Source organism: Corapipo altera, unplaced genomic scaffold (genome assembly GCF_003945725.1).
Source record: "Corapipo altera isolate COAL_440 unplaced genomic scaffold, ASM394572v1 75, whole genome shotgun sequence".
Taxonomy (NCBI): Eukaryota; Metazoa; Chordata; class Aves; order Passeriformes; family Pipridae; genus Corapipo; species Corapipo altera.
Genome location: NW_020884887.1, coordinates 6,277,867 through 6,399,762, shown reverse-complemented (window position 1 = coordinate 6,399,762; position 121,896 = coordinate 6,277,867). Strand labels below are relative to the sequence as shown.

Below are 121,896 nucleotides of genomic sequence, written 5' to 3'. Positions count from 1 at the left end.
ATTCCCCCGCTCAGCTCCTGGTCCTGTGCCTGTGTCACCTGTCACCTCATCCTTTCCTCCATAAACCACCTTACCTGCACATACCACTTGCCCTTCAGGCAGATGTCGCCCTAGTACATATTTTGAGGACACAGATTAATTTATCCTCAAAGAAAATTGGTAGAAATGAACAAATCAATTGGAGGAGATGCAGCACAGACACTTGGCTGGGTTTGGACTTATTAACAGAGACTGCAAAAGTTCTGGACTGTTGAGTTGCAGCAGGCTGAGGTTTGGACAAACACCTTCCCCAGTGCCTTTACTCATCATTTACAGAATAAGGAACCTTCAGCACAATCTCACCATTTCTGGAAGTCTGTGTTCCAATCACTGGAAGCAGGCAGGATCTCTTCCTTCACAAAGATGTTGTACAGCTGACACCAACATCAGTCAGCAACACCAGAACATAAAGGGAATTGGTTCCTTAAGATGGTGCAGATATCTTGAGCCCAAATTCACTGTGTTGTAACCCTTTACTATTTAATCTTTAATAATTGCCTCAGACACTTATTTCTAAATACTTATGAAGCAAGGCTAAATGGACATAAAAGGAGGGGGGGAATAAAAATCTGGTTATTTCATATACCAAGGGGCACAGTGACTAAAGCCAAACCCAGCAAGTCCCAAGCACAGTCCACTCACCTTTCATTAGAAAAGGGAGGTTAGGACACTTGGTACTGTACAAAACCAAGCACTGAATGTCCAGACATGACTCAAGGCCTATTACAAAAGAGCCTTGTGATAACTTTCACCACAATGACCTGGCTTACAGTGATTTCACCGTGTGATAACACTCAGTTCACTGAAATCATAATTAAAAACAAAAGAAAAAAGCCTCTTTAGATTGATTTTGCAATAGTAGTGCAACAAGAAGCCAATCAAATCATGTAAGAGTTTTATTTTAATCACAGAACTAAAAAGGCTAATATTTTATTAACATAAGGTTGCAAATTAAAAAACAAATTCCAGAACTCCTCAACAGTCTCCACTGTAGAAATGTAAAAGACTTGTGCTTTGAACATCAGCGTAACACACTGCAGGGCTGAGTCCTCCGCCCCTGCCCCCTCCTCTTACCTTCCAAGGGGAAAACACCTCACTGACATCCTCAATCTGCAACTTCAAAGGACTATTCTAAAGCAGAGACTCAACACAGTCATTGTCAGACCCAACACTCTGTGTGTCACACAAACAGAGAACAACTTTAAATGAGAAATATTCAGGAATTGATAACTGGCCACCAAAACTGCAGATTTCATGTTTTACAGCACCGTAGTTGAACACAAGTATTTGAGAAACCAGATCGAATGTTCACAAGTGCATCTCTTCCAAATTTTTGTACCCTGTTTATTTTCTTTAAAAATCATCTCTAGCAGTCCAATACTGCCTAGAACACATCTAAGCACACTTTCCATAGATCTAAAAGTCTTAACTCCACCTTGGAAACGATCCTATGCCTCAAGCTCTCACCATGGGATGGAGTCTAGAGTTAGAGGAAATTTAAATGAAATTAAATTAATTTAAACTGGAAGTTCCAAATATTTTACTTCCCACAGGGATGTCTTTCTTGGAAATCCAAATATTTCTATCAAAACACTGACCTGAAAGAGCAAAGTCAGGAACAGGGATGAGCACCTATGATCAGTGGTTCCCTTCGACTATGACCTGAAATTGGTTTTGTTTGCAATGATGTTTAAAAGCATAACTAAGCTCATTTTGTCTCTAGAAAGTTGAAAATAAAAATGAAATCTACTGAGACATGGAGGCAGAGGCTGTAACTGCCTCACTTTCACATTTGGAGAGATGAAGAGCAGATTCTTCTGTAAACACATGATTCAGTACCATTGTGTGACCCACGTCTGAAGGACAAGCTCATCACAACTTCCAACAGCCCCAGAAAGTGGCCTTGGCTTGGCAGCACTCAAAGGCTTAGACCTGGTTTAGAGAACCAAGGTACAGACTGTTTCTTCAGCCAAGTTCTGCCAGAACTTGAATACAATTTGGTTTTCACATCTAGCAAAAAAAAAAAGTGATTTATGAGGTTATTGCAGGGGATATTTTGGCAGAGAAAGCAGGCACATGTCTGTTGTTTAAAAACAAAAAAAAAGCCAAATAACTTCACTGGTTTGGTTTAGAGAATTGGCCTGGACTGCACAGAAGGCAGTTTAACACAGACAGGGAGTGGGGGGAAGGACAGAAATAACACACCAGGGGACACAAGGAATCTGCAACCACCTTCACTTGTTTCTGTCTAAGAAATTGTACCGGGAGAGAAACTTCAGAAAATGATTGGTACAATCCACTGCACTGCAAAGATCTCCCCTGGCCCAGCTCAGGAGAAGGATGCATGACTTGGATATTATAAATCCCATCTTTGTAATCCACTGGGTTCACAAGCTGTGAGCAAAGACTCACCAAATCCAAAAGGAAAAACCAGGACATTTTTGCTGTAAGCTTCAACTGGTCACAGTGGATTAGAGGGAATCCTTCAGGCAGCTGCCATGGAAAATCCTGGCCACCTGGTGGGTACCAGTCGCAGGCACACGGACAAACCCCCCAAATGAAGACAAGCATCTCGTTTTCAAGTTGATTTTTGTAAATGGAAAAAAAATGTATAAAATCTATCCATACATGAACAGATACAGGAAGTTACACAATCCAATTTACAACTATAGTCATAGCAATCAGTCCAGAATAAGAACAAGGAAAAATTCCAATGCTGTCGTTTGTCCCAAGTCACTACAGGGCAGATGATTGGCTGCTTCTTCTTGGTGCATGGATAAAACTGGCTACACCTTCCCTACTTCCACAGCAATGAGACAATTTCAACAGACACGTATTAAAATTGTTTTGAAATGCATCTGACTCTAACAATAACACTGAATATTCAAGGATTCATATCATTACAGCATAATGTTTGCCTCCAGGAAAAGGGGGCAGTAGATATTATCAAAGAGAAACCCTGCAACCATCTTAGAATTTACAGCATTGAGTTAAGGATTTTTATTTTATGATTTATATCCATCCTGGAACACTTAAAATTTGCGTGTCCTCAGCTCAGACATTTACAACGCATGCGGAGACTGTTACTACTCAAGGAACATGGATGGGGTCATGGAAAAAGCACTGGTGGGCATTTGGTCTAATTTTAGTGAACTCATGTCCACCATGACATGCAAGTCACATCTGGCAGCAGTTTTCCCCTCACGCCTCCATTTATTGGAGACCCCAGAAGACAAGGCTTGAAGGAATGGACAGGGGAGCTCAGGTACCATTTTAAGCAATAGAACAAAACTCCAAGCAGGGGCCAGCCTGTGGGAATGCTGCCCTGCTACTGCTGTACCTGTGGGAGAACAGTGTCAGCCCAGGGCTCAGAAAAGATTCCTGACTGAGTTTTTAAGGAAAAGGGAGGCACCTTAAATCCTGGAAAGTCAGATTTCCTGTGTTTGACAGGTGTACTGAATATACACACATAATGCAAGAAGGAAGCTGTGCTCATCCACCCAGAAGGCTGCACCATTTTTCTGAGCACAGAGAATATACTACCTCTTTCAACAAAACAACAGCAATAATAATAAAGCAGAAGTGGAGAATCCAGACTGTTGGGTGGTCTGTGTTTAAAAACATAAGAAAAAAAAAAAAGCTTATGCTGTAAAGACAACAATTCCCTTTCAAAGCAAAGGCCACATAAAACTGTGTTGCTCAGTTTGGTTTTTACTTCATGCCACCTGTAAACACAAGACTGGATATTCAGTTTCTGGGAAGAAATGAAACCACTTTTAAATCCAGAGTAAAAGAAATGCCCTCCACTGCTGGGATCACAGGTTACCCACGAAAAGGTAGCTGGGAGAAGGCTTCCTCTTCTCGTTTGTTCACTTCATTGAAAGGTTCTATCTGAACAACTGAGCTTTCAATAAAAGCACAAAACATTTCCTGATGTTATTTATGCCCTCTGTCTCTTAAGTTTGCCATGGGGACTAACACTTTCCATTCCTCACCAACAGATACATCACCTTTTTGGCACCATGGGTGGAATTTCTTCCTAATGTATAATTTTTGCCCTATACAAAAGTCGATTGTCTAATCATGCAAATCCAACAGAACTCCAAAAAGTGCCACAAGACAGTTCAACTCTTTGCAAAGTACTACCTAGTTTGTACACTGCCATAGGAACCTCCCAGAGAACACACTGCCGTCCTTATTTAGAGCTGATGGCGTATTTCATATTTGGCATTTCAACCTCTCTTTCTGGGGGAGGGAATCGAAATCCATACCCTGATTCCACTGATTTTTCCCTCTCAGAGCTCTGAAATGCATGAAATTTTTTTGATTTGTTGAAGACATCTTCACTGAACAGCCTGATTAGAGAAAAACATACTGATTCAATCAAATAGAAAATAAAGACAAAAACAGGTAGTGGTAGATTTCTCTATCTTTTCTCCTGTCCTTTGAGACGAGGGTAGAGTTTCACTGCTACTGCATTTTCCCCAGCTGGATCTTCTTCCAGGCCTCTGATGCTGTGAAAATGCAGGAGTCAAGGATCCCAGCTACAGTAAATGTTCCTCCAATGATGGCACATATCTGAAATTACAGAGTAAACACGTTTGTCAGTGATGAGGGAAATTTTTACTCTACTGCTGGGGTATTTTCTAGAAGCACAGTAAGAACTAGGTAACAGTACTGGGGATGGAATTACATGGAAAATCATTCAGAAAAACCATTCCCTACAGTGGAATAAATGAGTGCTATCCTGAACTCACCACAGCCTGAGCCATTCCTAAATCCCAGCTCCTATAGCCGAATTCTGTTCCTTTCCGGGCTAAACTCCACCCAACTCAGCTTTCTAGAAGCTCTGTGTTGTTCATATCTTCCTATTACTGTTTTCTACTATAAATACCACAGCCTGATAGTCTTTTCCCTATTTTACAAGATTCAGCATTTGCAAACAGGCAAAAGACACTTAAATAGCACGTGAAGGGCAGTGACTAACAGAGAAACCCAGCTCCCAGGGACACCCACAGCTCAGCTGTCTAACACTTTCCGTGACAAAGGCTGCTCACAGAAGCCAATTTAACTCTTTGTGGGCCAAAGTTTTCCACACAAGGTGTCTTGGGTTGAATTATTTAAACACCAGTAAAAACGAAAAAATCATTTTTCAAGAATAGAGTTAGGGAAAAAATTAATCTCTTGATTAGCATAGCAGCCCACTTCACTTCTTAAGTGCTAGAAATATTCTGACATATCAAATCAAAGGTACCATGTCTTCAAGCATCAAAAATCAGGGGGCAGCAGTGATAGACTTTGCAAAACATTGCTTCAATTCCCTTATCTATGAAATGGGGACAATGCCAAATCTGCCTCCCAGGGAAACTGAAGGAAAACACATCTGAAGGGTTCAATAGTGGTCTCAGTCTCTGTGGAAAAAGAATCCCAGAATCATTTAGGTTGGAAAAGACCAACAACACAAAATACTTCCCTAACACCCTGCTACACTGGCTCACTGGTTTGGGATTCCTCTCTCTCTCTTGGCTTCTAGCTCATGGCAAAATCCCCATTTTTTCCTAGGCAGGTCCCTGTCAGGAGATAAGCTCCATATCTTGTGTCCTTCCCTCAACCCCATGTTGTTATTCTCAGAACCACCTAATCCTACACGATGTACAGGACCAAATTAAAAGAGCATCACAGTTACGAAGTAAAATATGTGGGAGTTAAGAAATGCCAAGTCCTGTGTAATCAGAACTTGGCTGTTAACATTATTAGGTTATCTTATTGTGTATCATACTCTCCATGTGAACATTGCCTAGTGCAGTGCCTGGGGTGGGGTGGCACCCTGGGAGTTTTTTCCCATCCTGTGGTATTTGACTGCTGCCTCCTCAGGAGCGGGTGGTTTGTACTAACTCAGTATTCAGTGTAAATCATATGCTTGTGTGTCAAAAATAAGGTGGCCAGCAGGACCAGGGCAGTGATTGTCCCTCTGTGCTGGGCACTGCTGAGGCACCTCGAGTGCTGGGTCCAGTTCTGGGCCCCTCATGACAAAAAAGACATTGAGGGGCTGGAGAGTGTCCAGGGAAGGGCAGTGGAGCTGCGGAAGGGTCTGGAGAGTCAGTTCTGTGAGGAGCAGCTGAGGGAGCTGGGGGTGCTCAGCCTGGAGAGAAGGAGGCTCAGGAGGACCTTCTGGCTCTCTACAACTCCCTGACAGGAGAGTGAAGCCAGGTGGGGGTCAGGCTCTGCTCCCAGGGAACAAGGGACAGGACAAGGGGAAATGGCCACAAGCTGTGCCAGGGGAAGTTCAGGTTGGAGATCAGGAAGAATTTCTTCACTGAAAGTGCTGTCAGGCATTGGAAGGGGCTGCCCAGGGAGGTGGTGGAGTCCCCATCCCTGGGGGTGTCCAAGGAACAACTGGTTGGTTGACAAGGTGGGGATCGGGCACAGGTTGGACTTGATGATCTTGGAGGTCTTTTCCAGCCTGATTCTGGGATTCTGTGATATATGTATTACAAAAATGCAACACAACTGGCACAGAAGGCAACCAATGCCACACGACACGTTCCTTGCCACGTCTCTTCTCCCACACAGCACTATCTCCCATGGGCAAAATAACAGACCAAAAAAGAAAGTAAGAGCAGCAGCAGCTCAGCAGGGATTCACAGTGGCAAAGGAACAAACAATTCATTAACAGTGAGTGAAGGCAGCAAGAACTAAAGCTCATTTCCATGAGTATTTATAACCGAGATATGAGCATTTAGTGAGGTCAGTGAGACGAGGAGGATATATGGTTTTAGCAGGACACCTGGCATTCCAGCAGAACAAGGCTTCTAAAACCAGAGTACCAGCCTGAGGCAAAGTTAGTAATTTTAGGGGACAAGTCCAGCTCCTACCCCTGTGCACCCCTCCTCGCTGTCCCTCAGAGCATGACACAGGGTGACTTTTCAAGGAAAACGACCACCACAGAGTTGGGTTATTTCAGTCCAGAACAGCTCAGCTGACAGGAGATGTCACACCACAAACACAAAACCCGTCCAACATGAAGATTTTGCATCATATGGTAGGAAAATGTGATTTCAGTGCAGCAGTGTAAGGGGGTGGGGAATAGAAAAAAAATAAAATTCATCTGCACAGCTCAGCTGTAGCGCTGAGTGTGAGTCACACACACCTGGCATCGCCTGGGGCCTGACCCCAACACAAACAGCCTTGAGTACTTGTGAATAAAGAAAGGCAGCACCAGCACTGGGCTCTAGGTCAGCACAGAAGCTGCACCACAGTGTTCCTTTACCATCACAGTTCTAACACATATGGAAGGCAGGCATCAGGTATTTATTTATAGCTAATGTGGTTTTATGCCAGGAATGATCTGTGTTTGGCTCCATGAGGTTACAGTTTGAGTCAGGCCCAACCTGACTCAAACTCAACTTCATCCCATTAAGGGATGAAGGAAAAGAAACACAGAAGTGGAATAATTCCAGCTGTTAGAGGTCATGAAACATGGGGAATGCACAGGGGTCTGGAACAGAAGGTTATTGCAGGAGAGCAGCCGGGATGCAGGCTGAGGCCTAAAGGAAAACATGAGTGGATATGTAGGAGGCAAGGTTGCAAGCAAAGTGACAGAAAGACAAGTGTCAGACACATGACTGTGGCACCTCTGAGACGTCCTGAAGTGTGAAAATGACTTTTAAGGACAGAGGGGACCAGTAGGACCCTTAGGTAATTCCTAGTATGGCAAGCTGCAGAATCCCACACAAAGATTTCTGGCTGACCTGCAGCACATCTTGCAGAATAACGCTGTCTTGTTTTTAAAAACACCACTGGGCCGAACCTGATACCTGCCAGTAACAGCTCCCATGGCTGAAATTATTCTGCCTGCAACCATTCCATTCCAGCTCCTCCATCCCATTATTTTCAGTTTAATTTTCTCACACCTCGAGACCAGATGAGTCCTCTCATACCAGGAAAAAAAAATTTCTTTGGATTTTGAATGCTTCAGCAGAACTTTGGCTGCTTTTCTGCCTGCTCTCCCCTCTCAGCCCCTAGACTGACCTCATGATAAAACCTTCTTTCAGTTTGGCCACTTACAGGAACTCATAAATTTTCAGCAGTGAAACTTTCCCCCTTGCTCCATAACCTCAGCCATGAGGTCTTGAATGGCTTCTCTTTATGAGGAGGTGCCTTGATTTTAAGCAGCACAGTTTAACAGGCAAAACCAACTGCGTTTAACATTGCCACGTTTCTGTGGTTAAACCCAGGATCCCTGGAAAACTCACAGAACAGTGACAGAGGCAGCACTGACCCACAAGTAACATAAAATCTTACTTAGTACTGAACTTTTTGGAGTACAACATATAAAGTAAAATTTATGCTAAACCAAAGCCTTTTGTCCTGCACAGGAAGCACCTCTCACATCGTACAGAAAATGAGGATAATTTTTCATACCACAAAAAAATCTGAGGAGCAGGCATGAGTTAGAGTGGGAACAGAGATGATCTGGGAGTGCTGCTACAGTGCTATAATGCTGCTCTTAGCAGTATTAAAGTTTTAGAGGGCAAACTCATTAGTATCAAAGATCATCATATCAAAGATAACCTTCTCAACAGCAGGAGGAGATGCCTTTGGCTCTCTGCTGAACAGCCAACACCCCTGTCTCATCTGATCTCTCACATGGGGATCATCTCTCAACACTGTGTCCTTCCCTCTGACACCGTTTCCTCCCTAAAGTCTCTTTCAAGCTCACAGGATCATCCCCCATCCCTGGGACAAATTTAAATGTACTGAAAGCCCAAGTCGTTGCCCAAGTAAACAATCAAAGAGCCCCTATCCCAGAGCCTCCCTTGTGGTTTTTAAATTGAACAGCTGCTGCTCAGAACAAGCTGATGATTTCCATGGCCAGCCGGATTTGGGAATGACTCTGCATGCCCCAGCCCAGGCTCTGTCTGGCCCTCAGCCCAGTGCTGATCATCACTGACTGGTCTCCAGGGAAACTGTGATGCAAAAGGCCACACTGGGATACAGGAAGGGGCTAAAGCACAACGGAACAGATCATGTCATCAAAACAGGGCAAGGAAACCGAGGACAAAGGTGTTTTGATCCTCTGCTCCCCCTTCCTGCCTTTTCAATGCCACCCTGGACGCTGTACAGCCGTAAGTGTGGCACATCCACAGCCAGGGCTGCCCTCCTGTACAACATTCCTGGCCTAAATGAGAGCGAGAGCAGGTCACCTGTACCAGGGCCAGACAGACCAGACAGAGCCAGGCTACAGCACCTGGAACAAGGATCTGCCTCTGCATCAGCCCTGTCTGACGAGGTCACTGCAGCAGCCACTGCAGCACCAGCGTCATCCACAGCCTCCATGGGAAGGACGTTCAACTGGAAAGGCCCCAACTGAGCTGCTTGACACTATGGCCATTTATAAGACCAAAAAAAGTAGCCAAAAATCAACTGTAAAATTCTTCCTAAGCAGTCCAGCAGCCAGAAAGTGCCTGGCTAACCTTAAAGATAGGATAGGGCAAAATTCAGGCTTAGACCAGAGAGGAATATGGCATGTGGAGAGGACTGTTATTTTGGGGAGGAAGAGAGGAGTAACTGAAATTCATATTTTATCATAATTCCTTATTTGATGAAAACTAATCAACCTTAAAATCTTTTTGGAAATAGAAGTGAATCTATTGTTCTATTTTTAGATTCTCAATAGGAAATAAGCATTTCAGTTTTTGAGGTTATGAGATACAAATCCAAATGAGATACAAATCCAAAAGGTCATTGTGGCAACCAGGGAGGAAACCCTCTCCTGTGGACCCCTTATGTAAACTTGGAAGCATGGTATCAAATTCAACAAAGATGCTATTTATATGCACACAATGGAATATCAGCAGTGAATCAATGCTGCAATGGACATGACAAGAATCCCACCTATTAATCATTTCCAAACCCTGTTTCCCACTAAAAACACCTCCCCACCCTCACCCCCAACAAGATGTATAGGAAAGCTCTGAGAGCATATTGTCAGGGAAGGATGTAGAAGCAGTAGGAGACACCAAGTCATGAAATGCTGATATTTGTCCCTTTTTAGGATTATGTTTTGAAATCAGAGAAAGTCTTAAACCACGACGTTTAGATTCTGCTTCAAGTTCCTTTCACTTGTTATTTGTGTATCCTAGAGATCACAAGCATGTCTGAAGTTAAGTGAAAGGAACTTGCTGTTTATCAGAAGTTGTAAAATCAAAATCCTGAAGTGCAACGCAGCTACACTGTTTATGCTACTTCTAATTAAAATAGTTAAACAGTTTAAAAATCAAAATTTGAGGTCTTCATTCCAGCCAATTTATCAACTCCTTCACACTCCACCATGCCTCACTGGCACAGCACTCTGCAGCTTCAATTTTAAGCCAACTCCCCGAGGACTAATTTTTTAAAGGATCTTTAAATAGCTCTTTTCCTAACCAGCAGTTTGGACAGCACAGCTTTGTCAGAGATGCTGAGATCAGTACTGCAGGATGCTATCTGGACAGATCAAAATGTAACTCATCAGGAAAACACCTCTGGAATTTGATAATGCAGCTCTTTTCCACTTCTACCCAGAAGTAAATGCCTGGAACTGGAATTCCCATATTAAGCCAAGCAGCAGCACTGAGTAAAAAAACGGCCTTCCATTCAGTGTCTTGTAGGAGAGGAGAGATGTGGCTGGTGGTAAAATCTCTGTTGCCAGTTTTGTCTCTATTTACTGTAAAAGTCATCAAATAACCAGCAGATAGCAAGGACAGACAGCTCTGTGTCATCAAACAGTTCCCTTTCCCTCACATGAACTTTTTACTTCTTACCTCTCTAGGTAAGAAGAGGATGACTTTGGCTGGCACAGGTTGCCCAGAGAAGCTGTGGCTGCCCCATCCCTGGAAGTGTTCAAGGCCAGGTTGGACAGAGCTTGGAGCAGCCTGGTCTAGTGAAAGGTGTCTCTGCTCATGGCAGGGGGTGTAACAAGACGACCTTTAAGGTCCCTTTCAACCCCACTATTCTATGATTCTCTGCACGTTTGATCTCATCATTAGCAAACAGTTTATTGCAGCTTTACAGCACACCATGTTAGCTTTACTTCCAAGTTTCTGACATGCTGCAATAGAGCCCATTCTGCTTAGACAGAGCCTGGCACCTCTGGAACAGCATAATTTTCCCTCTTTTTGTGCCTAGCTATTCAATCAAGTTGTCAGAGCACTGGACTTACCAGTCACCTCACTTACACTTCAGTACAACTGCAGTGATGTGCTGCTTTATCTCAGTCATGTCACAATGCTCTGAAGCAGAAACTCAATTCTTCTGGGCAGGAAAGGCTCAGAAGATAAATGAAAGTCAGGCAGGAGAAAGGAGAATTAGAGGTTTAGAGTAACTCACCGATGTGATAAACCTGTACAAAGGCTGTCGCCTCTCTGTGTATTTCACTGTGATGGGGCTCAAGTCGTAACGAAACCAGATGGCTGGGATAATGCGGCCAGTGTGGCTGTAGGCTACGTACTCCTGGAAAAGAAAGAGGGGGGAAAATGGCAGAAAATGTGAGTAATCTCATCCCAGAGAGTGCCTGCAATAAAACTGCTTCTGTGGATTTGGCTCTTACTCCACGGTTTTGTACCAATCATCAGACAGAAAAATGCAAACAGTGAATTCATGTATTACTGCCCACCCCCCATCCTTAGCAAACAGGAAAACAAGCTCTTTATAGTCTGATAATGATATAGCTGGGAACAGAGTGATGGTGATTTCTCTCACCTTCATTCAAAGTTACAGAACTAAACAGAAATGCTGACTGATTCTCTAGTTTAGAGATGCTCTGTTTAAATACAAACAGCCTCTAAGTGGTTGCAGGTGAAGTTTTTGCACTGTAAATCATATGTATGTAATATATTTTGTATATATATCATATACTGGGATATTTATCAAACAAATGGAATTTAGTTTGCAAGAACCTGAAAATCCCTGCACACCTCTGTAAGGCCCCCTTCCCACTGGGACCAACAATGGGAGTGCTTTGCCCACTCAGTATGAATCATGTGGAGCCATGTTTAAACCACGTTTAAAAATCAAGCTAAAATGAAACTGTATACAGAAAATATTGGCAAAGGTTCAAAAAATATTCCACGCTGGTTCGGGAGAAACGTCTTCAGATTGCCAGTGACAATGTCCTTTAATCCATTTCTTTCCTAACAGGCATAAGGCCATCAGCCACAGGCCAGCCCCTCAGCAAGACACACTGCACAGTGCCCATACAGAACAGATATTAACACCATATTAGTATCAAAAGTCATATCTTTTTGAGATAATAATTTGGTTATGCTCTCAGTGGAAACAGATATCAGTTTTCAATGATCAGGGCATTCACGGCTCGAAGAAAAATCCAAGAAAAGCAGGCTGGGGACTCAGCAATCCAAGGAGAGCCATCAGCACCAGCATGGCATACGATGCCTCTCTATCTTCCCTTTTCTAGCCCTGTGACATGCTGCCAACTCAGATCACCTCTTCTCTTTCAATTGTCCTCTACACAGAGGCAAGTACTTCAAAAAGATGAAGAAAAGACAAGCAATAGGACACACATGAGCATGATACAAAAAATACAATTTTGCTCTCTGTGAGCTCTGAGGGAGCTAATGAAACAGCATTTATCTTCATTAATCTTATATAAATCCCAAATTTCCCACTATTGAGTTTTTTTCCCATGGATGACAAGAGAAGAAGCCCCTAGTTGTAATATTTTCAGGGCTCTTATTGGAGTTCTGCAGCACATCTTGGGACTGTGGTTATCTGGGGAAGTGAGGAAACAGAGGGTGTAGGAGGTAAGAGAGGAGACACAGCCTACACTTAAGACCCTCTTCATCTCTTTATACTTATCACTCTGTGCCAGACTATTGCAATGGCTTCCCATTTCTCTTTCCCACTGATCAGTCTGGGAGTAAAGGACTAAAGCACCAAAAGAAGAAAATGCAGATGCAGCACTGTTTCTCTGCACTTCAGTTTTGACAGAACTGACCTCATTTTTTCCTTCCTCTCCCCTTTTCCCCACAGCAATCCTGCCCTAATGAGTCAGTCTTGGCTGAACGCCCCCATTTGCAGCCAAGCTCACAGAAGTGTCAAAAGCTCCTCCTGTCTATTTTCCAGAGTGCTTTCAGAACTTCTATCGCAAGAGTCTTATCAGAACAGCAGTTGTGACATTAAGCAGAACAAATACATTGTAATCTGAACACAGGGAGATGTCCAAACCCCTGGGACACACCATACAGGCAAGCCCAAAAGTCACTAGACGGGAACATAAATCTGAGAACTAGTCCAGGAGAGTGTGTGCTTGATTATCAGCTGGGGCAAACTAGCAGTAGGTAGATATTATTAACAGATTCTGGATTTTCATTTAGCATGCAACTGGCAAATAATTTTAAACTGAAAGATGTTTTTCACCTTAAAAAGTAGGGTCTTTTTTTTTTTTCCCTTTAAAAAAAAAATGTCAATACATTGTATTACTAAAATGCTGGGCATGGCACTCAGTGCTCTGGTCTGGCTGACAAGGTGGGTCACAGGTTGGACTCAACAATCTTGAAGCTCTTTTCCAACCTATATGATTCTGTGATAATCCACCATAACAAAGCAGGTACTGTGAAAGAGTCAACCAGTATATATTTGTTGCTACAGGTTCAGTGGCTTAATGTCTGAAATCAACATTTCTAAAAAGCTAAAAACGTGGCTAATTTATGTTGTCTGATACACCCATCAAAAATGAGATTGTTTTATAACTGAAACCAGGTGTAAGTGATGTTTTTTATCTTCAGCTGGGTTACAGTTTCCATTCAGATGCATCTTCACACAAACAACAAAAGCTCCTGCAGCAAGTGAAAACCTCCCATAAATCTAGATCAGTTAAACTGACAGATGAGAACGTCAGGAGGAAGAATACCTTTCTCAGGAATGAAAACAATATCATCATCTGCTTTGACAAGCCCTCTCAACCCCAATCCTGGTAAATGCCAGCACCAGGAGCACCAGGAAGCCCCACTCCGAAGAGCTTCAGTTCCTCCTTCTCCCAGCAGAGGCTACTGCTCCCCTACAAACACGTGTACATGGCACAGCACAGAGCAGGGGGGGAAGAATGGTGACTGAACATCCTCCACACATCCACTGGGCTGCAACGAGGAGCCTCCTTGAGAACTACCTGCCTCTTTACCTTGTTTGCCACTGTGTATTGGTAGGAGTATCGCTGCTTCCCGCTCATGTCTTCGTACACCGTCGGGACTATCTTCAGTATATAATCGTGAGATGCAAGGGCTGTGGTCAAGAAAGGAAAGTACACATTAGCATTCAGAGAAAGGAATCACAGCCTACACAACATTTCAAAGCAAAGGAAGTCACAAAAAAGGTACCTCCCTCCTCCTTATCGCAAGTTCTGTGCCAAAGCGACAATTTCACGTCCTACATTTATGTCCTTTGTACAGAACTTTGCCAGGTAGTTGGATGACACCAGAACTCACCCACCACTTCTGTAGGATCACAACCCATGGGGGTTTGGGTTACCTGAACCTTCCTAACTGCTTGCAACTATAAATGGTAACACTTATCACCACCACAAAAGCCTGGTTAAATCAGGAACCAGCTCAGGTTAGAGCTGCAGCTCACTGAGCTCCTTTTGACAGAAGCAGCTGAGGCATCACAACCTGTGATTTCTTGTGCACCCATCTTTCTTTCTCTTCTTCCTTCTCCTACAGCTGCTTACCTTTTTTTTAAAAATTATTTAAATGGCTTGTGTCATTTTTTGTGTCTGCTAAAACAGTTCTAAAACAGAATTCTACCTTACTTCTCTGCAGGATCCTTTAGCCAAGCGTAACATGACATTTGGCTCCTGGAGTAAAAAAAAACCCAAACCACAATTGTATATCTTCAGGAACAGCCACAGAAGTTTTGTTCCAAGAAATGGACAGGACTGATGTCCTGCAGGAGCCTGAACACTTGAGAGAAAAATCTATGCTGAATTGTAGCCTGCACTGGAAATTTCCCTTTGCGTGCTGCTCATAAAGCAGGGGAATGAAAATCCCTCTCCTTCCAGTCACAGTGTAGAACTTTAGGTAGGAGCTAACCTGTGACACAAGAATAAGAGTAAGTTCTGGTGGTGGGGGAACGATAGGAATAGAACATGGATAAAAAACTGCCTAGTTCTGAGTCAGTTTTAACAGAGCTGGAAACAACGTCCAGTTTGCAAAAGGGCTGCAAAGGACATTTTGGGCTAAGCCTTCTCTGTAGCACTGGAGAAAATGGAAATGTCAGCCAGCAACATCTGGATCATTTTGGCTAAAGAGGCAAATGAAAGACTTCTGGATACACCAGTGTTGTGTGAATGGCCCTGTTTTCCCTCCTGCAGAGAGTGGCTAAGACCTGTAATCACCAGGAATACATACGATTTGAGCTGAGCTTGTCTGCTCCCTCCAAGGCATTGAATGCTCCGTGAACGTTATGGACCTGGAAAGCAAAAAGGCACATGAAGAAACCTGACTTGATACTCCTGATCTTTGCTTCCCTATCCTGTAACTAGATCAGCCTGATTCAACCTCTGCGAAAACAAAGCCTCAACCCAGTAAAAGATGACCTGAAATATCTTTCAGTGACCATCATCACAGAGGTTGGCTCCAAGTAAAAAAGTTGATTTCACAACACCTTACAAGATGAAACTCCAAAACCACTCCAAAGCTAAAGGAATTGCAGTTGGAAGAGGCCAGTTGTGAAATTTCATTGTGAGATTATTTCCTAAGAGCAGAGTTAACTGTGACATTAATTTATCAGGCTGAAAGAGAACTAAATGGGAGTCACATAGGCTAAAACTCAGGAGTTCTGCTGCAAAGGTAGCTCATGTCAGAGCAGTTGGGTTTGTACAGCTTGCACTCATCAGGCCAGTTGTCACACTGTGCCCTTGGAGATGGGAAGGACACATGCCATCACTGCCATCCCTTCAACTTTTCCTGCAGCTGATCGCAGGCATGCAAGTATCTGTTTGCCCAGAATAACAGGATTTCCATCCCATGCCTTGCACATACTGTGATCTGCAGTCTGATGTCCACCAACAGAATAATCAATCTGTGAACACTCCAGACAGGGAAATCCCCCAGCAAGAGCTGTAGGTTCAGACATTGTGTCACTCACACAATGTACATTAAGCTACACAGAAAGGACAAATAACTCCACAGCCTAGAAATTCCTGACCAAAAGTCAGACAACAGGGAAGAAGAGTTTGGAGTAAGTATTTGGTCATGGGTATGACAGGGTTTCACCTCACCAACAGGGCAGTGCAATCTCCTCCCCAGACCCTCTCAAACTGGCAGCACGTGGATGTATTTGTCTCATCCCAAAGGCCATTTCCCTAAACACTATGGAGTGGATTATGATTTGGAGGAAGCAGCAACTGAACCAGTTTTGCTCAGTAGAAAGGAAGTTCTAGAGAGACAAAATCATCACCAAGTTCACGTGGAAAGTGCTGGTAACAGGAGCAGAGCAAGAGCAACAGCCAAACCTGCTGCAGTGCCTTTCACCACATTTCAGATATTTTACACAGCAGCAACCATTTCCAAACTACATGTGCAGGCTGTACTTATTCTTTACTCATTGTAATAGGCATATGAAAAAAGAGAAGCCCCTTCTTCAGTGTTATGTTCTGTTCTTGATACAGGTAGGAAGTCTCTCACAGCATATCTGAGCCAGAGACTTTAAGGTCCACTTCAAACTTCCTCATGTAGATTTTTCCCTCATGCAGATGAGACCAAAATTCAAACCAATGAATTCTTGTATGACAGGTAACCCAGTAAAGCCAGATGTGGAAAGTAAGAAATTGTGCCTTTTAAATCATAATTTCTCTTGAGTACTAGATCATGGTGTTGAATAATCCTGGTTTTAACCTTGTGAGGGGTCTTGTGTTCCCTTGATAGGTCAAGGTTGGAAGTTATTTTAGCCTGTTCTTCGTCTCTGCCTGAGTTATATGTCTTTGCATGTGCTTGTAGATGTTAAAGCATAGGGTATCCAAGGTCCTGGCAAGCATCTTTTTGAGACCCATGTTATAGAAGAATTAAGTGTTGACATACAACATATGTGGACATATAATTTGGGCGGAGACCAACAGCAGGCTAAAATAACTTCCAACCTTGCAACTATTATGGGAAGACACCTCACAAGGTTAAAACCACGATTATTCAACACCATGATCCAGCAATTCAGAGAAATCTACAATTAAAAATGCATAATCTCCTACTTCCCACATCTCTTTCTTTAGTGGGTTACCTGACATGCAAGAACTTCATCCTTGAAATTCATCCTTGAATTTCAGTCTCATCTCAATGAGGGAAAAAAAATCTACAAAAAGTCTGCCACTGTTGTGCATGAAGTACTGATGAAGACTTGAAGCTTCATCAGTAGATGATGAGATTCAAATCTGTGTTTCAAACAGACTGGTTTTTCTGGAGAACACAACCTGTACCTTAGTGGATCATTTTGGCAGGGTCAGTAACAACTTACAAAGAACTAACTCCCAGCACATGACACAAGTGAATGAGAAGCTTCTCACCCTCTTTAAGAAATATAAGCATGTATTACATCAAAGCGGGTGGAGACAACCCAAAATTTTCAAAGGTGCATCCAGACAGGTTTAAAGCTCTCCATACTTGCTGGCTCCAAGTGCTTGCTGAGTCTTGGTAGCCCCTGTTTAGAGAACATATCCTCCTTTAATTTGTGCTGTTGAACTCCTGTTTGCCTACAGGATCAGCAGCACCTACGTGCTCCCTTCTTGTGTATGGAGACGATGAGTAGTTATTTTGAACTCTGAAAATACTACTCTGAACTTGTCCAAATCAGGAGCCAACTACCTGTTTGCTAGACAGGTTTCTCACCATCAGAACTGAAGACACTTGCTCCTTTGCCCCCAAGTGTCCAGGCTCCTCCTTCATGCTGATTCACACTTCAGCTCCCTTACTCCAAGACTCCATGATAAAACAATGGGAATGCTACCTCAGAGCACTGACTTCCCACGCAAAATGCAGAACTCCCTATTAGCACTTACCTAATATTTTTCATAATCTCAGTGTGCTTTACAGACATTAAGCCAAGCTTATTTATATGCTAATATTTCACCGTTCCCACACAAGATATTTCCTAAAAGAAGCCGGGAGCAGAATCAGAAGACTACAAAGCAACGCTTAGACTTGTTAGCATGAAAAAGGGTTTTGGAAGTGGGTGTACAAGAAGCAGACTAATGAGACGTCTGTGCTGAGGAAGGAAGATTACAGAGAGACTATGGGTAAGCAATGTTTAGGGTGAGTCGCAAACTGGGTGTGCACATGCATAACTCCCACCTGTGATGCCAGCTCCTTGGAAGTAGGCTAGAGAAGTGCTGTAATCTGCCTTTATTGAGAAATCAGGTATTATTACATAACTTGCAACACCTGGTGAAATTCTATCCACTGGGCAAGTGCACACAATCAGCTTCTTCCCAGCAGGGAATTGGCAGTTCCAAGTTTAACTTGTGTTTCATAGAACAAATTTGACTAATAGGTGTCTGCTATACAAGTACAGTGAAGTGAATTAAAAAGAACTTGTCTGGTGCTTTGGTAAAGACAGTAGCAAGCACACATCTTCCCTGAGTACACTCACTGCTCCTCCACAAAGGAAGAAAGGTTTGTTTGCTGTGTTAATACTGAAAACGGGATTTTGCTGAGCCATGAATCCTCATTCCTACTCCCTGCAGGAAGACAGCCACACAGTTTTCCAAAAGCACTTTCAGTTTCAGAAGAAAAGAGCAAAGTTACTCTATGACTGGACACTGCTCCTCCCTGAAGTGGTGGCAGGGAACCAGCTGTGAACCCTTCCAGATGTTGCATGGACACAAGTGATGGGCTTGCTGACCCAGGCAGTCCTTTCTTAGGGCCTCCCCACACTGTACATGGCCCTTCCATAAAATCCAAAGTGTCTAATGTTAAACCCTTCTCATAGCATTCCCCTGCAGCCAGGGAATTTTCAGGGACGAGAACTCACCTGTAACTTGTCCCCAAAGGAGAGCTTGTGGATGACGTGAGTCATGTCGGGGTTCTGGGGCTGTGCAGTGGCGCTGTGCGTCGACACGTGAAAGTTACCGGGGACCTGGAATTAGTCAGGACAGGGAAGACAGGATTTCACATTTTACCCCTCAAGGCATTGCTCGGCTCTGTGATATGACATGGAAGCGCCTGGATCCATCCAGGCTGTACCTACTGAGCAGTGGACAACCTCTGGCACGTCAGAGAAAGGCTCTGGGATACCCCCCTGCACTTGATCAACACTTGGATCAGATACATCCCACAGCCCAAGAGTTTGGCACCCTCACGGTGCTAGCACTGCTGATTAGGAGCTGATGAGTGGATCACTCCCAACTTCAGGGATTCCCAACACTTAAGGCTATGTCTTTCATCCTATTAAAATAAAATTCCTGTCTCTGACAGACAACAAACAGTTGCTTAATGTTTTACTCCCACATCTTGCATTTGTTAATGCGCCCCAATGCTGCAGAACAGCCCAGAAAGCTGTGGATATATTCTTCTTTCAGTACTGGTCATGAGCAACTCTACATTTGAGATTGTGCCTAAGAATGAGTTTTAGATAAAAAGAGGGAAAACCCACCAAACTCAAGGGGCCTTCCCATACAAGCTAATCTAGATCTTCTGTTTCTAGCCCTGGCAGGAGACAGCAGGAGTCTTAATTTTTTAATCTTAAGTTTTTAAAGGGAGGTAAATACAAAGTTCTGCAAAATACAAATTTCATTTAAGGACTCAGTTCCAAGACAGAAAGTGAGCACTGGTGTCATTCTGATGGGACCACTCCAGCATACACACAGTTTTCAGGTCACCAGCCCTGTTCTGTGAAGTCTTTCAGCAGATACAGCTCAGTCACTGTTATGGAGGGTGCAAGAATATTTTTCTATTGAGAAAAGGTTGTGAAATGAAGCAACACTGAGAAGCAATGTGGCATGGCCTAAGACAAGAGTGGGAGGATGGTTATACAACTGGTGCCCACGGTGCTCTCTGCAGAGAGCACCAGCAGGGCCACGGGAGGCCACATGCTGGTTCCATGTGCTTTCAGGAAAGCTAATTTAATGACTTGAGGAACAGCAGTGCACTCCTGGGAACACTTTCAGGTGTGGACACCAGCTGTGTCATAAATAAGCTCAGTAAACAGGGCGGCAGACTCTGCGGTAAGAGGCACACAATCATCTCACTGTCACCTTGTCCTCCTGCCTCAGGTTCGAGAATAACACCCAAGTGCAACCCTCGGTCAAGTTTCAAAGCCTGGCCAGGTCCCACTCCAGGTCCCAGCTCACACAGAAGCCTGTACAATTCCTGCCAAGGTAATGCAGACCTCCAAGTCATACACAAGAGGTTCAGGTTGCCTGAGCCAGAAGTCCTGGATCAGGTCCCCTCCTCTGACAGCTGTCTCAGCCACTATATGAGACACAAATTAAGCACTGAAGGAAGCTCCTCACTGCCATATAGATCACCCCCCTTCTGAGCTGCTTTGGTGAGCAGGACACACGACATCTAGCAGACAAATCCCCCAGCTCCATGCTTCGGGAATTATCTGAACAAGAACTACCTTGCAAGAAGCTCTTTCCCAGTTTTGTGGACTATCAGCTGCCAGCAATCTTGGTGGCTTAGAGGTGAGGAACCAAACGTCCTCTTTTTAAGTCCCTAATCCTTTCCATGCCACAGAATCAGTAAGAGGTTCTGCCTGTTATTTTTAGATATGATTGAACATGACCTGGGAGGAAAAGAAGGAAGTTGGATTTTGTAGCCTGTGGTACATGGAGAGGAGTGAATAAAGGGTGTGCCCTTCTTAGGACATCAGTGGGTCCCAGCACTGCCTCCCCCACCCCAGCTAGTCATCTCCAGCATTACATAGCAAGATTATTCAATCCTGAACACACCCATCCCAGAGAGGAGCCTCCTCCAGGCCTGGATTTTCATTCTTTGAGACAGAAGCGGAGCATCCCGGCAAAGCATGCGCAGAGGCCTCGTGCTGTATTCCAAACATCCCAGCACGGAGCCGCTTCTGTTCCGCTGGCACCCTCTAGTAGGGAACATTCCTGTCATTCTGCGGCTCTCAGAACAAAAGAGGGCTTGGATAGACATTGCCAAAGACCTCTCCACAGTGAGTCACATTCTGGAGGTGCAGAAGTTATGACAAGTAAACATAGAAGCCACTTGGCGTTTGTAGGGAGCGCACACACAGCCTAAACATTAGGCTGCTGCACTGAAGGGCAGCACTGGCTGCAACACAGAGCTGCTCTCTGCTGTTCAGCAATTCTATCTCGATTATCTGTCTTGGAGAGTAGAGAAAACCCCTGATCTAACACATTCCCTGTGAGTCTGGCCATGCAGCCTCCTCTCCCCACACCATCTGCAGCACCAAGACTTAACCTTCCCCCTGATCAGGAATATGAACATACACACTGCAGGAGAGGCACTGACACACAGATTTTCAAGAGCATTTTACAAATGGATCTTGCCAGCATTTCCCCCATCCCCACACACTCACCCACTGTCATTCCTACTCACCTTGTTGATGCTGAAATGGCCCTCAAACCTGCAGCCATCCCCGTTATTGAGAGGGATCTTCATTGAGTTGTCAATATGACCCACTTCGTGCCTTCCCATTTCATCTTGGATGTCTAGTCCAACCACTGCACGAGTGGGAAGGGAGAAGACAAAAAAATCAAAACAAAAGACCAGGAAAGTTGCATAGGAAAAGCATACGTTGCTTTTACTGGGAAAAAATCCACATCTCTTTTGTTGACATCTCAAATATTGTTATACCTGAAAGAACCTTGTCACTAAACTTTTCACACTGCCTATCTGACACAAACATACCTCCCATGTCCTGCCAGCTGACTGCAATCTCAATTACACAAACAGAAAAACTCTAGGTAGACAAGCGGGTGATTTGGGAAAAACCAACAATCAGCTGGTGCATTCAGTTATGAATGAAACTTGGGAGTTTTCTTGCTCCCAGACACAAAAAGGTTGCTATAAAAAAAAAGGAAATGAGATTTAGAAAGAAGCCAGTGAGGGAGAGCAGCCACTAACACAGGCTGCAGAGTGAGCACAAGGTCCAAGAAAACAAGTGTCCTGGCCTGGAACAGAAAGCAATGGGATATTGGCAAAGGCTGCAGCTACTTGATCTCCATCCACCCTGTTACAGAAGAAGGGCCACTGTACCAGTCTGGGCTCATTTGAAGTATTACTTAAAACACAAAGGAAAACTGCTAAGTGAGAAGGGGTACTCACATTCACAATGCAGGTTTGGCAAACTGATGTTCAAATTCACTTCTATTTTACCTCCACTGTCTTTGTCTGGGTCATCCACATAGAGCTCATTAACTCTGGAGGGCAGAAAACACAGGTGGGTTTAGGCACACATTTCCACAGGGAAAGAACCAACAATTTGCATGGGGAGGGAAAAAAGGAGACTTGGAAGCCAGGGGTTGACTGTGATGTCTACAACCAAGTTACAGAGAGCATGGAGAGCTCTCCACAATGGAATGGGGGCAAATCACTTAACTTTACCTTTTGCTTGGCAAGTGCAGGGGGCTTTAAACAAGTCTCTTGTCCCAGGAGAAAACAAAATTCCTGTGCCCTTCCCTAATCTGAACTTCCAGAAGTGATAAAAAACAAGAACCTAATGCTGAAGAGGTGGCAAGCTCATGAGCTGCCCTTCACTCTTCTGGGCTGTTACTCCTTTTAGGAAGGAGGGAAACATGTGCTTTTCCATTTGTTTCATAAATAGTTTTAGAAGAAGGCTGCCCTCTCAACCATCCCCCAGGAAAGCTTATTTGTGTCACTTTGTTATTGCCACCCAGCTGACAGAGCAGCGGCAAGAGAAGGCAGCAGGGCATAACTTGGATCTTCCTCCTTAATATCACATTTCAATCTATGAATGGTAACCAAAAGCAACAACCAAAATTGAAGAGAAGAGGATTTGAGCCAGGAACAGATGGGAAGACACATCCTGGACAGCAGGATCTAATACACTATACAACAGTCTCCCAAAGAGTAATGCTGTTTCATAGCACCCACAGTGCTGGCACGTATTTCACAAGAGACAAACTACAGACAGAGAGTAAAAGGAACACAAGAGTATAAATATTTATTGTTGGCACATACAATCCATCCGACATAAAAAATAAACCAAAAAGACCCGACGCTGAATTAGCTGAATGGTCCTAGAGAATCCACTCTGGGGAAACTCAACAAACTAAACCAAGATGCTGCTGAGATTGCCTAGCAGCTCTTTTCCCTCTAAGTCCAACACTGTTCAACGAATAAGAAGATTTGGCAATTTATCTTCCAGTCAGACAGATTATAAAGTTATTATGGGGACTTATGTTCAAGCAAGCTACATAAAATAAGCCACCTTCACTAGCAAGTGCTCTGTATTATTTTATTTCATGCCCAAAGTGTATGAAATCCTTTGACAAGCCCTTGCTGAAGAGTCTATATGCTAACAGTCAAACCAGACTAAGGCTAAGCTACAAGACAGATTCAAAGTGATTTTGCTCTGGTGATACCTCTCTGGACCACAATGAACTGTTTGCCCCGTGGATTCAGAAGAAACAAACCTTCACACTGAGAAACACACACGCTGTCAGTTTTTTCGGAGGCAATTACTCACAGGTCAGTGGGGTTTACAGACACTCATTTAAAACCAGCACAGCATTTGTCTTCAGCTTCACAGCCCTACCTTTCTCTGTTTTTAATTGGCTTGACAAGTTGCTTGCAATCATTACTCAACCTATTTTTCAAGTGATTAATAAAAATGACACAAAGGGAGGGGAAAGATTGCTCATCAGTGACCTAGTTAGAAGCTTCTTGGCTGAGCCCTCTTCTCCTGGGTGGAATGCACTCTGTCTTCTACGTGTTCATTACTGACAGATTGGGTAGGATCAGGATTAAGTCATATGTCCAAATACGGCTGGGAGGAGCAGCTCCAGCCAGGACAGGCATTAATCCCCCAAAGCAATGCACCTCTCAGTGCTCCCCAAGTCCTCCCATCAATACCCCAGTTGCCAGCCAACCTATTTCATAATGCCTGGCTGCTTCCCAGCTCTCTGCAGTCCAAGATATGGGCCATGCCCAGCCAGTGCCACAGGCAACTTGATGTTAGTGGAGAAAACAAGCATTCAGGGCTGGCAGAGAAGAGCAGCAGGTTCAGTAGCTCAGCTGAACATCCCAGCTCTTTGGAGAAAAGCTCTAGCAAGGTCAGTGTTCACATTTGCTGATTTCTAACTCTGAACCTGTCAGAAATCTCGTCTCTGAGGCGCGCTCTGACGACGACGGTGTGTGAGCCTTTCAGTGATAAGCAAGAGGCGGTTGTTGGTAGAAATCAAAGGATAAACTGTGCACAGGGAGCCTATTGAAGCCCTCACATAGGAAGGCCAGTGATGAGGTCACTTGGTTGCAGACTGGATCACTGAGGCAAAGAGAAGTAGGCCAGTCTGTCCACGTCACACAGCCCATTAGCTGCAGATAAAGGAAACTGGTTTCCTGTCCCGCAGTCCGGTCACTGGACCAGTGGTTCCCAGCCTGTCCCTTTGACAAGGCTCATGGCCACTTCCTCCTCCTCCTCTTTACCTAGTAGCCCCCTGCCCCTCTCCCACTCACGTTCCAAATTTCATAACCCCATCTAACACTCTTTAGACATCTGACAGCTCATGACAGTTGGTCCTTCCTTCCCCTCCCTTCAACTTGCAGCGCTGCCTTTCATGGAGCACCTGGCTGGCTGGATCCTGCTTCTCCCTCCCAGCTCCAGCCACTGCCTCCTCATGGCAGCATCAGCCCTTGCTGAGGGCCCAAGCTGACAAATCTGGCAAGGTTTCCTATCAGGGGCTCCAGATTGAATTCTTTGTGTGTTACTGAGGTTCCCTCTCACTATGGGGAACCAAGGGCACAATGACAACACACCACAGGTTTCTCACTTGCTGTGAGAAACATCAGGAGAACCATTGCTTTCAACAAACTGGACATTTCACTCCCAAAATACATTCTGGAAACCTCACAGGTAAAACAAACTTTCAGGGTCAAGGCTACTTCTTCCAGGACCTCCCTGTGAACCACTGCCACCCAAGTCTGGATGAAGCTGGCAGAGGGTTGGTACTCACACCTTCCTTCCTATCCTCCTCCCCAGGGCCAAGAAGCCAAATTGCACACAGTCTTTCTCTTATTTAATCAGACTATCCTGGGATGTTGGGAAATGCACTATTTACCACCTCTAGCCACCCTCCTATTCCCTGAAGGAATAATGTCTCTTGTGGAAGAAATGAAGCTGGCTTTAATTTATAGCTGACCCTCCCAGAACATAAAGTGTTCCAGGAGTAACAGTGAACGTGGGATGGTCACAATGGAAATAAAACCTGAGGTCAGGTAGAAGGACACTGTAAATGCAGCTGCTCCTATGGCTGTTTAGAGAGACAGTGTACAGGGTCATATTGTGACTCCAAAGACGGTGTGTACCTCCCCAAATACCCCAAGTATGTAGGAGTTGGTATTTTTTACTGGTTGCTGCTAAGGAATATTTGAATAAAAGCAGCACAATAAAGCAGGGGTGAGGTGCAGAGCTCTGGAAGTACAGTGAGGGCAGCAGGAGAGGTGAGAAGTGGACCTCTCCCCTGTGGAGCCTCCCACCACCGATCCAAAGAAAGGGAAGAAAGTTTTTTAGCGCAGCAGGAGCCGTGATCCACACAGAAGGAATCTGCTTCACTTCTGGAAAGAGCCACTTGGAAATACTTCACATTCCTGAGTGGGGCTTCTCAGTTGCTTATCCCATTTGCTTACAAACTTGTAGCATTACATGGAAAAAGTTGGAGGGACCCTTTGGCCAAGCGTGCAGATCATGCAAATGGCACGAAGGGAAGGGGACAACCGCAGCGAGAGGGCAGGGCATCGCTTTCAGATTTTATCCAAAGAAAGTCAGACCCATTCCCCACACTTTAGGTCTCAGATTTATGACACAACAGCTTTGTTTCCCCAGAAACAAAACTTCCCCAGTAACCTATTTCCACCTAGCAGCCCTGGCCGCTAACATTAGACACTTCAGCACTTCAACAGCCAAAGAACCTGTGGTCCTTTGAATACAAGGGTGGGCACTGCATCAACCTTTCTGAGCTTCACACACTGCCGGGGTGCTCTCTAAACAAATCCTCCTTGTCCTCTGTCCCCCTTGACCTAAGTCTCTGCTTCAAGTTTTAGCCTTTTTTCTCCCTCTTTCTCAGCAAACAAACAGGCAGCCTCCTCCCATGTCATGAGCCATAGAGAAAATACAACCACTTACTCCAACAAGCTGCATTTTAACTTGTCCCCCAACTCCCAGGAGGCACTCTCTGGTCTCCAGGACCCCAAGCTTAAGAGGGAAAATAATTATTCTCTCTTGAGAGAGCCCAAAGCTTCTCAAAAGACTTTTTCAGACAAGCTCTCTCGGCTCCACTTGCCATTTCAGCTCTAATCAACCACCTTCCAGAAATACAACCATCCAAAGCTGATATTCCTGCACTACCGTCTTTTCGGCTGTACCAGACCAGAGAAGATCCCACACAAGACAAATAACCCATCTTCTCCTGAGTTTGTATGAAGAAACAACAATCAGGTCAGCAAGTTCTCTACTGTGTAATAAACTGTGCATGCATCTATTGCTCTGCCATTTGTGATCTTCCTGTGTCCTGAATCTCAATCAGTTCTTCATTGTGAAGGTCTTTGTCCCAGATTAGGTCTCGGCTCAGCTGTGAGGCACAGAAAACACGCTGTCCTACAAAGGAAGGAATTACAATTCTCCAGGAGGCAGGAAGAAGGAGAAGGGTTCGAAAGACGCCAATGTAGATTTGAGTCAGAAATTGCAAATGACATCATGACACGACCTTCCGCTTCCTGTAACCCACACACGTCCACGGGGACAAACGGCACAACAACCCCTCACAAATGTATAACACCTTTTATTAGGTAATCTCCAGGTTACTACGCAAACATTAATTAAGCCTCTTACCTGCCTACCTCTCAGGGCTGCTAAGTATTACATCCTTCTACAGAAAACTGTCTGTGCCAAGGTCAGTCCGTGGCAAGAGCAGGATTACAACTCCCACCCCCTTTTGTCCACAAGGCTCTACTGCCCATGCTGGTCTAGTCTGCTTCAGCATTTCATCTGCCTCAACTGGATGAGCTGGTAGAATTGGGGTTGCATCTCCAGCTTAATGTCAGAACACATGAATTGTGGCATTTCTTGGCTTATGCTCCAAGATTACGGTCTACAGCACAAGAAACCCTTGTTGCACCAGGACGACACTCTGCTGCACGTGCAGGTTGCTAAAATTTTCATGGGCCAAGAGCCACAAGACACATCCCACACACTTTGGAGAGCTCTGGGACAAAAAGTCTCTGAAGAAACATCTGATAACAACTCTGCTTCACTGCAGGATCAGTCTTGGGCATGCAAATGAATCCAGTGTGGACAAGTAACGTTTGTCTCTGAAACTCCTGGTGTTTTGCTTCCTCCCACACTCCTGACAGCCTGAACATGAACAGTCAGGGCGTGCTGCATGGGATGTGACCCCAGCTGAGGGGCTGAGCTGTGGGATATTCCTTCATTGGCCAAGGTATTTTCTGTAAGATTAAAGCAAGGAGGGTCCCCAGTTACCTTAATGATCCAGTCACTTTAAGTGAAGAAATTATTTGGACATTGCCTCTCAGAGCTCAAGAAGTGTTTGGACAGTACTCTCAGGCACACGGTGGGATTGTTGGGGTGTCCTGCACAGGGCCAGGAGTTGGGTTTTGATGGTGCTTGTGGGTCCCTTCCAGCTCAGGATATTCTATGATTCTATGATTCACGATTTATGGTTTTTTGCAAAGAAAGTAATTTTATTACAGATATTCTGTTGAAGTAATTAATTGGCTTGCAGGGGGCCACAGCCTTCCAATTAGCAAACTTGTCACTTCAGATAGTTTTTTGTCTGTTACTACATTAAAAAAAAAAGAAAGGAAAAAAAAAACACTGTCAGGAACAGTCTGCTGCTTTCTACAGTGCACTGTGGCAGATGAATTAGTGTTGAGCAGCAACATTCATACCACAAGCACCACACTCATACCCTCCTACCCCTTCCCCTGGCTGCCAATGCAAGGCAGATGAGAGTAGGTAATTACATCTTTACTCCTTAATGATGGAATACTTGGAAAACTATTATTGATCTTACAGGACATAATTCATGACCTAATTACCGTGATAAAACTGCAAGATTATCATCTTGCCAGCTATTAATGTCTAGCGCAGATCTGAGTTAATTAGAAGAGAGATAGGTGATTTCTATGCTTTTGATTTGCAACACAGCAGCAGGATGAATGAGGACGGCTGCTGAAGGCAGGACGAGCCATTTCTAGCCCTCAGACTACTCTCAACCTCTTACCCAGGAAATACCAGACACATTTAACACTTTAGCTTTGTTTCTTCAGCCACTTGAGTCATTGGCTCAGTGGGACAACAGTGATGCTGTTCATTTTGCAGAGGTTCACATGTGGAACAGAGACCTCATTTTCTTTAGCTGTCTTTTACAGAATTGAGGGGATTCATCATCTAGGTTCTTGGTTTGGAATCATAGAATGATAAAGGTTGGAAAAGACCTCCAAGATCATTGAGTCCAACCTTTGACTGTTCACCACCTTTTCAGGTAGACCAGAGCACTGAGTGCCACATCCAGTTGCCCCTTGAACACCTCCTGGGTGACTCCACCACCTCCCTGGGCAGCCCCTTCCAATGCCTGAAGTTTGGACTAAGTCTTCGGTCACTCTCAGTTTGGACAGAAAAAAAACCCCAAAAATCAAGAAGATCCTTGATTTCCAGAGTTAAACTCCCCCTCCCCTTAATGCAACAATGCGTTGCGTCTGAGCAAAGAAAAACCTCTCTTCCCTTACCAGCCCTTCACTGTGTTTTTCCTGAGAAGGATGTAGCCCCATCTAAGGACCAAGCTTTGATTTCCTTCATGGCTGCTCAGAGGCCTGTTAGGGTCACACGATAAACCTACGAGTAGAGTTTTCTATCCTACTCAGGGCTTGTCTCCACAGGAAACCAGTCAGCAGCAAAATAGGATGTGTCTCTGCAGTGTGTTACCTGTTCCATGAGCTTCCTTGTGTCCCCTGGAACACACCACAGTGTCTTAGTTCAACTTCCTAACTGGAGTCAACTCCTGTGCACAGACACAACCTTAGTGCTCATTAGAAATGCTCACACAAGTTATGACACAGCTGCTGTGATGCACACTGTCCTCCCCTTGTAGGTAATATTTGGGTTTAGTGTTATGACTGTGATCCTCGAGATGAGGGTGTAATTTTTTGGCTTTCTGCCACCCAGACAAGTCTTTAGCAGCTGAGACTATAAATGCTACGACAATGGGCTGGTCAAGGAAACACAGCTTTGAAGTTGGGCAAGAGTGACCAAACTGAGATTTCTAGTAATACCAGGAATTTAAGTTGCTACAGTCATATGAATGTAGAAGAAAGTCCAACGATGGGTAGAAGCCAGCAAGTATTAGGGGTTAGTGTGGTGCAGAGCAGACCTTCTTTTCTCACGCTGCAGCACGAGTTCAACAAACTACAGTAACCTCTTGCTTTAAATGCAGACACCAAAGAAACCTCTCATTGGTGAGAGTCAGGCAGTGAATCCTGTGGGCACCACTGCTGAGGTTGGTGCTGACCTGCCCTGCAGCAGGCTGGCCATGCACACACACCACGCACAATCACTGGCTGTAACTGTGCTGTGAGGTAACCACGAGTCCACAGCAGAGAACTTGCTGTGTCTGACAGGAGGCACCAGGCCAAGTGCTCCCAATTTCACTTTGCCATCAAAAATGTGCAGCTATCCCCATTCAACCTGGCTTTGGCAAGCCATATTTCCCTTTAAGAGAAATATGACACAACAGGAGAAAGAGTGATGCAGCCTCATAGTACAGCTGGCACTGGCAAAGCAGGGAAGTTCATCCCATGTAACTGCACACTCTTATTAATCATTCAGATCCTGGCTGATATTAGGAAACTTCACTCTGGGGGAGATATCTGTTGTGAGAGACTCAATACAAAGGAAACTTGAAGCTTGTAATAAAAGTTGAAGAGAATTGAACAGTTTGCACATAAGGAATCTTCCATATCTTCTTAAGTATTTGAATCATGGGCAAACAAGGCTCAAAAATCTTCGTGAGATAATATCTCCCCTGTTATTTGCTACCACTCAGTTTAAATGGAGGCACAGAGTTCTCACACAGTTCCAGATCACGCAGAGCTCCCCTCTCATTATTCCCAATGCTGTCACAACGCACTGCCAGTAATACCTGATTGAAAAGGAAGCACAAGAGGCTCACAACAACTTGTACTGGGTTTCTCAGAAGAGAAAGCAATGAGTAAGAGATGGAAAAAGAAAAGTTTACTCCTGCTTCACGAAGTCACTGAACTGGGAAGGACTTTAAGTGACTTTCTGAAGTATTTCCGCTGTCCTGGGGGAGCCTTTTCACAACTGCTGTGGGTGAATGTTCCCAGCAAGAGTCTGATGACTTGTAACTCATCTCAAGGAGGTTTTCATACTCTCCAAGCTGTTGTGTTGGACGGTCCATGACGAATCAGGTTCCTGCAGTCATTTGTCCCAGACTCTTCCATGACACCCCCTCTAAAATTTTACTGCTTTATTGCTTGCAAACACCTTCTCCCCACACAGCTCCTGCTGGGAAAGGCAGTTACCATCTCTCTGAGGTTTTAAGGAGGAACTTGTCAGCTGAGCATGCAGGAACTTAACAGCACCTACAATATCTTTGTGGAAAATGCATCATCTAGTTAAGAAAAAAGCATGAAGAGCCCTCAGAGAATCATACAATTCTGTTGTTCAAAAAGAAATTTCTAGTCAGGGAAATACCACATAAAGGCATGTGCATTCCTGGATCAAAATTAGGTAGATATTACTAATTCCTCCTGTAAGGCATCAACTAAAAGAAAAAAGAAGAGCAGATGAGAGAAGGAGATCTAAGAGGAATGTAAGAAAAAGTGCTATTTTACTTGAAGCAATTTGTCCAGCTTTTCTCTGTTTTTTAAAACAAGAAATCCAAGTAAATTCAGCTCTGTAAAGTGATTGATAAGGTGACCCCAGTATTTCACAAGCAAACACACGGAACTGAATCCAAAGAAACAGGGAATGAGTAAGAAATCTAAGATACCATCTCAGAAGGAATGGCGCAATAGGCACAAAAAATCAGCTAGAGCTTGATTACACTTCTGTCTTTAGGTTAAACATTAGTCAAGGTTAAAATTATTCCTGAAATTATATTTTTGACCCAAGACAGAGCTGCACAAAAACAATGAAAGAGCCTCATGGTTATCAGAATGGTCAATCTAAACACAGCACAGGAGCCCAACGCATTTCAGAGCCTTTTTGCTCAGCAGTGACATCTGTTGCTACCTGGACCATCATGTGAGTCTGACAGAAGTTCCACCCTTCCTAACTATCCAGGAACTGTGCATCACAGTCTAATGAGCTCACTGCTACATCAGCAGGATGACGGAGAATGTTTCCTAGAGCCCAAAACAAAGGTACCTGTGTTAAAAGATACTAAAACTTTACTTCATGGCAGGAGGAACACGAGAACAGGGAAAAAAATAAAATCTGATTAACTAAAGTACTTGTTCTATGAGTAATTTTTAAGAGCAGGAATTATTTCCATTTTGCTCAAAGCTGTCTCTACCTGGGACAACTTCTCTTCAGGCACAAAACCTGTCAACTAGGTTTCCAAGTCAGGCTCAACCGAAAGAAAAAAAATCTCATACATGACTAAAGCCATCTGCATGTATCAGAGTCAGCTCTGACATTAAAAAAAGGAATCACTTATATTAAACTAATAATAATTGATATTTTATGCAATTTATTTTTCAAAAAAGCATCTGCATAAGTATCCAGGGAAGACTGGCAGCATGTGATACCCATTTATCCATAGGGAAGGGAGGGGAAAGAAAACACCTTGTCAGAGATCCCACTGTATCTGCAATGGGACCCCAGACTCAGAGCCATGTGAATCCAACCAGGAGGCAACCACACACTTAAACATATGGTATCACTGACGAAAAATACACGACTTTTTGAGAACCACTTTGAATCAAACAAGTACAAAGGAAAGTGCCTATTCAGGAGGAGAGGGGAAACAAGTCTCAGATGAGGACAAGAAATCAACAGTTTAAGGAGGAAGAGGGAAACTGCACCCGATGGCACTGATCACCTTGGCACTCCTGTTACCTTACACTGGGTCACCACAGCACTGATGTGATCTGTGGTCACGTGAAAAATACTCACTGTACTCAGAGAACAGTCCAGTATGCAGCTAATAAAGGATCAAGCAGGTCTGGAACAGTTTTCTCTATCAGAAATATTTTAGAACCAAGTTTGCTTAGTGTATTTTAGTAAATTAAAAAAACTGAATGAATGTTTGAAAATTTGGACTCAACCAAAAGGAATCCAAACCCCATCAGGCAACTAAGTGACTTAGTGAAATTACAGGAATATTTCTCTCAGGTAACAGTAAAGCTGTAAAGATCCATATATGCACATATATACAAACAAGGGAAAATACGACTTTTACTTACATTTCAGTGGCTATGAATCCGGTGAGCTCAGACAGGAAGAGAAACAGTATGAAGAGACAGCAGCAGACAGAGACTGGAACAGAGACAAGGAGAGGGAAAGGTTAGTTTTGTTTCTCTAACAAAGACAAAAACTGTTTTCACACAGGCATATGATTCCCCCCATGGATTTGCCAACCAGACACACTTGAGAACTATGACTCTGTAGAGTCTATGACCCAGAGGAGCCACCAGAGCTGTGACTTTACCGAAATGCCAATATCCAAAATCCTGCGGGGTGTCATCATTTTTGGGCCACTTTTTCCACCATGATTTCCATCTCCCCACGGCTCTTGCATTCTCCATCTCCAGCACACAATGTTGGTCTGCCAGCTCTCCCTCTTCTTTAGAGCTGCTTGACATGACTTCTTTGGAGCCTCTGCTCCACGTTTTAATTAATTAAAACCTCCAGAAAGGAAGAAGAATCAGCACCTCCTTGCTTCAAAAGCATACAGTCAGATAACACAGTGTTTTGTGGATTAGGAGACATTCTGGTTTCTTCTCAAGTTCCAAAGTTCTGTGCAAGTCATCTCACAGCCTGGTCTTGGCAGAGCTGGTACAGCAGAGACATGGCAATAATGGTAATGGACTAGTGTAGCCAATGCCTGATACTTCTCTAATTTCTCCATTTGCTGATAGATTGACTCTTCAGAGAGGGAAAATTCCCAGTGAAGGAATTGTGAAGTACCTGGACAAGTCCCATGTCTTTTCTAAGAATGTGAACCCGGAGTTCCACGGAGGGAACCCAAAGTAACTGACATGTTACTGGTTACTCTTCATCAGGAAACTATTCAAACAATTGGGCAGTGACATTCACGCAGCAGTGACAGGGTCACTGACCCACACAGAGGGGTTGGAAGGAAGTACAGCCATAAATCTTATGGAGGAGGGATGATTGGAGTAGACAAGGCTGTGCCAAGTGAAGGAGACAGGGCTGCAATGTGTATCTGTATTAAATAAAATACCCAAGTCCACCATGAATCACTTGCAAAAGAGTAAAGCAGGAACTGGCAGGAGCTTCCAGGGCTGTGACAACCAGAGCACATCCCTCCATCCCAGCACAGCTGCAGTGACCAAGCACTCTATGAAATGGCCAGTTACCAGAGCCGCTAATTAGGACTGAGAAACACGTAAGAAAAACCTTGTTCCTCAACTTTATACCACATGACCTGTACATCCCAAATACCCATTCTTTCAGGAAGCTCAAGCAACAACAGGCTAGGGAATAATTTTATCACAACTACATCAGTCTAAACTCCCTCAGTAGAGAATGTGAGAGGCACAGGAAGGAAACAAGAGGTACTGAGGGCCAAGTACTGAGACAGACCTTTGAGTGACCTAAAGCCTTGTGGCTCATTCGTCAGATTAGTCAGCTGATAGCTCTGAGGAAAGAGAAATGCGTTGTTTCCCCTTCCTCATCAGAAGAATTTCAAGGGTGGATTCATTTACTGACCCTCTGTGAAGTGCAAGGCATTAAAAGAGATCCCAAAGAATCCATTAGCTAGGATGAAGGAAGAGAGAAAAAAAATACAAAGACCAGTAGGAAAATTGGAAGCAAGAGGGGTTATTAATTTCCAAAGAGAAACCTCAGAGGGTCACACACTTGCTTCCAAGTCTTGGCTTTCAGGGCATGGAAGATCACCATGGCTGTGACCCAGCTGAGCCCCTGGCACGGGGCACCACACAGGAGGAGAAACTTGCTGCTTGTTTGCTTAAAGCACAGTAGCAAATTCTTATGAGAACTTACACACCTACGTAAGAGCTCAAAAAAAGTAACCGAGGCACAAGAGTCGTCGATCCAGCGTTTTGTACTGTTGGTTACAGAGCAGCAGAGCTGTGATGAGATCTCTGAGCTGTGGCAGAATTCAGGGGAGAGCGTTTCACACAGACAACCCTTTCTTCTCTAATTGCTTCCATATTCCTCACTGCTTGTTATCATCCCATAAAGGCTTTCCACAGCGTCAGCTAGACCTCTCTGCTCTCAAACACTTCCAGGCAAGCCTGGTACTACTAACTCTAAATTCCCTCCCAGAGCTTCCTCTCTCTTCCAATTTTTTAACTTTCTTCTCTGCCACTTGTATCATCAAATTATCTTCTTTTCCAGCACAGAAAGTATGTGCTGCCTGAAGTCCATCTTTCAATTCAGCTCTTGTAGGGAAGGCTTATGACAATACTTAGCAAATACAGCACAGTAAAATTCCACTAACCTACATCTAAAAAATCCTGCAGGAATGCCCTGAAGCACCTGGCAGGGACTGACTTTCAAAGCTCCTCAATGCTTTTGCCAGACTTCAAACTGCACAGTCAGTTTTCAGTCCATAAAAGAGATTGCTGAGGGTGGACATGAGAGGGGAATACAAAATCACGAGGGATCTGAAGGAGATGAATGGGCAACAACCACTCACTGTCTCTTCCAGTACAGGAATGAAAGGTGAGGTTAAAAACAGGAGAAGGTTTTCTTTTACAGAACACTTAACTAAATTCTGAAGATTCTTCACTATGGGTGTTGAGGATGCTTAAAAAATAAAATCTGTAAGATTTCAAAAAGGAATCATACACGCCCTGAAGAAGAAATCCACTAAGGGCTACTAAACACAGAGGAACAACTTATAGCTCAGGAATTTCAGAAACCAAACGAGCAAAGCCTGGTAAAGTGTTTAACCTGTCCCTGTGCTCTTTCTCTGGCATCTGCTGCTGACCACTCCTGGCAAGGGGACACTGGGTTGCACGACACTTGCATCAACAGTGGCTGCTCCTATGTTAAACTCTTTTTGCACACACACATTCTCAGGACAGGGGGTGTCTTTGGCATGAGAAAGCCTCATGTGTTAAACTGTCTCCAGAGCCAGTATTTTCCCAGATGCAGAACACGAGCTCCTCTCCTTAGTGTGGAGCTGCGGGCACAGGCGATGTTCCCAGCACAAGAATTTATGCACTTCAGCTGCTTATTTCGTAGTGAAGGCTTTCACTTGCTTCCATGCAAATGTGCAGTTCCACCACCCACATTTGACAACTGCATGATATTTGGAAAAGTAGATTAAAGGCTAGGATCAGACAGAATCAAACAATTCATGCATAAAGCTTCACGTAACTGCAAGAGCACTGCGACGTTCCCACAGAGCTCGAAGGACCATCTAAGACAGGTTTCTTAAATACCTAATATGATAACACAATCAATATATCAAAGGTAGAGACACACTGCTGTTGGCTAATCTTTAATCCCAAAAGGATGGGAAATTCTGCCAAGTTTTTCATTCCTACACTAACCTTTTTGTACATATCGCTTCTGATACATATCCTATCTACATACATTCCTGGCTTTTTCTCCCCACCCCACAAGAAATGAAAGAAAGGAAAAGTGTTTAACACATCACACAGACTGAGAATGTGGATCCATGTCTATATTAAGGCATAAAATTAATAGCATTTATTATTCAATGGAGCAAACTGTTATGAAGTCCAAGGAACGGGTCTTGTTACAGACGCCATGTGAATCATAACTTTGATATTTCCTGATGTGTATTTAAAACTCCAGCCCCCAAACAGCACTGGGTATTTCTGGATAACATTTCCCTGTGTGCATACAACATGTGCATGCAAACTATGCATCCACATGGATTGTTAAATAGCAGGATCACTCCAGCAGCTGTGTCCGACTGCTCCTGTCCAGCCAGATGCCAACTGTCAGCCAGCCAGGGCGTGTGCTGCTGCTGCTGCTTCCATACCCAAACATGGCCAAGCTGTCACCATGTTAGTCAGGTCTGTTGGAGTGGCCCTGTGTGGCACCACGGACACGCTACATGGCGCTGGGAAAGCTGGCAAAGAACTGGTGGAAGAGGTACAACGAGGGCATGACTGGCTGAGGGCACAGGAATGCTGCCTAAAAAACCAGAATTTTATTAAGAAAAAGGAATGAGTAACATATACACTTTTTCAGAGAAGTCCACAGCAGGGGATATGTTGTTCTACAAAAACCTCTCTCCAAGTAAACTGCAGTGGACTGTTCCAGGTTACTTCATTCCTAAAAAAAAATGTTTGTAGCTGGAAGGGTTGCTACACAGAGCTCAAATATCTTGTATGCAGCATTCACTGCAACTTTGGAAATCACAAAACCATACCCAATAAAGCCTCAATAACCCTCCAGCTGGCTTCTGAACTTGCTTGTGTTTGAGATCACCTGTTCTCCTCCACCAAAATTCCCCAAAATTACTCTCCCTTATCTGCTTCCTCCCTTAGGAGCCCTGGCCTCTTCAGCCCTGGTGTCAGAAGCAGAGCTGCTCTTTTCCATCTCTTTACTTCTGTAATCTGATCTCTGACTTCTTCCCTAATAAACCTCAAACCTTTTTTTTTAAAAAGGCCTTTTTACCATTCAAGAACCACTGCAGAAATCCTGCAGTAAATCCATTCCTATTCCAGAAAGCCTTCAGCACCAGAAGTGATACTGAACTAAAGCTTCAGCAGAAATCATGTGGGAAGGGCCTAAAGTAATAGTCAGCTACTATGGACTATTTTATACCTCCTGTGTAAAACTTGGAGGACTTAAAGAGAGCCACAATACAGTTGCAGTCATAGTCATTTCACATATTTACTAAACTCTGAAAGATTTTTTGAGAGGCAGAACCTTCCCCTACGCTCAAGCTCCCAATGTTGTTATGAGTTGACTTCCCTAAAGCATTTATCACAAAATCATGCAACCTTCCCAGGCTTCAAACTGGCCTGGCATTGGGCTCTCTCATTCATGGCCTCCTACAACATGTAAGATTAATGGCTTTCAAATTACAAGCCACAGGCTTGGTCAGACAGAAAGCCCATTAGGAAAGCTGCTCACCAGATCCTCGCAGGCAAAGCCACCAGTCTGTTGGCTGCCTGTGTGGTTCAAAAGCTTCTATCTAAAGCCTGTCTAAAACCACTCTGAGGAAAAGAAGGAGAACCAGTTAGAGAAGAAAATCAAAGCCTGAGAAGCTGCAAATAACAATAGGGAGAAATAAGTCAGTTAATAATTTTAAGTAAGAGTCACAACCTTCAAGCCTTCCCACAACAGACTTATCACTTGAGTTGTTTACTGCAGATCAGAAAGCCTAACACTGGACGGCCTTTGATGGGCTTTTTTGTTTCTAAAATACTCTTTTGCAGGTGATTCATAACAAGACAAATTCTCAAAGGGAGCCCAGGTACAGTGTGGGAACTCTTAGTTTCCAAAACAGAAGGGAAGGCAGGATCAGTCACAAGTTCAAAGTGTTCTTTCAAAACACTAAATCTCATAGCCCCTGAATTCGCAAACAGTTTTAGTCAAGCCCTTTGTTCACAACTTCAGTAAACCTAAAAGGGAGTCAGGATACAATTAATTCAGCAGTCAGGAGAACACAGAAGACAAGGACTCTGACAGTAAATATTTAGGGTAACATGTTATCTTCACAGGAGCACAGGATAGTTGAGGCTGGCAGGGACCTCTCTGGAGATCATCCCGTCCAACTCCCCTGCTCCGAGCAGGTTGCTCAGGGCCAGGTCTGGTTGTTTTGAGCATCTCCAAGGGCAGAGGCTCCACACCACCCTGGGCAACCTGTTCCAGTCTTCAACCATCCTCACAGCAAGGAGTTTCTTAAGGCCACAAAGGGCTTTCCTTTGTGTCCACTGATTCACTGGCCCTGACTCAGTTCTATCTGCTGTCACCAAGGGATATGACATCACTCACGTCAGTGGTGACATACAAGACTCCTGACCCATCTACAAGAATGGATGAATGGAGCACAGCTCTGTGATCAAAGGAAGTGCCTGTTCAATGGAACAGGAAAGCTGCATTAGGAGTGTAATTACAGGCTTGGCAGGATCAACCTGATCGATGTTTGCCCCGCACAGCAGCTCACTGCACATAATTGTGTGAAATTGCATTACTCAGCCTCCAGCCTCCCTCAGGAGCAGGAAGGAAGGAAAAGGGGCCCAAGGCAAGAGATTTGTATCAGCCAAAGTCTATGTATTGATACACAGGAGTGAGAGTGGATCGCTATCGGTTGCCCAAGCAATTTTAATTCTCTAAAAGCACGACAAATAACAACAAAATAACATCTGTGCTCATTAGTCCCACCTATATAATCAGATTAATTCCCTGAATACACTGTGAGCAAAATACATGTTTCCCGCATCATCTTCACCACTGGCCACTGCACATTGCCCCCCACACTGCCTCTTGTGGATCCAGAACCTGGATTCCCTGTTAGCAGTGGTTTAGTTCCTCAAGTCTCTTCCACAAGCACAAGCCTGGGAACATCAACAGTGAATGCAACTATTAACAGTAATTTTTCACAGTGACTGAGGGGGTGCCTGTCAGAGGTAAATAAACCTGCAGTCATCCCCATCCCAGTGTTTGGAGCAGACCAGCTTCTGTTCCTGGGAAGAGACCAACAAAAAGCTCTCTAGCTACTTCAGGAGACAGCAGAGTGGGAATTTCAACACCAGTTTTTAGGAGCTCCCTTTCATGACAATATTTCATTGCTCTGGTGAGACCCCCCAGAATACTGTGTACAGTACTGATGCCCTCAACATAATAAGGAAATGGAACTATGGGAATAAATCCAGAGGAGGCCACAAAGTTGAGAAGGGGATTGGAGCACCTCCCCTATGGAGACAGGATGAGAAAGTTGGGGCTGTTCAGCTGGAGAAGAGAAGGTTGTGTTGAGATCTCACAGCCCTTTCCAGTATCTGAAGGGGCTACAAGGAAGCTGGAGAGGGACTGTTCATCAGGAATTGGAGTGACAGGAAAAGGGAGAATGGGTTCAAGCTGAAAGAGTAGAAATTTAGGTTGGATATGAGGAAGAAATTCTTCCCTGTGAGGGTGGTGAGGCCCTGGAACAGGTTGCCCAGAGAAGCTGTGGCTGCCCCATCCTTGAAAGCGTTCAAGGCCAGGTTGGATGGGGCTTGGAGCAACCTGGTCTGGTGGAAGGTGTCCCTGCCCATGGCAGGGGGTTGAAATGAGATGGTCTTTAAGGTCCCTTGCAACCCAGGCCATTCTGTGATTCTACGATTCTGAATGCATACAAACTACTCCACTATTTGATGGAGTAAAACAACCTGTTTCAGCAACAAAGGACACCCTTTCCAGTGTTTAATATCCCTTTAAAAAAATTTCCCAGAGACAGAGAGGCCAAACAAGTTTTAATTTTAGACCAGGAGTATGCAAGGAGATCAAAAAGAAGTTACTTACTAATGGCCCCTGTGTAGGTTGGCTGTGTAAGGTCTTTTGGCACCTTCCTGTAGATGTCAAACCTGAAAGAGGAAAAGCAACAGCCATAAAACAGGTGGAACATTTCAGTATATTTCATGTCCCCACAGGGATGAATGATGCTGAAGTTTTTCCATCCCGCTTTCCAACAACATTTTTTTCAGTACGCAGGAGGATATGAGAAGGAAAAACAAAACAAAAAGCCCTTTACTTTTGTACAGTTATGTAACTGCATTCTGCCTTGGCTCCAATTTCCAAAGCACTTCCCTCCGCCTCGCTGTCATGGATCTGTGCAATCTGAACTGCGAGAGAAGCCAGGGAAGAAGTCATGCTGGACAAGTTTATAGACCACTGTAAGGAAAAGGATACTCTGCAGACTCCTGAATAAAGATGTCTGGCAAAAAAAACAGTGAGACACAACCTATATTGGAGTTTATAGTTTGTATCCTGCAACAGACCAAAACAGACAACACCAAAGTCAGAAATCCAGGTGTTGAGACAAGAAACCATCCCTTGGACACTGGATACCCAAGAGAAATGAACCCAACAAGTTTGCTACTCCCCCAGCAAAATCCAGTTTAATATTAGATCGTTGTTTTGATTCAGTCATAGCTTTTAATATCCATATAGCTCAGCTTCGCTATTTTAAACTCCCCATGGTTAAACTTTCCCTGCCCTTATGTGTTGGCTCTATTATTTCCTACCACCTTGTGTTTCTGCACGCCCAACCGCAATGCAGCTCTGACATCAGTTTTTCCACCACCCAATAAAAATTAATTAATGCATTAAAAACACCTACCCACCCTAAAGAAGGAACTGACTGGTTCTCCCCCCAAAATAGACTTTTTTGGATATACTACAAGTGGGTGAGATCTGATGCTTTTTCCAGCCCTGGAGAGGCATGAGAAACACCGGCTCCCAAATTCCTATTCTACAGTGCACCAAGATGAAACACCCCCATGTTTAATCAGTAGCTCCTACTACACCGAATACTATACTGGGACTTTAAAACTAGATCATCTTTGTTTTCTTCATTCTTTAACTGCTGAGATAACTTGAAGGCACTCTGGATGAACAAAACAGCATTTGCCTTGCATGAGATCAGAAAGATGTGGTTGCGTTTCATTCAGGAGCTGAAGCTGGAGGAAGGAAGGGAAGAGAGGGAAAGGAGAGCAGGTATATAGTTCATCTGCCCAGCTCAAGTCCTGAATGATCTATGAACTCTCTTAACACCCTAACAACCCACTTGACAGCAACATTGCTCAGGAGCTGTGTGTTTTTATGACTCTACTCACTGCCGTGTCCTAAACAGATCAGCAATATTCCTGAACCAAACAATCCATTTACGGTTTTCCAGCTGCCCTGAGAACATCTGGAAAGTGCTGTTCGAATTCTTTCCACGCACACCAAAGCAACAACAGCAGCGGATGGCAAAGGAACCCAAAGTAGCTGCTGACATCATGGTCTCACAGGCAGAGGAAGCTGCTGCTCGCTCCTGCTCTCAGCCCATTAAACGCCGAGCGCTGGCGTCGTCTGGCCAAAGTCACAATAATAGATCAACAGGGTTAAAAAAGCTGAGAAAGAGACAGAGCACGTGAACACACGAGAGCTGCTGAGTGTGAGCGAACACTCAGAAATAGGAAACAGCTCTACGCTGGATTCAGTAAAAACAGCGGCGGATACTATAAAAGGAAGTTTGCTCCCACAATGAGAAATATTTACCAGTATTAAAATGATGACCCATCACAGGACTAAAAGCAAAAAGTCCAGCTTTTTAAACAGCTCTCTGGAAAGCTGATGTCATGGCAGGGTTCTCTCCTCTCTGGCTGCCATTTTAATCACATAAGGAACACCCAACACCACAAATTAACTATATGTGGTGTACGTAAGTTTGGATTAGGCAAAGACACTGCAGAAAGTGATTGGTGGCTCCCAGCAACATTTATCACCTGGCTTTAAGTGTTTAAAAGGCAGTGCACTCCCTGTGCTATTCTGCTTCCCATCTCTCCTACCACATTATGTTCCCTCTCTTCTACTACCATGACACACAAAGAACATCAGACAAAGCATGTCCCAGCCTGAATTTACAGTCTAGAGGCACACACAAGAAGAGTACAAAACAACACAGGAGAACTGAATAAAGGTTTGATGGCTTTGTTTTGTAGATTTCACATGTTTTTAGATAAGGATAGACACTACGGAATAGCACAGAATGGACAATGTATGGAAAAGAGGCAACGAGATCAGACTGGATGCAGGGAGGAAGGAGGATGACTCAGTTGAGGTCTTATGGAGAAAGGCAGAAGCTTGAAGGATGACATCCAGAACCTGATTCAAGCAAAAGGGTAGGTAAGCATGGAAGGTGTATTTAAGCTTGCACAAGGATGCTGAAATGACCACAACAATCAACAACAAGGGAATGGAAAAAGACACATTTGGAATAAGAGACAAACACTGCTGGCTAGATTTTGCTCACATCCAAATGACCACCTGCCCAAAGGAGAAAGGACTGTGTAAGTATCCTGACAGAACAGTCATTTGCTTGGAAAACACATGTTCTGAGTTAGGAGGATTTATACTTTTTATACTCTTCAGGGTACCAGGCATCCTCTCAATAAGGCATCTGATATTGTCTACAATTTATACAATTTATTCAGTCTGCTCCTGGTTGGTGAAAACAGCAGTTGTGTTTACACATTCAGAGAAGGGAAAGGTGGAAGCTCAAAAGACTTTGAGAAGAATGATGGAGATGGCACGGCCAGGAAACAGGGCTACCTTGTTAACTCAGATTTAAACACCAACTTAGAAGAAAATGTGAAATGCATAGGATTTAATGACAGCTTGAAAAGTATGTTTGTGAGACACAAGAAAGGTTAAATCATAGCAATGAGTAGAGAATGGAACCCCAAAGAAGGCGTCATTAATGACATATAATTATAAAAATAAGTAAATCAAGCAAACTTCTCAAACAAATCTGTGAAGCCGACAAGAGTTATTGTAACAGGAGACCCTAAACCCAAAGAAATCAGAGATTTGTGAAAGCTCCAATCAGGCCTAAGGGTTAAAAATCTGATGAACTTCTAGTCTCCACTTGACAAACCTTTCTCTTTTTGCTGCTGGCTTCTTGCCTACCTTATAGAGCTGAAAGCAATTTCAGGAGATCACTTACACTGTCCTGGGAAGAGGAAAGAATGAGGATTAGACAGCAGAGATGATTTGTAATGTATGAGGGAGGAGGCCATGGAGTTGTATGAGTGGTAAAGGGGAACAGGTTTTACTTGCCCTCAGGTCAGATGTTCCTGCAAGCACCTGCAGTAAAAATTCCAACAAGCCTCCAGGTTCCTAAGGCATTGGTCACCTGGAAGAGCATCCGTACCCTGGGAACAGAGACGAACTTTGTGCTCTGTCTGCTGCAAAAGCTACCTTACAGATTCCTTCTTCATTCAAAGCAGTGGAAGGTATTACTAACACTGGAGGAAGACTGGATGTTCAGAGGGTTGTACCAGCCAGCTCATAGCACTGTACCACACTGTGAACACACTGTACCAATGTCAAAAACCACCTGGAGAGTCTTGGAGTCAGATCCTAAATGACCATGAGAAACCAGGGGTGTAGATTTACAGCATGTCCTGCAGTCACTGCTGAGTGAACTCTCTTAACCTGCAGCCCCGCGCAGCAGCTCATGCTGGTCTCAGCAGGGAGACATCAGTTCATGCTCACAGAGCAGGCACATGTGCATTTTCCACTGCACAATATTTATATTTAGCTTTTGGCAACTTTCTTCCTCCCTTCAGAAAGGCAAGACTCGTAAGGTGAAGCAGTATCTGCGAGTTAATCAGTTAACACCATTTCAGAGTGGAAACAACAAACCTACTGCTAGGAAAGTTTTTCCTCCAGGTCATACATGTTCGCAGAAAGGGAAGGCTGGACCTTGCAATTCCAGAATACGAGGCTAAAGATAGAACTAGGCTGTCATCAGTATAACAAAGCAATTTCCTGACACATCTAAAAGTGTCTTTTCTTTCAATGGAGAGCAGGGTTGCAAACAAAGAAATGAAAAAAGGCTGTTTGGCAATGTCAGAGGTTCGCAGGAACCAACATTCATAACTAACATGAGGGAGTGGTATGATACCTTTTCCTCAATCCAATAGCTGAAAGGACACAACAAAAAACTTTCTCACCTTCCTGACAAAAATGACAACAAACTTGTAAAAATAGTCTCTCTACATCTTTCTTGCAGGTTCCCTTCAGGTACAAGGAGACCACAATTAGGACACCCCAAAGCCTTCTCTTCTCCAGGCTGAACAATCCCAGTTCTGTCAGCCTTTCCTCACAGTAGAGGTGCTCCATCCCTCTGATCATCTTGGTGCCTCCTCTGGAATTGGTCCAACAGCTCCATGTCCCAGCTGGGTCCCCAGAGCTGGAGGCAGCTCGGCAGAGGGGTCTCACCTGAGCGGGGCAGAGGGGCAGGATCCCCCCCTTCCCTGCTGCCCATGTTGTGGGATCAGCCCAGCACATGGGGGGTTTATGGGCTGCCATCACACATTTGCTCTTCATGTTTGCTTTTCATTTTCTCCTAGAGCCACAGGAAGCACTGAAGTGTTTAAAACCCAGAGCCAGACACAGCAGTGCTCACCTGAGCCACCATCACTTCCAAGGTTGGCACTGCAGAGGCAATGGTAGGTCAAACCCAACTGAATGAGGTGAGTTGGTATCATCAGCCCTGGGGTGATTCCTGAGTTTCTTTTCAAACCTCTGTGATTGACAGTGCTGGACAAGTGACAGGGAGGGCAGAAGATATCTACCCAAACACTGAAGTTTTTTCTCAAGTAGATACTTCAGCTGCCTGCCCTGAGAAGGGGATGAGCTCACTCCCTCAGCAGGAGCTGAGGCTTTCTTCCAGGGCGTGCTTTATGTACACTTGAACAGCTTCAAGTCTGGATCTGAAATATTTCAGGAAATGAAGTAATAAATACATTATTTCACTGAAGATTACCACACCTCCGAACGGAGAAACCTTCTCTGACATCTCTAGAATCTGAAAAGAGCTTTTGTAACGTGTCTGTAAGATGCAGCTAACTTTTTCATGAGCAAGAAGCAAAGAACTTGAGGTTAAAAACTAATTGGCAGTGGTTAAATTTAATCACAGAATCTCCTGAGTTGAAAGGGATCCACCAGGATCATTGAGTCCAACCCCTGGCCCCCAGGAGTAGTTTATCCCTAAATTACTGTTGCACTGTGTGAAGTTCCTGCAAAGAGACAGCAGAAGCTTTAGCTCTGTGGAGCACTGAAACACAACTCTGGAGTGGGCACATCTTCATGTACCCTTCTGCAAGGTCTGGTTTTACTGATTTAACTAAGAGGCAAGGGAAAGACTGTTTACTGGACAGTATTTTGGATTCCAGTTAATCAAGTAGAAGTGTAACACATTCTCAAGTGGCACTTGGGTCACAGAATAGAATTCAGGCACCGTAAATCAGCAACAAACAGATTAATTTTCGTCCCTTTCCACTCCTCAGATGATTCAGAAATTTATCTTTAATGCTCAAAGACAGGGGAAAAATGCTTTTGTTCTTTGGGCAGATTATGCTTTTCCCCAGAAGAACTGAATGTTTAAAAATTAGTCTTTTTGTAGTATACTGACTTTATCACAGGTACTTCTGCAGCACATCCTGAAAGTTAGAGGACATGAGCACCCATTACAGCAAATTACATTTTTGATGTCAAAGATGATTTTAAAAAATTAAAAACCAATCAGTGTCATGGCTGACATTCCACCTTTAGCAAGTAAATGGTAGTGCAAATCCATCATGTCATCCTGTCTCAGCACCAAAGGGTCCATGGCTGTGATTCACACAGAAAAATGTGAATGTTGAAACAACACTTGATTCTTCACTTCCCATATTAACCAGCTTCTAGAAGTGGCATCTATTTTTCAGCAGATACCACACTTGAAGTTGAGGTCACTAATTCCTGGTGACATTACTCACTCTCAGTAACAAGTCCAGTGTACAGTGAACAACTACCTTAATTTTATTACACATCAGTAGCTTTGAGATCTCTGAAAAAAAGAGACAACTTGGTGCTGCTGGAACAATTTCTTTCACTAACAAATAACTTCACTTGAAGGAACAACTTGCAGGAACAACATATTTTCCAGCAAAACCAGAACTTCACTACTGAGTTAACCAAACAGCTGGCAACTCTACAGCAGATGTGACTAAATTACACAAAGGGAGAATTATAAAATACAGAAAGGTTAACTTTGAAAACACTATAGGGACTATGTTGTTACTGCAATAAGAAATTTGAAGGACTGTCGAGCCAGTGTTTGTATTCCAACATGTTTTATGTTAGAGACTCAGTGCTGGATAAGTGCTTATGAGGAGGGAGCAATATCTCCACCATAATCTATCAGATGCCATAACACCTCTCAAAGAAATGAAGAATAATACACCCTCCCAAGGTGAGATGGCTTCCTGGACCAACAAAACCCCTTGGTCAAGGGCTCAGGTTTAAATCACAGCACAAAGAAGCAAAGAAATAACAACCCCTGTCTTCAGTGGCATCAACCCTTCAGTGGGAGGCTGTGGGCCACTGATTTGGGCTGTACCACTCAGATTTCTGTGGAGATTCCCCCTTCTCACACAATATTTATATATCTGCAGTGCAGGTTCACTCATTCCCACGGCGAGGGCCTAAGTCAGAAAGCAGGAATGCCAGTCTTTTCACAGCCTTTTCAAAAACATAACTGCCACTAAAACCACTCACCCTTTCACACACCAAGAAAGCAACCTCCAAAACCTGGCACACCAGCTAACACTGCACTTGTAGGCCAAGCTCTCCGCTCTACAAAGTGAAACTAGATTAAAGCTGGTCTTTGAGGAACTATTTCATGCAAGAACTGTTTCCTTGACACTCCACAGGGGAATATAAGCCGGTTAAAGCAGTTTCCAAAACTTGTTTGCACTTCTGCTCATGTGCTGGTAATGCCCCTCCCCAGTTTGAGAGCAAGTAGCTGCCAACTGGAGGTAAATTCTAGTGAAATATTCCTTCTGGTTTTCCCCATTTGTCGAGTCCTTCTCGCAAACCAAAGAAAAGGGGATCAGAGTATGGCTGCAAACCTCAAATACCAAGAATTTGAGAAGGCATGAGGTCACTATTTCTCCACACACATGCCAATTCCTGACTAATCTAACAAAGAACTTGACTGTTCCTTACAAAGTCCACTCATGACACACTCACCAGTAAAAGGAGTTACAACGTGGAAGAGGCAGTTTCTACTGTAACATACTGTACTTGTCACATCCAAGAAATGTAATGACACAGAGGTAGCCCATGCAGACACATTAAGTTTTAAGAAACTCAGTCTTTAATGAAAAAAAAAAAAAGATGCTTTTTGTCATAAGAAGATAAAGCACTCTATTTGTTATACTGGTTTTTCTTTTTCAAGTGGAGAGAAGAAACTATGCACTGTGCATTTCTGGGAACATAAATTCATTCAAAACAACAATCCTAGACTGCTTTTGATGAAAACTACATCAAAAAAATTATATGCAGAGTGGAAGATACACAAAGAGCAAGGCAGCTGCCAAACACAACCTTGGACAGTCAAGCCTATGCCAACATCCATTTCATCCTTGACAAGAGTCATCTTGAGGCAGCTCTGTCTGATAACAGGTTAGAAAACATCTAACGTCTTGCCTTCTTTGAGAGCATCTACCATTTAGACATTCTAAACAAATTCATTTTTAGGCCACATCCCTCAGAATTACACCAGACTCTCTAATTACTTCACATAGACATCAGTGAATCCAGCCAACTAACAATTTCTACTCAGCTGCTATTAAAGAGACAAATCATCCTTAACTTTGAGAAGGATTAGTTTTCCCTGGGGACAAGTACATAACCTTGGGATTTGTCACTCTGCACACTTCTTTTCTTCCTCTTACCATTTCCTATTTGCCTCCTCAAACATTTCTGTTATATCGCTGTGTCCCGGACAGAAAGCAGAGTTGGTTTGTTCTATCCCCCTTATTTGGTTCCCCACAGGAGCTACAGATCTGATGCAAAGACAGACAGTCAGCTCTTCCCACAAGATTTGTATAACTGTATGTTTTTGATTTTCAGCAGTTCAGGAAACCAAGGCAGGTGTGAAGCGAGAAGAGAATGAGCAACCTCAACCCCACTTCAGGAAACACGTTTAAGTGCACATGAAATGAGCTGGAATGATGGGTCTGAAGAGTCTTCCACCAGCCCACAGCATGGGCTACCAGCTACCACACAGCTTTGTTTCCTTGTATTCCTGCCACTACCACCTCTGGAAGAAGCATCCCTAGAGACAGCAGAAGAGTTTGCAGACAGATTCATTCAATGCCTGCTACTATTAAGGCTCTTAGCAGAGATACCACTTACAGCCGAGAATCCAGCAGTTCTCTTTGCTTTATCATTTACAAAGAGGACATAGGAAGCAGGAAGAAACTCAGCCATGGTAAATATAACTTGGATTAAGTCCATCTGACATTCAAAGATGACTGTGCACAAACAGACTCCATTTTCTCTCTCCAAGAATAAATACTTCAGTGGAGGTTGGTGTTACAAAGGGGAGATCAGAATTTAACACTGTGTCTGTCTCAGAAGCTTTCCTTCTCCCCCTTCCCAAATCAGTGTAGCCTGGAGGCAGAAGGGAAGGGGCAAAAAAAGAGGCCACATCGGTTATCTTCCATTTGAAATCGTGGAATCAAAAGGAAGCTCTGACTGCTGTCAGAGCAAGATCACTCAGGCTGGAGACCAATGGCCAAATGGAAACGCCCTTCCTTTAATCCCCAGTGGTATTTCTAGAGAAACCTTCCCACCAAAGGCATGCTGCTTAGTGTCAAGGAGCATTTCTGTCTGTGTGATCTGCTGACTTCTCAGGCATCTTCTTCGGTCATTTAACCTAAGTGTAAGAATTAGAAGCACTAAGTGTATAAGAGAAAACCTGCCTCCCCACCAGCCCGAGGTACAGCGGGTCTGTGATCACCCACTGAAATACTCCCTGTCCACTCCCCACATGACCCACTGTGGTCCCTTCCAACCTGATCCATTCTGTGACAGTGCTGCCCCAGGACTTTATCTCTCAGTGCTTCCTTAACTGAGACAGGCAAAAAAATCAATTAGGAGGTGCTCGAAAGAACTAAGAGAAGCTAGGGGAATAGGCATAGAGAATACTCCAGTGCTACTTGAAGAATAAAAGATTTTAAATCAAAAATCAAGTCACTTAGCTAAGAGCTTCGAAGTCGTTTAACAGGCAGCAACTGTTCCTCTGTTTCCTTGGGTCACTGCTCTCAAACAATGATTTTGGGACAATTCCTCCCCACTTTGTCAACAAAACTTCTGGGCAGTAGGCACCCAACCACACCAGCTGAAGAGCACAAGCCATCAGGCTCTCAGGTGGCTTCTAACCTCTTCAGAGGCCATGCAGCTCTAAATAAAACCAAGCAGGTTTATACATACACCCTCACTCCACCAAAGGCAGGCAGGTACCTCTGTCAGAGCATATTTTCTGGCTTTGTTCCTTCCTAAAAAGCACATCAGACACTTGTGGTAAGATCTTGAAAAGCAAAGCTGTTACTTCAGTATAAAGGAAAAATCTAAGCCCACCAATTTAGTTTTCAGTGTGGCTGTTCAAGCTGAAGGAAATGTATAGGTAGAACAAACAGCCCAGCTGAGTCAGGTTTGCACACACATGGTGCTCTTTTGATTAACAAAATACCATTTTTACTTAAAAAATAAAAATAAAATCGCAGACATTTGTTTGAAGTAGTTGGAGGGATTTTTATTGTTCACAGTTGTTAAAACCATACCTAGAACTACTGACCAGAGACAAAAAGATTAACATCTTTACTTGGTAAATTGATTTTATTCAGTAGTGCAACAGCAGGCTGATTCCTGGGGTATGCAGAGATGGCCTGGAAGAACAGTTATCCCGTTCCATGTGCCAAACAACAGAATATGTGAAATAATCAAAACAGTGACTTGGAGAACAGCTGGTACCTGGAACAACAACGATAAAGGAACAAGCAGGGCACAACTGCTCTCTGCATGGCGACCCTGATAGGGGCTGGAAATCACCAGATTCCCCTGGGAGAAGGGAGAGGAATGAGCAGACTGCTGGGCAGGTGACAGAGGCTGCTCAGCAATGCTGTGGGCTGGATTTTGTACCCCATGCACTTGAAAGCTGCTACAATAAAAAGTCAGACCTGGTCTGACCAGAAGTTTGGAGCAAGTCTCTAAACGAGGAAAAGATGGGCTTTAATTGGGGAAATATCAAGAACAGCATGTCTTTTTAAGCAAAACCTCTCTTATTTTAAAAAAGCAGTGAATTCCAACTCCCTCTGCATTTTCAACTTCCTCTGGTCCTTCCTGTACCTGTGCTAGGCAAAAATCTAGAATTTTATTCCACAGATCCAGCAAGGAAAGAAGAATTTCTATGCACAAATACCTAAAAAAGTCCAAAGAAGTAGAGCTGCCTTATTCTTATGCCTTCCTCCACATATGCATAGGAAGCACTGCTTTTTCACTTCTCATGGAGAAATATCACTTTAAGATTTCATTCTGAAATCCTTTCTTTAGCTCATGCTGCTTTTCTTCCTACCCAAAAACAAGTGCACGCTCTGACAACTCTGCAGGAACACTTAGATCCTACAATCCAGCACAGACAAAAGGCAATAACTCTTCTTCCAGTACAGCAAAGTAGGTGAAATCTGTTTTACTGGGTGGGAAAACAATGGTAGGAAGTCAGCAGCAGAGGAAGAAAATAGGAACTACTGATTTTAAGCCCTTAATTCGGTTAATTCTTTGTTTAAATGACATTTCTATGTTTCCTGTCTGCTGGCAGATGAGAACACAATGTGCAGAGAGCAGCTCAGGACAGCTCCAGGACAGCCACGCTACAATCCCAGGGATGGGATGCAGCAGTGGGAGCCAACAGACCTGAATTCTGTTCTGCTCCCGGCGCTGACTCACTGTGCAATTTCTGTTCCAGTCAATTAAATCTTTCTTCTTCAGTTTGTACATTTTGCACAGCAGCATCTGGTAACATCTGCCCACCTTTCCTCAAGCACATGTAAATCTGCAGGTGAAAAACTCTGCAAATAATGAAGCATCACTGAGCAAAGCTCCAACTTCTACCTGAGGGAATGGCTGGAGCTGTGTCAGGGGAGGGTTAGGTTGATTTTAGGAAAAGATTCTTCCCCCAGAGGGTGGCTGGGCACTGAACAGGCTCCCCAGGGCAGTGGTCACAGCCCCAAGGCTGACAAAGCTCAAGGAGCGTTTGGACATCACCCTCAGGCACATGGTGGGATTGTTGGGGTGTCCTGCGTAGGGCCAGGAGCTGGACTTTGATGATCCTTGTGGGTCCTTTTCAACTCAGAATATTCTGTGATTCTTTGAAAGCTGCAGGAAGGTGGCTTATGAAAACAAACTGGATGTGCTCTGCAAGAGCTGAACCTTGGTTCACTAACAGGGTTGTGCCTGGAGTGCACGTGTATGAACAATCTTGATGGTTTTGTGAGTTGGGACACAAACTTTGAAGCACATGGGAAGTCAGATAAGTGATCCTGTTAATCTCAGTTTCACACAGAAAGTAAACACTGAATATACAAACACCAAAGCCTGGCTGGGAATGTGAGTTCCAGATGCAAACACAGATTCAAAGCAGGACTAATAAGCCGATACTTGTAAATACCAAGCAATTATTAACACATTTTATAAGATTAACACCTGCATTACAGCAGATAACACACATATCATTAAGTAATCAGCTAGTCCTCATTTACACACAATGGGATACTAATACATATACTCCACAACTTAAGCTTTAATGGACAAACTAGTAAGGCTTCAGAATTATATCAGAAACTTTAATCCTGAACCACTTTGAGCGAGCTCTGATACAGGAAGGACCAGATAGGGATGTGGAGGGGCTAATGGAGTTTTAAACCAGTTTATCTGGACTGCAATCAGGTGAAGACTGCAATTTTCAAATTCTGTGTGACTGATTTCTCACTCACAACATCACACCACTTTTCAAAGCAAATAGTACTTTTTTCAACCTGCTGACTCTCCACACTTTTAAGCCCAGGAACGAAATGTAGGAAGAGGTTTCCTTGCCAGCCGGCTCCTCCCTCTTAATTCTAGTTCCGAGAACATAATGACACTAACAGAGGAAGTTTCTGAAACAAGGAGGAGTACTGAGAACAAGAAAACAAGGTTAAGCCAGGAGTACTGTCATTAATTATATAATCCAGCCTTTGGGTAACTGGACACAGGGAAAGGGGCTGAGAGAACATCGGAGGCATCAGCCTCTGCAGCATTATGTCATCTGGCCTGCTCCTTACTTAGCAGGTAAAGGGTTTGCACAGAGACAAAAAACCAAACCTATTTATTTCTAGAACAAAAGACTACGAATCTCCACAACAGCTGCTGAAAAAGGGCACCAAAAATTCATACGTTCTGCTCCCATTTAAATTGATTCCTTTCCAAGGAGCTGGTTCTCCTGCTTGCTCCCTCCTGCCAGTCATCATGCTGTCCCTCCATAACACCTTTTTGTCAACTATGTTCTGAATTCTGTGCTTTTATTCTTTCAGTGCATATTAAGCTTGTTCTCTGCTGCTCAAGAACACACACAACAATTGTTATTCCTGAAATACGCCAAAAATGCAACTATTTTATGTGACACTGAAGAATGGAAAACAGGAAGTGGTACATCATCTTTTTTTTTTTTCCTTCCAAATAAAATATTAGGCTCAAATTTCAAAAGCAATCAGGAGGAGGAGGAAAGTATATAATCTCAAATACTCAAAGGTGGAGTCTTGCCAGCAAGTATTTTCTTTCCTTTTAGGCAGTGAAGCAGGTGTCAAAGTGAAGGATGGAAGAGACATGTATTTTTAATAAAGTGAACCAATTATATTCTGCTTCATCAAAACAGGAGAAAAGTGTCATGAAGAAAAATGTTCAAGTAAGGGGACTGGTATTCAAAAGGATCCAGCCCTTCTCTGGACTATGAACAAGAGCCATTGTACTCCTGAGTGGGAGCAGCATATTCTGGAGATCAGAGAGAATCAGGATTAACACACACGGCTGCTCCTCAAACTAAGTAAATTGTTCAGATATTGAATGTCATAAGTAAACTAAAACTTAGAGCCTCTTGTTCTTGCAGCTCCCCAGCACATCCCAACACCTCCCACCATCACTCATTCCATCCTTTTTGAGACCCCTAGTCCTGAACATCCCTCCTTTTCCCAGGTTGAGACCTGCAAGCTCAGGGTTCCTCTACCTCCTGCCACATTCACAGAATCACAGGATCACTGAGGTTGGAAAAGATCTCCAAGATCATCAAGTCCAACCTGTGACCGATTCCCACCTTGTCAACCAGACCAGAGCACTGAGTGCCACGTGCAGTCACTCCTTGAACACCTCCAGGGATGGGGACTCCACCCTGGGCAGCCCATTCCAATGCCCAACAACTCACTGCCCACAGCTGCTGGTTCCCAGTGTTGCCAGGCTACTGGCCTTACTGGCCAGCTCCTCAGCCCTCCCCACAAACAACAGTCCTGATCTCCAGCAGACACTGAACAAAATTCAAAGTTGGATTGTGATTTCCAAGAAATTCCCTAAGCACAACATGGAGCATAATCTGGGCAAAGCTATGGAAAAAAAGAGTTGTACTGTAGTCTTTCCTGTAGCTTCCAGGAATCACAGAACAGTAAGACTCTGTTGCTGCCTTGTACTGCTGAACACCTTGAAACAAGATCTGGTAAGATAAAATTAGCAACAGAGACATGTAAATTTTATTTGTGGAAGCTACTTTCTGGTTTAAGTCCCAGCTGCACTTGCTCAGCACAAAAGTCAGATGTTAGTACAAAAGAGCATGAACAAATGAAACATCTGGGGAAGGGGAAAAAAAAGGCAAGGGAGGGATGTGTGAAGGAAACAGCTCCATATTCTTAAAGCTTCCCTCAAAAGAGCACAGACCAATCCATATTCCACTGCACGACAGAGATTTCTCCAGATCCATAAGGGAAACTCCTAGACATTGTCCAGGCTCACAATCTCAGGCTGGACCAATCCAGTTCAACCACTGCTCTGCAGAGTGAGCAAGCACAGGAAGGTTCCCTTGAAACAATTCAGTAACTGAGGCTCAGACAAGAACTGGCACTTGTCCAAAGCTGACAGAGGTTAAGAACAGCAGAACCCTGACTTGAGAGAGCAGACATTGGCATTCACTCACAACCAAGTCTTCCTTCTCCTCCAAAGGAATTTCTATAGGACAAAATCCATTAATACAAGATTTACAGACAAGAAAGCATATCCTTTCCCAAAGCATCAATCAGGGATTCAAATATATTGTACTTTTTCAGAATATGAATAAACCTGCAGCGACCAGCTCAGGTTCTCCTATTTGAATTCCAGTCTAAGGAGACAAGAATTCCTGTACACGCTTCTACAACTCAGTCCCACTTTTTATTTGCATGTTACTGTATTACCTACAAGCAAGTACAGCTCTCCTGCATCATCTGGCTTCCAAGTGAAGTTCCTGGTTTTGATACAGTTTTCAGGAAACATCTGATGGATATTATCCCAGTAGAAAAACATAACTGATGCAGGCCCAAGAGCTGCAAGTTACAGCTGGGGATCGGGTTTACCAGCGGTTTTTAGTCCAGATACAACCTGTTATAATGCAGCAACCAGAATCAGATTTCAATGCAACAGGGTCACAGTTGACTTAGAGTGACATGGAATCTGACCAAGGCTCTGAAACTTCATGTTTATCAGAAAACAAAGTCATATTTACATTACTGGCTGAAGTGGTGGGCTTGCTTTATTCACAGCACCCAGTGGTACAGAGATGGACAGCAATTTGGAAGCCAAATGATCTGCCTTGGGATATGACTGTTAAATAAACACTAAGAAGCCATGACCTCCTGAAATCCTGTCAGCAGTTATACTTGCCTGCCTGCATTAACAGGGCATTTTGAAGGCTCTTCTATTAAATGCCAATCTTTATGGCTTCTCTGAATTAAACTAAATAGATCTGATTTGGAAATATCCTTAAAAAACACCAACAGAAAAGCAAATATCCAAACACAGTTCAAACACAGCAAGTCGCACTGTCACACAGACTACAATCTTGTGTGTGTGTCTGCCATGATTACTACTAAAATACTCAAACATTTCAGTATAAGCAAGATTTTGTAGGTCATGGCAAGACTGTGGTTAATGTTTTGGCAGAACAAGTTTTCCATTTTGAGAGCAGTTGGCTCTGTACAGGAATACCTAGACAACAGTTCAGGGTTTGTGCCTGGACAGAAGACAAAAAAAACAAGACTGTTCCACCATTTCTTCGTTCATTGCAAGACTATTCATTTCTCACCACCTCCACCATTTGAATTACATGCCCAAAAAATACACAAGCGGTCTTCAAAATACAAGCTCAACAACATCCACAGCTTCCCAGTCCACGCTGGTGGTATTGCTTCAGCTCTGTTTACAGTGTGATTCAGACATTTTCACAGCAATGAACTATGATGGCATGAAGAAAGCATCTGTGTCACCAAGGACTGAACAAAGGAGGACAGTTAAAGTTCAAAAGGAACAATACAGAATTTTCCTACAAAGACAGACTTTAATATTTCTATACTTAGGAAAAAATCCCAACTCCAACTGTATTTCAAGAGAAATTATGTATTACAGAGACTTAGGAAGAAATCTCCAGATACATGCATGCTATGTATAATCAGTTATTTGTGGCACAAACATCAACAGACTCTGTCTGCACAGCTCTGCTTGCCCATCTGACTGCTGTGACTGTAGAATAATTTCTCAGGTGCCCTCAAAGGGCTATTGTTGAAACAAAGTTAGTCATGGTACTGCCTGGCACCAAAACCACTTTGGTAATTACGTAAGGTGGCAGCAACACCACTTGGAAGGGTTGTTTACCAGCGACATTGCACAATGTGAACTGGAACTTGCTCGCCAGACATGGCTGCAGTTCAGGATGAAATTCACTTGCAGTTACAGGCACTTTGGAGAACTCAGATATCACTTCAGTAGCCAGAGAGAAAACGTGGGTCCTGCAGAGCGTAGAGAGGCAACTACCCAATACACAGCTGTGCTAGGCCGCTAGTTATTGGTGTAGACACTAATTTAGGGAGTGCTGGCTACCAGCTCCATCACATACAGGATTTAAGACTGTGAACCAAATCACTGCACAAGTGGCAACGTCTGTGGCTGCGACAGTGACTGTGCACAGCTCAGCACAGGGCACACACGACCCTTTCTGCTGTGCCACTGCTTGCACAAACCAGCAGCACAATCTGTGCAATCAGGAGATGCCACACCAGCCAGTCTGAGCTGTTAGCTCTCCTCTCACCCTTCCCACTCTGTTTCAGCCAAGAACACGCCTCCCTGCTGCTATCACCACCATGCACCTGCTAACAAATGAGCTCACGGTGCCTCTCCTCCAAGGTAAGTTCAGCCAGTAATTCTGCCAAAGGAAGGAGTGTGTGTTGATGCAGCCAGTTAAAGGAGGTGCTGGGAAGGTGCCAGCAGGTGCACGGAGCACAAAGCACCCGGATCCGACGGGAAACGCAGTGCTGGCTCACACTGCAACTGAAAATTCCTGAGCAAACATGTACATTTCCACTAACATTTGATATTTATTAGGCAATGCCAAAGCATGGAGTAGTCACCATTTCTGCATAACGACTGGCAAATGTTCGAACACAGGGCAAACAAATCCCAGACAAGTTGAAGGGAGATCTGAGGGGCTACAGAAAGATTTTGTCACTTCTCCCAGGCAACCAGCAATAGGACAAGAAGGCATGGTCTTAAGCTGTACCAGGGGAGGTTTAGGTTTGATATTAGGAAGAAATTTTTTACAGAGAGAGTAATCAGCCATTGGAATGGGCTGCCCAGGGAGGTGGTGGAGTCACCGTCCCTGGAGGTTTTTAAGACGAGACTGGATGTGGCATCAGTGCCATGGTCTGGGAACCACGGCGGTGTTGGATCAAAGGTTGGACTTCATGATCTTGGAGGTCTTTTCCAACCCAGTTGATTCTATGATTTTCAGTTGTGACCCTCACAAACCTGTCAAAAGGAAAATGGTGGCATCATGAAAGTCAACTTTGTTCCTTCTTTTCTGAAGGCTAAAACCTAAAATAAGTTATTTTCCTTAAGCTCACAAGTGAATGAGAAGTTGTCCAAGGGGTTGCTTAGTTCAGAAAAGATTTTTCTCCTCAGACTCAAAATCACCTATAATCAATCCACTGGTTTGTTGTCATTAATTTGATCAGGAATTGATTCCACAATTGTTCCAGGTCAGATGTCTGAGCATCACTTTGCCTATTCACCATCACAACTCTTAGGTCTAATTTAAAACCAAACATACTCTCTCTCCCAAAATAAGGTTGGATATGTGTCAGCTTCTGCTAAAACTGAACAATTTGATTTTAAAAGGACCTTCAGGAACTGAAGCAAAGACCTGCCTGTGTCCCAAAACAATAAAAATGTACTTCATATCTGAATCAGAATACCCACATTAAAATACCATTTATCACAGATGTGCCAAAGAACAGCTGACAGTGGGGGCCCATTGTACTGTGACGATGGAATAAGAGTCTTTGCCTTCCATACCACATCAGCATTTAAACCTAAATCCTTTCTAAGCCTGGTTCCTTTCCCATGACCTCCAAAATCTGGATATAACACACTGTTACTTCATACAGGTTATGACACTGAAAAAACCAAACCAAACCCCGAAACCAATCAACAACAACAAATCCCCAATGAAAACATCACAATGATTAATTGTGGGAAAGGAATTGTGAATTTCTCAGTTAAATATAAAAATAAGGACTCATGGATATCTGCCACTCTCCGCCAAACACTTGGCCAGGGCACAACTGAGAATTACCCAGAATTAGAACAAAAACTTGATTTCAGAGTGGTCTCTTTTAGTTTTTCTCAGTCTAACCAATTAAAGTTACCAAAATAGTTTAGAAGTTTCAGTATCTCACAAACCCATCAGTAACTCCTTCATGCAAATAGGCAGGTGCAAAGAAAAGCCACCAAAGTCAGAGAACTTGCAGTAACATTTCTCTTTATCATGTCCACATCCACTGCAAAGGAGTAACTTATTTTTACATCTGTAATTTTCGTTTTTATGTATGTAATTCTCAACACCAGAGCAGTCTGAAGTCGCAGCACCAGCTCAAGCTCCTGCTAACCGGATCACACAACATACGAGAAACCTTCTGGCCCATAATCACCACTCAAGATGACCCAGGCTTACAGTTTAATCTTATTATGATTTTAACCATCCTCAGATGCTGCAAGTGTGCAGGTGACACTGGGTTTTAAAGGCTTGAGGGGGAAATACCCTTTCAGCTTCAGTGAGATAACTCAAAATCCCCAATAAAATAGGTACGAAGCTGCTTTGCTGACACAAATTCTAAGGAACCAGGGGATGGGAAACAAGGACAAATCTGCCTGCCTCTTTCAGCCAAATGGGTTTTAAAAAATAGGAAAGAACCAGGCCTTCTGGAAATACAAACTGATTTAGGAATTCTGTAGGAGGGCTGGTGTCTTGTGACATGCACTGAACAGACCTGCAGTGAAGGCTCCAATCTGGAAGCTGAAAACTTGGTTTCATACCAACATCACAGCAGGACTGGAGAGATTAGCATGAATGAAATGCTTTGAAAAATGAAAAGCATTAGGTTAAGTATTAAGTATTATTAAAACCCTAAAGATACATGGGACAGAATGATTATTATTCACATGAATTTACTGTGAAAATATTGTTTTATTTATGAATTAAATGCTTGTGGTATTAGCAAAGGGAACTATTGATAAGCCAAGGAAACAGAAGTCCTACAGAAAAAAAAGCAGTACAAAAAATTACAAGTAACAAAACAAGCTACTTCCAATATGGAACCTTGACATGAACCAATAAATATGGCTCAGATTAACTGATGGAGACACCTCCAAGAAAGATGTTTAGGCACTTTGGGTTCTTCTGTCAGGCCAGATATGAACCCATAATTCTAGGTGAGAGGAAGAAGATTTAGTCCCATAGATGGAAAGGCTTTCTTTGACTTTTAGTTGGTGTAGAATAGGGATATTTTTGATCATGGGCTGTTTTAATTACTTGTCATTGGTGTCTCTATCGTCTCCAGATGAAACTCTGGAAACCTATTCATGCTAGAGCTACCTTGTGTGCAAACAGAGCTTGAGGCCTGAACTTCTGTCTGGTCTATGCCCCTCTCTACTGATGTCAGCTGTCAATATCCTGCCACTCTAAAACATCAAAAATAAAAGCTCTCAGTAAAGGGAGGATAAAACAACAACAAGACCTTGCCTTCCCAAAGGTCCTGACAAGAGCAGTTAAGGACAGTGATTCTTTCAGCTGCATTAGCCACACAGACCTGCAAAATCTATGGCCTCCAGAACACCAAAACTCCATTCCACTTGGAACATCTGAATTTTGGGACTCTAGTAGATATAAAGGGGCACTTTTAAAAGTTGCTTAACTCAAACCTCTAATCATACACAGGTGTAACACCCACTCCAAAGTGTGTGCTAAAGACAGGGTGCCAAACTGTACCTGCCACAGAGAACATCCAGCTGAAATCTCTGAGAGAAAAACCTTGTTTTTCACATGATTAAAAAGTCACCTCTTCATTCAGAAACTCACTCAAGGTGCTAACCTCATTTCTCTAAGAGCACTGTATTGTATGTTCTAGAGTTGTCAGGAAGTACCTGTACATTTTTTTTAATGTATGCATCATACTTCACCTACAACAGTAAAATTTTCCAGCCTCAGCAGATTTTGTTCCACTGACTGCACAATGAACAAAACCCACAACATCTAAAAAGGGCTCTAACCTTTGCAACATTTTGGCCCTGAACTCTGTTCACGCTTCTAAAACAGGAAAGTGGTTTGTTGCACGTGACATTAATTTCTCTGTAATTTAAATATAAAATTCCTGTTATCGACAGCAACCTTATAAAAATTCATCTTTGCAGAACAGTTGAACTTCAGCAAGCTTACTACTTCAGAAAGAGCTTTGAAGTGTCTATTTCTAATCCTCCAGTCTGAATGACAAAGAAGTTATTAGCAATTGTGAATCTTTAAAATGCAGATCTGAACTGATGCCGCTCTTTTTGTAACTCATTAACACAAACCCTGCCATTCAGTCTTTACTTAATGTCTTTGTTCCATTCCAAAGTGAAGCACTAGTGCTGTCTCTTAAGGTGATTATTCTCTTGGTGAGCCAGTGTTTCCACACGCGTATTCTGAGACCCAACAAAAATTACATTTTCAAAGACATCAGAAATAACATTTGCTTTATCTGCTATTACAAAGTGACAGCCACAACCCAGGGTCCCTTATTGTTCATGTATTTTACAAGTCTGAAAATAGATGGTAATAAGATTCGCAGCTGGCAGAATGTCTCCAAAGCTGAGAAGACTTTTTCTATCAAATTTTATACAAAAGCAGAAACGAGGCTCTGGGCCCCAGATCCCACAAGATCCAGCAGATACTGTTTCCAGCTTCAACAAGTTTTCATTCAGAAGCAACTGCCTCCATGTTCAACAGTGCCCCATGGATCACACAAGATCCTGTCAGCCTGTATAAATGAGAGGCCTGGTTTAGAATTACAGTGAAAATATAACACATAACTCTTGTTTGGGAGAACTAAAAACCTGCATTATCACCATTTCCCCCTGTCATCTCAACGGGATCACATGTACAGGTCATGATGATCCTACATGGAAAGGACTGTATATTCCCAAAAATGCATGTATTTTTTATTGTAATATTAATGCTCTAGTAAAATCTACATCAGAAAACTCTTCTGTGCATCCTCCCATTGGCATCTCTGAACTTGGAAAGTTACAAATCATTGGCTCAAGAATGGCTCAAAAACAAAATGAACCCACAGTTGCTATTTCAGCTCCATTTAAGCCAGAGGGGTCTTTTTCACTTCTGCTTTGGTACCTGACACGGCCTGCTATGGCCCAGGGGATGCAGGAGCCCCACAGAAAGGCCAAATCCTACAACTCATACCTGCTCGGGATGGCAAAGCCAAAGGTGGAGGCACCAATGTTGGTTCCCAGCAATCAGACACATAGCACTGCTTTCTGCACACTGTAAGGAACGATGACCCCCTAGGGATGCTGTGGGAGCTCCACCATAAGGAGTGATGCCCTAAAGCTTTGTGGGAGTCCCACCGTGACCCCGTGAAGCTGCAGCGGGCCCCCAAGGATCTGCGGGAGGAGCAGGGTCCCCGCACCTTCACCCCGATACCCACTGCGGGGTCCCGTGGGACACGCACACCCATGACCCCCGAGGTCCTGCCCGGGGAAGCCCCAAACAACAAACTCCTCTGGCTTTGCACAACCACCTTGCGGAACAACAGCCGCCCGTCGGACAGAGCCTCCCCGTTCCCACGGCCCTTCCCTGCCCACACCTACTTCACCCATCCACCCATCCATCCATCCGTCCGTGCATCCCTGCATCCCTCCCTGCCCACCGGGCGGGGAGCGCCGAGGGGCGGGGGCGGCCGGTCCCCGCGGGGCGGGCGGGCGCTGTCGCGACTCACCTCCTGAAGTCAAAGGGCATGTTGGTGGCGGGCGGGCTGCGGGCGCCGCCGCCCCCGGCCCCGGCTCTCGCCTCGCTGCCGCCGCCGCCGCAGGGCCAGGAAGTGACGGCCCCGGCCCCGGCGCCGCGCAGCACCAGCCCATTGGGCGGCCGGGCCGGACGGGGCTTCCGCCGCCGGGTTACGGGAGCGGCGGGCGCGGGGAGCGGGATGCGGGATGAGGGGAGCGGGATGCGGCTGGTCCCAGCCCGAGGCAGCGGCAGCACCCCGGCCCCCCCCGCAGCTTGCCGGGTCCCCTCGATGCTCGCGGTGCCCCTCGGCTCGGAGTGCCCTGCCGGCACCGCGGGCTGCCCCGCTCAGCCCCGCGGGCGCTGCCGGCACGGAATCACACAATCGTTTAGGTTGGAAAAGACCTCCGAGATCATCGAGTCTGACCTGTGACCGACCACCACTTTGTTAACCAGACCAGAGCTCTTGAGTGCCACGTCCAGTCTTTCCTTAAACAACACCTCCAGGGAGGGAGACTCCGCCAACTCCCTGGGCAGCCCGTTCCAATGTCTAATCACCCCTTCTGTGAAGAAATTCCTCCTGATGTCGAACCTCCCCTGGCACAGCTTGAGCCCATTTCCTGTCCCCACTTGTTGCCGGGGAGAAAACAGTGACCCCCACCTGGCTACAACCTCCTGTCCGGGACCTGTAGAGAGTGAGAAGGTCCCCCTTGAGCCTCCTTTTCTCCAGGCTGAGCCCCTGTACCTCCCTCAGATGCTCCTCACATGACCAACTCTTCAGACCTTTCCCCAGCTCTGTTGCCCTTTTCTGAAGATGCTCCAGCTCCTCAATGTCTCCCTTGCAATGAGGGGCCCAGAACTGGACATATCACTAGAGCTGTGGCCTCACCAGTGCCCAGCACGGTGGGAAGTGCTGAGTACAGGGAGCACTCTGAGGCGTCCTACTGTTCAACCCCACTGTCCCCTCCCTACATCCCAAGGGCCCTGTCGGTGCCCACAGACCCTGTCGGTGCCCACAGACCCTCTCAGCACCTGCCACAGGGCTGGGGCTGCCCAGCGCTGACCATGCCCAGCGGAGTTGGCTCAGCCCAGTGTGCTCAGCTGTCCACAGCACTGCCCTCGTTCCCTTGGCTCCTGGCAGCCCTTCTGCACTGCCTGTGGACACAGCTGCCAGCCCAGCGGGACTGCCCAGGCCCCCAGGCCAGAGCGTGGCCGCTCACATGGGCGCGGTGCTTCAGGCTTTGTTGGGCGTCTTTTGAATCCTCAGCATGGCAATAATAACGGCCTGGGGGTGTGAATGCGGCATGATCTGTGTCTGGAGACAGAGCCAAGCCACGGGGACAGACCAGGGAAAGTCTCACGCTTCCAAGTGCCCATGAAGGAAGGGGGAGCACCCACTCCTGCACCTCCACATACCCTTCCCAGCAGAGGCTGGGAGACTATTTACAAGAGCATGTAGTGACGGGACAAGGGGGAATGGAATGCCTTCAAAACTGACAGAGCATAGGTTTAGATTTAGAAATTCTTCCCTGTGAGGGTGGTGAGGCCCTGGCACAGGTTGCCCAGAGACACAGTGGCTGTCCCATCCCTGGAAGTGTTCAAGGCCAGGTTGGACAGGGCTTGGAGCAACCTGGGATAGTGGAAGGTGTCCCTGCCTGTGGCAGGGGATTAGAATGAGATGATTTTAAGGTCCCTTCCAATCCAGGTCATTCTGTGATTCTGTAATGAGCTCCTTTGGTGCCAGCATGGCTCTTTCACTTGCTCTTGAAATCTTTTTTGCACTTTTATTGGAGGCAAGGGAATTAAAATAAGGAAAAGCTCTTCATTAATTAGGTGAGAAATTTCCCCAGTCTTGCCATTTTGCCTAAATGCTTTTTTCTTGCATCCCTGCCAGGTTCAGTGCAATACACATGGCTAATCCTGCATTGCTTCATGCACCACCCCAGGTGCTTCCCATAATAATGTCACCAGCTTGTAGCATCCATCAGGGACTTTTTGCTGCAGGTAGTGTGATTGCTCCTGTATTCAGAATTGCTGTCACTCACATACAGTGCATGTTAAACTGCAGTGCAGGAACAAAATACTGCTATTCTTGCTTTTTAAGTCTAAAAGCAGGGCAAGAGAAAGAGGGAAACGACAGCAATCTAAATATGCTGTGTGCAACATACTGCATTTCTAATTGATTCTACAGCTTTCTTCCTCCTGCTGTCATCATCTCTTTACTTAGAGATGTACATCTTTCCATTTTTAACTTTCACCCACAAACTAGGCACATACCTGGATAAAAAAAGAAATTCAGATTGAATTTACCAAAGACTCAGAGTTGTTAATCAATGCCATAGTCTTTCAAAGGAAGATATAATAATTTACGTTAGGAGTGTTAAAAACTAAACTGGAGCAATCACGAATATGAGATAACATGGCATAATCCCTCAGAAGCCCCCAGGGAATAGATAAAAATAGCTAATTCATTTTTTTTAATCTCAGACACCTAAATTGCCCAACTGCAGTGTGCAAGCATATTCAGCAGATTGCTACCAGATCAGCCACGAATCCTGCTGCACTTTGCATTGTGCTCCAAAACTGAACAACCCACTGAAATTAGTGAGACAATTCTCATCTCTCATGAGGTCAACCAATTGCCTTGGCATAGCCAGGGGGTACTATCTGTGGTGGAAAAACCCAAAACAAACAGTGCCTATCGAGTTAGAGTTACACAACCAAGTGCTCATTGAGCTTCTGGCAAGGCCCCGACATCATTAGCTGTTATTAACTGTCTTGTGCAGAGACATCAACACTCAGAGGAGTGCTGAAGGATTTACAGAAGCTCTTCATTTGTGCAGCAGACAAATCTGGAGGTGGCCTTGAAGAGTTCTTCCTCCTGCAGGCTCAAGTGTCAACAACACAACACAGCGAGAGCTCACATTATGAAGGTTTTATTTTCCACTAAAAGGTCAAACTCCGAAGAAAGCAATGGGCTCACAGCTGCTCTCCAGTTGGGTCCAACTCACTTACATCCTTGTCGAGGGAAGAAGAAGTTAATGCCCTGAGATAAGACCCTCGTCACAGTATTGTTTAATTACATAAGGCTTCTATCAAGCTTGAGATAAGAACAGGAATTTGTCGGCAGTCCAGCTGGGTGGGGCAGCTTAGCTCATGTTGTGTGTTAGAAAGGGAACCAAAAGCAAGGGGTTTATTCGAGGTGGTTGTCAAATCATTAGAACTGGAATGAGTAAACTGGTACTGACAACTGATTTAAAAGTTAATTTTCTTTTTCATGTGAGCAAAACTCAACACTTTCCTGACAACTGTAGACCTAAAACTATCATTTCTCTTCAAATTACATTAGGAACATTAATTGAGCAAAACTGCTACTCTGAAATCAAGTAAGTCAGTATTTTCAGAACTCTTTAACAGTGAAGAAATCAAAGCAGGGGGATGAATTGACTCACCTAAGACTACAGAGTAAGATCAGCTTCAGCTCTATAATTAGCAAACAAATCCCTTCATTCGTAATTCTGTGTTCATAATTCATGCAAAAAAAAAAAGAATATTTTCCTCATTCCAGTTCACTTTCTTATAGATAAATCAGATCATGGATGACTCTATCTGGATTCCTAACTAATGCCTCACAACAACAAAACTGGTATCTCCTTCCTATTAAAAAAAAAAGTGACCAAAAAGTGCTTTGTTTGAATCATCTTCCTGGATATTTATTTCATAAATTTGTTTATGGAGGTAAAATGATTCATCTTCAGGTTTCTGAGATATTCTTAATTTCTAGATTATACATTATTCTTTAGTTTTAACTTCACATTAATAGAGTTTATATTAATACTAATTTGCAGAGTTTATATTAATAATTGGTAATTCAGCCTGGAGAAGAGGATACTGAGGGGAGACCTCATAGCTGCCTACAACTTTCTCACTAAGGGTAGTGGAGGGGCAGCACCAATCTCTGCTCTCTGTGACCAGTGACAGGACCCAAGGGAACAGCTGGAGCTGTGCCAGGGGAAGGTTAGGTTGAATATTAGGAAAAGGTTCTTCCCCCAGAGGGTGGTTGGGCACTGAACAGGCTCCTCAGGGCAGTGGTCATGGCCCCAAGGCTGATTGAGCTCAAGGAGCATTTGGACAATGCTCTCAGGGACAGGGTGGGATTGTTGGAGTGTCCTGTGCAGGGCCAGGAGTTTGATGGATGCTCCTTGTGTGTCCCTTCTAACTCAGAATATTCCATGATTCTGTGAATCTATGAATTTTGCTTATCTCTATTTTGTGATCTCAAGGTTTCCTCTTTCCCAGAAAAGTGTAGCCTTGATCCTTACCTGTTCAGCACCATATAACATTCTGTGACGCTCATATATGATTTCATTTGTTGTTTTATTTGTGATTCCTTACACACAGCTGAGTTTTATTTTAGCCTCTGGCTCATGCTACATCTCTTGCATTGGGAACTGTGCTGTGACTGGGTTATGAGCAGCGTTGTTTGCTAAAGGTAAAGCTGGGTACATACAGTCATCGTTTAGGTCAATTAGGCTTCGTTCATCAACTGGGAATGTGCAGTGACTGTTACAGGAGGTGCAGTGCTTATTCACTTGTACCCTTTCTGCCACCGAGGTGTGTTTGCTCCCAGCTGAACTGTGGCTTTTTTGGGGGGGTGTTGTGTGGCAGGGCCCACCCTAGGACATTTCCCCCTGTGCTTTTATTCACAGGATATGCTTGTAGCACTCGTGTCGGGGTGGGCTGGGAATTGAGTGAGCGCATTGCTCTGCAGGGCGTGTGTGCTTGATTATGTGTTGTGTTCTGCAGGGTGTGTCGCTGGCTGCAAGGGGCACTGAACACAACTGCCATTCAGGAAAAGGAAAAAACACTGTAGAGAATGAAGAGAAAATGTTATAAGGCATTTTAAAAATACAAATAACAGCTTGTGAGGAAATCTTTCTGAAGGAACAGGATGCGCATGGAGGTGAAGAATTCAAATACAAGTGCTGTGCTAAGTATAATCAGTAATGAAAGTTCAGCCCTTCCTCTTAGGATTTTGGTAAGCTACATGTTGGCAGTACTTTCCAAATTCCAGGGAACAAAAAAGCAAGCTTGAAGTGTTGTCTTAAAGAACTTAAGTCTTTAAGTGCAGTATGTGTTTATCATTATCACATATGTTGTGCTGTCCCTCTATTTTTGTGAGATTTGACATAAAAAACAGAGTAAACTAAATTTGTATCTTCTCAATTTACTTTTTAAGTTCCTTCTTTATTGAGTAGCTGAGCTTTTTCCTTTAGAAGACATAACAACAACCTCTCTTCTTCCTGCTCAACAGGCGGAAGAAATAATCTAATTATTTGATAGATCACAGGGCTGGGTACAGCTGCCATGTGTATGTTTGAGTATGGAGAAGAGGGTCTGTGCAGCCATGTGGCCTCTTCCTTGTCCTATGACAGTGAGCAAGCACATTGTTGGGCAATGCTGAGGGGAATCTGCCACTCTTAAAGCCCCTAGAAAATTTAGCCTGGTTTTAATACAATTTCTCTTTGTTTCCAAGTTTGTTTCCTGGCACCTTTTGGGTGCAGGGAATTTACTATGGGAAAGTCACAGCAAGCAGAACAATTTGTGTTTGATTTCTTTTTCCACTATAGAAATGAACTCCACAAGGAAGTTTCAGCTCCTGTCACAGGCTTACCTCGTGCTTTCAGAGCATCCTATATTGGTGAATGTTTAGTGTAGTTCAGGAGGCTGTGAACACCTGACCAAAGGTCATGGCCAAATGCAAGTTAACAGTTAACTAGGTTGAAGTCTTGTAATAGAGGACTTTGAACACTAAGAGGGCAGGATCTCAAAGAGATTTGGGATTAGCAGCAAGGGAGAGTTGAAGATTAGAATCTGATTCTCAAAGGCATGGTGCTCTCAAGTGAGTTAAATGCCTAAAATTCCCTGTACACTGGAGAGGAATAGCTCAGAATCTCAGGCTTTGAGTGCCCTTAGCCTGTACTCCGAGTGGTGAGATGCCTACATCAGGCAGTAGAAAATGCTCAGGAGAAGGGAACCTATGGATATCTCACTGTGGAACTCATACAGGACCAAAAAAGTGTTTGCTTATGTGTTTAAGTAACACATTTGGCATCAACATCTAAATTAATCTTGTCAGTGAAAATATGCCGGGCAGATGAGCCACCCCTCTGCTTTAAATACTCACCAAGTGCTGGAGAGCACTGCCCTGGAAGCCAGTTCTGGACCTTTGAACAGGGAGTGCCCTAAGAAACCTGAGGGCATGCAGGGAAGGGATAAAAATGTACTCTGCCCAGCTTCTGAAAGCTGAGCCACGGTTTAACCAGGAGCACAAGATTTCTGGTGTCAGAATAGGGTGACTGGTTAGGGATTTTAGCTGGGAAACAGCGACAATACTGACAGAACTCGGATACTGGTGTAGGGGCCCATGACACACTAGTGTTAAATACCTGTAAGTATTTATTACCTGTATTTACAGGTATTAATGCCTGGGAAATTGAGTCCTTAAGACCTTCATGGCAAAACCCCTCACCTGACTTCTGGGTGGACTTAGGCAAGAAGTAGATGGCAGAATTTAGCCCACCCAGAGCAGCTGGGCACAAAAAGGCGCCAGACCTTGTGGCGCCTAAGGAAGCTTTCCTCAGAAGCTGTAGGCACTTACAGCATCTGACGTAGCTGGGGAGGGGAGGCAGAGCTTTCCTGGGTTGCTCTCATGAGCACAGGCGCCAGCAGTCTGCAGAAGTTGCACTTTGGTGCCTGAGTGCTATTTTGGATCTCTCCCAGAGACACTGCATCGGCACGGTCTCCATGGGCACTCAGTGCACAGGCTCAGCAGGGACTGGGGTTGCTGTGCCTCACTCGTTGCATCAAGACTGACCTTCTCAGAATGGGTGGCTTCTTTAGGTATGAGCTGTGGAAGCCAGCTCAGGCACCCAAATGCTAGTTAGGCTGTGCTCAGGTCTAGCACAAGGGAATGCTCTCCCATGTCCAGCAACACATGGAAACCAGCTTTTTACAAGGGAATCAGTATGTGAGGGTACAGCAGCACTGGGTCGTCACAGAGACCCTCAGGCATTGAACAAGTTAACCAAAACAAAACCTTGACAAGGAGGAATTTTCCAACAAGGCAGTGGAAGTTTTGTTGGAAGATTTGCCAAGCCCCACTGCCGCACTCGGGGCAGCCAGTGCTGCTGCAGCTGAGCAGGTTCTCACCCATCACTGGGCCCACTGGAGCCGGCCCTGTGCGTCAGATGTCAAATAGCACTTCACTGACTGACTTCTGGCATGTCCTCTCTGCTGCCTTATCAGCATTCTCAGTGGTTTCCTCCAGATATTGTGTAGCGTTCAGGGAGCTGAGTAAGCCCACTGGGACGTTACAGACAAGAGGTATATACCTATTTTTCATCTTTTTCGCAGTAAGGATATGGATTTTTAATTGCTGCCTTGCCTGCAAGTGGGACTTGTGTTTTCCTCATTCTCGCTTGGTCTCTTGGCAGTGCTGTGATGGTCAGTGGACTGGGGAGGTTTTGTCAGTGCTAAAGAATCTGCTGCAGAAATCAGGGCGTGACTAAAAAAAATCTTTCATAAAGAGGTTTTATTAACCCTCTAATGAATTAAACCAGAAATCATTGTCTCTGGCCTTGTGTTGGTTTCACCTGGAGCCCATGGACTCTGCAATTTCGAAGTGTCATTTTTAGGGTACGATTTAGGGAACTGGGAAGAAATGAAAGCAAACACATAGGCAGGCTTGTGCAGGAGCTTAGAGGTGAGGATAAGTTTCAGCTTATGGCAGAAGCTAAGAGGAGATGTACCTGGGGAGCTGAGTCATCAAAAATTAAGCTCAAGTGAAAGGTCCCTTTCAAATGACAATGTGCAAAATCAGAAATCACTAAACCAAAGTGACTTGAACAAAGCAACAGATAAACACTTCCAGCAAACTCCTCTGTCCTTTAGAGGAAGCCAAATCCAGCAGTCTCCAGATTTCACCCTCGACACAGAAGAACCTCTTTCACACTGTCTCCTGTGAGCCCACTTCATGGTTTCTTTCTCAAGTTTCTTGCAGAAGAAAAAACAAAATCCTGCCCTCCTCATGCCGTGATGATAAGCCTGGAGTTAGCCAGGATTTATTTTAATTGGACTTTTTAACTTTTTTCCTGGCACTTTAAAGTTTAGGAACGGAAAAGATCAGTCTGACTCAGAGACTGGGCTACTTCCAAACATTAATCTTAGCTGCCATAAGTTAATGTAGTTTGGCTCTGGTGCATCCTATGGTGTAAAGATGTCTGTACCCTTTCATCTCCAGGGTCAGAGGCTAATAAAGGGAACATGTCAGAGACTTGGGCAGATTGTGATTGCTTGACATGCAATCTACAGGCATTCAGTGAGGTTCTGTGAGTAAGAAGGCCTAGACAATATCCATATTCCATTTTCTTAAAGTTCATATTTTATCATTCTGCAATATTGGTTACCAAAATTATAATGTCCAGGGAAATTCTTTGGCCTGTTCTCAGTCTGAAATATATATACAGGTTTTGGTTGTCACAGAATTGAGCCCAAGGTACTAAACCTTGGCACATTGGGTTGGATACAATGTTTAGCCCCTTCCCTTTTGGTTGGCTTCATAGTATGGGTATAACAAACACATAAAGATGACTGTCCTGTTCATCATGATTTTTCCAGCACTGAAATATGAGTCCCTCATCATTTATGTTTCACTTTCTTCCACTCTCCATCCCAAATATTTCCATTCTATGGTAAATATTTTAAAATTCATCCAGTCTTTGAGGGTGTTACACTCAAAGTATTTGGTGTTTCCCTGTCCCTTCCTCATCTTCTCACTCACACGCTCTCTTCCCTGAAATCATCATGGGAACAACACTATGCAAAAAAAAGAAAGATAACTTTAGAACTTTCCAATTCTACTTATTTCAGCGGAATTTCCCTGATGTCCTTTTTCCATATCAGTGGATGTTTTTTGCCAGCGACAGTCGTGTGAACAGCATCAGGAAAATGAAAACTTCATTACAAGGGCATTCGCAAAGGTTAATGTTGGCCTAATGAAACCAATTTTCCTAGATTCCCTCTCAGGCCTGTGTGCAGGGAAAGGTTTCCTCCAGAGGCAATTCAGAGCAGTAACCTCATTCCATGGAGAACATAGGCTATCCAGAGAGATTAACTCCTTAAGCTTGAAACTTAACAGCTTAAAAAGATTGAAATCCACTCTTGTCCAGAGGAGTTACAGCAGACATGTATCTAATCCCACTGTTGTAGACTTGTGCCTTTTGTGCTGACATGGAGACAGATGTTCTCGGTTGAGTGACCACTGGTTTGTTGTACAGGACCACATCCCTCAGTCCTCTTCCCAGCTCTGAGACAATTTTCTAAGCAGCTCTGAGACAGGAGGCCCCCAGCCTTAGTTTTCTGCATGGGAAAATATGTAAATCATTATGGTAACTAATGTAAGACCTTCCTCCAGGAGGACAGAGGTTTGATGGACACTTCATGGGCACTCAACCACTCAGTGTTAGCAAAGGCTTGAAGTTGAGGTGTTGTCTTGTGACAATGTGAGTTGACAAATAAGAAAGTACGGGAAGCCAGACACGAGACTTTCCCACGCTGCAGGGAAATTTTCTGTGCACATTTTACATTTTGCTGTTTCCCCACTGCAGGAGCTGCAACAGCCAGGCCGACGTTGGGAGCGTATGATGACAAACGACGCAGTGCGTTCACTTGCCACCCGGAGGCTCGTCAGAGTGACAAGCTGGAGCTGCAGAAGACAGAGATGAGTCATGACTGGAGCTTTATGTAAATGGGGAACCTCTTGCGTTTCATCCCATGTGCCAGCGGGGCCACGTAAAGTTCACGTCAGTGACGTTGCGTTCCCGTGTCCCCTCCGACTGCGAGGCAGGGCAGGGAAATGGGGTAAGGTGACTGTGGTTACCCCAGAGAGGCACAAGGTCAAAGCTGGTAGTGAGCCCCTGGAACAGAAGATTCCTTCCCAGCAGCAATGCCCGGAGAAAATTTTCTGTTGCGTTTTCCTGTTTATTGCAAAAGTGATTGAGCCACCGATTGTCAGTTCTGAGGGGGAAATATTGAATTAAGGCAGAGCGTTCTCTTGCTGGAAATAAGTCAGTTTTAGAGTCTTAGTAAGATTTATGGGTCATGTCTGACACAGCTAAGAATCTAATTTAGCTTATCCAAAGCACGAGAAAAAGTCCTGCTGCTGAGTGGCCTAATGCTCCATTCCCTGTCCTAAAGCCTTGTGTAGGCAGTGTGTCCCAGGCAGGAGCCCTGAGGAGGAGTGGAAGCGTGAAAAAGCAGAGCAGTTGAATTGTGTGTCTCTCCAAAGCCACAGATAATATTATTTCAAGTAGAAGGCCAAACTCCCTGACTCACCCATGCAAAAATCACGCTGAAGTTTACTGAAGACAATGGAATGAATCTAGTGTAAAACTAATCTGAGAGAGAATGCCAACCTCCAAAATGTTGACCTCTTTAGCTGTTTTATTTCTAGGGTGCCATGACTCATGTATGTGTATGGTGAGCAGACAGTTCAACTGCTGAAGATGACTGCAAGGAGCTAAAAGGTGTGAAAAAGCTGACAAACTTGAAAGGATTTCTCTTGCCTTAGTTGTTTCAGATCAGAAGGAAGATTTAATTGACTCCAGTGGGAGTTTTGCCTGAGTAAGGGCTTAGGAGCTGAAGTGAGAGATGGAAAAAAATGTACCTTGCTAGCCCAGAGCTCACAGATGAGTGATTCCCTTCATTTACTCCATGCAGTTCTCTTCAGGGAGATGCAAGTAACTTCCCTCAGGTCATTTCAGAGCCCATATCACTTTCTTTTTTGTCAGTATTCAGCACATTTCCTCCTATATTTGATTCTGTTTCTTTATCTGTAGGTATTATCTGACTGATACACTATACAAAATTTTTCACATCCCTTACAGTCATCCTAATTTGATAGTGCTTGGTACATTTGTTTGTTACCTTTGTTTCATTTTTTTCCCTTTTTTAATTGATTCAGACATCTATCTGTGGCAAGCAGTCCTACCTATTTTAACCCTACTCATGTTAGTATTGCAGCTACAGCATCAATGTGTGCTTTGACTTCCAGAAAAGCCTGCAGTAAATTTTCCAGACAGGTGATGAATTTTTCACTGAATTTAAAGGTCAGTCTTATGATGCTAAGAGCTCCTCCATGAGCTGAGTCCTTCATATATTTTTGCTCTTTTCATTACCTGTTCCCCACTCTGTCCCACAGTGTAATGGCTAATAATTGAGCTCTTTTCAGTGGTGTAGCTCCTGCTCCATTGAAGGTAGGACTTTTTTCTCAGCAGAAAGCTGACTCATAAAGTATGCTGCCTTCTATCCTTAGAAAAAGTGAGTCACTAATGGATTTTTCATTATACATTCAAGTACCATAGACTGAAATTTTGTCCTACCAGTCTCATCTTGAGGAAGTGTTTGGAAGTCTTTTTGATTCAGTATTTTAGTTATGTCTCAGTGAGGCTCTTGAGATACAATAGATGCTGTACAAGGAGCTGTTTTGTATCATATGCTAAGAGTATTCCCATTAACTTCAGCAGTACCATGGTTTCACTCTGTGTCCTGTGTGCTTCCTTAGCTAAAAAAACCATAAAACTGCCTTATACCTGCATCATGACATGTTCAGCGGCTGTTTTCACTCGATACAAAGAGTTTAGAGTTGATTTTTAGAGCTGTGCAAAAGCTGAGAAAGCTGGGACATAGACGAAATAATATGAATCCCATTGGTACTATTTCATTAATAGAAATAGTCCATTTGTTCAGGCAATACTAATTCCGTTTTCTTTCAGACAAGCAGTGAAGATTCACCACTTCTCACGATGGCCCAAGACAGAAAGCTAAATGTTATTGTTTCCATTTTATAAGCAATGGAATTAAGGCTGGGGGAGAATAAGTTGTGATAGGGAGGCAATGGAGATATTGTGGATGGAACCCAGGAGTCCTGTATGATTTTTTTTCCCAATGTAATTACATTTTGCATGAAAGATTTTGTTGTGTTTACGGTCACTGCTATTTACCTTTGAGTGATGTTGATGTGAACAAGCATCTGGCAGAATCTGTGTGGAGTTGCAGTTCACAGGAGGGTCCCAGCTTTTGCCTGTCCATGTTGTATTCTGTTAAATTGGCTTTGCAGGAGGCTTAGAGGGGGGAGGTCTGACTCTCTCTGCTACTGACAGGAGCTGTTATTTAAAACTGTGTGATGAAGATGCAAAAGAGATGCTGCCAGGGTGGTTGCTTTGTTCTTCACTACACAGAAGTGGATATGCTGCAATGACAAGTTTGTAAATCATAGTTAGTTCCGTTCTCACACCACCCAATAACCTTACAATCTCCCTGTCAACTTCCTGAGGACCTTGGGAAGCTATAATTTGTGATAAAAATGGGAGTTGAAATGTTATGTGTATATCAAAGCTGAAAAATTGTGGCTGGCTGACCTTTTCATTTTGAGCAAATGCACTCATTTCCTTTGCGTTGCTTACTGTTTCCTTCTGGAGCTCAGCATAATAGGAAATCCTCCATGATTGTTCTCCTTAATCAGTGGCTCCATTGTGCCGGGTTCTCTTCCTTTCAGGAGCAGTGCTTCTCATGGAGCATTGCTCTGAGGGCTGTCAAGCATCAGTGCCCCAGAAATTCAGATGATCCATTTCAGAGAGCGCACCGGGAGCAGCGTGTGTAAATTCAGTGTGCTGTCAAAGTAGGGAAACAGCCCCCTGATTTTCAGTTCAGAAAAAAAAGCACTCACTGGATTTTACAGTGATATTTCCCAGTGCTTGTGATTAGGCTTAGATGAATAATGAAAATGAGGGGTTCATAAATTTAGATTCTGCTTCATTTCCATACGTGGGGGAATGTCATTTGTTGTCATGTCACTGCTAATATTTGCATAGTCATCTGACAATTATAAAGCAGGCATATGAATCTTTAGGACAAATAACTTCTCCGGAAATATATTCTGTAATGCCTACTAATTATGACTAGCACATCATTTTTCATTTTCTTTTTCATTTCTCTTTGTCATCCCGTCAAGAAGTTCTACATTGTGACTGTACATCCCAAACTGCAGATAGTGTAGCATTTGAATACATGCTAAAAATTAGGCAAGTATTTAAAAATAAAAGATGCGTTGGCAATCGCTTAAAACAGTTTGTGAAATAAAACTGAGGCTGAAGTTGCCAAAAAGATTATTTGTATTGGTAACCTCGGCCTTGTAAAGCGTAACATAAACAAAAACATAGTGACAGGTCGGTGCTCAGGAAAAGCTGATGCTTCACCGAGTCTTATCTTTTGTTTCCTGTTGCAGCACGGAGGTGTTGACATCATGTTCCTGCACATGCAAAGTGCAAAAAGCTCGGGGTTCATAATTCCATGTTGGCACAAATAAACAATTTTTGCCTGTTGCTATTGATTTTCTGCTGTCCTGCTTCTCTCCACTGAAGTCGATGTCTGTGGGGAGCCAGGTAGCCAGGCAGTCCCTGCAGGCATTTCATGGTACATCCAGTTTTTTGCTTTCCTATCACGTGGCTTTCAAGTGCAGCTTGCAATGAAAAAGAGCAGCATTCAGAGGGCTTTAGACTGTGTGTAACCCACTCCTTAGGCAGAAAGTTTCATGAGAAGCTGGAGGAGGCTTTGTATGACAGTATGGTTAACAAAAACATCGTGAATGCCAGGATAGGGCTTCATGCATTTCTACTGGAGTCAAATCTCTAGGGAAATGAGGTTAGTGGCAGTGGTGATGATGATGATAATAGTAAATAATGCACGCTCCCCTTGGATCTTGGCTGACTATCAAGACAGACTTCCTGATGATGAGATGCATCTGTCTGTCTCCAGTCTCTTCAAGGTATCTGCAAGGCACCATTTTTTGCAATTACAAAGGACTGCAGATGAGAACATGCACCATAAGAAGCAATCCAGGAGCATTCGTCCCAGACTTTTGTCTCTGATTTCCATAATCGTTCTCTTCTCAACTTCTCAGACATTAGCAAGCCAAATCTCAGAACAGCTCTGTCAAGTGCTGACAGGGGGAACTCAGAAGCCTCCAGGCTTTTTGTTTTGCTGATCATGCTGTGCCTTGTTTGCACGAGGATGAGACAAGAGGGGGAGAGGTCTCTGTCACATCCTGCTAGGGATAGATGGGGGTCACTGAATAGATCTGTTTGCTTCCAGTGGGGACTGACACTCTGCAAGAGCACTTTGCCAAGGGATTCTTCATGAAAACCACGGAAAGCACCTGCCCCAAACTGTGCACCACTGCTGTCTGGGGAAGGGGCTCTCTGCCAGTTGTCAAACGGAACTGAAGCAAGACCACAGTGATGTTTGTGGCTTTTCTCTTGGCCTGTTGCTGGCAATGTCAGGTAGAAAAGAGGAAGGGCAGCCCTGTGGGTGGTGTTGGTTTGGTTGCAAAAGGTCTGGTCTCACCCCAAACCTCTGCTCTCCTCTCCAGTTGTTCAGCTACCACTGGCTATGTTTCTCCCAGTAAAATGGGACCAGCTGTGCTCCCCTTCCTCCCAGATACCATATGGGCCACTCAGCTTTCTGAGAGAACAAAAACCATCCCAGTGCACTGACATGTCTACAGGAACACCTTCTTTGCTGTTTCAGGGAACACCAAGTTTAATTCCAGCAAGTGATTAGGCAATATGCTTTGGCAATAGCAGGACAGACCTCCCCCCAACATGTGGACTTATGACCCTGCTGTGTGAGAGCAAACAAAGTCCAACACATCTCAGTGCACTCAGGTATCACTCAAGAACATCTCTTCATCTGCTGAAGTCCAAGCGGAATTTGATATTTGCCACAATTTGGGATCACCATATACTTCTGCACTCTCCTATCTAATCACATACTCACCTGAGAATGGACTAAATGTTTGTTTTGATTGTTGTCCACGTATTTGATAATGAGGAAGCAAATGCTCCTTGGCCCATTGTCTCTCATTCTTGGGCTGGTTTATTATTCCTGATTTTTATGATTTTATCATTGGTCTCGTGATATGGAGCCATTCAGGTTTAGTCACAGGTGCATTTATCATTCTACATGACCTATTTAGATTATGTACAAATGAAAATAACCTTTGTCCAAGGCATTTATCTTGATGCTTTTTTTATAAGCTGCTATTTATTGGTGTTGTAAAATGGGGTTACTTTTCATGACATCAGTGTTAGAAACTGACTCTAGATTCATTTCCATGAATTACTTTGTCCCAGATACACTAAGAAATGAGCAGGATTTCTCCTTCTGGTCTCTTCTAGAAGGGAAGAAGGTTTCTTGAGCACACAGAACACTAGCAGGTCAGCATGCGTGAAGCCTGTAGATCACTCTCAACTGAAATTTAGGAGGAACTTTGTTACCTAGGTCCTGTTGATAGCACCTGAAACCTTGACAATCTCATCCTTAGACTGCATTGAGCTGTCTAATAGAAACAGCAGGTTATATCCTAGAAAGTTACAGTGAAAGTGGCAGCTTCCCGAGCCCATGAGATGCTCAGGGCTGGGATGGTGAGGGTTGTTTAGGTGATCTCTGTTCTGCCTGCAGGAGCATTTGAAGGAGGAAGGGGGAAGGAGTGCTCATGGCATTTCCCCTCTCCCAGTGGGAAATTGCCTGGCAGACAGAGCAGCTTTAGGACTCCACTGGGTAAGTTTGTCACCTCACCTCTCCACCTACTACATGTGATGCTCTGGCACTGTAATTGCCACATAAGCCATCAGGCATCACTTTTGCCAGAGGATTTTTTTTTCCAGCCTTTGAAAACAAAGTTAAATATAACAATTTTTCTCCTACAGACAGAGAAACTGAGGCACAGAGGATGTGAAGGACTTGTACAAGGTTAGGCAGCAAGTCACAGGCAGTAAATCACCAGGTGTCCTGATTTCCTCTCACCCATGCGAATCCCTAGAACTTGCTATCTCCTATAATAAAGCTTAGCTCAGAGTCTTACTTTGAAATGTAATTAATATGCAAAGTGCTTTGATCCCCTTTGATGGAAGATTCTATGTAATTTGCTATCATATTTTAAATTAATACCTCTAACTGTTATGCAGCAGTAAAACGAAATATGGATAATTCATTTGCTATTTTTAGGGGAAGGACTGAGTATTTTACTCCAGGAGTTTTAGGTTACAGACATTTTCAAGAGAAGAGCAGTGAGATTTCTGCTGCTGTTGAAACACTTAAAAAGTGAGGATTAGCAAATATACAGTGTGTTCTGGGATACTGCCTTTGTAGGGGTGAGTTCCCCCAAGAGGATGACTAACAGCAGGATGTGGGACATAATTTGCATGTTCTCTGACTCTGCTGCAATCATTTGTGTATTGGATACTTGAATTATACATTACACAGAAGGTCGCCCACTTGCCAAGCTGACAGCCCTGCTGAACAGTGCACAGCCCTGGATGGGGACTGATGTTATTTCAAGAAATGGTTAGTGTTGGGTTCAAAAAGAAATAGCTCTGTGGGTGAGAGGACTTGGAATTTGTCACTGAATACTTTGGGGGTTGTTTACTCATCCTGCACCACTCTGTCTTTCACATTTTTTGCATCTGCTTCTATTCTTCTCCTGAGGTGAATTTGATGCTGTTGGTAGGTGCTATAAGACATCCCTCCAGGCTCCAGTGCTCTCTGTACAGGACGTTCAGCCTGGGCAGTGGCAGATTCCCCCTGCTCTGCCTGCTGAGGCTACCTCTGGTTTTTCACAGAATCACAGAATGGTTCATGTTGGAAGGGTTGGTGGATCACTGGTACCACCTCCCTGCTCAAGCAGGGTCATCCCAGAGCACATGGCACAGGATTGTGTCCACATGGTTCTGGAATATCCCCAGTGAGGGAGACTCCGCACCCTCTCTGGACAATCTGTTCCAGTGCTCAGTCACTGCACAGGAAAGAATTTCTTCCTCATGTTCAGGTGGAACTCCCTGGGCATCAACTTCTTGTTGCCTCTCATCCCTGTTTCCTTAAGAAAACAAGACACTTCCTTGCTCTCATTGCAGCCTACTTGAACTAGGCTTCTTCACTGAAAGAAAGATACCAGTGGTGCTTTTTCTACCATCCCACTCAGAAAAAGCCCCAAAAACTACTAATAAAAGCCCACAAACTCATTTTTGTATATTGTCTGTCCAGGAGGAAAGATCTGAAAGCATTTCCCATCTCAGAGAGCCACTGTCTCTGAGAAATAATCTTTCAAATATTGAAATTCAATGAGAGAAGTAGTAATCACTTTTCCCCTTTGAAACATTACTTTTTCTGTCAGTACTGACCGCAAAAAAAACAAAAAGGAAATTATTCTAAACCAACTGACAGAGCACACTCCCCTAATCATCTCATTAGCTTTCTTGCTGGTTGTCACACTACTTTGCTGTACCTGGCTTAAAAGTCAAGGCCTTTGGGGCAATGTTTATGTTTCACTGGTTCATGTGTATGTACAGGTCCTGGTGATATCTGAACTCAGACGAAAATGCCATTGGCTGGTGATGCTTTGTGACCTGCCCTCAAGGTGCAGACTAAAAGTTGCTGGCTTATGGAAGAAGGTTACTGAGGCATCAGGTCACAGCTGAGGTGTCCAGTCTCCTGAGTGTCTACTGTCAGTCATGGACGGGACATGACACAGGCAGGAAAACCAGGGTGGCCAGGCCCTGCTCATGTTACATGCTTAGGTGTCCTCCCAGATTTTATTTCCCAAACAAAAGTGTTGTATTTAGTAACAGGTTCCAATAAGCTGAACTCATTCCTGTGACTCTCTTCTGCTTAGGACTGGTCACCACTGAAAGACCCATGACAGTGGGAACCATTTTATCAAATGCCTTCTTCCAAAACCTGTTTTTCAGTTGGGTTCCATAGAAAAGACATGGACAATTTTCTTCACTATTTCCACTGAGAGCTCAAATCTTTTAGTTAAGAATTGTTCATTAGACCACATTCACATTTCCCCTTCCCTTTCCTTCCCTTCCGCTAAACCCATGCTGAGAAAGCAAATTGGTTGGTTTCAAAGTCTGAATTGAAGCTGCAAAACCCCAATGAGAACCTTTGAACCTTTCCCTATGGCATGATATTTTTTTTCTCCCTGTGCTGTGGGGACTGCTGGCTGACCATCAGAGCTTTCAGTATAAAATGTGTTATGATGAGTAATGCTAGATCTGCTTATCTTATTCAAGTCCCAAATGCCTCCAAGGCAGGTGGATTTCTGGGAAGGTGACCATGTGCCTCATAAACAGTGGCAGTAGAAATCAGAGCCTCTTATCTTCCCTTAGGTACAGAAGTAAGGATCTGTTCACACAGTTGCCTGCTCTCCTTCCCACTGAGTCAGGCTCCTGCCTTATGTAACTCAATGTTTTTCCATTGAGTCTTCTAACCCACTATTCCCAGATAGATTCCCAGGAAGACTGTGAGCACTCCACTCCCAACCTGCCCCAGGTGTAGTGCTTGGCATGGCATGTGCTGCTGGTCTGGGTGGGGGCAGTGGCTCTGTGGCCCCCACAGTGGCTCAATACAATATTCCAATGGATTCCAGGGAAACTGCAAACGTTTACACCAGGCAAGAGGCCGGCCTGGAGCAGCAATTCAGATATTTTGTCACTGACACTTTATAAACAAAAGTCATTGGTTTTAGTGTAATGCGCCATCCTCCTATTTCTAAGTAAAAGATACATGACAAAATCCTCAAGGGGAAAGGCTGTGTGAGTAATAGCAATGGCACAGAGCCTGCATCCCAACCAGCATGCCAAACAATATTCCAAGAAAATATTTCTAAGTTACAAAAGTTGCGTAAGAGTGATTATTATTTTTAAAGTACAAAAAACGAAGTCCAGTTACTAAAAAAGCAAACACGTATTTTTAGCCTTGCTGGTCTCTTGATCTCAGGCTAATGAGAACCATCTGCTCTGGGACTGGCTGACATTCCTGGTAAATAACCTTTCGCTGCAACATTCCAGATGTTTCAAAGGCTTCTTTGCGAAGAAGAGTTTGTCTCCCTGCCTGTCAGTCTCCCTTTCTGTCTTTCCTGACCATGTTTACTTCAGGAATATACATTCCTTTATTAAAAAGTTTCTGTTAAAAATAACTTGTCAGGATTTTTGGCCAATCTTTTTTAGGATTCTTGCCTGCTAGCAGAGAATGAAAGCTTTCGTTCTTTAGGGCTGAAAGACTAAATTGGAGATCGGAGAAAGAAGCTGAAAGATTTAAACTAAAAAACACACCAAAACTTGGAGATGGATTTCTACCCCATCTGATCCCTCTGAGGATTCCAGCTATTGAACAAATATGTTTCTTTTGGTAGTGAGAAATGTTAATGTGACAGACTTTTATGGAATGCACAAATGTACTTTATATGAACAAGATACCTCTCTACAAAACCTTTGCATCTCATTATGTAAAAGAGTCTTCAGGTTTGCTTTGCTGTCTCTGCCGTGATATATCCTGGTATAGGATATTTCCTTTGCAAAGGAAAAGATCCCTGGACATATTTTTGTCCCAGCTGAGTTAAGCTGAGCCAGGATGTTGGAAGGAAAAAAAGTGGATTTAAAACCATCCTTTAACCTTTCTGTTATCTCCACCTGGAGTCTGCCTGAAATCTGATGTGTTACAGCTTCATTAATGCTGTAACTTGGGCTGGGTACAATTAGATAAGAAAAGGTTCAGTGTCAAACCTCCCACTCAGGTCCCCAAGCTGATGTCTGTATCACCCACTAACGGTGCTGCTCAGGAGTAATGAATCCTTACTCAGGAGTAATTACCCTGGAGAATGTGCTCTCCAGTGGGTAATTCCTTTATTTTAAAAATTTCGTGTCACTGCTGAAGTGTAAAAGCTCTAGAAGGTACAGGAGAGTCTGTCTGTTGGTTTCTGGAGGATTTAGGGCTGTGAGACTTCGCAGTGCTCTGCTGTGACTGGGGCATTGCGATTGCAAACTCCACTTCTCCAAGGTTCTGTGGGATGGGAAATGCAGCAGAACTGAGCTAGTAAAGGGTTTTTAGCAATCTGTCCTTTGTTCTTTTGTTGCCCGTTATCAAATTTGTTTCATAACAAAGGCTTCCTGAGCTTGGGGGTTTTGTGTGTCCTAATACTGGTAATATGATTTAAATATTCTGATGATTCATTTTCACTCCGGAGAGCTGAATCAGCCATGGAGAACTTAACTTGCTTCTCCCAAACCACTACCTTTTCCATTCTTTCTCGTCATTTCTATAAGAGGATGATTCATGCTCCTCTTGTATTTACCATCTGAGAATGCGCCTTATTCCTTTAACTAATTTCACTTCTTGTTCCTCTTTTTCAAGAAAAAAAAAAAGAGTGCCGAGAGAAGTATAGTGATTGTTGATCGATGAGACATATCCCACTGATGAACCTGGCACGTGAACTAAACCTGAATTGAAAAGAGAGGAAAAAAAGAGGAAAAAAAATACCTTGAATTATTAAATTGATCAGAGCCCAAACTGTGAAGTTCAGCCCCTGGCTCACATTTCACATGTTTTCGAAATTCTGTTCACTGTTCTGTTTCACTGTTAAAGTGAGAGGTTGTGTTCAAGTATGTGTGTTCAAATATAACCAGTATAATGGGGTTTTTTGATTGTTTAACAGTGTTTTATGTAGTTATTCAATTCTAATTTGTTTTCTCTGCTACCTGATTATGATTGTGACTGGCTCAACCAATTAACTGGGAGATGGCATTAATTATTGATTTACCTGATTACATGCGAGAGTTCTCGGAGACGGCCAGAAGATATATAAGAACATAGGGAAATAATTACGTCAGGCCTTGGGAAAACAGCTGGACTCTTGTCCCCACTTTCCATCTGAGACACTGTGCTTCTCAGCACAACCTTGCAGTAATGAGATGGGTTTTAAACTCAGGGAACATCTCTCTGCCTTCCCTCTCTCACTGCCAGTGCAGCCCTCACCAGACCCAGGGTCCCTGTCCAGCTGAAGCTGTGACCATCGTGGGGCTCTCTGGCTGTTCATGGCATCCAGGGGCTGCCATGCTCGAAGGAAAATCTCCCTCAGTTTTCAACCCCTTCCATTTTAGGGCTCCCCTCATCCTGCTGCTTTTATGTGATTTTATTGGGAAGAGAGGGTTTTTTTATACCACAGCAGCTGTAAAAAAACACTCTCTCAGAAGTGTGTTCCTGCGAGTGTCCCTTTGGCTGGGCCTCTGTGTAAACAGAGCTCTGGATTTTGTGTGGCAGCCGAGGTGAAATCACAGCTTGTGACAGGCTCCAAGAGCCACAGGGCGTCTGTCCACACGTGTGGCCACCCCCAGGGAGAAACATCCCATGTTTGGGCAAATTCACTTGAGCCAATGCTGCTGAATGACCTCACTCCTCGTTCATCCCCACCAAGAAACAGTTTGTCCAGCACACTGGAGAAGGGCAGAACAAACACTCGATGGACTCACCTGAAGGTTTCACAGCAAGGCAACAAGATCAGCTCAGTACCAAATTTAATGGAGTCAGGTGGGCCATGAGCAGCGTGGGAGGGTCGTGGGTGGTCGTGACAAGGCATTTCATGGACAAAGAAATGGATCATTAGATTCCTGCCCTGGATATCATGCCCTATCCCACTCCAGTGACACTGAGAGGACGCTACACTGTGAGTCACTCTGCCCTGTGTGTTCTCATGTAATTCTGAAAACAACACAGTGGGCCAAAGTTTGGCTTTTTCCACAGCCTAAAGGTTTTCATATTCTAAACAGTTAAGTGTTATTCTCCCCTATGACTAACGCTGTGTTTTCACTAACCGCTATTACACACAAACATCACCTCACTCTATCACATGAGAGAATCATGTCATATTGCAAACATTTTCACAAACTGCACAGCAGAAAATGAATAAGCGGGTCTGTAATTAACAATATGGGGGTATTTTTTAACAGTTAGAAACTAAATACAAAGATTGGCTATAAACACCTTGGGAGCTCATACTAAGAAAGTGCAGAAAAAGATACATGAGTAACAAAGGGACTCATTTGGAGCATGTGCAATGTAAAGTTTCTTTGTATTTTAACATCGATTTTTATGAAGTGTCACTCCTGGACTCCTGGGTCCCCACACTGAGTTACTCCATAGTCCAAGAATGCAGGAATCATGGCTTTTGATAACAGAAATCTCACTTTATTTCAGAGAGTTTCCAGTTGCTTTTGCTGTTGCATCCTCCCCTTCTGTCCCCTCAGCAAATAACCCCTTTCAACGCCATTAGACGGTGAGACAAATTTAGATCTGGAGGATGGCAGAAATGGCTCGGATGAGCATTGGGAGTACAGCAGGAGGACCTGCCTTCTGGGTCCTTGATTCCTGCACTTAGCACAGGACTTCAGGAGGAGACAGAAACACCTTTCCATCAGCTCTGTGGCTTTCAGCCCTGAAAGCCCTATATTATTCCAAGCTGACTTCAGGCACCCAAATTTATTTGTGAGTTGGGAGCAGTTAGTGTGTGTGAGGACTCTGAGCAGGAAACTCTTTCCTACAGCAGCTGGTTGCACTGGCTTTACAGAGCCTTGCACCCACGATCTGGTGGGAAGAGATGTAGCTATAACTAGTGGAGAACAGGTTTGTGGTCCCTCCAGGACAGGTAACAAGATGCCAGACTCCAGCTCTACCCATTCCAGCTCTGTTCCATCCTAATGGGCAGAGTCATCCCAGGCTCAAAATCAGCCTCTCTGAGTGTACATGTGCCACGTACATTTATGAAGCCTCATCTCTTTGTAAAGATAAGAACACAAGAACAACATACAAATGGCAGTGCCTCAGCAGCTCTTATCTCAATCTTTATGAGAGTGGGTGCTTCTGGGAATCTGAAGCTCATACATAGTCACTGTGCCCACAAAATGCTGACATCACATGACAAGCAATAAACCCAGAGCTCATGTTTCTGGGTAGGAGAACACGCCTCTCCCAGCCTCTTGGTGTGAGGTACGTCATTTGTTTTCAATTCAAATTCAGCCTCCTCCCACGGAAGCCTTGCCTTACCCTACCAGCCATTAGAGGATGTTATTGAGAAAATACACACTCAAGAAGTAGGAAGAATAATTTCCCATAAGTATATTTTATTGTATATCTAATACCTTTCATCTTGAAATATGAGAACTTTACAAATATAGTGATTTTATTGAATAAATACCCTCATGCCTAGTGCAAGGCATGATTCATAGCAGATTAATAGAGGCAATTAAATGTAAGATTAAATTGCCTAAACCATTTGCCCAACTAAGCTGATCCCAGAGCTGTGAACTGTATCAGTGCCACTAATTCCCAGAGATTTTCCTTTGGAGGCAGGTATTTAATGATTTTGAATATCAAATCCATGGTATCCCAGACTGGCTCTCTAATGCCTGTAATCATGTTAAAAAGCAGCACTAAGCAACTTGCCCGAGGCAGCTCAGTGAGTCACTGGAAGAGAAAGCACAACTTCTGACTTGCATTAGCTGCTCGAGCAGACTTGCAAAATTAGGATGGGGGACTGTCCACGCTGCAAGCTTCCCAAGTGTCTTGGGTTTCAGGCCATGACAACCATATGTGACAGGCAAACCCACACGTGTGGGGTCATACAGTGCCGTCAGGGCGCCTTGGGTCGCGGCACCGAGCGGCAGAGGCAGAGCTCTGGGGGCCCACAGGAGCAGGGGTAGTGCTGCCTGCAGCGTCAGGAAGTGACAGGAGCTGAGAGCAGCAGGGAAAGGCTGGTGGTGAGGAGCCTGGAGTCCAGGCAGTGACCACTGTGGTCTGCAGGACAGGCACCCACTGCTGCCAGCACCTGTGTCTCCACTTGTGCCACAGCTCTGGGAGCAGGAGGCACTGAGCAGTCTGGGGCAGGCAGGGAAGCAGTGAGCTGAGATTTCCTTAGGCAGGGCTGAGAGAAAGGGGCTTTCCTTATTCTCCAATATACATCAGTATCCAGGATGTGTCCTCAGTTGAAATACTCGAGCTGCTCTGCCAACAGTTTTCCACTCAGCAAGTAACACTTATGCATTGGATGTGTCACACGGGAATAAAGATGTACCAGGTTTTCCAGCCAGTCTCTCCAGGAGTGAGACCCCAACCCTAGCTATTGGGACTGATGATTCTGCCTCCCCATTCCCCCACCTCATCAACTCCAACAAGAAAAATCTGAGGCAGTCTGAGCTCAGCTAAACCCTGGCCAAAGGGTTAAATCTCAGGATTTAAATGCATAAAAAATAATGTTTTCATTGCAGTGTGAGTCATCAGTAATTCTATACTGTTTGTGCTACTTACTGCGACCTTTCATCTCTGAATCATGTTCTCTTTCTTTCTTTTTCTTTCTTTTTCTTTCTTTTTCTTTCTTTCTTTCTTTCTTTCTTTCTTTCTTTCTTTCTTTCTTTCTTTCTTTCTTTCTTTCTTTCTCTCTTTCTTTCATTCTTTCTTTTTCCCTTCTTTCCTTTCTTCCTTCCTTCCTACCTTCCCTCCTTCCTTCCTTTTCATTTCCCTCCATCCCCATGTATCTTTCATTTCTTTTTCCTTCTGTTTCTTATGAATCTGTGTCTCTGTAAAATCTGTCCAAATATTTACAAAAGGAAATGCTGGGTTGTGAAACCGAATTCAGAGAAAATGTTACACATGCTGAAGAAATGCATCCAGCACGGTTTCCAAATGTTCCCACATGCATTTTTGTTCTGTGTCTCAAGTGTTGAGGCTTGATACTTCATATCAAGGCAAAACTTGCACCAAGGGCAGCGAGATCCAGGCTCGGGTCAGGTCCAGTGGTGCTGTAATTCTGGCTTTGCTGGAGCTGTTCCATTTGATTTTGGCCATGGGTGACTAGTTAAAAACCTGAATAACCAGTGTTACTGGGTAACTGGTTTGTGCAATGGGCCTGTTCCAGGCCACGGGTTATCTACACTTGTCACCAAGCTGCTGACAAATTGGCATCCGTGTCAGGCTGTGCAGAAGGTCTCTGCAGTCTCTGTTACCTCTGAGAAACATCAGCCAGGTTGCACTGGGAGACCTGAGGTCTCTGGAGAAAACCAGGCAGGTCTTGGGTCCTGCTGAGATGAAGACAACATGCTCGGCTGGGACATGATGAAATTGCCATGAAGTCATTTTCCCAAGAAGTCTGTAATGCCTCGAGTGAGGGCTCACACTCCTGTCGTCATGGACTTGAACATGTTTTGGCAGAGCAACACCGTTAAAACCCTGAGGGGATAAAGGGAGTCAGCAGTGGGTCCCATCTGCTTAAATCAAAGCATCACCTCCCACCCCCACACTTCACACTCAAGTTTCTATTATTACCCTTACAAAGACATTGTGGCCCAAGTGCAAACACGGATTGTTTGGGAGGAAGGGGTTAATTTTGTATTTCCTGGCTTTTGTTAGGGCAGGAAAGCTAACCCTTAAGAAAGTCATTCAAGTCAGTCAGAGCTTCTAAAAGCCACTTCGGCCCTGTTTTGTATTTTCCTTTCTTTCATTCTTATGGCAGGTTTATTTAAGAAAAGAAAACAAAAATAAAGCAAGGAAATAGCTAGTCCAGGATTATAAGTGACTAAGTACACACTGCCACATGTGATGAATTTTTTTCTTCCTGATTTGCACTGGGTGTAAACAAGACCAGATTCAAAAGTCTCACAGTTACATAAGTGCATCGAAGAGCAATTATCGCTGTTGTGGAGGTAAATTCCCTTTGTGCAACAGATGGGATGTCATCCCTGCACTGGATCAGAGCAGCCAAGGTACCTGGCCCACAGTGTCTGTCTCATATTCAGCATTTGTGCGATGCTGGTTAACATCATGATGAGAAAAGTGGTTGTCATTGAGAGCACATGGTCACTTGGCTGGGCAGGTGTCAGACATGGTGGTTTTCTCCAAATTGGGGGAAAAAAACATCTCTATCTTATAGCTTTGTTTTCTGTGTAGGACACTGAGAAGGGTTTAGGACAAGAAGAGAAAAGCCTGTCAGTGGCACAGGGATATCTGTGTCTGTGAGCCAGGGCTGGTTGTTCCCACTAACTAACATGGTGCTGTGCCACTAGCACATTAAAAATAGTGGTTTCCATCCAAGCATTCAAGGGAAGTCTCCCCACCCATTGCTGCTTCTGGAATGTGCAAGGTTGGAGTAATGCAACATCCTGATCAAGTTCCCTGGGAAAAGAGGTTGGTTGGATGGGGCTCTGAGCAACCTGGTCTGGTGGAAGGTGTCCCTCCCTGTGGCAGAGCACTGGAATGAGATGATTTTTAAGGTCTTTTCTAACCCAAACCATTCTGTGATTCTATGATTCTAAGGATGTTCCCAGCTTAAAATCCCACAGGGCTACTTTGCTGTGGCTCAGCCAAGTCTTTCCCTCTCCTGTGCTCCTGCCAGGTGATGCCTTAAATCGCTCCTGCATCACACCAGAGGAGCAAAGTGAAGTGATTGCTGGGTACAGACCTACAGAAAGGTCAGTGTCTGAGGTCCATTTCCTCTAGGAAAAGATGATGAATACAGTCCTGTCTTGTGGCCATCTGTTGTATTGGCTTCTGCTGCAGAAAGTTGGCAAGGAATCATCACTGAGAATTCCTGCTGTTCAGCTCCTTAGAACCATCTGTGTAGGCTCGTGTTGGACAGATGACATGCAAGGTCACCAGAGCTTGGTCATGGCATGATGTAACAGTGATATCACATCTTTTGAGGTGCTGCTTTGGAGCGCATCTGAGGGCAGATGGTGTGGTCCCTGCCTGCCTCCCGTGCACTCATGGAGTGGAGGGACATGTGTCACCTGCCCAACTGGTGGTCCCCATGATTCACACCCAGTGACCCACCATGGATGGCTGGGGGGTCCTGCTGCCAGAGTGGGCGACGGTGTGGTCGAGCAGAGTCATTTCCCAGCACCAAAGCGTATGAGTGTTTCTCTTGCAATCTGTTTCCAACCCACTGTTAAAAAGAACAACAATAAATAAATGGAATGAAAAGTGCAATCCTGTGTTTATTTTTAAGGAATATGTTGAAAAAACAGATTTGCTTTGAGGCTGCAGTTCTGGCAAAAACCCCACTGCTCAGCAGAGCAGAGACAGCCCTGCAACAGCGGGTGAGCGGGAGCTGCCACTCGCTCACCTTCTCTGTGTCCCCTCCTCCTGGTCCCTGTGGGAACATGGAAAACCCTGGAGATCTCCACCAGATACAGAGCCTGGCTGGTCTGAGGTGGTTAAAGACTGGGGGACACTGGTGGGGGAGGAGACAGACGGTTTGAGGAGTGATGGTTGGAAGCCTTGGAGGCTGGTGGGGCAGGAGACTGGGAGAGGAGCCCTGGTGTGAGGGGTGGATGGAGAGATCTCCTCTGAAGGGGGGAAATGAAAACAGCAAACTGCTGAAAGGGATGAAGAAGGAGCAGCTGGGAACAGCAGGGCAGTGTGGGGGGAAGAGAAATTGTGGGGAAGGGCTGGGGGAAAGGGCTTAAGTGGGAGGAGGTGCTGGGAACAGCGGTGGCTGTGGGCAGTGAGTGGCTGGGAGATGGAAAGCCTGGGGAGACATGGAGGGGAGGCAGGAAGGGAAGGCATGAAGGGGAGGCAGGGGAAGTGGCAGCAGCGCTGACTGGAAGTCCTGAGTAAGAAACACCCGAGTGTCTTGGTGAAAGCCAGTCATCCACAGAAAAAAAGAAAACTTTTGGGAAGTGCTGATGCACTAACAAAGAGGGGAAAAAAGAGACCTCCCACCACTGCGCTGCCAGTTACTGGGCAGCCCCAAACCCTGGGGGTGATCTCAGTGGGGAAAAATTAACTTTGCATGGGTCTGCTACATTTTCTGCCTTACACATAAAACATGATGGGAACAGCTCTCAAGTATCTGTTTACATAATAATTATACACAAATATATGTATACACATATATATTTGTGTAGATATGTCTGTACATGTATATATGCCTATGCATGAATACAAATATATGTATGTGTATGCTGGTCCCTTTATACATATATTTTGGGAGAATAAGCACAGCAGCACCCAAGGCTTGACAGCCCCCCACACTGCTGCTCCAGCAGCTATGTCCCCTTGATCTCTGTGGGAAAGGGGGGAGCAGCCAGTGCTGGGGGGATTGAGGGATGGACAAAGGCTGCCCCAGCCCAAGCCTGGAGATCCAGCAGTTGAAGTGACCCAGCCCAGTGGCTCCTGGGCTGGGAGTGGTGGGCACAGGGGTGGGGGGTGTGAATGGTTGGGTGGATGAGTGTGAAAAAGGGCACAGTGGGGAAACATTTAGGTTGGAAAAGACCTCTAAGGTCATTGAGTACAGCCTTTAACCCACCACTTCAAGTCCACCAGGAACCCATGTCCCTGTGGTCCCATGTACCACATACACGTGTATATATATGTTTGTATGTTATATATCATAGAATCACAGAATGGTTTGGGTTGCAAAGAAGCTTAAAGATAATCTAGTTTCAACCCCCTGCCATGGGCAGGGACACCTTCCACTCGACCGGGTTGCTCCAAGCCCTGTCCAACCTGGCCTTGAACAGTTCCAGGGATGGGGCAGCCACAGCTTCTCTGGGCAACCTGTGCCAGGGCCTCACCACCCTCACAGGGAAGAATATCTAACCTAAATTTCCCCTCTCATGTTGAACCCATTCCTCATTGTCCTGTCACGCCAGTTCTTGATGAACAGTCCCTCTCGGGCTTCCTCGTAGGCCCCCTTCAGATACTGGAGGGGGCTGTGAGGTCTCCACACAACCTTCTCTTCTCCAGGCTGAACAATCCCAGTTCTCTCAGCCTTTCCTCATAGCAGAGGTGCTCCATCCCTCTGATCATCTCGGTGCCTCCTCTGGACTCACTCCAATCCCGTGTCCCAGCTGGGTCCCCAGAGCTGGAGGCAGCTCTGCAGGGGGGTCTCACCCGAGCGGGGCAGAGGGGCAGGATCTCCTCTCCTGCTGCCCACACTGTGGGATCAACCCAGGACACGCACGGGGGGTGTTTCTGGGCTGTGAGCGCACACGGCTGGATGATGCTGTGTTTTTCTCCAACCAAACATATATATACACACACATATATATGTGTGTATGTGTACATACACGCGCATCTGTGTGTCTGTCCGTGCGCGTTCCCGTGTCTGGATCTCGGGGGGGGCAGCGGCGCGCGCGTACCCGCCTGCGGCCGGTGACGTCACACCAGCGGGGCCGGGCGCGCCCCCTCTGGCGCGCGGCCAGGGTGACGTCACCGCCCCCTCCCGGCCCCCTCCCACGTGACTCCGCTCCATTGAGAAAACGCCGTCCCGGCGGCGCGGCCCCGATATAAAGGGCGGGAGCGGCCGGGACACAGCGACGTCCCGGGACAGTGGCACTGCCGGCACACACCGCGCCTGCCTTCCCTTGCCCCTCACCCCGAGCCATGGTGAACCTGCGGGTGTGCGCGCTGGAGTGCGAGGCGCTGCGGGCGCTGCTGCTGCAGGAGCGCGGCGCGCAGTGCCTCGTCCTCGACTGCCGCTCCTTCTTCTCCTTCAACGCCGCGCACATCCGCGGCTCCTGCAACGTCCGCCTCAGCACCATCGTCCGCCGCCGCGCCAAGGGCGCGCTGGCCCTGGAGCACGTCGTGCCCAACGAGGAGCTCCGCGCCCGGCTGCGCCAGGGGCTGTTCCACACCGTGGTGCTGCTGGACGAGCGCAGCGCCGACCTGGACGCGCCCAAGCGCGACAGCACCATGCTGCTGGCGCTCGGCACCCTCTGCAGGGAGGCCCGCGGCGCCCGCATCTGCTTCCTTAAGGGTGAGTGGCCCCGCGGCCCGTGGAGGGGACGGAGGGGCTGGCTCGGGGAGCCCCGCTCGCCCCCCGGCCCCGCGGCGCTCACCCCGCGCCCCTCTCCCCGCTCTGCCCCCGCAGGAGGTTACGAAGCCTTCTCGTCCGCCTGCTCCGAGCTCTGCACCAAGCCGGCCGCCCCCGCCGGGCTCAGCCTGCCCCTCAGCGCCAGCCCCGCGCCCGGCAGCGCCGACTCGGGATGCAGCTCCTGCGGGACCCCGCTGTACGACCAGGTGAGCGGGGACGGGGTGCGGCACGGCGAGGGAGCGGGGGATGCCGCGGGACACCGGGCAGGGGGTAACCGGTGGTCTGTCCTCTCTGTTCCAGGGCGGGCCGGTGGAAATCCTGCCGTTCCTGTACTTGGGCAGCGCTTACCACGCCTCCCGAAAAGACATGCTGGACGCTTTGGGGATCACGGCGTTAATCAATGTCTCGGCCAACTGCCCCAACCACTTCGAAGGGCACTACCAGTATAAAAGTATCCCCGTCGAGGACAACCACAAGGCGGATATCAGCTCCTGGTTTAACGAGGCGATTGATTTCATAGGTAAATGAGCCCTCTTTACAGTCTGTTCTTTTTTTGGGTTGATGTATCCTGGGAAGTGACTTTTGGGCATTGTTTTCCCCCAGTAAAACCTATATTTGAGATTGGGGAATTTCATCCCATTGGAGAGATATACTCGGGGGAACATTTCCCTTAATTTTATTTTACCCAGAGGCATAATCTTAGCTTCATAAAGCTGTTTGAAATCTTGAATCAAGAGGCACTGGTCTTGCAGAAAAGAGTTAGTGAATTTAAGCGGATCAGTATTAAAGTAATCTTGCAAGACTGCTGAAGTGACCTGGAGGAGCTATTAGTATAATTGGAACTGGAGCCCAGAATGAGAATAGCTGTTTTCCTCAAGACAAAGACTCCCTTTGTCTCAAAAGCTCCGGGTGCACCTATTAGGAAGGGATGGATTAAAGAAATGTAAAACAGCAACCTGTGCTTTTTCTCATCTCTGGAAGCAGTGGGATTTGTTTGCTAACTGTGTGCTTTAATTCTTTCAGACTCTGTTAAAAATGATGGAGGAAGGGTATTTGTGCACTGCCAGGCCGGCATCTCCCGGTCAGCAACCATCTGCCTTGCTTATCTCATGAGGACCAACAGAGTCAAACTGGATGAAGCCTTTGAGTTTGTGAAGCAGAGAAGAAGCATCATCTCCCCAAACTTCAGCTTCATGGGGCAGCTGCTTCAGTTTGAGTCACAGGTCCTTGCCCCCAACTGCTCAGCAGAGGCCGGGAGCCCCGCTATGGCAGTATTGGACAGAGGAGCATCCACCACCACAGTCTTTAACTTCCCCGTCTCCATCCCTGTTCACACCCCGTCCAGTGCTTTAAGCTACCTTCAGAGCCCCATCACTACTTCCCCAAGCTGCTGAAAAGCGGCTGAAAATGTGGTCAGAATTCAGACTTGCTGTCTCAGAAGTGCAATAACTACAGGGACAGTGTCACCAGTCACTTGTGTTTTGTGGGGAGTCATTCCTGCATCCCAGAACGGTGTCCTAAATGGAGAGGAGCTCACCCAATGCCAGAGAACCGGGTGTTTCTGACTTCTCAAGCAAATATCTGGATGTCTACACAGAGATCAAAGGACAGTGGCTCTTCCTGAGCTCTTCTTCCTTGTCTTCTGTCTGTCCTAGGCCTGCTCCGTGTATAGTAGCATGCTCACCAGTATTCCCATTCCTGGACACTTTGAGCAACACTGATGTTGTCCCCTTTTATATGACAGTCCTATTTATTTATTTTTACATTAGTGCATTGTTGTTTGTTGGTTTGTTGTTTGTTTTTTTTTGCCTTCACAAACGTAAAGTTTCAGTTCTAGAGAAACCAAATACCTCAATATTTTTTGGTACTATAATCCTGTGTGTGTATATTTGTCAGCTCTTCTTGTTTCCCAAGCACTGACGTGAAAGCACCAGGCGAGTGCTTTTTTGAGTTGCCAAGGGTTGTATGTTTGCTGATTTATTTATGATGTGAAATAATATATTTCTTCTTATGAAGACATAGTTTTGTTACATGATTATAACTTTTTTTATACAAATGGAATAAATTATGATATTTCTATTGATCTGTATTATATGTTCTTTAAAGTACTGCATTTCACAGTCCCAAAACTCCTGTGGAAGCTCCCCGATCAAGAGCTTTAAGAAATCTGAATCTTCAACTCTCCTGGCCTCAGGGTTTGACTTATAGAAAAATAGGTTTAAACAACATAATTGACTAGAAACTAGTGCAGCTTCTTAACCTGAGCTTTCTTTGTCCCCATATAATTATGTGCAGTGGCAGTGAGCCAAGGCTGATTTCTCAGCTGTGAGGTGAATTTGGCTGTAGTGATGGCCACAGAGCTGTAACAGTTTGAACCAGCTGAGACTTGGGCACTGGGCTACAGTGAATTTAAAATACTCCTTCTTTTAAGAAGGAGGAAGAAGAGTCTTTATTCCTTGTGTACTTTTAATGCTTCAGAGGTTAAGTCTAAAAATTAACCTGTTAGTAACAGATCTCTAAGGCTTGGCACAAGTTCACAGGGTATTTTCTTTTTCTGTCCCACCTTCTTAATTCCGTTTTGCAACTCAAAAGCCTCTGGTGTCTGGAGTGAGGTATTTGGCTTGCTGGGCCATCTCTGTAAACAAACTGGGGCATGACAAGAGATCAGGTAACCAACAAGTCACCGATTCTCTTACCCAGACACGAATTCTTTCCTGCTGGAGATTATCACTAGAGTGACTTGTATCTAGTGTTGCAGCTGAGGCAATGAAGAGTTTAAGTAGCATAGCAAAAGCCAGCCAGGGGAGCTGGAGCTGCAGGGTGAGAGTGACAGGCAGCAAAGGGAGCAGGGTTATTGTTGGGTGCTCTGGCAGAACTGCATCTCTCCATGGGCTGTGTGGGGCAGGGCAGTAGCACTGCTGTGACATCCCCTTGCCCCTGGAAGCTGATGGGGATGAGATGCAGCTGAAAGCTTGATTTGCTAGGCAGAGTAGTAATGCTAGTAAAAGGGAGATGGATGCTGAGGAGCAGTAGGATGTTGTGTTTCCATTTGCTCCAGAAGGGAGCCACTAGTCCCTGCAAATCTAATATTCAAGGAGTCAGATACTATGTTTGCCCTGTCAAAAATGGTTTTGCTTGGGCAGACAGCAGGTTGTGACTGTAAAATCAAGCCATTTGATCCTAATCAAGGTATTGTGGTCCTAAGTTTATAGATGAAGATTTCTGTGAGCATAAAGCAGTTGTGCTCTTGTCACGTAACTGGAGACAAGCAAAGCACCACAAACTGCAGCTGAAATCCTGCAAGTTACTTGGAGTATTAATGGTGCTAAAATCCAGGACTCTCCTCCTGGGAGAAGGTGCCCTTGAAGGACGGGATGATGCACTGCTGCCTCTGAAGTTCTTCCACGTGAGCTGCCCCTCGGATGCAGCTCTGTCGTCAGCACTTCGCGTCAGCCGTCACCAAGTTTCAACCTGACACCAAGGGATAAAAAAAAAAATGGAGCAGCAAAAAGGAGGAGAGATCCCTGGGTGCTGAGAATGGAGTTAGAAACCCTTTTTTTTCCTAAAGTGTACCTGAACCTCAAAGTGAATATCCTCCCCAAAGCCTGTGCCATGCTGCAAATCCTGCAAACCCCCTTCATCCATGGAAATTCCCTTGGCACGTTTCACCTACCACTGCTCTCCTGGTTAAATATGCAAGACTGACTACGTGAGCCTTTTTACACCTGCAGTAAAGGGTGGAACAAACTTTCACCTTCAAAGCAAAGCAGAGCTTGTTCAGTGGAAAAATACAACCTTGGCAGCCCTGGCCATGCAACTGATAAAAAAAATCCTGCCTGTTAATCGCAATTCAAACAGAAATCCGCTCCCCGGCAGCCGCAGGAGCTTGTTTATGTGTTTCTTGGAACAATAAAACTCATTACCTGGCAGCTGATCAGCTTTTATAACCTAAGCAGGCACCTGACAGAGGGGAGCAAAAGAGAGCTGCTTCAGCACAAAGCCCTCTGTGGATCAGCCAGCCAGGACAGCAGGGCTGCAGTCCCAGCAAGGCACCGATGTGCACTTCCAGCTCTGTGCACATCCAATGTCCTTTTCCAAGTCTTCATTGTGATCCTTCTGCCGTTCTGCGTAATCAGAGTCTCACAGTGCCCAGTCTCAGACTCCTGCAAACTCTGGGATTGCACCCAGATCGCACATAGCTCTGTGCAAACAGGGGAGGATAAGGGGGGAAGAGATATCAGATCCTGGGGCGACAGTTTTGGGGAAAACGGATGGGCTCAGCTGAGGGATTTCTGGGAGTGGGAGAGAAGGAGTGGGATGGGATGGGATGGGATGGGATGGGATGGGATGGGATGGGATGGCTGGCAAGGTGTGGGGCAGAGGAGGAGGCATGAACTGGGCAATGAGGCATGAGGGGTTGAGATGGGCAGTGACAGAGCTGGAGGATGCCTTGATGACACAGCTTGGCTGAACTTTTCCTGCTGTGGATGTGTTAGGGAGGCATTTTTCCTTCTTGCCCCTTATTGATTCTCCCAGCTTTGCTGCTTTGTTTCTTTGGAATATCAAGGCACGCAGCTCACCCTAGTTTAGGGCTTTGAACTCCCATTTCCCTGGCTCCAACACGAGCTGGCTGTCCCACTGTGCTAGCAGGACTCAGCTGAGACCCATCATAGAATCCTGGCACACAGCAGGCAAGCATGGGGCATTCAGTTTATATAAACCTGTAGCTCTACAGTTGCATACATCCCCATGGAAACCACGAGGAGTTTCCCCTTGGTGAGAACAACAGTAACATCACTTCCTGCTGCTGACAAACCAATTTGTCATGAAGTGATAAAAAGGCATGTTTTGTATTTTCAGGAACTGGCTCCGGGCTTTGTTCCTCTCAAGCCAGAGGCTGCTCACCCGCCCTGAAGGCAAACAATGGCCATTGTGTGCTGTGCAGAGCAGGGATGGGGACACACAGACAAGACCTTCGGGCCCCCAAAATGCCAGAGTGTGGATGTGGATACTGACACTCCAAAGGTTACAAAGAGAACACATGGCAGCACTTAACCCTACACATGGGCCTTCATCCAGCACCCATAGACATCCAAAGGGTGTCCATGGCCAACCCACACAGGGACACAGCACATGAGCCACAAGTAATATTCCCAGCAAGATGCAATACTCAGGGGTTACAGTATATACCCAGTTATCACATGACAAACAGACACAAAGCTCCAGATTAGACTTGGGTAATCCCCTTGTCTCAAAGCTTTTGCCTTTCTTTTGTAATCAGCACTTGGAGAGGCGCTGGGTGTACTCAGGCTTAGGGACTATCCTGTATTAGTCACTCCCAGGAGCAGACTCGCAGGGCCACAAGGATGTGTGATGCCATTACGTGGAAAAAAGAACATTACATCCAGTTCACACACAGGCAGATCTTGTTTGCCTGGTTACCACCTGGGTTTTTAGCTCTGCCTGGCTTCAGGGTAGCAGAAAAGGCACTGAGAGTCATTTGGAAGCGGTGTTTAAGTGCAGCCCCATAGATCCCACTCCCCAGCTCTGCAGATGAGTCGCAGTGTGATGGGGAAGGACAGAAGCTTGTGGTGTGTGACTGTCTAGTGTGGTGAGAAATCACTACACCTCAAACCCCATCTAAACCTGTGTCTGATCCTTTTGCTTGTCCAGCAGCAATGTCTGTGACAGACACCTACTCACAGTGCAGCCAACGAGACTCCACCCAGGGCCTTGGCATCCCCAAATCTGCTCCCATCCAAGGCTGTAGGGAGGTTGGGAAAACAGCTTAAGCACAACCTCAAATCCACTCATGCTGAAAGAATAAATTAGCTCTGAGGTTTGTCCTGCATGTGGTTCCCACTACACTCTGTTTACTACAGTGCAGAGCCAGAGGCCACAGCTGATGGGGAGCTGGCAACCCAGCTGGGAGGCATGGACAAGGTGGACCCCATTAGCACCTATGAGGGGCATAAAAGGTTAAGTGGGAGCAAGGTATTAAAGGAGGGAAAGCAGCCCTGATATGAGAAATCTGAGAGTTTGGGGGAGAAGAAGAGTCTCCTGATATTTTGCTGATTTAATTGGTGTTGCTGTGGGGACTTCAGCTTGGCCCTGCTGGGGACCTGGCTCAGGTGGCTCTGAGCACAATCTCCAGGAAATGAACCTGAGGGGAAGCAGCTGAATTGCTCTGCTGCTGGGGTGGTTAATGGATTTCTGATTTTGGGAGCTACTTCCCATTTTGGAAGGACAGTTGTCCAAACCTGTGCTTGTCTGGAAAGCAGCGCCAAGGTCCTATGTGGAGCAAGTTGGCTCTGTTATTGTAAGACTCGTGGCCAAAACCAGGGGAAAAAGAAGTTTTGTTCTTTGTCCTTACATGGTGTGGGCAGCCTGTTCTCCAGGTGTGGGTTTGGGTTTTTTTTCCTCCTTGTGGGAATTTTCACGTCCAGGGTTTTCCCGTTGCTGCGTGTGGCTGTTCATCTCTATTGCAGTGCCAGGCTGTGTGTGCTGAGCCTGGCCAGCACCAGGGCACAACTGAGGGGGCTGAGGGCTGGCTGAGGGCCCCCAGAGCCTGATGGGATGGGGGTTTCCAGAGTGGGGCTCTCAAGCTCGTGCATTTGCATGTGTTTCCTGCCAGACACAGAGATGACTCGGTCTGGGCTTCCCCTCGGAGCCGCTGGCACGCAGGGGAGTGGGTGAGATGAGACACCCGTGGGCAGCTTCCAGCTCACCTTCAGCCCCGGGGCCTGGCAGTGGGTGGGGGTGTTCTCCAGGTGGGCGCTCAGCGGTGATGGTTTGGAGTCTGGAGGACTGAAGGTGTTTCAAGAGCCGAAAGGGAAGATGCTCATGCATGTGCTTGGCCTGTGGAGCGGGGATGAAGCACAGCTAATAACAGTGGACATTAGTAACCCTGTTACATCTCACCCAGGTCTTGTTTGGTGCTCAGGCTGGGTGAGTCAGGCCTGTGGGAACAGTAATCAGCCAGTTCATTCCAGTATCCACATTGTATAGACCATGTTGGGGCTACCACGACTGCTGCAGAAAATGCTTCATTTCTCATAAAAAGGTTATGTATGACACCAGTCCCTCTCATTTCAATACCTTTTCGTTCCCAAACTATAGGCCATGTTTAAAAATAAACTCCCAGAGGACTCTAATATGACGTAGTTGCCTTCTAACTCAGTAACCAGTTGGCTACAAATTAACAGGTTCTCACTACACAATTTATTTTTTGCATTGTAGTCTGTCTCAGAGGCCAGTGTAGCTCCCACCTGTACTAAAATAAGAAACTACAGTGTTAATTTTTAGACTTTTAATATCTGATATAATTTAATTTTATTTGAAAGGAGGTTTTTTTGTTCCGCAGTAATTGTGGTTATATCTAATGATGGCTTTTTCATGCCTTTTACACACTGAAAAGAGGTGGTTTATTTTCAGTATATTCTCTAAATTCCTGCCAAAATATCATCTATGGTAAAATTGTTTCACACATCAGTATAGTGTTCTTTCAGATCTTGTTAAGGTTCTTGTTAAGACAGCTGGGTCATAGCACCTTGTGGTTTTGATGGCAGGTTTTTCTAATGTAAACTGCAGATGTTCATTATCTCTAATAATCTTTCCTGAGACTCTGTGATACTTGCAGACTTGCAAGTCTGCAAATACTTGCAACTAGTAACTTCTTTCCTTTCTTGTTTTCTGCAATGAGATCTTGGTGATTGCAGATATATATATTTCAGGGGCTTTTGGGTGATAAGTATCTTAAAAATCGGAACTATTGTTTGCTGTCCCAAATGCTGCATGTACAATCTTTTGTCCAGTGACAGGATCTGAGGGAACAGCACAAAGCTGTGTCAGGGGAGGGTTAGGTTGCATATTGGGAAAAGGTTCTTTCCCCAGAGGGTGGTTGGGCACTGAACAGGCTCCCCAGAGCAGTGGTCACTGTCTCAAGGCTGACAGAGCTCAAAGAGTGTTTGGACAACGCTCTCAGGCACGTGGTGGGATTGTTGGGGTGTCCTGTGCAGGGCCAGGAACTGGACTCAGTGATCCTTGTGAGTCCCTTCCAACTCAGGATGTTCTATGAATCCATCTTGCATATAAAATACATGACAGAAAGATGTGAACTTTGCTGCTTTTCAGTGATTTAAAGTGCCCAGCACTTGTTTCCATTAGCCAGGCAATGGGAACACTGTCGATATAAACAAGCAGCCTAAACTATGTAACCACGGCTGGTGGGTCTTTCTTTTTCAATCACATAAGCGCTGGTTTAAATGTTACATTACAGGATGTTTTCTTGGTCTTTGTTGTTAAAACAAAGACATGAGTCCTACACGTGTCGGCTGCGATAGCATCAGTTGTGAACTCTGTCTGTGTCTGGGCACATGTGGCATTTCCTCTGCGTCGCTGGGCTTTACTGGGAGATCAGAGCTCCCAGCCAATGGTCCGGGTGCCAGCCTGGCTCTTCTGCAGCCTGGAAGGATCCTGGAGGGGAAATTCAACTTAGCAGTATGGAAGAAATTCTTCCCTGTGAGGGTGGTGAGGCCCTGGCACAGGTTGCCCAGAGAAGCTGTGGATGCCCCATCCCTGGAACTGTTCAAGGCCGGGTTGGACAGGGCTTGGAGCAACCTGGGATAGTGGAAGGTGTCCCTGCCTATGGCAGGGGGTTGGAACGGGATGATCTTTAAGCTTCTTTACAACCCAAACCATTCTGTGATCCTATAACCATGTCTGTGTGATGGCCACTTCTTCCACTCCCATGTTTAGGTGGATGACACCTGGCACCTCAGGAGAGGAAACACCTGTAGGTCTCACTGGTGACTGAATATGAGGAATCCAACTGCTCAGGGCTTTCCAAAGTGCACTAATGCAAACTGCAGCATCAGAGTTTAGCACAGGGTGAGTGGGACAGTCGAAGCTGGTCAAATGTTGAAACCCTGTTGGCTGCTGTAGCTTGGCTGGAACGTCTCTTGCATCACCGGGATGCTTTGAGCCGAAGGATTTCTGGCTGCCCTGGGAGCTGTGTGAGGAGCCAGCTGAACAGCAGGATCGAACAATAGTCCCCACCCTTTCCTACTGACTGGGAGGAACAGAAGGAAACAAAGCTATTTGCAAGGAGAAAAAAAAAAAATCCTCTCGATCTTTGTCTTTCACTCTTCCCACTCCATTAGGAGATTTTCCTCCCTCGCGCGGAGCCAGCAGACATCTCAGCGCTGAGCAGCCCCCAAATTTCAGCACCTTCCCTTGTTTCTCTTTATCCTTTAAATGCCAGTCCGCAGGCGCCAATGAAGATGGTTGTTTATAACTGCCTTTTGTTCCTCTGTTTACAGCCTCCCTTCCAGGCTCCAGGGATGGCTGACGTCAGGGTGCTCCATTTGGGCTCCTCATACTTTTATCTGGTGTTAATGCCTTCCATGAGCGGCAGGAATGTGGAGTGCACAGGGAGAGGGGGCCCGAGGAGGGCAGGAGGCAGGCAGGCAGGCAGTGCTCAGTCCGGCACAGCGTGATGCTGCCCACCCTGCCCTCCCTGCCAGGCACCAATTGGTTTGCTGGGGAGCACTATGGTCATTTATGGCCTTGCAAGGGGAGGGCCTGCCCACTGGCACCCTGTCCGTCTGTCCAGGCAGCTGGCACGGCCGAATGTGGCACCACGAGCTACGCACTGAGCTATTTTTAAGATGCCTGGGCTGCATCCCAAGTATAGCGTGCTCTATTTCTGGTGCAAAATGATCTTCCTGGGTGGAGGGTGCAGAGATTTTTTTTGTATGAAACACATAGGTTTGGAGACAGGGAGAGAAAGAAACAGCTGGGCACAACTGGAAGAGAGGCACAAGAAAAAGCAGGAAGAGCTGGTGGCCATGAAGGTCTCGCCCAGAGGGAAAGATTTGTGCTTGCTCCTGCTCTCAAATGCTTGTTGCCAATGGTTTGCTCATGGATCAGGAATCAAAAAGGTCTGGGTTTGGTTTACAGCTGGGGTTTGTTGAGGACACTGGAGGGCTTTGCATTTGTTAGAAATAGGCTGCTGGGGAAGTTTGAGATTCCAAAACATTTAATGAGGCTGAAAGGGATGAATAGGGATGCTAAATGCAGAGCTGTAAACTTGCTGGTTGCTTTCACCAATTTTGGACCCGCTTCTAAATCCAGATGAACTAGATCTCAAGAGCAGGAGAACACCATTTGTTCACCAGGGCTTAAAGAATTTCCTAAAAAGAATTTACCAAAAGGAGTTGTTTGTTTACTACATGCCTTGCAGTGATACCAAGAGGCCCAAAATAGTGCTGCAGGCTCCATTATAGTGGGGATGTCACATTCCTGGGGTAGCAAAAAGAAAACTCTGCTCCTGCCTCCAGGTGCTGAAGCAGATGGACTATGGTCTGCAGGCTTCTCAGTGCAGGAACCTATTTTTACAAACAGAAGCTGATGTGCAGGGCCATGGATTGACTCCTCATGGCTGTGGGTTTTGCCAGTGCAACATCTGAAACTGGAGGTCTGAAGTGTTTCCTTCTTCCTGGGCTGGTGATGACACAAAGGCTTCTGAGAAGACAGAGAAGGATGTAAAAGAGTTTTCTTTGAAGTTTAAGAAGAATTTGCCATTCTTAATTTTTCAGCTGCCTTATAAGGACCCTCTCTGCAATGCCAGTTGGCATAAAAAGTACCACGATGTGACACTAATCGTGGTGTTAATTCAAGTCCTGTTCTCTGAAACCTACTGTTCTTTTACCTCTTCTCACTTGTGCACCAGGAAGAGCTTTTCCTCAACTGTAAATTCAAAGTGGAAATATTTGGCATTTCCAAAATCCATCACAAGACTGACAGCTTTTTCTTTGTGATGTTCTTCTGGAGGAATATTTAGGTTTTTTGAGACTGGATGAAATGTTTCTGCCTTGTGTTCGCATCTAGAGCTACGCACTCATGTCCAGATGGGGTCCTTCAGGGGGAGAACTCTTTAAGAACTCTTTCTCAGGAAAGTCTCTATTCCCAACAAACTGGTCTGTGCTGGGCTGTGCAGTGCTGCAGCTGGATTTCTCTTGCAACCAGCTGGGGCACTTCTCTTCCATGGACAGGTTCTGCGCATGGTGCCACAGCATTTTCAGCCGTTGAGACCTTGTTTGTTTCTTTATGCAACTGGGGGAAACAGAGAGGGAAGGAGGAGTTGAGTGAGGTAAAGCTGCAGAGCCGTGTGCTTTATCTGGGTGAATATTGACTGCAGTGCCTGAAATCTGTCACAGCGCTTGCTCAGGCTGCTCACCCAGTGTTGCAGCTTTGGCTGGTTTGTTGCTCCATTTCCCCCTTCCCCTGCAAGAGCCAGTTTCCATTCAGGAAGACAGTTTAACCCTTGGGGAAGAGTTGCTGATTCTCCCTTCTGTTGCCCTTCCCAGAATGACATAAGTGGATATAAGATATCACCGTGTCAGAAGTGAGACCAGTTGCTACAGGCTGTTCCCCTTTCAACCTGGCTTCGTACCAAAGCACCAATTCTAGATCTGGCCAGAGATCTCAGTTTTCCTCCCCTCCTCCTCCCCTCCAAGCCAGTAATGGATCTCTGAAAGGTACCTAAAGGGATGAGAAGTGGCTTTGCAAGGAGTGTGGTGTCCAGCTGAGCCGCTGCTTGTCACGGCCAAAGGCGCAGGGCCATGTTTGCAGATGCACCGTGCTGTTTGTCCCGTTGCCTGGAGGCTGCTGTGATATGTTTATCCTCTTCCTGAGCTGTAGGAACTGCTGTTCCCTCGTGCTGCAAAGTTCAGGTGAGGTGCTGTTGCTCAGTGGCTATAAAAAGTGATGGCCCAGCTGCTTTGCCGACCACTCTGCAGGAGCGGCTTTGCAGCCGGGGGGTGCAGAGCCTGCACGGGGAGTGAGGGGAGTGTGGGTGTCACAGGGTCGGCTCTCCAGACAAGCAGCAAGATGGTCCTGGGCAGTGTCCATGCGAGAATCATTTAGCCTAGAGAAGAGGAAGCACAGGGGGGACCTTCTCACTTTCTCCAACTCCCTGACAGGAGGATGGAGCCAGGTGAGAGTTGGGCTCTGCTCCCAGCGGACAAGGGACACGACAAGAGGAAACGGCCTCAAGCTGCACCAGGGGAGGTTCAGGTTGGACATCAGGAAGAATGATGATGAGCACATCATTGAAAGGATTGTAAAGCAGTAGAAGAGGCTGCCCAGGGAGGTGGTGGAGTCACCATCCTGGAGGTGTTCAAGGAATGAGTGGATGTGGCACTCAGAGCTCTGGTCTGGTTAACAAGGTGGTGATTGGTCAAAGGTTGGACTCGATGGGCTTTGGAGGTCTTCTCCAATCTAAACGATTCTGTGATCGCTGCCAGTACAGGAGCTTGTTGCTGGCATGCTCCTCGTTGGGTTATCCCCGCACATGGGAGGGGACCTCTCAAGTCTCTGCACATGGGCAGGGAACAGCCTCCTCCTGCTGAACACATAGATAAAATGGCCATGTGGGACCAGTGGCCACCCAGCCCCTTTCCAAGCATACAAGGGGTGGGAGAGGAACCAGCTGTGTGTGCTGGATTTCTCCTCTCACAGTAAGGTGGAGCAGACGCCTGCCAACAGCCATGCCCACCCTTGGAGAGAGGGCTCTGTAACACCACTGGCCTTCGCCCATGATGCTGGAAGAAGTGTGTGTGCCCGTGACTCTCTGTAGCTCAGCAGCAGCAGTGGAAGCAGCTGGCTCTGTAGGTCCATGCGTTTCCTTCTTCTCCCCTGCCCCCCCCCCTTCCCCATCAAGAGTGGGGCTGTTTGTGTGGGGCTGAGCACACAAGATCCATGCTGGAGGAGGAGGCTGGGAGGAGAGGGGCTGTGAGAGCCTTCCTGCCTGACTCCTGCACTGCCCAGTGACGTCGGTGCCGCAGGAAGGAACAGCGAGTTCCTGAGGGGACATTCCTCCCATAGCTGTGTGGGGCCCCCTTACCCCCTCCCTGCTGCGGCCCCCCCGGTACATGAGCCCGTCTCCAGAGGCTGTTATTGAAAACCATTTCCATGGCACCTTTCCAGACCCGTATTCCTTTTCACACGCCAGGGTGGAAGCAAATCCCCCCCTCCCTGCCCCGGAGCCTTCATCCAGAGACTTCTCGCAGTGGCTGTACTTTTCCAGCATGTGCAGAGCATTGCTGTGTCTGCCAGGCAGGACAGAGCCCCATGGCTTCTTTGAGGACTCCTGGAAAGCAGGAGGGATGCACAGGCTGGTGCTTGAAAACAGGTTCCCCACAAGTAAAACCATCCATGTCCTTGTGCCCTTCACCCCTCTTTCTGCTCCTTATTTGCTGATTAAGGTCTAATGAGCATCCAGAGTTTGCATTTATAGAAGTTACTTAAAAGGTCTGTTGCTCACTGTATTTTGCTCAGTTTTCTGCCTGCAAACATTCTCCTTTTTGCAGCGTTTCTTTGATTTGCCTTACAAGAACGCAAATGATTTTTTTGGCCAGCAGTACTTCAGCAGCTGTAGGAAAGTTGGAGAGGGGACAGCGTGCTCATTCCTGCCCCATCTGTAATCTGGGGCTGGGCTTGGTTCTGCCAGCTCGGCGCAGCACCACGGTGATGAGGCTGATCTCTGGATTTGGGTATTTCTGCCCTAGATAGCCACAGCACTGAGCTGTCTCAGGGATTTTTACCCACACAACACACACCAGATCCCTCTGAAATGTAGTGCTTGAGGCTGAAACTGAAAGTTCGGAGAGAATTAGTCACTCCTGTACCCTAGTAACGTTGGCAAAAACCAGCCTCAAACACAGCACAGGCGAGTGTTTTGCAATCCCAGCAGCAGCCCTGCGCTTCTCCTGACGCACAGGGAGCTGGTGGGGGGAGCACCTCAACCCCTTCCTCCTGCCCTGTGCACCCCACAATGGGTGATAGTGGGGTGATGAGGGTCTGGGGGCTTGTATTGTGTGTCTGCCTTGTGAAACAGCACATGCAGCCCTGAAAGCTTTGGGTGATGTCCCTGCAGGGTGTCAGACCCACGGACCCATGCTGGGAATGTTCTCTACATGCAGTGTTACCAGTGTCAAAGAATCATAGAATCATTTAGGTTGGAAAAGACCATCAAGATTGAGTCCAACCTGTGACCCATCACCACTTTGTCAAGTAGACCAGAGCATTGAGTGCCACGTCCAGTCGTTTCTTGAACACCTTGAGGGATGGTGACTTCACGACCTCCCTGAGCAGCCCATTCCAAAGTTTAGCAATCCATTCTGTGGAGAAATTCCTCCTGATGTCCAGCCTGAACCTCCCCTGGCACAGCTTGAAGCAATTTCCTACTGTCCTGTCACTTGTTGCTTGGGAGAAGAGGCTACAACCTTCTTATCCCAACCTCAGCTTGGAGGGTCTAAAAATTCATTGTTGTCAAGAAGGTTTTGAGCTAAGCTCCAGCTCTTTTGGGGCTGTTGTTGGCGACAGCCTTCCCTGAAAAGTTGGAACCCTTTTGAGATGTGGAGCTGTTGCTTTGCTTCTCCCCTCTTGGCGTCTCTGCAGGGTGCTGGGCGTGTGAGGAGGGGACTGTGGGGCAGGAGCAGCCCCACACTCTCCCTGCAGTGCTGTAGGGCTGGTTTGACTTGTTCCAGATTCTCAGGGTTCACGTCAGCGCTGGCAGTGAGAACTGTGCTGTGCTTAACCACCACAAAACATAGCAACAGCACAGCAGCGCTGGCACCCGTGCAAAGAGAAAAAAAACTTATAAAAAATCAACGTGAAACAAAACCAGACGGGTTTTTCAGGCTTGCCCAAGCTTCACAGCACAGAAAAAGGCAAAGCTTCCAGGAAATGGATGTGGGCCCGTGAAGGGATCATTATGGACGCTCTGAAAACTTCCACCCCTTGCAACAGAGAGTGTTTCAGGCAGTGCTGCTCTGGTCTGGGCAGTCAGGGAACCTCCCTGGCCCAGCTGTCCCCTGAAACTGGCTGTGCAGGCAGGGCAGGAGCCTCAGTGCTGCCTGTCCTACTCTGCCTCCTGCACTGACAGCTCAGCAGTGACCTCCCATTCACTTCATTTGGGCACGGCAGATGTGTAAGTCGTCTGCTGTCCCCCTCGAGCCTTCACAGGATCAAAGGAAGAAGTAAGGGGGTTAGCTACTGCCCCAGGAGAAGGTCACAGAATCACAGAATTCATCATAGAATCACAGAATGGCTTAGGTTAGAAGGGACCTTAAAGATCATCTAGTTCCAACCTTCTGCCACAGGCAGGACACCTCCCACTAGACTGGGTTGCTCAGAGCTCCATCCAACCTGGCCTTGAAGGCTTCTACTTGGACCTTAGTTCCAGAGGGTTTCTGAGTCCTGGGATACACTTCAGGAGGGGAGCAAAGTTGCTGGGAACTCCAGGGAAACGTGAGGTCATATCTGTCACATCTGCTGCCTGTCTCCATAGTGGGCCCAACTAGTCTTCTGTGTTGGGCCGTCCTGAACTGTGGGAGCTCAGGAGGGGACTCTGACCCACAAAAGAGAAGTCCTTGTATGAGTAGGTACCACCTGCCTAAACCCAACTTGACAGCCTTCCTGGATAGGACATTGCCGTGCACCTCATGCCAGTCCCTGCCATCCCAGAGGTACCAGTGCTCCTTCCAATGCATGGAAACTGGGATCAGAGGTGCAGGAGAGGTCCCAGGCTGCATGCAAACTTGGCACAGGGAAGCTGGTCATCCACTGTAAAACCTCCTTTTAGAAGGAACCTGAAAACCATTTTAGGTGGCAGAGAAAACTGGGAGATGGGAGAGGGGGTGCAGATGGGCATGTCAGGAAAGGAAGCCCTCACACTGGATCGTATCCTCTGCCCTGATCAGTGTCCTGCCTCTGATGTGGATGGAAACAACTTGGTCAGGGAGGGAGGGAGGGAGGGAGGGAGGGAGAGGCAGTCCTGCTGAATCCGCCTGACTGGTCCAAGACTGACCAGCTGATGCCATGCAGCAGGAGTTGAGTTCAGTGCCATCATACTTCAAATGCTGGTAATAGAAAAAACCAGACACTCCTTTAAAATCTGCTTGCACAATTGTGCTCTCTTGACCCTTCTGGCCATGCATTCTCAGGCTTGCTGAGTGCTGCAGATACAGCAGGTCCTTTCATCACTCCTCAGTTGGCCAGCCATTTATAGCCTCCCCCTCTGGCTGCTGGGTCTCCTATTTTGAAGCAGTGCAAAGGAGTATGATGGATCAGCTTTCCTTCTCTGCCTCCTCCCACATACCTTGGTCATGCTACCTCCAGCACTTCCCCTTCCCACACTAAATAAGCTCTTGGCAGGGTAAGTGCTGCCCACAGTGCTAATTTTATTTGCTGCTTGATCTTTTTTCTGGGGTTTATTTTCTGGACTTTATTTGCTGGGTAAAGTGAGGCCCTTCCTCGGCCTTGGGAGAGGTTTGTCCCAGCTGTGCTGTATCTGTGTCATTTTTGTCACTGAAGGGCTCTACTCTGTGTGGCCTTGAGCTGTGTCCCAGGACACAGTAAAATGTATGCTTAGATAACTTAAGGCTTTCACAGTGGATACCTAGATGCAAAAACATACTGCAGAGAGAACTACGGAGGAGAAAAGCAGGTTGTGACTCACTGACCTGCACCTCCAGAGCCATGATAGGACATTAACAGGCCATTTGGAGCCTACTAAGGAAGAAAAATAAACCCAGGTGCCTCTTTTCAATCAAAATTCTGCCATTTGGGGAGAAAACCTCTGCTGTGCCCACCTGAATGGCCTCTCTGGGAGGTCCAGCAGTGTCAGCCCAGAAAGGACCTGCTGAGTGACCAGTGGATGTGCTTGGTTTGTTAGTAAATACTTTGCCACTCTGTGAGACATTGCATCAGCAGTGACCACCACAGAGGTATGACGGGTTTCAGTGATCTCAGGCTCTTATTCATACAGGAGTCACATCTACTGTAGAACCTGCTGTGCTTTATCAAGGACGTGAGTCTCCACTATCTTTACACAAAAGAAAGGGGTGACTGAGTCATGATCTGTTAAAAACCATCCAGAAAGTCAATGAAGGAGAGAGAGAGGGATAGAGAGAAGTGGTGCTCAGGTCCCTTAAGTACCTCTGCCAAGTCCCAGGCACAAAATGCCAGTGCTTTTATCGTCTTCCGACTCAATTTGAAATATCCCTTAGCACATTTTCCACCATTTCTTTCCATCTGAAATGAGGGTCCACTAAATCCTATGACTTATGGGAGTGATGGAGTGACTCATGCTAAGTCAAAGCAGAAGTTGCTCTCAGACACCTGACACATCTGGACTTCCAGCCCCACGTCAAACTGTTGCTGACACTTGTCTGTGTTGCTCTGAAACCTGCAGCACTACCCCACTCTTATATGGCATTGTATCAGCAGTAGTAAACAACATATCTTCAAGGTGTGATGAGAAAATGTCATACCTGATATTCAGTCTGGTAGAAAGGTTAGTGAGAACCCCATTAAACATGATTTGACTTTTTGTTTTTCATCTCCTGCCTTAGGCTGTTGTACGGTGCTGCTGTCACTGTCACACCACTGTTCATCCCAGAGAGCTGGGCTGAAGCCACCTAAGCCACCCACAGAGACACAATCCCACCTTCAGAGAGATTCATCTTGTCTGGTTTCACTGTCACGTTAACCAAAAGAGTTTTTTTTAGTTTGCTTCTCATATGACAACCTCTAAAATAGCTGTGGCAAAATGAGTAAATAAATAACTTCCAGGAGTTTAAATAAGGCTACCTTGCTCATTGTGTTCTCTGGAAGGATCTTTTTCCTACATAGAAATCTTTTTACAGGCTGAATTCAAGGAGCTGGGACACTCATCTGTGATTCCTGGATTTCATGAGGCCAGAACAGTGTTCACCTGAATGGGCTGTGGGCACTGGGGAGCTGCCAAAAAGAGGTTTGCTGTGGATGAGGGAACAGAATGAATGGGTTAGAGGAGCATCTCTCAGTATGGACAGGCTGCAGAGTGCACATGAGTCCTTAGGGTAATGCATGTACACTTGTCTGCATCCACTGAACATAAAAAGTATTTATTTCACAGGCCAGAAATAGGCATGCCCAGCCTTGAATGAGCTCTGGGGTGAAAAGTGCCATAGAAACATCATCCTGTCATGCTCAGCCCAATAAAACTTGGCACTGTGGCTGGGAGGTGTCGGGTACCGCTCTATTAACCGTGTCTGTAATTCCAGCGTGTTCTGTGTGTCTGTGTGCCCTCTGCTGGGCTGGGCTATGAATCGGGATGGCTCCCTTCAGATGATGGCCTGGAAAGTCTCTGGGGGACAAAGCCGTGGGGCCAGGGTGGGGAACTGCCAATGATCTCATTTCATGTGGCCTTGCAGCCACATGCTTTTCATTTTTTCTTTTGGGTTTCCATGCTCTTCTCAGATGACATTTAGGTCCACGCATGACCTGCCAAAGGTGTCTGAAAAGTCTGCTGATGCCTCAGCAAGGAGTCTGTGCTCTCCCTGCCCACTCGTGTCCTAGGGAAGATTGTTTGCAGGAGGCAGCAGTGGAAGGTGAAGGGATGTCTGCATGGTATCACCTCCCTTCCCTCCTCCTGCAGGGTCTCTGGTTACTCAAGAGAGCTTCCCCATGCTGAAATTTTTCCCAGAGTTTTTGACATCTTGCAAAACAGTGACATGAAAGTGTTCAGCTTTGTCCGGGGAGGCCCCTGGACTAGCTCACTGGAAGAATGTCATCCTTCTTTGGCTGTTGCTGGCTGCCTTGACATCACTTTTGTACATCCTTGACATTGGTTTTGTACATCTGTGTAGCTGGAGTGACATTATGCACTTCCAGAGGTGAACAGTGAGGTACCAGCAGGGCTGTGGGTGTGTATGGAACCATCAGCAGACGCCCCTTCCCACGAGCTAAACTGAGACAAAAACTCCTTCACCCGACTGGCGGTGCTCGCCAGGACCGTTTTTGTTGAAACCAACCCGCGCAAATCCCTCTCCCTGAGACATGCTCCTCCTGCCGCTGCAGGACGGGCGGTTTGTAGGGAGAAGCTCCCCTCTAGTGGGGGATCCCCGCAGCGCCAGCGGCCGGAGAGCGTTCCCCGCTCCTGGAGAGAGGAGTGACTGGAAAACCTGTCGGAAAAGAAGCCGAGGATGCTGGTCGACAGCGGCTGAACATGAGCACAGGTGTGTCCCGGTGGGCACGAAGGCCAATGGTATCTTGTCGTGTATCAACAATACTGTGGCCAGCAGGACCAGGGCAGTGATTGTCCCTCTGTGCTGGGCACTGCTGAGGCCACACCTCGAGTGCTGTGTCCAGTTCTGGGCTCTTCATGGCAAGAAAGGGGGCTGGAGCATGTCCGGGGAAGGGCAACGGAGCTGGGGAAGGGTCTGGAGAGTCAGTCATGTGAGGAGCAGCTGAGGGAGGTGGGGGTGCTCAGCCTGGAGAAAAGGAGCTCAAGAGGGACCTTCTTGCTCTCTAAAATGCCCTGACAGAAGGATGGAGCCAGGTGGGGGTCAGGCTCTGCTCCCTGGGAGAAAGAGAGAGGAGGAAATGGTCTCGAGCTGTGCTAGGAGAGATTCGTGTTGCAGATCAGGAAGAATTTCTTCAAAGAAAGCATTGTCAGGCATTGGAATGGGCTGCCCAGTGAGGTGGTGGAGTCCCAATCCCTGGAGGTGTTCAAGGAACAACTGGATGTGGTACTCAGTGCTCTGGTCTGTGTGACAAGGTGGGGATCAGTCAGAGATTGGACTTGATGACCTTGGAGGTCTTTTCAAGCCTAAATGATTCTCTGATTCTGTAAAATTCAAAGCAGAAGCATTTACTGCATGTCTCTGCCAAACAAGAACGAGGGGGTTCATAACTGATTAAATTGTCTGTAACAAGAACAGAGATCATGATGCAATTGAGCCATCCAGCCCTTATAACTGTGTTTTCAGAGCATTTTTAGTAATTCCTTAATTTTCTTAGCAATAAGTGTCTGTTTAATTGCCACAGCATCCTGAGAGGAGAATTCAGTATTGTTGTTATCTGCTTTTTACAGAGAGAGAGAATGCTGGAAAAGCAGGGGAAGGACCTGGCCTGCTGAAGTCATCCAAGGTCAGGATTCAAGTGATGCTGGAGGGAACCTCGCTTGAATCAAGTGTGCTAATCTGTCACATCACTCAGATGTTCTTCCCAGAGAGAACCAAGTTTTGTCATTTTGCAAGTGGCCCTTAACTGAGCTGTGCACTGAAAAACGTAAAGTGACTAAAAGTAACACTTTGCTCTTCAACAGCATCTTCAGTGTGGAGGAGGAGGCACGCAGAGCAAGCAAGGTTTTGAGTAACCTCATAGAATCACAGAATGCTTTGGGTTGGAAGGGACCTTAAAGATCATCTCGTTCCAACCCCCTGCCATGGGCAGGGACATCTGCCCTGACACTGTGGGATACAAACCCAGTCTGAGCACTGGAAGATGTGGGGGGTTGTACCAGGACTGCATCTGAGTGGCCAGGATGGAAACATTATTTCTCCCGTTCCTTGGGGACTGGGTTCTCTCCAATTTGGGGATCAAGATTTGTGAAATGCTTTGAGATCTGATGAAATTGCTGCAAAACCAGCTAAACATTATTGCTATTTACTGCATTTGTCAGAGTTTCAGAAAGGGGTTTTTGAGGATCACACTGGCAGAACCAACTATATCACTGCATTAATGAGGGCCTGATTCTTACTACCAGACACTGCTCCATCCAGGGTGTCTTCTGCACCCGTGTGTCTGCATCTTTTCCAAGCATCTCTCCAGCAGTGCAAGGGGACAGGCAATCTCAAGGGCTTCTCCATAACCACCTGCCAGTGCACAGCCACCTGAGGACTGGCAATACAACTGCTCTGTGTGCTGGCAGGAGCAGGGCTGAGCCCAGATGTGCCCCAGGCAATCTCCCTAATGCTCTGCCTGTGTAAGGGCTGCTCTCATGTCTTTGTTTTCTGTATTGAGTTATTCTTCCAGGGGTCTTGGAGTGAGGGCTTTTGGGGAGAGGAGAGGAATGCAAAGGGCATGTTTTCGTACTCACTGAGGTAATTCACTGCTTTGTTGCTGGGGGATGTGGCCTCATGTAACCTCTCTCTGGTGTCTGTACCTAGAGCAGTGCTCAGCTTTGAAGTTAAGGCTGACATCCTCTTACTACTTCTGCAGATGTGAGGCCTATCTGACCCTGACTGGACCTTCTACCTCTGCAGAAATGATCAAGGGTGTGTACATAGGGCTGGACTCCAAAGCAATATGTTTCTCCTCATTTCTTGCTGGGAAAACTGCACCATGGATCTGTGTGGCTGGCTCGTCATGCAGATGCTGTGTCCCTAGAGCTGAGGTGTGGGAGTTTAAGGGAGCTAATGCTTTCTTTGCTGAAGGGGTTTGGTTCCAGGCCAATAACACACGCTAAGGGTTAGCCCTGCCTGACAGCTGCTTGGTGGTCTTGGCATGGAGTGAGTTGGTGAACCTCGGTTTGGTTCCCAGCAGAGACAGATGTTTGTGTTTTAAAGGAATCCTTACTATGGTCATTGCTAGCCAGACTTCATGGAATAATAAAGAAGTCTTTCTTCGGGTCAAGATTGATGCATTTTGGCTCCAAATCTCTTTGTGAAATCTGTGCTGTTTGTGATATTGCAACCATGGAAAAAATGTTAAGAAAATTTAGCCTAATCAGGCCTTTGTCCAGAGCATGACACGGACACAGGAACATTCCAGGACTATGCAGGGGCTATTTAGGGCAATCCGATGCTCAATAGCCTTTTGCCTGTTCAAGACACTGTCAAACATTACAGGCCAATTAAAAACACCAACCATACAGCCCTCCCCAAGCAGTGTTATCCCTCCTTTATGGGGTTAAGCAGCATGGGGGGATTAAAGTGATGAGACAGCAGCTGCCCTTGAAAACAGACAATCTGTCAGAACATCATCTTCTGAACCTCTGTGTTGTGCCAGCAGCTGAGGCAATGCCTCCTGAGAGCCCTGTCCCAGAGGAGCTGGGCAGTGATCAGTGGGAGTGAAATGGGAAGGAGCCACACAACTCCCCTGCATCCCCCTCTCAGGGTTTTTATGTCTGCCCCTCAGAGCAGAGGTGTCAGCCTCCCTTTAGCCTCCTCAGACTGCCAGCGAGTATCTGGCTGAGTGACATGATGTGACCTGCACAGGGTTGTTCCTCCTCCTGGGTACAGCCCAGTGGCTCCTAGAGCAGTGATGGGAGAAGATGTAGATAAAAGGAGGCTGCTCTGATCAGCTGGGAAGTTCTTGCCAGGAGGACAAGGTCCAGGTGCAGAAAAAGGGCAGGTTTTGTAGAGCACCTGGCTCCAGGGCCCCTTGCCTGGCAGGAGGCAATTCTGCACGTTCTGCCTCTGCAGTCAGGTTCCCACTGCACCTGCTCAGGTGGAAGCAACTTCCCTGTTAGTAGAGGGCTGGGAAAGCTGCTCTGTGTGCTACTCGCCCTCCTCAGGAATGTGAGTATGTCTAAGTATTTTTTGGGAACAAACAGAGCAAGGTGCCTCCTCCCTTTGGCTTTGAGAAAGTCTGAGAAATCAGTGTCTTTTTGTAGCACCAGCTGGTGTTCCCAAGGGCTGAGCTCGCATCCTGCCGCCAGTCCTGACTTGCTTGGGATCCACTGTGAATGCTCAGCAGTTCTGCATTGTGCTGTTGTTATTATTCATAGAATCACGGAATATCCTCAGTTGGAGGGGACCCACAAGGATCATTGAAGTCCCACTATGGTCTAGCACAGGACATCCTAGGAATCTCACCATGTGCCTGACAGTGTTGTCCAAACACTCCTTGAGTTCTGTCAGCCTTGGGGCAGTGACCACTGCCCTGAGGAGCCTGTTCCAGTGCCCAGTCACCCTCTGGGGGAAGAACCTTTTCCTAATATCCAACCTAAACTTCCCGTGACACAGCTCCAGCCATTCCCTTGGGTCACAGAGAGCAGAGATTGGAGCTGCCCCTCCGCTGCCCTTTATGAGGAAGCTGCAGACCTTGATGAGGTCTCCCCTCAGTTTCCTCTTCTCCGGACTGCACTGGATTGAGATGGTTGTTACAGGATTTATTATTAGAAACCCAAGCCACACTAATGACTCCAAACCTGGCAATGAGGCAAGAGGCAACAACAAACTGCCATGTGTGAGGACAGCACCAACAGCTCAGGAGGCTGCTTTGAAGGTTGCTCAAGTACCAGAGAGGCTTTGCCACACTGGTCTCACCTAAGGGAGGAGATAAAAAGTGCATTAGCAGGCAGATAAGGAGTATCCACATGTCACTGTCACCCCCTTGCTGGTCTTGCTCACACTCAAGCAATACATCCCAACCCATAACCCTGGTGTCTGATACGGGCACTGGGAAGGCAGCAGTGCTCCAGTAAAAGCATCAGTGTTGCTTTTCTCTTGGACTCAGCCTGTTCCCAGGCTCAAAGCAGCAACAGTCTAATCTGCACATCATGTTTCCGTTATTTTGTCCGTGTTTTTCAGGGCAGGATGTGTCTTCATCTCTATTTAAGCAATTCAAAGCTGCTGGTACCCAGTACTGATGTTCTGGATGCAGCTGTGGAAGAGGAAATTGGCACTGGGACAAATGGTGGCCTCCCCACTGTCATTTTCCTTCTTTCTGTTATTCCCAGGGGTGGCTGGGCTGCTATGACAGTAGGAACACTCAGAAATTTCAACCCTTCTGTTTTGTTCTTTTACTTCCTCTGAAGTCCACATCAGCCCTGAGCAACCTGCTGCCTCGTGCCCGTGGTCTGTAACTCAACATGTCACGAGAGGTGACACTGTCCCTGGGGCTGGCAGGGGCACAGTGTGAGCACAGGGATGCAAACAGGCACCTCTGGGATCGGCGGGGGCACGGCCACAGCCGGAGGGTGGGCAGGGGGTCAGCCCGGGCAGGATCACGGGGGTGGGCGCCTCTTCTTTGGCTGCCACGGGCGCGGGGAGCGCCCTTTGCGGGACGGCACCGCTCCGATCAGTACTGGCCCGACCCGTCCCGGATTGTGCCGGTCCGGATGGTGCCGTGGAGCCGCGCCGGACCGGGCACAGTCGAGCCGAGTCGGGCCGAGCCGAATCCGGGCTGAGCCGAGCTCAGCCACGCCCGGACAGTGCACAGCTGACCCCGATCCACACCGAGCCGAGCTTGAACTGAACCCGAGCCGAGTCGAGTCGGGTCGAGGGTGGGTCGAGCCAAGCCCAGCCAAACCCGACCGAGCCGTGCCGAGCCAGCCTACCAGCGCCGTGCCTGGTCCGAGCCAGGCGCTCAGCCCCGCTCCGCTCCGCCCGGTGTCCCGCCCGGTGTCCCGCCCGCGGCCGCGGTTGGCGGTGGCGGCGCGGGGCGGGGCGGGGCGGCAGCTTCGAATCGCGGCGGGATCGCGGCGCTGCCCCAGCGCGTCCCATCGCCCCGCACCGACCCGACCCGACCCGCTCCGTCCGGCCATGGGCAACGCCGAGTCCGTCCCGCGCGGCGCCGCCGGCACCGGTAAGATGCGTGTTCGTGCGGGTCCTGCGCTCCGCCGGGGCGGGACAGACCCCTCAGCGCTGGCGCTACCGCATCGCTTGATGCAAAACCCGGGGGGGCCCAGGTGTCCCTCGGGGTGGGAAGGATGTGACAGGGGCCTCGGCGACACGGAGGGAGGTGGCAGGTAAAATGTCAGTGGCTCGCAAGGTGAGCCACGGCCGCGCTCAGGACGGGTCGCGCAGGGCTGAGCCCCCTGCTCACCCATGGTGGTACCGACCCCCAGACAGCGCAGGGGGGGGAGAGGGGGACTGTGAGCTCTTTCTCCCCCTCCCAAATCAGAACTGAGGCCATAAATGCACTTTCATCCCCTGCAGCTGCTGCCCGCGCAAAACCCCTGCCAAATCCACCCGCCGTAATTCAAAGTCCTTCGCTCCAAAATCGCCTGCCAATCCCAGCTCCAGGGTTGGGAAAACAGACCTGGGAAAACAAACGGCTTGGCGCTGGCCGCGCAGCTGGGTGTCAGGTTCTTGTTGCCTTTTATGCGTCTTTTTTTTCGTGTCCAAGAAGTCCAACAGCCGCCAGCCTGGTTGGCTGGATTTGAAGGGAGCTGATAACTGAGCTCAGCCAACCGGGACGAGGTGCCAGTGCTCTGGAATACAAATAATCCTGGGTGGGAATAAGAAAAGTATTGAGTAATGTGCAAGTTAATGTGAAGCAGCATCATAGTTACTTGTATTACTGTATAGCAGTGAGTTTCAGCAAGCCTGAACTTGTTTCTTGTTAACCTCTCCTTGGCCTGGGGCCTTTGGGATCTGCATTTGGGATTTGCAAAAACTGCAAAACAGCTTTTTTTTCAGATCTGTGACCTGTTACAGTTTCAGTTTTAAATAAAACATTGTCATTCTTCACGCTTGATTCTTAACGTTGGTGTTAGAAATTTGATCAGCTTTTTTCAGGCATTTACGCAACGGTCTGATTTGATGACTTCTTTCAAAAAGCTTTAAGTATTTAGTTTTGTTTTCTCTTTTCTTCCTCTGGGGAAACCCAAAATATTTTGCTGCTGGCAGGATGAGGGTCTTGTCATTTACTTAATGTGTCAGTAGCGTGATGTGCAGCTGGGTGAGCCATGAAGCTGCACTGCTGGATACTCTTGCCTGAGCCTCTGTACAGGTGTGTGTGGTATGGAGGGGAGGGAAAGGACCCCCTGGCTCTGTGCTAGGAACGTTTGGAGCATGAGGTTGCACTGCCCTGAATGGCAAGTGCATTGGCAGAAATCCAGAGCAGATTCCCATTGATGCTGAGTACTGCCTCCAGCAGAAGAAAAAGGAATAGAGGGCAATGCAAAGGGAGACTTGGGTGTCTAAACCTGCAGGAAATAATCCTCCCTCCAGGAACTGGGCAATTGAAGGCAATGGACAGAAAAAACCCCCAAACAAGACTAAAAGAACAAACCAAAACAAAATACTCCTGGGTTTTGTTTCTTACTGGTAGTTGCTTTCAGGTGTGTGGAGCAGCACTGAGTTCAGAGGTGTGTGTACCTTAAGGGAGGGTCTCTGCTATTCGTGAGGTGTTGCTAACCCCAGGGAATTAAGAGCTCACTGTTCCTAACGAGTGAGTGCTTTGGGTGCAGGTAATGTTCTGCTGTAGCAGGTTCTCACGTTTCTTGTATTTCCTTCTCCTGAGAGCTACTTGTGCTGTGTTTGGTTTCGGGGTGGTTGGTTGCCATCAGATTTACATGTTTGCTATGTAATGCAAGATTATTTCTAACTGGTGAATAACTGTGGTCCCTAATGTTGGTTTTTGTTTTGAAATCCAAACATCAAGTCTTTGATTATAAAGCCAGTTCTGCAAAACAGAATTGGAGATAACATTTTGAAAGTTAATGAACTATGAAGTCAGTCAGACCTCAATAATACATTGTGTCAACAGCTACGGCTATAACCGTTTGCTTAACAATGAAGGTAAATAAATGCATTTGGTGATGCTTGCAGTATTGGATACAAGAATTTGAACCAAGATGGAAATAATTGTCAAGGGCTGAGATAGATCATATACAGATCTCAATCTGCTCTCAATTTGAAGTAATTTCTCCACTTGCACAATATAGTTGTCAGAAATGAGAGAAATCCCTTTCCAAAACCAGTAGCCCTAGCTGTATTCTAATTAAAAAAACCCTCCAGATGATTTCTGTAGCTCTCCTGTTTCTGAAGTTTCAGCTGTGCCCCCTTCCCATGCTCAAACCACTTAACTTCCCCAACACAGCTTCCATGGGGCTGCCATGTGGCAACCTCTGGAGCCTGATCTCTGTTCAGGATCAGGAAACTTCAGGGACTGCCAAATGTGAGCACCTCTTCTGCTGGAATCCTGGGGTGATGGCACCGTTCTCAATCTATGATAAAGTTTGCTTTATCTGTTCTCCAACCTTCAGTAGGACTTGGAGTTTGGTACCTGATTTGCTGTATTTCTATGCAGAGTAAACCTCACTGGAAGGTTAATCTCTCTCTAGGATAAGAAAGGGAATAAATAATCTCTAATATCAAGTGTGTTCCTGCCATGGCTAGGAACTCTGTTCCTCTGTGGCCTTCACAGTAAAATATTCTTGCTACTGAGCTAAAGCCCAGGTCTGTCCCAGTTTATTTATAAAACACAGAAAATGTTGGGGAAATACTGAACTTCTTGACTTCCACCCACTGCTGTGAATTTCTGATTTTGCTGGGGACTGAGGTTTTTTTCCCTCTCTTAGCTACGTTTGAGGTACCACTGGGCAGAAAGCAGGAATGTGGGATTATAAAATCAGTAAATCCTTGAAAGCTGGAGTTGTCACTGAGGCACACGGGTTTTCAATTTAGAATATTGCTTTCTATGTCTTTTATATGGAGCAGCAGAGCTGGAGCTTGGGCTGAGGATGTGCAGCCAGGTGAGCTGTGGAGGGTGCAGGTCCCCTGGTACTGGACAGGAGAGCCCAGGTGGGCAGTGAGGCACTGTCACTGGAGGGCAGCCATGGATAAAAAGTCAGCACTGCTACTCCATAACTCACCGGGAAAGAAAAAAAAGGCTGAATAAATGCCATGAAAAGGACACATTGGAGGAGGTTGCTTAAGGGATTGAGCCTGATCAAAAGCAAAGCAAATAACCATGTACAGAGCTGGTCCCAGGAGAGCAAATCTCTCAGGAGGACACAGCTGGGAGTGAGTTCTTACTCCTCAAGTGTCCACATGTGCACATGTCCTGTGGAAGATGGAAGGTGAACCCCTTTCCCTAACAGATCTGGTCACAGAGGCTTGGGGATGGTCCTGTGCAGGGCTAAGGGTTGGACTCAGTGATCCTTGTGGGTCCCTTCCAATCAGCATATTCTATGATTCTGTGAGGCTGATGGCTTGGGACAGTTTTGCTGTGCTCATCTGGACAGATATTTAATTATTCTGCTCAGAGTGTGGGTGCCTTTCATGGCATCACAATGGGCACTTGCCTGGGACTATTTCAGCTGGGGGCTGATGCCTGAACAAGATGCTTTAGTTGAGAATTTGGCTGAGATATGAACAGGATGGCTGGAAATCCCAGGGTTTGTTTCAGCTTGTGGAAAAGTTTGCATTGGACAGGGAAGTCTTCAAGATGTGATTATCTCTTGATCCAAAGAGGTGCTCCTTTCAGTGAGAGTCTAAGGAGAGTTTCTGGCTCTATGTCAACTTTCTTTTCTGTATTCCATTTTTTTTTTTCCTAAATCTTCCATCAGATCAGCTGACCAAATGTAGTCTCCTCCAGGAGCAATGGGCATCCTTCTGAACAGCAGGAAGTCTCTGTGTGGGAGAAGCTTTGAATTATTTGCATCATATGCAGCTTAACAAGGTCAAAAGTTGCTGAAAGTTTTCTTTGCATAGTGCAAGTTGATGTATGCCTGTATTAGACAATCATTCCCTGATTGAACTCTGTTAATTGCAATGCTGAAGGAGTGTTACAGGTCAGCACAGAGTACACAGACTTCTGTGCTGGGTTACTTTTTGACTGTTGGTCTGAAAACTCCTCTTAGGCATCAGCTGGGCTGGAGCACTGGACATGCTGCTTGTATTTGTGGGTGAATGATAAAAATGACTGCAAATGTTGGCAGGTGCATCTCTCTTGTCATGGTTAGTTTCTCCACTTGGTCAGCAGCTCTTTCCTCTGAGAATGAAGTTTTTGTCCTTCCTTTCCCATCCTTCACTTAGGAGCCCCTTCTAACCCTACATGCTCCTGTATCCATGCTTCTGTCTCTCCAACTGGGAAGCGTTGTCCTGCCCACTGTTGTAGGTGTTGTCATTGTGTGTGGTCTGTCAGTAACTGCCAGGTGAGTCCCTCTCTGACCCTTTACCTTGTAACTCATCTGGTCTTTGAGGTTTGTTTTTGAGCCCCATAACACTCTTGCAAGGGCTTTTGGGGCACCTGTTGCCCATTCTGTGTTGGTCTTCCTTCGACTTTGGGACAGCTGAACTCCTGATTTGTCAAAATTTCTCCTGGCCCCAGTATTCAACTGGATAGTGATGAGCAAAGATTCAAGAATTCCCTGAAATGTGCTAGGGGAGCTCTCAGGATCTGGGCAGAAAGAAAAGCCCCTACAACCATTTTGAAGTCCCCCAGCTCTTTGGTGGGTCTGACCTTATTCAGTGCTTGGGTTTCTACAAAAGTGTCTTTCCTGAGCTTCTCTCGGCTCTTAGCTCCCAGATTTCTGCTTCTGCAGAAAGTTCTCCCGAAGGATCCTGGGCTGGAGAAGCAAGAGGGATTTGTTATGGAAAGGTTTTGTTCTCCCTCTGCTCTGAAAGGCAGCGGGAAGGATGCAGGATCCCATCGCTGGGCTTAGGTGGCGCCAGAGCCTCAGGAAAGGACCTTCCTGGGCTCTGCCTGCCCTGTATTCCTGCTCCAGCACGAACCTGGGGCTTAGCACTGCCAGCTGCTCATCTCCGGTCCCCTGTGGAGCAGGTCTGGGCTCAGCCCATCCCTTACCGATGAGCTGATGCCGAGCAGAGGCGAGGCTGGTTCTGCCTCATGGATTTAAGTGAAAGGTTTGGTTGGTATCTCGTGATTCCCACAGCTGGGAACTTACTAAACACATTTTGTCCTTATTGCTGCGCTTCCTACTCTGAGTCACTGTAACCAGCTGCCAAAATATTCCATACCCCAGTAAATTCCAGCATGGACTGTGCTTGCATTGCCTGTCACGCATGGATTCACAGCAGTTACATTTCTGAGTTAACCTGCACACATTAGGCTCTGGGCAGGCTGGGTTAGCTGTGAGGCAAATAGCACATTCCCTTCATATTAAGCATGATTTACTCAGAGACACTTGCATTTCGCACCGTAGAGTCTGTTTTCTCATTAACAAATTGCTTCTGCAGAGCTGCAGTTTAGCAGTTCTCAAAGTGCCGTGGACAAGTGCCAAGCTCAGCTCACCTTGTGCCCGGAGATTGAACTGTACTCCATAGCCTTAGGTGGATTTTTTACTGATAAGTGAACAACATTTATGTGGATTTATCACAAAGGTGATGATATGTGTTTTCAGTGCACAGTGCTGCTTCAAATCAGCCCAGAAATCTGGCCATGTGGGATTCCCTGTAGCCCTGTTTCATAAAATCACAGAATGGTTTGTGTTGGAAAGGACCTTAAAGCTCATCTCGTTCCAACCTCCTGCCATGGGGAGGGACATCTTTCACTAGACCAGGTTGCTCAGAGCTGAGGCTCAAGAAAAGTTGATGCTTACCAGTGATGTCTTTTTTGCAGATCTGGATTCTTTGTGGTTTGCTGTGGTTTGCGTTGCTCTGGGACAAATACAAAGTGCCCTGTGGGCTTGTTCACTCTGAAACAAACCTTCACAGGGCAGGGGACTGTCCTGAGGAGTGGGGCACGCAGTGATTGCAGCCCTGAGGGGAGATGGGGAATGCCTTTGTGGGTGTGTTACCATGAGGTCACCCCTAACACCCCATTTGAGGCTCTTCACTGGGGCCAAGCACTTTATCTTCTCTGTGGCTGCTGCACATACCTAAAAAGGAGCATCCATGTGCTCTGACTAGAAAGGACTCCAGTTTTCATGTTTGGCACTCAAATAACACAGTTATAAATGCCTGCGCCTGCCTTGAACAGGAACATAAATGTTTATAACTCCTCTTACACTCTTTACAGTTTTCCCATTAATTTAGTGTTGAGACACCTTTTATTTTCTGAC

The 121,896-nt window shown here is 45.8% G+C and overlaps 2 protein-coding genes across 4 annotated transcripts; one reads left to right on the top strand and one right to left on the bottom strand.

Moving 5' to 3' along the window:
• Positions 1 to 927: 927 nt before the first annotated feature.
• On the bottom strand, positions 928 to 61,693 carry ERGIC1 (endoplasmic reticulum-golgi intermediate compartment 1). Of its 2 annotated transcripts, none has more exons than XM_027643369.1 (10): positions 61,599 to 61,693; positions 39,931 to 39,992; positions 32,697 to 32,769; positions 22,338 to 22,432; positions 21,609 to 21,733; positions 19,057 to 19,161; positions 15,444 to 15,504; positions 14,219 to 14,319; positions 11,410 to 11,532; positions 928 to 4,617 (listed from the first exon to the last, which is right to left on the bottom strand). In XM_027643369.1, the coding sequence occupies exons 1-10, from the start codon at positions 61,616 to 61,618 to the stop codon at positions 4,510 to 4,512; spliced, it is 873 nt and encodes a 290-aa protein (XP_027499170.1). In that variant the 5' UTR covers positions 61,619 to 61,693; the 3' UTR covers positions 928 to 4,509. The 2 variants fall into 2 exon arrangements, with proteins under 2 accessions (XP_027499170.1, XP_027499169.1); XM_027643368.1 differs by lacking the exon at positions 61,599 to 61,693 and adding an exon at positions 41,244 to 41,340.
• Positions 61,694 to 90,849: 29,156 nt separating this feature from the next.
• On the top strand, positions 90,850 to 93,450 carry DUSP1 (dual specificity phosphatase 1). Of its 2 annotated transcripts, XM_027643679.1 has the most exons (4): positions 90,852 to 91,304; positions 91,419 to 91,567; positions 91,662 to 91,881; positions 92,385 to 93,450. In XM_027643679.1, the coding sequence occupies exons 1-4, from the start codon at positions 90,932 to 90,934 to the stop codon at positions 92,753 to 92,755; spliced, it is 1,113 nt and encodes a 370-aa protein (XP_027499480.1). In that variant the 5' UTR covers positions 90,852 to 90,931; the 3' UTR covers positions 92,756 to 93,450. The 2 variants fall into 2 exon arrangements, with proteins under 2 accessions (XP_027499479.1, XP_027499480.1); XM_027643678.1 differs by having other exon boundaries at positions 90,850 to 91,567.
• Positions 93,451 to 121,896: the final 28,446 nt, after the last annotated feature.

Coding starts and splice junctions, on each gene's coding strand:
- DUSP1 (XM_027643678.1), top strand. CDS start 90,932: ATGGTGAACCTGCGGGTGTGCGCGCTGGAGTGCGAGGCGCTGCGGGCG. Junction 91,568..91,661: donor GGACCCCGCTGTACGACCAG/GTGAGCGGGGAC, acceptor TCTCTGTTCCAG/GGCGGGCCGGTGGAAATCCT. Junction 91,882..92,384: donor CGAGGCGATTGATTTCATAG/GTAAATGAGCCC, acceptor TAATTCTTTCAG/ACTCTGTTAAAAATGATGGA.
- ERGIC1 (XM_027643368.1), bottom strand. CDS start 41,320: ATGTTCTCAGGGCAGCTGGAAAACCGTAAATGGATTGTTTGGTTCAGG. Junction 32,770..39,930: donor AACCTACACAGGGGCCATTA/GTAAGTAACTTC, acceptor TCTCTGTTCCAG/TCTCTGTCTGCTGCTGTCTC. Junction 15,505..19,056: donor CCTTTGGGGACAAGTTACAG/GTGAGTTCTCGT, acceptor TTTGCTTTCCAG/GTCCATAACGTTCACGGAGC.